The sequence below is a fragment of the Pithys albifrons genome, chromosome 5 (genome assembly GCF_047495875.1).
Source record: "Pithys albifrons albifrons isolate INPA30051 chromosome 5, PitAlb_v1, whole genome shotgun sequence".
Lineage (NCBI taxonomy): Eukaryota > Metazoa > Chordata > Aves > Passeriformes > Thamnophilidae > Pithys > Pithys albifrons.
In genome coordinates this window covers 70,440,578-70,582,775 of record NC_092462.1, presented here as the reverse complement: position 1 = coordinate 70,582,775, position 142,198 = coordinate 70,440,578, and the positions used below count along the sequence as shown (strand labels likewise).

Here is a 142,198-nt window from a genome sequence, read left to right as displayed (position 1 = left end):
GAGTACATGTGACTACCCTCTTCCTGGCCAACACCAGCAGTTGCACCACAGATTTCCAGGCCAAAAAACCAGGCATTTTAGCAAAAGCTACAGGCTCTGAATGTGATCCATGGGGTCAGAGGAGGACAAAGGAATCATCATCTATTTGGGAACCTGGCGGAAGACACTAATCAGAAAGACGTGCACAAATTTAGTCCAGAGCACGCAAGAGTTTCCCCGGGCTGAATCTAACCTCTGTCGGTGGCAAACATCCCATTCCTGCTGCATCAGGGCTGCCAGCAGGAGCCGGGATTTTAATGCCCGGGAGTTTTACTACAGTCCGTCTGGAGAGAGAGGTGCCTGATCGAGCCTGCCTGGCGGCGGCGGGGAACAAGACATTAATGGGGAAGGGCATCCCGGTCCATAGGGGTCTGGGCTGGAGGAAGGTTCCCAGCTCGGCGGCTCTTTGGGGTGTGCAACAATTTGCAGATTAGTGTTGGCACTTCCAAGGCTGGGCTGGCAGCGAGACCTTTAACCAAGACAGACAGATTCCCTGCTGTGGCACTGTTCAGCAGGCTTAAATGGAATAACGACGTCTCTCCAGCTTGGGTGATATTGGGTCAATCTTTTTCTGTTTCACTGTGTTTCCACCCCCCTCGCCGTCCCCATCCTCCCCCCTGCAGGTCACTCTGCCGCTCGTCTGCCTTTGTGCTTTGGGAGGTTGGGGAGGGGGGGATTACTTTTATAATTTGTACCAACGCAAGCAGAGCTAATGGTAAAAGCCAATCAAATCTTCTGCTCCGGGGCATAAGTTGGTTGCCTGCAGGGTCGGGGGGAATTTTGCCTTCCTTCTCTTCCTGGGCTTAGAGGCAGCTCATCATCAGCACAGTTTGAGTCTCACCCCAAAAACTCTCTTGTTCTTTCAACTCTTCCTTATTTTTGCTGTACTGCATAGCAATGAAAAATGTCAGAGGGAATGATAGGTGCTTATGGGGCCCTCAAGGAAGGGCTCCGTTAGCACCCACAGCAAGTGGGGCTGAGAGAGCTGCTCAGGACTCTGCTGGACCTTGGGGCAAAGCATCAGGCTGCCTTTCCTCTAGGGATTTTTGACTGCCTCCCTCCAATCTTCTCCCTCAATGGCGCAGTGGGAGTTTTCTGCCTTTAGGTCCTTTCTTTTCAACTCCATTTCCCTGTGGGTGCTGGATTTATTCAGACTAAGCCAGTATGTGTGCCTGACGGGTGGAAAGACTTGGGGTGGTAGATACCCCCCCCCACCACCCCATCATCCCGGCCTGAGCCCTTTCCCTGGGGAACAGCTCTCCTCAGCTTGGTCAAGGCATACCAGTAAGACACACGGCAAAAATGCAAGCAGGCACAAGCAGAGAAACAACCGTTGGGAAGGCAGGAGTTCAGAGGTAAGCCGGCTGTCCTCGGGTAACAAACTCTGGGCCACCCACATCAGAGCACCAACCTCAGCTCCCTCCCAGCAGAAATGACCAGGGGCAAATCTCAAAGGCAGAGCCAATGCGCAAGACACACACACACACACCCCTATCGGCACTGTCTCACAGGGGAAGAGTCAGCATCAAAGGCATCGTGGCCTCCTCTCCCAAATTTGGCTGTGCCACAGCCCCGGGATGCTGTGCTGGGGAGGATGAAGGTGCGGAGCAGCTTCACCCAGGCCCCCTCCCATCTCCCAGCAACCCCTTTTACCAGCCACACTCATAGAGGGGTGAACCCACTGTGGCTGCCTCCCACGAGAAAAAAAACACGCACACGCCAAAAAAAAGGGTTGGAAATTTTTGTCTTTTTTTTTTGTTTCTGTTGCATTCTGAAACCAATAATTAAATTTAAAAAATAACCCAACAACAATTAAAGCAAATTAAGTGTGAGGTCTCAGCTACCAGCAGAAATTTGATTTGAAAAGAGCAAAGCAAGCAGTTCTGGTTGGGAAACCTGATAGTTCATCTCATACAGATGGTCAGAAAGCCAGAGAGAGGGAAGGAGGGAGGGAAGGTGGACGAGAAAACATGGCTAAGTCAGGATATAAGCCACAGACTGTATGGAACATTCTGCAGTGGGCAGGTGGGTTACAGCAGCACTTTTTCCCTCTCACTTTGCATCAAAGGAGCATTTGGGTGGCTATGGCTGAGCGGCACTGGCTCCACTCTACCGTCTCCATTATGGACAAGGTTTCTCAAAACCTTGCCCAAAATAAGGCAATCTTGCCTCAAAATTAAAGAGCTCTCAGACCTAGGGGGACAGGAAGAAATGCACAGGAGGTGCTGTGTTCATGGGAGCAATTGCACTACCTATCCTAAAAGCATCTTTTTGAGGCATCCTCTTCTCCAGGGTGAAAATCCCACTAATCTTCCCATCCCTGTCTGTCTGCCCTCCTACCCTCCTGGGGAAATTTGGTGCCTTTTAGGCCCCAGCAACTAAGTCAGCCTAAAACAAGGGTCCTACCAACACACAGACGAGTCCGTTCATGCTACAACCTCCAGCTCATCCCTTTGGCATGGGTGAACTCCTGTGTCACATAGGGCACATCTGTGTCTCCCTCAAGGCATAATCAGAGGGACTTGGGCTGCCAGTCACCAAATGCATCACTGGCCTCCAGATTTTCCCAGGGGATAAAATCCTACTGTCTGCCCCCGAGGTAAAGGTTTTTAAATGAATCCCTAAATTGCTCATATTTCTTGTTTAACTGTGTCTCTCTGTCCCTCCCAAATCCTGTCCTGTCTGTGGAGATGAAGGAGTAAAAAGTGCCCTTTTCCCTCCTGGCTAACCTCCTTTGTTGTGATTCATTGGACTCTCATAGGACCACAGTGTCCAGCATCCCAGGCTCTTGAAGCTTCATCTCTGGGCGGGGTGACCCTGAAGAAGGGACCGGGTATTTTGGGCCACGCTGGGGGACAGGGGCAGCAAACCTATGGGCTCAGAGGAACCGCTGCCAGCTGCTTCCCTGCACCACCCCTCTGCCCTCCATATTCCCCTCCCAGCATCCCCACCCACGGCCCCTTGCCGGGAGAGCCGCGGCGCGGCGCAGCCAGCCCAGGGCTGGCAGGTCTGCGCCTCGAGAGACACATCAAAGTCTCCCCTGGAATGTGTGTGGCTCTGCCGCGCTGCGAGAGATACGGAGCCAGGGATCATGAAAGAGATACTGCGATGGTTATCACCCCATCAAATCAAGGGGAAGCTGAGCGTCAGGCTTGCCAACAATACCTGTTATTGTTCCTCCCCTGTGTGGCGCTTTATTAAGCGCTATAATCATTTTAATATTCATGCATCTCCGCAGCCACTCCGCCCTCCCTCCCCTTCTCCTCCTTTTTACTTTTCAACATATTCCACATTGGAAAGTGCCATTCTTGCATTTCCTGGGAACTCGCTTTCCCTCCGGGCAGCAGGTGTTTCGGTCCACAGCACCCAGGCAACGTCCCTCTCCGCACCGAGAAAAGGGGATTTTCTCTCTGTCTTTTGCTTTGCTCACACCCCTTCCCCCTTCCCCCCCCCATCCTTCCATCCACCACCGCCCCCTTTTTTCTTCAAATAAAAGCTAATTAAACACCACCCTGCTCAAATGATGGCATTGTTTCACTATCAATGCAAGAGAGAAGCTTGAAGCCCTTGGCAATGCAGTGCTCCCACTCTGGTGGGATGTGTGTCCTGGGAAATCCCTTCCATCTGCAGATGGCTCAAGAGTGGTTCTGAGGATGTCCCTGCCCCGATGCGGTAAGGCAGATGCTTTGTAGTGATTGGAGTTTTTACCAGCCAGCCTCAGGATGAGCAACCCAGGCACAACAGGATCCTTTGCTCATCCTACACAGGCTTCTCCAGACTTCATTCCTCTGCTCAAAGAATAAAGCTGACTGGGGTGAGTCTAAGTGCGGGTACCTTAGCAATCATAGAATCACAAAATGGTTTGGGTTAAAAAGGACCTTAAAGATCATCTAGTACCAACCACCTTGCCATGGGCAGGGACACTGCCCACCAGACCAGGTCACTCAAAACCCCATTGTTGAACACTTCCAGGGATGGAGCAGCACCCATTTCTCTGGGCAACCTGTGCCAGTGCCTCACCACCCTCACTGTAAACAATTTCTTCCTAACATCTCATCTAAATCTGCCCTTTGTCAATTTAAAGCCATTTCTCCTTGTCCTATCACCACATGCCCTTGTTCAAAGTCCCTCTCCAGCTTGCTTGCAGCCCCTTTAGGTACTGAAAGATGCTAGAATGTCTCCCTGGAGCCTTCTCTTCTTCAGGCTGAACAACCCCATCTCTCCCAGCCTGTCTTCAGAGCAGAGGTGCTCCAGCCCTCTGATTATCTTTGCGGTCTTCTCTGGACTTACTTCCACAGGTCCACATCCTTCTGATATCGGGGACCTCACAGCTAACTTGGTCTCACTGCTCCTCAGCACCAGAACAGCCGATCTATCATCACAAAACCAGCCAAAAAGCTATGCTTCTCACTCCCATCCTCTTGCCCCATCCCTGGACCACTGGCAGCTTGTCACGGCACCTTTCCTGTAGACAGTGACCATCATACCACACACAACAGGTTTAAGTGGCAGGATGTTTATTCGGGGATCACAGCCCTAAGAAATACCTACGACATGGAGATTTATTTTGAGGCGTCTCATCCATTCTGGGCTGGGGAGTGTTTTCCCAGGGGTGGAGATGCCTGTCATCAGATCTCTGGGAGCAGCAGCATGATCCGGCAGCTCTAAGTCCTTGAAAAAACAGCAAATTTGAGAGTTGTTTCATGGGCAAATACTGAAAAAAATCTCCTCTAAATGGCTAAGAGATTAGCTGCAGATAAGGGAGAAGTGTTGCAGCTGGCAGGCCTTTGCAGCAAAGGCTGTTGCTGAGAATATTGGGGGTGATTTGGAGAAGTGGCTCCAAGCATGATGCTGTTCTGCTTCACCCCTTGCCTGGATTCTCACAGAGGTTTTTTCCTCCCACTTGGCCCAGTTATGACCCACCACAAAAAATGGGCTCACCTATTCTTGCACTTTTCCCAGATACCCCACCCCATCAGGACTGATGACAGAGTGGGGGACACTTCAGCCAAAAGCAAAGTCCAGCAACAGCACCTCCACCTGGCTTCCAGCTCCACAAAGAGCCCATTGTTCATCCCAAAATTTACTTTCATTCTCAGGCACTTAAATTCATTTTTAAACTCCCTCCTCAGTTTAGTAACAGTGTTTTCACTTGTAAATGAGATGGGGAAAAGTTACCTCCGAAATCATTACAGTGAAATTAAAATTTAAAAAAAGGCATGGTGGGATAATTGCCCAAATTCCAAGTAGCTTGGGATCCCTTCCAAACCCAGATTTCTGGTTGCCATATTTGAGTAAAACCTTCCCTTGTTTGGTGTATTCAGAGCACCTGTGGCAAAGTGAACTGGGTGTATTCAGAATCTGATGGGATTGATGCAGCTGTGGAGGGGAACCCATGAACAGCCGGGGGACAGGTGAGGGGACAGCAGAGCCCTGTCTGGGCCAGGGCAAGGCATTGGCCATGTATCCCTTGCCAGGGACAGGCTTCCCAGCAGCAGCAGCTTAGGATAATCCATCTCCAAACAAGACAGAACTTCAAGGCACATCAGTTTTTGGTCTGGGGAATGTGTCCCACTTTGGCCTGTCCAGCAAAATCCCCCCCCTTTCCAGTGGCTAGTCTGAAGCCTGGTGCTTAGCCATTCCGGCATGGAGCAGGAGTGCAGGATGAGGCCCCTGGCTCCCTCAGCTGCAGCTGAGGTATGCACAGCTGGGCTCACTGGCAGGGTTCTGCGTCGCTGTGGAGTTCCCCCGAGTTCAAAGCTCTGATGCTGGCTTTGTACCCCGCTGGAAGACACTTCCCCTCGCTGCCTTCCAGGTGAGATTTCATAGCTGCAGGAGAGACGCCTTTTCATCATTTGGCCCCAGCCTTTCTTTTCTTTCTGTCTCTTTCCCCGCCACCAGCCCCCCCACCCCCATTTTCCTTTTTTGGTAACAATATCCTATACAGAAAGGAAACAAACAAATTAACCGCCGGGTCTCCAGGTTGAGGCAGCCTCACCCACACACAGCAGTCATCGCCCTTGATCCCAAAAGTGCTGCATCCCCTGCACCATCCCACGGGCATTGCAGCTGTATGGAGCCCTGCAAGCCCCACAGCAGAGCTCAAGGTCAGGAGGGGACAGCTTTGCTGGGGCACATGGGGTTCAACCTAGGGCTTGGCATCAAGGGCTGGGGATCTGCAAGGCTGGTGTGCTAATGCACTTCTACTTCCGTCTCCTTCTTCTGTGGGGATTCTCCTGTAAGCACAGAAGCTATTGGGTCTTTTTCCCTAGAAAGGAGCATAAGCGATGCTGGGGTACCTGAGCATACCTCTTTTGGTGATTGTCACACCTTATGTCTGGACATGAAGCAGCACTAAGTCTTAAGGGACACCCGTGTGTGTTTGGAGCCCTGTGCCCTCCTGCCCATTCCATGCATCGCTCTAATGGCAACTTCTGAGGCTCAAGAACCATTGCCACCTGCTTCATTGTGTCCCTCCAGGAAAGTCTCTCAAAACTGCTACTAAAGCCAGGCAGGGCCACCTGAGAGACACTCAGGAGCCCTCACACCCCCAGTAGAAGTCATGTGTGGGGCTGCAGGAGAGCTCCTTGGAGGTCTGCCAGCAGGGATGTTCCATAAGGCACCATAAAGGTCTTGAGTCAGGGTGTAACTGAGAGATTGGCAGGCAAAGATGAGGCCTTGGAGCAGGTAATCTGACAGAAGAGGGATGTTTAGCCCCAGATATAGAATTATAGAATCATTTAGGTTGGAAAAGGCCTTTAAGATCATTGAGTCCAACAGTTAACCCAGCACTGCCACGGCCACCACTAAATCCTGTCCCTGAGTGCCACATCTACACATCTTTTAAATCCCTCCAGGAATGGTGATTCCACCACTGGCCTGGGCAGCCTGTTCCAATGCTTGACAATGCTTTGGAAGAACTTTTTCGTAATATACAATCTAAACCTTCCCTGACACAACCTGAGGTAATGTCCTCTGATGCAAAACACGAAATTATTCCTACTGGTGCTCATGTTCCTCCATGCCCAACACCCCATGGAACAGGTGAGCTTGGTTGCAGTGGGGTTTTTCTAGCAGAGCTTAGCTGTACTGGGAGGCTGCAGATGTCCCAGACACAGCACAAGTCTCCTGAGTGACAGTGGAGGCATTAGGTAGAGAAGAAAATCCATGCAAGCACAGTAAGGGACCAGGAATATGGGAATATACACAGTTTGCTTCTCCATCAGCTGGTAAACATTTGCTGTCTATCTTAAAGCCTTTAGCACAGCATTAAAAACATCTTAACTTTTTAGAAGGTGTGTAGAGGGGAGATGTTTGGCCCTGTATGAAGTAGCATAGAACCTGGGCCATGATGCGTGGACCATTGTAAGGGGAAAAATGAAGCAGTGCCACTGGTGGGCTGAGCACCTTGCAAAGACCTTTTGAGCATCAAGTCTTCTTGGAACACAGTTGTGTGGATGCCAAGTATTTCAAGACAAAAGACCAAATTCTGTCTGGTAATTGCTGGATGACCTAAATCCCGTTCCTAATTTTGAAGTGATGTAAATCTAATATTTAACCAACAGAATACAGTAGCCTAAGTTTATTCTGGGGCACATGGTCATACTCACAGCTTATAGTAAATAGGTAAGGCAGGCAACTTAGCGGATAACAATCATGTTCAGGGGTTAGGGATTGTTGGGAGCTGTTTTGCTAAGATAAGCCTTCTGACATCCATCATTGCTTCTGTCAAACCCAAGAGGTTGTGAGTGTGGTAAGAAGCTGCCTTGGTTTTGCTTTGTTAAAAGGCTTTATAAAGTTTGCCAAAGGGATTTTTAGCAGAGATTGATTTTGTGCTGGTGATAATTCCCTGCAAGCAGATACTGTGCCCTATGGCATCTTAAACAACTGTTGCACAGCTATTTCAGGAGAGAATTCTGGGAGTTATTTTATTATTTTTGTCTCTGTATATTTATCTCTTTATCTATTTATCCATCTATTTTCATCTATTTTATACAAAATCAGCACCTGGTCCAGGCAGGTTGCTATTTCTACTGCTGTAGTTTAGCTGAGTTTGATGGGAAACACGACTTCCTGAGAGCCACTTTAGGGCTACGGTCAACAGCCTAAAGGGGATTTATCAAATTACCACTCATCAGCAGAGCTGCATCAAGTTACCATAAACAGGGTAATTCAGCCCAAACCTCCCTCTCTGAATGCTTTACCTTCCACTGGGGTTGTGCATCACTCCAGGCCTCCCCATCCTCTCCAGGATGGAGTCAAAGCAGCAAACTTTCCTCTCCAAAGAGTTTGGATCACATGGGAAAACCGCACACAGCGTGGAGGGATCTCAACATACAAATGTGTGGCGCCTCTTCAAAGGTGCAGCACAGAAGCTGTTTACACTGTAAATAAACAGACACAAGTAGCGGGTGCAATCCTTTTCCTCATGCTCCCCTCTTCTGGGAAAGAAAGGCAGCTCCAGAGGTGCTGTGTCCAAGTGCAACAGCATAAAAATCCTCCTCTTTCTGTTTATTGGGTGGCAGTGGAAAGGGTCTTCTGAGCAATAAATTGAGCAAAAATAGGCGAAGGAGGCTGGAAACACTGAAATAGCAGGACTTAATTTTAAACAGCAGGTTTTCAGAGGAGACATGCAAAGATGATGATAGATTTGCTCCTGCCCTCCTGTGCCCAGGCATGTCTGGCTTCTCTGCTGGCATGGTCAGTGCTGAGGAGCACTGGGAAACAGGGGAAATTTAGGTCCATCCCTCCCAAAGAACTGGTTTCCAGAAAGGAAAAAGCAAACTTCAGATGAGCAATGGATGAATCATTTACTCTTGTCTGATTATTAAAAGAAAATACAGTCTGGGATGACAGGTTCAGTGAGTATGAGAGTTACTGCTGTATGTACCAGGCTACAGCTTCCTCATATGGGTGCAGATTTTACCTGGGATGTCAGGGAGTCCTGCATGTAGGAGCCCAAAAATCAGACCTAAGTGAACTGCAGCAGGGAGGAAGGAAAGGTTTTCCCCAGATTGGCTGGGGAGAGAAAGAAGGAAAGGAAGAAAAAGGTCTTGTCAGTGATGGGGAATGTGGAGCAGGGCAGAGCCACATCCACACCTGGGCAGAGCCAATGTGTGCTCACCTAGTACCCTGAGCATTCTACAGGTGAAGTAGCAAGGACAGGAGCACCGACAGCTGCTGTGTGAGGTGTGTAGAGGGTCTCCTGTCGGTTACCATTTCAGCTGGGGGACAGCTCTGCGACATTTCTCAGGGTTTTCAGTCCTACCAGACCTTTTTCCCTGACAACCCAGCACCCTGGCATCAGGTATTGGAGAAGGGAAGCAGAGCATGCCTGACCACAAAAGCAGGATGAGACCTTCATATGGCCAGGGATGTACAGCAGGCACAGGAGCTGTGTGCTCAGACACAGGTGTAAAGCAGGTCTGTGGAATTCAGCAGCACCTGGTGGGTTGGGTAGCACAGGCTGGACCAGCAGCCTTGTATTTACTGCTTGGCTTTCAGCCAGCAAATGCACTTCTTCTCCCCGTCCATCCCTGTGGGACTAAACTTTCCTCTGCCAGGTGCTCTGTGGTTGGGGCAGGGCTTGGAGAGGCTGGGTGATGTTGGGTGAGAGAGCTTTAAAATAACCTGGGGTGTGGACACCTCTCTGGAAGTCATGTTACAGAAGGGCCTGGCTTGCCTGAACAAGTATGTGCCTTCTGTCCTCAGCCCTCAGTGGTAGGTCCCTCTGCAGTGATGAAGACCAGTGCAGATTCACACATGATGTCCAAGTCTTGAAGTATCCTGAAGGATCAACACTCTCCCATGCTGCATGGCAAACCCATCTTATGCATGTCTCCAAATAGCAAGGCTTTGGGTCAGGTTGCCCTAGGGTTTGCTGCCAAGCCTTGGAGAGGTGAGGTTGGACTAGACAACATCCAGAGGCCTCTTTCCACCTGAATAATCCCATGATGAGTTTCCCTGTGATTGAAGGACCAGCTAGATGTACATCACCTGCTGATCTGTAAAGAAACCGTATCCAAAACTCCTCCAGACATGGCTTGGGTCACACTGTCTCTGGATATAATGACATCACTGTCCCAACCAGTTCAACAGGATCCTGTTGTAAAATGAACATTACATGACAGAGGTATGAGAGAGTTAATGCCCAGACCCATGAATGGGCTTTCATCAGGAATGAGACAACACTGTGACTCCAGGCATAAGAGTCTGGTGCCACTACATCCTGATGTTGCCTGGCCAAGCCAGGACACCACACAGGTGTCCATGCAGCACCTGTTCTCCAAACCAGGCTCCAGCCATGGCCATCCTCACCTTTGGGTGTTTATTTCTGCCTTCTGGTGTCACCTAATTCTTGCTCTTGCCACAAACAATTTCTGTCATGGGGCTGCTTTGTAGAATCTCAGCTGGACAACCAAAACTGGCCAGAGGATAAGGTGGGTTGAAACTGTGTTCCTGTAATGGGAAGAGAGGAGACAGGGCAGGATAATGGCAGTACAACTGGGAGAGTGGAGGTGGCTGGTTCTGCTGCTTCTGGATGGATGAGGCACAGGGACAGGCAGAGGGAGCTGCGAGTGGAGGGGATGCCAATTTCCTGGCTCCCACCTGCCACCAGCACAGCACCATGGACCTCACAGCTGCGGGCTGGGGGTTTTCCATCAACTGAGCACCCAACTGCTCACACTGCTGAGGGCTCTGTGTCCCACAGTGCCAACCTCAGCACCACCTTCCCTGCTGACAAGGGAGCACTAGTGATGAGATCCTGTGTGTTTTTGTTTGTGCTAGCTTTGCTGAGGTAATTGCCAGCAAACACTGTAGCTTGATAAGCAAAACATTGGCAAGATGCAATTTCTAAAGCATCTTTAGCTAAATTTGTAGTGGTTGTCTCCAATTTGCAGTCCTGTTTGTGTCTGTGAAGACACACACTTTCTCAGCTCCTTTCTCATGTTCCCACTTGCCTTGCACTGCCATGGAGGTAGAAGGAGGATTCCCCTCACTTTATGCAGCTTGGCTTTGACTGAATAGCTTCCAGTTACCTTGAAACCTAATCTTCTTTTGAACTCTTTTTAAGTCAGTTGCATTCTTGAAAGGAGATGAGCCTGCGAACTTGTATCATCTGATGAGAGAGATAACAGCTCTGCAGAACCTACGCCCAGTGGCAGGCACAAGCCAGAAAACATCTGCACCTGCTCACATGGAACAAGAACACGGGTATTAGAGGAGGCAATTTGCCTTTCATGAGTTTTGGGATATTTATTCCATGGAGAAGCTTCTCAGAGACATCCTGGCTGCCTGTTTAGGGACAACTGCCCATAAGTCCCATGTGAGCTCTGGGACATGCTGCAAGACAAACCAGTGCTCAATGTCTCTAGATGAAGGCAATCTTCATAATTTGGTTTTTTTGGGATGGTCTGGTGCTGTGCTTCGCAGCTGGTAAAATGGGCTTAGGGAAAGAAGCCAAAAACCTTGCCACTTCTTAGATCTAGAACTCCCAAGTTCTACTCTTCCTCTGCTCTGAAATAGGGTTTAAGCAACAAGATGTGCTCAAAATTAAGCTTGGTCTTCTTTGCCAGTCTAGTTCTCAGTGGCAGCAGCTGCCCATGTCCACCAGAGACCATGGAGGGAGCCCAAGTATCACATAATTTCTTAAGATCACATTGTGGTGACAACCTTTCTGGGGGGAGGGGGTCTATAAAGCTCTTCCCATTGTTGTCCCTATATCCAGTTACTGGGTTAAGGTATGACTTTTGGGTAGTCTGTCTGGTTTTCTGCGCTGATGTTCATCCCTATAGGGTTCAAGTGGCTCTGAAGAGTGTCTGAGCTCCCAGCTGCAGGATTCAAGGATTTGATGTTCAGCTCTTCCTGGAGGTGCTCCTCTCCTGGGGGAGCTTTGCTCTGCTGTGGACTTTGCTTTAGCAAATTATTACTGCTAAGAAAGGAACATGAGGAAGCAAGGAGAGGCAGCAACTACATGAGACAACAACCAGATCTGCTTGTTCCCAGCCATTCCTCTGTCCAAACTGGCCACGAGACAAAATGGTGGCCACGGCCTTTGGTGTCTGTCATGCAGCAGAGGAGCATCAAAAGAGAGGAGGACTGGAGAGAGGGACAAAAGCCCCTGCATGTAACATCAGGAGGCAGGGCTGATGCTAAGCATGAAGCAACCAACCAAACTACCCACGGGCAAAGATCTGCGCCCTCAGGACTCCTGCAGGGAGCTGGGATGATGCCACCTTTTTCATGTGCCTTCTGCACTCCTCCATGGCTCCTTGGATCCCCAGCTTCAAACACAGCTGCTTATCTCCCTGCATTACTCAGTGTTTCCCTATGTGTGCTCTAATGCATCTTCAAAGTGTGGCGCTCACCACAGTGAACAGACCGGTTGATTAAATTAGAGCGACTTCTAATCGACAATGGTAGTGACTGCCAGTGGTGGGGAGACAGTTTGGGGTATCTGGGAATAAAATACCCCTAAAACTGTTCGCTGTCAGAGCCATCTGAGGTGACACCTGTAACAACTCAAAAGCGTCCTGTAAGGTCTCACCCTTACAGGAGCAAAGGAGTGCCTGCAAGAGCAGACGTGTACTAATGGGTTTTCCTTTTTTAGTAGTGTTATTCCCACTGGGATATTAAAGAGCTACCCCAGAGCATCTGGGCAAACAGCTAATTCCCCTGAAACCCCGGGCGGTTCATCAGCCCAACACATTGGCTCTGAGCTGTTCTCAACACTTTGAATGCCCAATGCGGGTTTCAAATTGTAACAGTGCGGGCAAGCAAGAGGAAACAGCTAGCCCTTTTCCCTCTCAGAAATCCTCTGTTAATTAAAAAAAAGGGCAAAAAGTAATAAAAATCTGAATTCTGGTTCCAGAGGGTGTGGGTAAAGTCTCAGCCAGTACAGAACTGGGCTCTCAAAAAAAGCAAGTTCTTGGACTGGAGCACCCCGTGGCCACTGGAGGAGATTTTTCCTTTTTATGCTACATTTTTTGAGTCATGGCATTGCTGTTTATTTTCACGTTTCTCTCGACCACAGTGGGATGACATCAGGGCCCCCCTTCCAGTGACTGGAGAGGAGCTTCTTTGTCAAGTAACCCAGCTGGAATCCTCCCAGTATGTGATGGTCACATGATGGTTTTGGGGCTATGGGAAAGAAGGCGAGTGGGAGTGGGACCGCCGGCTGCCAGAACAGTTCATACAGCCCACAGTGTGCTGCTGCCCACATCTGAGGAGCTGTTGGGAAGGCAAAGAGGGAAGGAGGGAGCTGTGGACCAGATTCATTGCTCTGGTAGGCCGTCTCCAGCCTGCAGGCCATCGGGAAGGCGCGCCCGCACCAACGCGCTCCCGGCGGCTGCTCTTTGATAGGTGCCGAGGAGCGAGATCATGCACCAGGGAGAGAGCGGTGGGGTGATCCAGTCCGGGAAGTCGTATCTATCTTTGTTCTCCTCCTCCTACCTGATTGTGGGATGACTCATCCCCTTCAAACCAGCGAGGCTATTTCTGACACGAGGTGCTACTTGGCGTGAGTAAAGATGGAAAAGCCTGCCCCATAACTTGGATGATAAAAAGGATAATAATTATGCTTTATATAGCAGACTTACAAATAATGGCTTGCTTCTTTGGCTGTTCAAGACCACACACGCTTTTTTTTTCTTTTTTTTTCAGGGGGAGAGGTGTGGGGGGTGAATTTGGGACTTTTTTAGCTGGAACAGGAGATCTGTGTGGTCCCGTAGGCTCCTGTATAATAATTCTTTTAGCTTAATATCTTTTGATCTCCTCAAAGTTATTCATCAGCCCTGAATAACACACTGCCTGACAGTCAGAACTTTTTATTGGTGAAACGGTGCTTCATTTCACCTTCAAACAAAAGCAAGCTCAATGCTGCACATCCCCAATTACTGCAGGAACCCATGGGCAGGTGTCAGGTACATTAGGAGAAATGGGATACTGAGTGAAGACAGGAAGACACAGGAGGAAGAAAAAAGAGAGAGGTCAACAAAGACAGTTACAACTTAGAGGAACAAAAAGAAAAAGCTGTCTAAAAAACATGAGAGGTGCTGGAAAGGTAACAACCAGTAACAATTTTGAAGTCTTTTTACCCATTTAAATAAAAATAAAAGAGGAAAGAAGGGTTGAAGAGAAGGGCAGGTAAAGCGAGGCTAGCTCATGTCATCCTGAGGCATCCAGTGACTCTCTGGTTCAACTCACTGCAGGGAGAAGATTGTAGGGAGGGGAAAAGGAAGTCTGGAGGAGAAAGTGCTCATGGCTGAGGAAGGGGATTGAAATGCTCAAGTCCAGGGAACCAGATTGTCTCATCCTGCCAAATCAGTCAAGTTGGGGAAGGGACAAGTGAAGACCACCCCAATGAAGAAGAGCCCATGCTCCCTGTATTTGAGAAAGGAGGAAAGTGGTCAGTCCAGCTAAACCCTATGTCCTGGGATCAACAGCATGGTGAGTGCCAGAACATCTTCCAGACATCAGGATGGTCAGTACCTTTTTACAGTGTAGATGTTTTGGAGACTTGAAAAATGCTGTGAGACTTCATAGTGGCAAGTTTCTCTGGAGGGGATGGGTGTTGTGTTGAGCTGGAGAGTAGTGAGGACCTAGCTGAGAGCAAGCAAGAAGTGCTATCAGGAAAGATCAGCTGAAGAGAAAGGAAATCACTGACAGGGCTCTCAAAGGATCAGTGCTGGAAATCAACTCACGTCCTCCCTAGTGACTTCAGCACACAAAAACCAGCATGTTGTGATAAATCAATTGATCTCAAAAGAAGTGGGAAAGAAGGAAAGCCATAACCAGTCTAGAAAAAATAAATAGCAGTCAAAAAACCCCCTGTCTCACTCCAAAAACAGGGACACCAGAAATGGGGTGGCATTGAAGAGCACAGAAGGCAAGCTGATACATTTAGAGTGGCATTTGCACTGGCCATCTGAAAATAGCCCAAACCCACTATGTAGCCAGTGCAGAGAGAAAAGTAGGTCCGGGGGGGAGATTTTTTTCTTCCTAAAATGTGTCTGACTTTTCTGTGGCTGAAATTCATGGCAGAGATGAAGCTCTCCGTTAGGAAGCAGCAATAATAGTTGTAGTCATATACACACAATATATAAATATCATGCAAGCCTGCATAGAAGAAAAAAACCTGGTGCTTGCTCTGATATGTGCTTTTCCCCACGAAGAGGCACAGGCAGTGCAGGACAGGGCAGATGGCAGGATGCACTCACAACATCATGGAGCTCCAAGGACATCACCACGGTCTCTCCAACATCCAATTCAGGAAGAGATGGCCACACAACGGTGCTCACCAGCACTAGGACATGGAAGTGTGGGACACCACAGCAATATAGCAAGGACCTGGTTACCCTGGGTGGTGGCAGGAGATGGCTAACCAGCTTGGGGTTGACTGCTGGCACAACCCCAGCTCATGGCAGTAGGGATTTTGAGATTCATCAAGTCTAGTTGGGACAGTGGTGATAGTTCATCCTCAGGCCTCCTACTATTGCTGCTGAGAAGCATTTATTCCTTGGCAATTCTGGAAGAGGGAATGACTTTTCCAAGGACCGTGTACCTCATGTAATACTATAGTGCCTACTTCATCCATCCCAGACGGGATTGTAACTCCATTAATAACTGAAGGATGACATTTCCCTTCCTTTCTCCCCAGGTGCCCAAAGTTATTACATGGGGTACAAAGAGACCAAAAGACAGTGAAATGAAGCCCATCTCAAGGCATTTTGTAACAAGGTCACCTTGGTTCTGACCTGGGGGACCTGCTGCTGCCAGGCTGGAATTGCCCTCTTGTAAGAGTAGAGATGCTGGGAGACACCTCTGCGGCTTGGTATTCACCACATGCATCTGTCCATGCTGAGACCTGTCTCCAAAGAGAAATCTTGGGCTCACAGCAGCAAACAGCAAGCAATTTCTGATCTCTGGGAAGCAAAGGAATAGAAGCAGAGGTCATAAATACAGTCCCAATGAACTGTGGCCGCTGTTGGCGAGCTACCCAAATCAGAGTTTTTCTCTCCAGCTTTTAACTCCATCCTTGCAGCTCAGTAGACAGGTCAAAGCGTGCTTTGAAGCGAAACCCAGGTTGTAACCTATATGCCCAGGCAGGCACACAGCCAGGTTCACACTGTGCATTAACCCTAGCTCTCAGGGCTGGTTTGTGGACAGTCTGGGTGAAGGTTTTAGTGGAAGATTCGAAGCTGCGTGGGAAGCTCCTCAGGAAAGGGGCCAGCGGTGCAAAGGCTTCCATGTAGCCAGGTGGAAAATGCTGCAGAGTCAACCAACAAGGGCACAAAAAGTCCAGCACCAGAGGGCTGGAACCAGGACTGAGATCCTGCATGGAGATTTGTTTCAGCCAAGCCCCCGTGCTGCACCCCTCAGATGTCGTGCTTTGGCAACACCAGCTCACACTGGCATCAGAACAAACCCAACAGCAGGCAAGACAGTAAGAGCATCCAGTGCCAGCAAGAGGAGGACCATGCTCTGCCTACTGCCCACACTGAGGCTTTGCAAACCAGCCCTATCCCAGGGCTACCCACCCGGGAATGAAAGCACTGGGAGGGGAAAAGCAGAAAGACAGAGCTGCAAATACACAGTCTGTGTCTGGGAAATCTGCAAGGCTATTGGTAGTAATATCTTAGTTTGGGCTGAAAAATTAAAGACAAAGAGCAAATTATGGTATTTAGGTGTGGATTAGAAAGGAATGGTAAATAGCAGGCAAGAATGTAGCCAGGAACAGAATGCTTTACTATGACAAATTACTATGGCAGCTGAAGGCAGGAGAAAGCTGTGGCTCTGGACCTGAGTGGCAGAAGGAGGGATGTGAGACAAATCCAGGCTGAGCTTGCATGCTGGCAAATGTGTTTGTGCCCTTTAAATGCAACGAGATATGTCCAGGATCCTGGTGCTGGCTTCCTACAGGGAGCTTGAGGGTGGTATTGGGGTTTGGGGGCTAGAACTTGGGGGTTTCTGCACCTATAAAGTGCACTGAGCAATGGGCTCAGGGTTGGGGGCAGTCCTGGCTCAGTATCCCTGAGACTGTGCTCTGAAAGTGATAGAAACACATACAGGAGAAGTTGAAGTTATGGCCAAAATCTGCCCCTCTTGTTATCGTCAAGGACTACAGGAAAGTAATTTTAAACTCAGCTGAGAAACAGACTCTTTAGCTAAAAATTTGTTGCCTTAAGAGAGGTGTTGAGATGCACTCAAGTATCCCACTCCTCCAGCCCCCAGCTGCTGCTCTAGAAGAGCACCAGTCTCGCATGGACACATAAGCCAGCCCTTGAGTATTTCTCAGACATTCCAGACTTCTCAAATGGCCTCAGGTACCATGTGTGTTTGCCAAAATTTAGTCCTTATAGTGGTTAGAGGTGCTGGAGAGAGCTCACATAGCCCAGACCACTCTATTGTAGAAACATCCCCAAATTTAGGGATTTATACCTCAATTCTGAGTCCAAACAGAACTCCAACTGGGGAAGCTTTTTCCTGATCGTTGCTGAGCTGCAGACTTTCTCAGCCATAACGGTGGCTGCTAGCAACTGGCTCTTGCACAAGCAAGGCACAAGGCTCTTAAGCAAAGCAAAATTCATATATGCAACACTCAAATCCTCATGAGACATCAAGGGAGTCGATGGGTCAGACAGGTCCCATTTACATACAGCTCAAATCAGCTTTGCTACATTCAAATTAAGGTAGTCACATCAATTTACACCTGCTGGAGAAGTTGACCTAAAAAACTTGATAGGAAAGCTATTTCATCTCTCATGACTTCACTTTGGAAAGCAGGGTGTAAAGCAGTTTATTGAGTGCAGTGCTCAGATGCAATATGATAAGACCCTTCCATGCCTGGAAGAAACACCTGTTTAGAGAGATTTTAATAATGACTGCCTTGCAGAAGGGTCGTACTGTTGGGCAGCAAATGTCCTCATTCAGTCTGTGAAGAAGAGCTGCATTTAATCCTGGTGCACCACTTTTCCTGTTAAACCAGACTCCTAGGAAAGACTAATGCGGAAGAAGATGCAATCAAGGCAAGCCAGTGGAAAGATAACCCATCAATTACCCAGCGGCTTGGGATATTCCTTCAAAGGCCCGTTCAATTAGACATCTGATTTACATGTCTTTCCCATTTGCTGCAGGTACTCATTAGGGGCATTTAAATACAACCCTGACTGTAGCCCCACAAAGCCTTGGGTGGATGCTTTTGAGAACCTCATTTTAGTTTATCAGAGTTGTCAGAAGTTACAATTACGGTAGAGCAAGAAACAAAGTGCTTTATCGCCCCTTTGAATCTGCTAGGATTAACACCCCTCTTGCAAAAATAAATGTATTTGCAGTCTTTAAAGATCCCAAAGATCAAGATCTCTTAAGTCTCATCAAAGGGACAATCGAGGTGACCCCCAAACACTGGACTGATGTGTGGCTCAGCTCAACAGTGCCCTTTCCCCCCTCTTTTTTACAGATTTGTGCCCAAGGACCAGGTTGTCATCATGGTCCATCTTGACTCATACCATGGTTCAGACTAAGTCAGAACCAGCTGTTCTCCTTTCAGAAAGAGACCAAGACTAGATCCTGCCTGCCCTTGGTTTCAGTATCTTAATTTTTAGGCAGTGGAGAGGGGACACCCCACAGTACACAGGCAACAGGTCTGTCCTGTCCTGTCCTTCTTCCCTGACCTTTGCTGATCTGTCTGAGTCTTGTGCTCTCCATCCCAGCATTTTAGACTGAGCTGCTATTTCAACATCTGATCTGAATTAGCACTGGAGTGACATGTGAACCCTCATCCAGCTGTGGTCTGATGCTTGTATGAGTCTGGATTCCCAGATAAGCAGCATAACCCCACCAAGTTTGGCCCCTGGTTAGGACATCTATGCTGTCCCTATCCCGTGTGGGTACTGGTCTCTAACGAGGTCAAATCTACCTGGAAACTGCTCAGATGTCTATTTTCATATAGGATGTAGGAACTGAATGTCTTCAAGACTTCCTTCTCCCTGAAAATCTGCCTGAAGTTGGCCCAAAACTTCAAATATTGCTATGGAAGGAGAGAGTTGAGAGCTGATAGATCCTTCAGGAAAACAGCTGAAACAATCACTCCTCCCTTTCTCCTTCCCCGCTTTGGCAGAGCAACACAAGCAGACGTGGTGTAGACACAGCTGTACCCACACGCAAGGGCTTTGGTCAGTGTTCTACCGTGGGAGGTAGTGCAGCAAAACACGCTCCAGCAGGAGAAATCCTTGCAGCATTGGCCCAGCCTCGGTCAGTATTCATCCTGAGTTTGCATGGAGCCAGCCTCAAGGTCAACGAGGATTTCACATCCCTGTGTGTGCCAGGCCAGGAGACCTGGGCCAGGCACAAGGGCTGTACATACACAGCGATACTCTGTCCCCGGCAGGGCAGGATGGATGCTGGAAGAAATATGTGAGAAAAAACAGAAGTGTTTCCCAAACCCCAACCAGCCTGGCCCCAACAAACCCTTTGTGCACTATTTGTGCACCAGCACCCCAAATACAAGCAAGAAAACAGACAGTGTTTTAAAAGAAGAAAACCATGTTAGCCTATCCCAGCCTTTGATTTCTGCTTGGATGTTCTCGTACAAGGTATAAAGGTAGTGTCTCTAATGAGATTACATATTATAGTCAGTCAGGAGCTGTTAAAAGGCTGTTTCTAATGGGATTAAAATGTATAGCACCCAGTTATAGCCGTAATTGCATTACACCCCTAAGGAGAGCCTGTAGTGTAAACTGGAGGCAGGTCAGGGATGCAGCGCACGCTGCTTCACTTCAGTATCTCCTGAGCTGCTTCCCTGTTTTTCCTTTTTTCCCCTGTCTTGGATGAAGAACAAAGAGGGAGAAGATTTAGCAGAGTGTCAGGAAGTGACTGGAGGCTAATCCCTCTGCTGACACTCCCCAGCACCAGGGGGAAGTAACTGAGATCAGCCAAATTGGCATATCAAAAGCCTTCTAATTATGTCACTGGTGGTTTAAGCCAATTCCTAACATTCTTATTCATGGAGTTTCCAGCACAAGAAAACCTTTCTTAACCTGAGCTGCTGTTGAGCAGAATGTAATGTCATGGATGGGTTTCTCTTTGTTGGCACTGGGGATGTCAGACTGGCTCCCCACTTGCAGGCAGCAGCCTTATATGATGGCAGGACACGGCAGGGCATCTCCCAGTAGCTTCTGTGCAGCAAAGCTTTGTCAGCATAGATGTATCACTCCAAAAATAAAATCCAATCCCTCCTTGCAATTTGGCCATGGAGAGCTGAGGTAAACTCAGATCAGCAATTTCCAAAAAAATGATGATGTGACAGGAGAGACTCTGTTTCCCTGCACTTCTGCCCAAGGTTCTGCTGCTCAATACCAACCTCTATGCCACCAAACCCACCATGCAGTGACCTTCTGGTGTTAAACCCACCAGGGTCAATGCTGAAGTAGCTTGTTTGGTTCCATCTCACAACCTGTGCCTTAAATAGATGTTCTTGAGCCTCGTTCTGCCCCACACTTGCCTTCCTTACTGCCGCTGCAGTGCTAGCAATGGTGAGGGTCCCTGCTGGACAGCACATGGGATGTGTCCACAGCCATCAAGCAGTCAGCAGTGAAGATGAATCAAGGACCCAAAGCATCCTGGCAGCGGGTGTCTGTCCTACCTGTTTGGCCACACGCTTCCCTTTAAACAGGGACAGCCAGCTGGTTTGAAGGGTGTGAGTTTAAAGCAGTAATAATACTCGGTCTGTAGGTAGCACTTTTCATCTGCAGCTTCAATTCTCTTGTCAAATATTGCTCGCAGTAGCAGAGATCTGAAAAGAACAAAGGAATTGGGTCCATGCCCATCTTGCTCCTTTGTAATATGCAAAGAGGGACAGAAATCGCTTTGTTCATACTACATTTTATTTATTTTCTTTTTTAATGTATTAGAAATGCAGATCTACATTGCTTAAGAGAAAACAGTGCATCCATATCATGGAGCAGATACCGAGCAGGTGACACTCAAGCAAACAGGGAAGTGATTTGTTCTCAAGCTACTTAAATCACCAGCTCTTGTACTTTTCTGTTGTTATTGTTGTTACAACCCAAGAGCCTGCAAATCACTTGGGAGCAAAGAGGCTTCTGGTAAGACCTCAACATGGCACTGTCACCACTTGGTGGAGATGAGATGCTCCAACCCTGTCTGAGATGCTGGAGCTGCTGTGTCCAGTAGTTCCTGAGCCACACACGGGCTGTGCAGAGTATCCAGCCAGTACCCAGTATGGGGACACCACAGCTTTGAAAAGCTTTCAGTACCCTTTATCTTTGCAAGGCTGGGGTTTGGGTCTGTATTAGAAAGTAGCACATGGAGGCTTCAAGTTTTTTGTTCTGGAAAGCACCTTTTTAAACTCTTTTTTCACAACCCAGCAAACCATCAGTCCGTGCAGGCCCAGCACCAAGCTCTTCCAGCTCTTTGAAAGGTATCTGCTCTCACTAGCAGGCATTCCTGCCTCCAAAGTCACCTTCCTTTAACCCTTCTGAGACACTTCCCTAGGAAACACCTTTCCCAGGTTCCGGCATCCCCAGCATCATGTGGGACCATTACTGCAACTGGGGAAGGGGTGATGATTCACACACAAAGTCCCTGTTGGATCCATGCCTGTGGATGCCCAGCAGGTCCAGGAGGCATCTCCAGGCTGTCCCCAGGCCCTGATCGGGAAGGCGAAGCTCTCCCAACCTACGCAAGGCAGAGCAAAAGTCTGGCACCCGTTGACTGCCCCGCAGCACTCGATCAAAAGGGCTCGGTCCAGGGAGACGTGCAGAGCTCAACATAGTCCTGAGGTGGCTCCTGAGGAGCGTGGGAGTGAACTGGGGGGTGCTGGCCACCACTGGGGGGGCCATTTGGGCTAAGAGGGTCCTTGCTGATGTTGGGCAATGGGAACAGGCATAGAAGGGGGATTGATTAAAATGGTCCTGAGAAGACAGCAGTGGGCACAGAGATTTCCTGAAGCCATCAGGGAGGTGGACCTGGCACAGAAAACGGTATGGACCATGGCACATCCCAGTCTTCTTCCAGTTAACACTGGTTGTTTTTTTAAACCCTGAGCTTGAGATGGATATGGGGTACATGAATAACATATTCCCTCTTGTACTGACTGCATAACTGGCAAGAGAAGGGCACTGCCTGTCCCAAATCCCATCAGTGCTTCACTGCAGGGATGTAACATCCAGGAGCAGGGCTGATGGCACCGGGGACATTTAAAGCCTTTCCCCCAAGCACCTCCTTGCTAATAGAGTAAGACAGAGATGGTAGAGGAAAACAGGCTTCAGAAGCAGGATGCAGACACCTGAATGTTGATCACTGAGCCACACTGTCAGACTCATCTGTCCGTCAGTCTGGCTGACTTCCTGGGGTGAGCTGGCAGGGGATACACTCCCTTCCCATCCCAGGGACCCAGCAAGGGTCTTCCCTCCTCAAATGGAGCCCAGCACTAGAGCTCAGCCTAAAGGTGCTGGGGGCAGGGGACTCCAATGGAGCCCAGCACTAGAGCTCAGCCTAAAGGTGCTGGGGGCAGGGGACTCCAATGGAGCCCAGCACTAGAGCTCAGCCTAAAGGTGCTGGGGGCAGGGGACTCCTTTCCACCCCTTTTCTCTGGGTAAAGTGGAGTAGAAAGAAGCCACCCTGGCTCTTGAGAGCCATCTCCCTTGAGATACTGATGGTCAGAGCCAGGAGCCCGTCCAGGGGCTGCACGCACCAGATGCACACTCCATCCCCTACCCTGGGCTCTGTGTCTGACTTGCCTCCCCCAGTTACAGCATCACCTGCCTGTTTATACGAGAGATTTGAAAGCTGTTACCTCCAACTCTTTTTATACCTTGGTCTAATCTAGATACTGTTAATGATATTTACTTTTAAGACGCTCACCTTAGATTGGCTTTTCAACATCTAAATTAAGCGTTCCATCCCAGTCTTTGATATCATGACGGCACTTCAGCTACCTTTGATCATATCTACTAAGTATTCTCATTAGTAATCAACATTACTTACTTAAAATAAACACATGTTTTCTTGAAGCTTTGTGGTTACGCTTAATCAGCCGCAAAAATTCCCCTTAAGATGGTTTGTATCATTCAAGGGCATTTGCGTCCATAACCCTGTAAACAGTTGTTTTTTGTGAGCTCTCCTGAGTGCTGTCTGCCTCAGATCTGACTTTCCACTGAAATGATTTGGTATCTGTAACATCCCTCCCCTGAGTAAACCACTGTTCAATACTTCCATGTAAACTGAATCACAGGGAAAATCGCTGTTGGCAAACTCCATCTTGCTTGGCTTCAGCAGACGGCAGTAAATGGCTCCCATGGTGCTGAGCCTGACCCCTGATTTCCCAGCAGTGGCAAAACCACCTGAGTCATGGCAGTGATTTAAGAGAGATAACTGGTGATGCTTCAAATGGGAGGCAGGTACCACTGGGCTTGTACAGTACCCGTGCCCTCAGACTGTGCTGTGGCTTTTAGACAACACAGGTCCTCACAATGAAGGTCCCTCGGACATGCAGAAAATGGTGAGAAGCTTGTATGTTTTGGGTAAGGTGTGTGACTCAGCTGCTCTTGCTGCACTCTGGGAACATAAACCCTACCTGGTTCAGGGTCCTACATCGACTCACTTCTTGTTGGTAATGAGCAGCTTGTGTATGAGCAGCCCTGACTCACTACTGCCTGCACTTGAGGAAGCCTCTAAGAGAGGCAAATAGCAGCCTCCCTTCTTCCTCCAGCTCTGAATGTGTCCCCATGTTCCCTCCCACCTCCTTTCTCTTGTTCCCACTCTGTTCCTCGCCTCCTCCATTAGGACCCTCATCCTGATATCCATGTCTTAGCGTGGTCTCAGATCCCCAAATCCATCAGCAGTCATTCATAGTGGGGAATGGCAGAGAAAACAGTTACAGTGATGATGGGCTCCCACTAGGATTTTTCCAGCCCACCTGTCTCCGGTGTGAGAGGACCATGCCACCTCCCTGCCCAACAGGCACAGAGAGATTAGGGACACAAAACCCCCTGCTGGGGGTGGATTTTGCAGGTTCTAAATCTTTGCTGCTGCTGCTAACACTTCCTCTGGCTTCCTCCCCTCCCCTTCACGCTTTGATGTCAGCTGGAGGCACCAGGTCTAAAACAACCACTGCTGTTGATTAGACCTAATTAGTCCTTAATGCCCCCTTAAATCTCATTTTAAAAAGGGGCCATTCAGCACATCCAGGGCTGACACAGGGTGAGAAAAAGGAGGGAGAGTGCTCACCAGGTAAGTCAAAACAGATGGATTTGTGGGCTGCTACCAGCTCTCACACGATGCTCACACAGACTGGGCAGGAGGGCAGGCAGCATCCCTCACAGCTGAGGACAACACAAAACTATGGCTTCTTCTCCATGGAGCGATCTCTGGTATTTGGGACCACTTGTGTCTCCAGTGAGGTGCTGTTTTCAGCAAGGTGAGGAAGAGGAAATGGTCTGAAGGCTCTGGCAGTCTAGAAACAGTGCATCTGGTCTGACTCTCAAGAGCAATGTTTTTCTAACCAGATGAATTTTAAGACATCAATCAATCTGTTGAATCATTGTCCCTTGGGAGCCTTCCCCTGGCTGGGGAAAGGAAAGTATCACCCCCTTCACCCAATGCAACCTCCCACTAAGGTAAGATGTATAAACACAGCCAGGCCAAGTGATTAGGGCTTCGGTTTCAAAAGACAAAATGGGGAAGAAATCCTATTTATCACATGCTCCAGTGCCACTAAAGTCCACCACTCCTTGCTGCTCCATCCCCATCCCATCTCCTTTGTGAGGCTCAAGAGCTGGAAACAGGATATTCCCCAGCCTGGGCCTTTGCCTCAGCCATGCAACCAATCTCCCGCCTTTAGGTCCAACTTTCTCTAGAAACCAGGCCCATGTCCAAATTAATTTTCTGTATGTGTTGTTGGAGTGATTAGATCTGCAAATCAACATAGCCACAAACTGAATAATGCACCAGTGCTGAGCGCTGTCGGGGCAAAGCCCCAAGTTCCTTGTCAAGTTCAGTCCTGCAGAGCCTGTAACTAATGATTTTTCTCACTTGGCCGGGAGTCAGAGCTCTGTCTCTCACATGCATACACAAACATTGTACGTGTGCCTCGTTAGCATAGCATGATCTGCAGATAAGGGGAGGGAGTGCCTCGCACCAGTGATGGGACACTCTCACGACACCTCCCTCTCAGCTAAGATGCCGAGACCAGGACAAATGGTAGGATGTTGGGAAAAGCATCCCCCTCACCCAGCTCTGGTTGTGTTGTGCCTCTTTCCCTTCTCTTTTGCTGGGTGTCTTTTTTGTTCTGTTATTGAGAGCTGACCCAAAGCCTGTAGATATTAATGAAAGCGGAGGATGACGTCAGTGGTCTGGCAGGTCACACATCTGAACACTACCTCCCTGGCCATTCAGTCATGGAAGTAGAAGGTGACTGTTGGTAGCTCCCAGGAACTACCTAGGTGTTACCTGGTTGGATCCAGAAAGAAGAAACCCAAATAAGAAATGGCTATGAGATGTCTTCTACATGCACACAGTGGTTCCCAAGGTTTCTTTGTTGGACCCTGACAGTATCCTCTTCTGACAAGTTAGGGTTTCCATCCATGTTCACACCCTTCTCCAAGCCACAGGTTTTATCTCTGCAGGTGGGCTCTCCTATGACCCACAGCCTTGCAGTGCAGAGATGTAGCCCCATTTGGGACACACTGGGTGTGCTGGTGGGGCACGAGGGTGCCCTGCAGTGGGGAAGCCAGCACACAGCTCTGTGGTCTCTGCTTGTCTCCTTGTAGCCATAGTGATGGGTCCACATGCATGAGCTCTTCAGCAGCCTGGCAGGGGGCAGCAAGCTCAGACTAAAAGAGGGGAGGATGCTCATCTCTGAACTTACCTTCTGGAAGCCACCTCTGACACATCTAAAGTCCACAGCAAGAGACAGGATGTCCCAGAGGACCATTCTGTTTCATCTTCTAAGACATGTTTAGAGCAAGTAAACTGAGTTGCCCTATGGGCATGAGTATTTTTCGCTGCTCTCCACTGAAGGAGCCCAGAGCCAAGTGCAACCAGGGTGACATTTACATCACTCCTCAGTCAGTCTCTGCAGCACTAACTTGTAGCTGAGCAGGTACCTCAGCTCCCCTTGTAGCCACCAAAGGCCCTCTGGAGGTAAAATTCTCCCAGCCTGCTTGCAGGTGCTTCAAGACAAGATGAACTGCACCTTCAATTCCCCTGGCTGTGCAGATTTGATCTCCATCAACTATAAAGGGAGCATAGCAAGACCTCTGGGCCTTTTAGCTGTCTGCATTTAGTCACATAGTTCCCATCCTTGGTGACTGAAGCTGGGAGAGATAAGGATTTGCATTAATGGAGGAAAAGTCAGTGTAGGTGAGGCCCCCATGGCTGGAACAAGGAAGAAAGATCATCAAAATGAGCTTGTGGGTGAAGAAATTGATCTGCCGCATGGGGATGTCCCTGCTTGGATGGGATCTGTGCTGGTGACTGCTGAGGGCAAAGAGGACCTCAGCAGTAGATCCCAGCTCCCAGGACAAGAGTGGGTGTTTAGTCCCACCTAAAGCCAAACTACAGAGTGGCATGTCCCTGGTGTCTCAGCACTACCATGCAATGACAGTGAGATAGACCATCTCTGGCTTTAGCTTGACCAAGCTGGCCTACTACTGCACCAACCCAATCCACTCTGCTGGTGCCAACTCAAGGAAGAAGTCATTTGAGAGGATTACCACAGCATTTCCTGGAGAAGCATCTTTGTAAGTGGCCTGCTCTCCCAGCCTGACATCCCTGTGTTGCAGACACATGATGTTCAATGCAAAGCAGAGCAGCAAACCTTCCCACAGCTTTAGCTGTGATTGCCAGTTGTATTATCTCCTTCATTACCCTGTTCATTCAATTTCCTTATGATAAAATGCTCATTTATTCATGATATCCTTTATTCTTGGTTGTCAGTCAGATGTGATAACTGTAAAGGAGATTATTCTTCATATTATACCTCCTAAACAGACTGGGATGTCCCAGTCACACCAGCAGCTCTACCTCCTTTCCACATCCCATGAGCTGGCTGCCACTGAAAAAGAGTCACTCAGTGCACTGTTTCTACTGTAGCTCTTCTAAACACAATCCTTTAAGGCCTTTTCAGTCAGCACTTGCCTCCAGAAGGAGGTTGTATGCTTAACCCAAGTCTATCCACCCCCTGCTCTATCTATATGCCCCTTGCCCCCTTCCTTGTGACCAAGCAGTGGCTAATCCAGCTGAATACTAATCTGGCAGGGCTTGGTCCCAGGTGAGTCAAAAAAGGTTCTTTCTAGAAGGCTGGGAACTTAGGGTGCAAAAAATGTGATCCATGCACCCACACAACGTGCCACCTGTGCCAGATGATGGGAGAGGAGCAGCACCACCCTGAGGTGGATCTTCTGAGACAGACCTTGCTCACACCAACAGAAAGCAAAAGGAGACCTGATGGTGTAGCTTGTACCAGCTTGCCAGGCAAAGATCAGTGCAAAAGAATGTACCTACAAGTATAACTACATGGATTTTCCTTGGGGCCTCTGTCATTGCAGATGATCACCCTGTCTGACACCCCAACCAGAGTTGCCACTCAGCAAAGGTTTGGGTTGAAGTCACCCTCAGGAGAGGAGAAGGACTTTTGCTCCAGCCTGGCTGTGAGCTGCACACATGGCCAGAGGAGGCACATCCTCTGTTCCTCTCAGCAGAGACTGTTCACCCCTTCCCAGACCATCCATCATGACCCACAGGGACCACTCTTTCCTGAGTATCCATCAGCCATCATTCTGCTGCAGGAACTTGCCAGGGACCTTTTCCTCTTTCCATGGTTTTGTCTGGGAAGCAAAACCATAGAGCTGGCCAGACAGAAGCAGGACATTCAGGAGTCAGGGTGGGGCACAGGTTGCACCCACTGCTCAGTTTGGGAGCCTTCAGGGACAACAGGTCAAAATCAGTGTCCTACCAGTGGCAAATCTTGTACAGCCTTTGTGCAGGAGACAGAGAGGAACAGGAGACCATGGTCCCTATCGCCTCTCGAGTGGCATCTCAACAATGTCAGGGATGTGCCCACAAGGCCCCAGTGTGCACCAGGAAGGCACAAGGTGGTCCCCACCTGGATCCAGCACAAGGGGCTTAGTGTGGGAGATGCTGCCCCAGGCTGGTCTCTGCCGCCCACTCACAGAGCATCTCCAGGTATCCCACCACACAGCTCCTCCTCACCATGCAGAGATCAAAAGACATCCAACCCACTGATCGCTCGGTTTGGTGTCCAAAGGCTCCCTGATTACCTCATCATTAGCTGCACCCATTAAACAAAATCCTAAAGGTTTTACACAAAGCTGAGGTTTCAGATGAGAGGGTGAAGGAATGACTCAGTGCCTTTAAACGCCAAAGTCTTCTCCTCCATCCTGTTTGTACAGCACCTAGCACGAGGGGTCCAGGTGCATGCCTAGGGCTCTGAAACACCGCCACAATTAAATAATAAGTGTAATAGCAGCTGTACTCCCACCAGCACAGTTTCGTTTTATTATTTAAATATTCACTTGCACTGGGTAGCATCTCTTGGAGATAAGTTTACTTCAGTGAGGTGGATAATGACCCCCCAGCTGGCTACTGGCAGCCACTGCTGCAGCAAGGGTACAGCCAGGAGCCCATAGGCAGGTGCTGGCACTCACAGGAGCAGCCCTGGTGCTGATGAAATCAAGGATGGGGCAGAAGGCTGCAGCCTCAGCGTCCTGTGGTTCCCTGAGAGCTGGGGCAGAGGTGGGCAAGGGGTTTTCAGCTGATATTAGAAGCTTATAGGTCTGGTAAGATGCTCCTTAGGAATTGTTCAACTGAGACCTCCGTCATCTGTCCAGCTGACAGCATCTAGGGACAGTAGTCACAGCAGTGTCACCTGAAGCGGGATGCAGGTGAAGGGGAGCAGGGAGGAGCACAGAAACGGTCTTCTCCTCCCTTTCCACTTGGAGAATCAGCAACAAACATCGAATTTTCAACCCTAAAAAAAGAGCCGATGCAAAACAAGCAGCGCAGTGGTTTGGCAGCATGGCCTGAGGTGATGATGGGCTGGTGATCGCTGACTCGCTGTTGGGCACCGAACCCAATGGGAAGGCAGCACCCAGGAGGACAGGGTTCCATGGAGGGCTTGGAAACTCTCTGCCCCCATGGAGCCCTCTGCTGTCTCCTGGCACTGATGGGGCTCCTGGCAAGCAGTTTGCCCTCAGCCTGGTACTTCTGCCGGGTCCAGTGCACAGCTCAGAGCTGTGGTGGGAGCCACCTGCTTCTATCGCAGAAGAAACAGTGCCATCTGCTGACATTCACAGCTCTGTTCCTCGAAAGCAGGGGGCGGGTACTTATCTCCCTCGTGTGATGGGCGTTTGGGGTCATGCCAGCCTGAGAAACACACAGGGCCGTTCTGGTGGGGCAACCCCAGCAGTGACCCATGCATGGAGCTGGAGCATGCAGGAAGTTCGAGACCCCCATGGACAGCCAGGATAGTCCTATGGTCAGGACAGACTTACTACTAGGGATACAGACCCTGGAAGAAGAGCTGGAAGGGAAGATGTTGGTCACTGACACTCAACAGGGTTTAATTAACCTCTTATCCTATTCACTGTAATTAATGAACACAGGGAAATCCCTTCAACAGTCTGCTCTTCAAGGGACATGCCCCATCTCATGCAATTCCTTAGTATTTTTTTCCTGCCTTATCTGTGGTCCTACCACCTCTGATCTTGTGGGATATTGGAGTTACTGAGATTCCTGAAGGAATTACAGGACAACATCCCCTGGCTTGTATGGTGAGGGCTGAGCCTTTTTTTTTTTTTAATGGTCCCTTCCAGTCTCACAAAAGCCTCAGGTCAGCTACCATACCCATCCCTGGGAGGTAACTGCATTCAAAAAAATTTCTTTTAAAAGACCCGTGAAAGTCTTTTCCAACCCAGACTATCCTATGACTCTGTGACACATCTGTATACACTATGGATATATGCCACGCAGGGACCACGGCAGGAGATGCCACAGGTCTCAGGCACTGGCAAGGCAAAAGTCACTGCTCACGCTCAAAACTGCTGGGAGAAACTCTTCCCTGGGAGCATCTTTTCACATACAGGGAGGCACTGGACTCCCAGAGGGGGGAAACCCTGTGACAGGGAGATGATTCCACCCCACCACCACTCCAGCAACATGTGAGCCACAGGAGACCAGGTTGAAATGAAACAGTATGAACTGCGTCAAGTCACCAAATCTGGTGGAGCTCAGCCTGGGAATGGTTCATGGAAAGCAAAGCTGCTGATTTGCAGATTTTCCAAGCTGACCTACCCATAGCAAAACCATCAAAGTGAGAGACACATTCCTGAGGTCTGACCCAGCGTGGCAAAGTCAAGGAAAGATTCCCACCAAACTCAATGGACACTGGACTGTGGCCACAACACTTACATACAGACAAGATTTATTCATTATTTTCCCCCATGGTTTTAATCAAGACTTCATCCCACTGGGGCTCTGTCTCACCCTGCAACAAGGAAGCCAAATTTATCCTACAGAGTAATTTTAACACAATAGATAACCAAATATATATATAGTTAGAAACAGTGCCAGGTATGTATATATATAAAATATGCATATATTTTATATATATAAAAATAACCTCTTAAATGAGAGGCCAACCAAAAAAATGAGCAAACACTGTAATAATTTTAATTATGCAATGTATTCTGCCTAACATGTTTATTTTTAATGGCAGTCATTTTAATAGCTCTAAGGCCCTGAATTAGTCCAATATGTTCTTAACTACGTTCACTTTAAATACCAATGCTAATGACTTTTCCAGAGGGTCCAGTGCCCTGAATGAGCTTGCTGCACACCAGTATACTCTCCTTAACATGTTTACCTTTTAATAACAGGTTTAATGATGCACTCGGGGCCTAATAACCACGTTTAGTCACAAAGAGAGAAACCAGCTACAAAATACTTTCTCTAAAAACTAGGCTACAGGGGATTGCCACACTGTTTCAAAGCCACACCGTTCTTTAATGTGCCTACAACGTGTTTTGGCTCTGCCTGCATCCAGGCTGGGGACCCCAGTCAGCGATGAGCAGCCTTGACTGATTTTTGGAGCCGGTTTTCAGGTGACCTGGGGATGCTGTGCAGCAGCTGAGACATTCGAGGTAAAGGACTAATGCCAAATGTTGCCTCACCTCCCTCCACCCCTGATGCTTGGCAGGGGATTTGGGGAGAAATACAGGGCAAGTTTCAAGGGAAGGTATTCCTGGGCTTTGTCAGAGCCATCCTGGGGCTCTCACTGACGTTGCCGACAGAGACGTGCCAAAGGGAACGTGTTTGAAAAAATCACACCCACCATTAAAAAAAAACCAACACAACAAAACGCCAAAAAAACCCAACAACAACAACAAAAGCCCAACTCCTACCTTTGCCTTTATGACAGCTAGAAATACAACCAAATTAAGATGCAGGCAACCGTTGCTCTCTCCTTTCATGCCCAGATCAGCCCATTGCCATGGGCTTGCAGCCCAGCCAGCCCCAATTGTGTCTCAGACCTCCTGGCTGGGGCCGGGGGTAGGCAGGACCCCCAGGCACATCCATCCCAGTAGAGAGGTGCTTTCAGCTCCCAAAAAGAGAGATTCACTCAGCAGTGCAGCCAGCAGGACCTCTCTCCCTGGCTGTGTCCAGACTTGTCCAAGCCCAGACCTGTGTCCAGACCTGTGAAATCCTACAAGCCGAGGAGATGCCTCCGTGACCTTGTGGGTGAAGGACCAGCCCAACCCATCCCTTTCCATCCACAGTTTGGAGGGTCACCCACCCCATGGGGTGTCACAGATGTCCCCAATATCTGGCAGGCCCACAACAGCATGTGCCGGCAGGGATGGAGATACCTTAGGCACAACACTTCAGGAGCATCCTGGGGTGTACATCTTGCACCAAAAATACCTTATGGCTTGTCCTAAACAAAACCGTGGCAAACTTTGCCAGGTTTCAGCCTCACTTCCATGAAAAGCACTTGCAAGGCTTGAACCAAGTCTGGTTTTTCTACCTTCTGCCTCAGGGCTGAGCAAAATAGGGAGGGTGGAATCCAATAGCATGTTGTGCATAAAAAGATTATGCCAAAGATAACCTTATTGCTAATAATAACCCTGGAATCCGATCCTGTGAATAGGCCCTATTGAATGCTTGAACAGAGGCATTCCTCGGTTAGGTTTTTCTGCCTACAACTATTTCACTTGAGTCTTTAAATACTAATCGCAGAATTCAGACGAAGGGCTTTTATCTTCAAAGTGCTGCAGAAAAAAATCAAAATTAATTCATTAATCAAATATAATTAAAGGGCGCAAAATATGCCTTTCTCTCTTGGAGCCAACCAACAGAGTGAAGCCATCGCAGGGACTCCAAGCATCTTTCCCACCGCGAACGTGATTTTCCCGGAGCGGCCCCTGGGCAGTAGATGTGCTTGTTCCCAGCAGCTCTGCTCAAGCTGTCTTCCTGACATGTGTTAGGCTGTATGTCTGCCACGCAGGAAATAGGGTTTGAAGCTCACAGCCAGGAGCAAAAGCTGAGATTGAGGCTTTAATGAAGCTGGGATTGAGTGGCTAGAGTGGTTCAGTGAAGCAGTAAATGCAAACACATTATCACCTGAGAACTTGCTCCAATTTCACACCAATTAACTAGGAATGAGAGAGGAGGGCTGGGGCTGGCTGCAGAGATGGCTGATAATCCTGTGAATGGGCAGAAATGGCTCGAACACCGACGCGCTTGTGCCAAAACGGGTTTGTTAGATAACGCCGGTCCCGGCAATTTTGTCTTGGGGAGGGAGCATGTCATTACTGGAGCTGCTTTTATTAGCAAATATTAAAAACACTTCCCGAAATACCGGGGCCCGTGAGGGAAGCACGGGTGGAAAAAGTAATAAAGCAATAGATGATTATTTATTTATTTCTCTGCCAATATGTCATATCGTAGGGGAAGGGAAGGGCCAAAGGGAAAGGGAGAGGGAGAAGAGGGATGGAACCCGAAGGATTGTTGGGGGGAAAGTCGGCAGCACATGAAAGGGAATGTCTCACCCTCGCAGAGGCCCTCAAGATACTCAGCTCGGGATTTGGGGTGGGCTTGACTTCTTCCACTGCCAGCAGATGTAGGTTTAAGCAGGTTCCCAAAACTCACCCTGGCAGCAGTGATGGGGTCCATTTCCATCCCCTCCACCTGCACCCAGAAGCCAGTTCACCCTCATTGTATTTTAATATTTGAGTTATTCTGATTTTTTTTCCTGCTGGAATTATTTCCATTTTTAGGACTTAGGGTAGGAAAAAAAGGCAGCAGCTTAGAGGAAGTGCTATGAAATGGATTTCTATGAATTACATACTAAAACAAATCACATCCTCAGTGTGCCAGGCCACACATCACCCCTTCAGTAACTGCAGATTTTGATGTCTGTGAGCAACCAGCCTGATGCTCAAAACCATACCAGGCATGAGCCATCCTGCAAACAGGCTGAAATAGAATAATTTATTGTATTTAGATGAAATCTTATTTTCATTTTAAAATGCATGAGTGATGAAGAAGTTATTGCACATGCAAAGGCAAGGACTCCTTGCCGGGCTTATGATGACCCAATGGGGTGGAGAAGAACTCAAGAGAAACATTGTGTGCATCGTTAACCCTGGGGAGGGTCCATGACACAGGAGGAGTCCTCACTGCTGCCCCAGCTCTTCTGGCAAGGAAGCATCTGGGAAGTTGTGTTATCCCTAAGAGCTGCCTGCCCTACTCCTTGGCAGGGAGCTTCAACAAAATAATTGCAAGAAAGGTGCAAACAGAGGAAAAGCAGTCACTGTGCTCCTCTCACTCAATATTGAATTACTCCAGGCTCCATATCACTGAGATATCTCCCTTTAAAATCGGGGAAGTGTTTTCCCTGGTGATGGAGGATGGATAGGCAGCAAAGGGCCAGGACAAAACATTATATACTAAAAAAACCCAAGTATGGTCCACCTCACTAAAAAGCCAAGGTGAGTGCTGGGGCTGGCTGATGACAACGCCTCACCTCTGAGCAAAGCAGGTCCTGGGTGCTCCCTGCCCCACTGTGAGCCTGATTTTCAGCATCCTACTCATTTCAGGTGTGCATTCCCTTCTGTAAGGGGTTGGGAAGGTGGAAAAAGATGATTTAAATGAGCAAGGGGCACCAACTGCCAAGCCTGAATGCTGGGGGATTCATTCCGTGGGGGCAGGTGGAGTCGGGTGCAGGGGGACACCTTGTTCCAGCCATGGGAAGTAGGGATCTGTGGTCCTTCCCTCCTTGTGACATGCAAACCGCTCTCCCAAGCAGGAAAAACACTTCCAAGTGGTAGATCTCCTGCATTGTACACAACGGTGCACCCAAGCCCTGGTGCAAATCCACAGGGCTCTTCCTGTCCGTGCTCTCCAGCCTGTAATTATCTTAAAGGCAACAATTAAAACTATTGAAACACATGTGATGGGTTTAGGGAGCATAACTCGGCTAATCCCCACAAGCATCCTGGAGGAGCGGAAGCAAGGAGTTCCCAGGGTGCTGGTGCTTTGCCTGGCAGGTAAGGACCAAGTGGAGCTGCAGGGGATCAAACTCAGGGTGAGGAGAAGCAGCAGCCTGATCCTCAGACAGTGTGGGGCCCTGGGAGTCATCCACGTGGCAGTGACCAGGTTGGTGCCAAGGGCCGGGTGGGCTGCAGGAGGGTCCCTGTGCTCCTCACCCCATCTTGACACTCCACAGAAAGTCAGTGACAGAAAAGACCCATCCCCAAAACCTGCTTTTCTGGTTAAAGCTCTGACTGTAAACTTCAGTGGCAAAAATATCATCTTCCTTTTTCCATGTCATTCCAGGATTTATCACAGTGAGTCCTGCTCCATTTCCTGTGTCAGATATCAAAATAACACCATGTTCAGACCCAGCCCCTTCTGCCTTTGACATCCTTTACTGCAGCATCCCACTCTTTTTCATAATAATGTGCAAAAGGTTCTGCAGATATCCATGTGAAGAGTTCCAAATCAAGAGGAAAGAGATGCACAGTGAAGAATTGCATGAAATATCACTGTCCTCCTGTGCTCATCCCTTCTTAATTTGTTTGCTTTCCAGGAATCATTATTTTTACTACTTTTCTGAAAGCATCACCTCTCTGGAGCCACATATGTGATTTTCTATTCTGCTTTTTTTTCTAGAAATGGTTTCTAACCTGCCCTAGAAATGCTGAACCAGCTTTGGGAACCTGAAAATGAAGGGAACTACAGAGCAAAAAGGAGAACACAAACTTTTTGTTCTCAGTATCTAGTGATCTTCAAGTGCTCAGGGTGATCTCAGGGGTGTCAGGGCAAGGATAGAGCCACACAGGGGAGACACTGGCTCCTCTCTCTTCCAGTCCTTTTGCTCCAGCAAGGCAACACTTTTTATCACTCTTCTTGTGACATGATGTTTTAAAGATTTCTATAATTTCCAAAATTTTTAATTTGGTTCTTTCCCCAAAACTCAAATCCAATGTTAACTATTTGGACTAAAAGTGAGTATTTTGCCTTCAAAATATCCTTTTTATAGCTTTTTTTAAAAAATTAAGATTCTGCTCAAATTCCCATTCAATTAAGTACTTCATTCCTGAATGCTTACTACTTTCTCCTTTCTTTTTTCCCCCTTTACATTTTTCTCCCTTTCTCATTTCTAAAATGCAAATAACTGGGGAAAATCCTCTTTTGAGACATGTGTGTTGCTGCTAACATCGTCAGTCCCAAGGAAGCTCCCAGCCCTGCGCTTCCCTCACCAGGGAAGGAGCCTACTGAGTGTCCCAGACCCCCTCCCATGTTCCTGACTGCCTGTGGGTGCCTGTCCAGCTGCATGAAAATCACAGGACAGACACAGTCAAGGGGTTAGAAGGGACAGAAAAAAACACGGCAAATCTAGCCTTGGGTTGATGTGTGAGGAGTTATCAAGGCAGAGGAGCATCACCTGGGGTGTCCAAAGTGCTGCACTGCCCCAGATCAGGGGCCTCGCTCACTGGCAGGCAATGTATCTGGCTTATATTCTCTGTGTATTTATTACACAAATTCTACAGATCTCAGGTTATAAATTACATAAATGCATAATTAAATGTTTCCTTTTACAAAAAGACGTGTGTGCAGCTGTTGAACACCCTGCCCTCTGTCTCTGCCATGGTGAAGTTCTTCACTGTCTCCATCTGTCAAGAACCAGGTCCACCTATGGGCTGACATGTGGATTTGGGGTGATGGACAGGAGCTCCCCCCATTGCCCCTGTGCCTCGTTTCCTCCCTCCCATGTCCTCCATAGCAACTGAGGGACAGAAACTTGTCTTATGACCCATCTCTGACCAAGGCATCCTCCAAGCAAGCTGCATCTTCACCCACCACTCATAAGTTGCACAACAGTTGGCCAGTGTCTCTTCATGTATCTACTGATTAACAGCAGCATTTCAGATAAGTGAAGACCAGTTGCCTTTCAGGCCAGAAATAACGCTGGGTTTAAGGGTCATTCAGTGTTGCAAGCATATGGCAATTTTTATTTGGGGGTTGCTTTCCATCACATGAGCATCTGACATTTTATTTGCATTTCTAGAGGGCTTTAGTCCTGAGTTTCTATTTTAAGCTGGGGAAAGGGAGAGGGCAGCAGGGCTCGTGGTAGCTCAGGTTTCCCTGGGAAGCACATCCTGAGCTGGGAGATTAATATTGACAACAGGAGCAGCACAGAGATGGGGATTTACAGCAGTGCCTGGTTTTTCACAGCAAGAAGCAAGTGAGAGGGATGGACTCCTATCTCCAGATTGTCCGATATTCATTAGCCAACAAGTTTCTGGGCATGATGAACACGGCAGCTTGATGTTAAACAGCCTGTGCAGCTCTGAAGATCAAACGAAGTGATCTCCTGTGCCTTTAAAATGCATGAAGCTGCAAGATCTTAAGGGCAAATAAACTTACTTTGATTGCAGGGCTGGGATCTTGGAAGTCGCATTCCTTTAATTTCCTTGAGCTGGTTGCTTTCCCCATGAAGGATTTGTACAGGGTGAGTTTTCAATGGAAACTGGTTTTGCCTCATTTTCCACTTCTCTCCTGTTACAAGGAAAGAAGTGCCGAGCTCCAGAGGCCTGCCTGCCTCTTTCTATGCAGACAGAAAGGGCTGGGTGTCTGTGTTTAATTACAGCCTGAAAGAACTGCATTTAAAAGACAACAGCAAGCTATTTAATTAATACTTATCATTAGCACACGTAAAAATGCCTAGCAGCAAATTGCAACAACAAAGCAACTTCTTTTTTATTTTTTTTTCTTTGCACTTGGGATAAATTAATTTAAAGAAAAAAGTAAACAAACTATTTGCACCAGGTTTGAAATTACTTTTTACAGAGTGAGAGTACTAGGATAGTAGGTATCACCCCAGGAGTGCAGGGATGTCTAAGAGCAGGCTTCTCAATCTCCATTTTTTCAATCTCCAGCTCACCTGGCCCAGAAGCTTATCTTCATCCCTACATCTATCTATCTTTCTATCTCAGCATTTACACTGGGCTCATCCCCATGTCTGAGCGCCTACTTGTCTTCATACCTGTTCATAAATTACATGGCACCCCTGGGGCATTATAAATAATAATTCAACTCCCAAACCTTCAGAACCCTGTTTTAAAGCATTGGCTTACAATTCACCAGGTTGTGGAACTCCTCCTCCCAGCCCATAAATGTAACACTGGAGCAGAAGGACGTGACAGCCTGGTCAGTGGAGAAATTGCCTCAAAATCAGTTCCCTGGGTAGGAGGGATGGATGGGTGTCCACGATGTGGAAGATGGGGATGGACATGGTGGCAAAGCACAGAGGAAGGCTGGACTGCTCTGCTCACAGGAAATAGCATCCTCACCTGGGATTTTATATTCCTCCAATTTTAACCCAGCAAGAGCTGCAGTCAGCCAGTCATCCCATGTTCCCCTTCAATTAATAGCACTCTTAATGGCACTATTAATGACTGGAGTGATGAACCACAGCATGGCTCTGCTGCTGAAGTCTCCACAGGGCACAACACCAGGTGACAACTGCAAGCTCAGAGGCAGGTGGTTTAAAAGTGTAGACCCCATGTGTATCCAGAAAGATCCCAACTCACACTGAGAAAGGAACCCCAATACCTTGCTGGACGTGCCAACAGATGGCTACAGGACAAGAAGTTCCTTTGGTACATATGAGATATTGAGTACAAACTCCAACTGAGCTATGACCCTGTTCCTCTGTCTCAACATATTAATTTCCAACCCAACACATTCCATCTCCATTCCAAGATATTACTTTTACCTCAAAGTACATAGGAGTTAGGAACAATGTCCCAGCCTCAGTTTGAATGGTGTCACGTCCTCTGGGGGAGCATGGGATGCCCAGGAAGCATGGCCACTCTTTTGTGGGCATCACTGTCTCCTGCATCACATGTGTCAGATCTGCTTGCAGTGAGGGACTTGAAATTGGAATTTTTGCTGGAGAAAAGTATGATCAGTTGATGCATGAGACAAACTATTTGACAAGTCTGTCCTGGATTTGTGGTCAGCTCTGGAAGGTGCAGAACTAATATGTTAACATCAAGCCGGCAGCCACGCAACACTGTCTGGTGAGGAGTTACCACTTTTCAGCATGACTTTCATCACTCCATTTTCCATCTTTCCATCAAACCAAGCTGACCTTACCTGAGGATGAGCAGAGCAGAGCCCTGAGCACCTACTCTGGGGACAAAGTGAGTGGCTACAGATGCCATGGTCTCAGAGCAGGCAGTGGGACACAGCATGCCCATGGGGGCCAGCTTCATTCCCATATCCCAGGCATTTCCCTCTATGGGAGCATGGCCCTCCTGCAAGCTGAGCTTGTCTGTGCTTCCTCTGTCTTGGCTCCAGGCATGGAACAGGCTTTTCCTGCTGTGCTTCTGCCTCAGAGATTGCATAGAGAGTTTTCATAGTGTCCTGCTCCCCAGAAAAACAGTTTGGGCTGGGAGAGAACCAGCATCCACACCCCATAGGGGTATCCTCAGGGATGGTTGAGAATTAAACACCTTTTCACCCTGCATGGGCATTGTCTGCAGCAAGGCTGGACCGTTTACCCTTCCTACTGCTTCAGGGCACTAAGATGGGAGCATGGAATGTATTTGTCACACTTTCTGCTTGCAAAACACACCAGAATTTCGTCAGACTGCAAGTCCAGCCCCACTCATCCCATCTTTTCCAGTGTTTCCCAGTGAGGGGTCCAGGTCTGGCCTCTTGACCTCCCACCCCCTTCTCCCACTCCAGTACTGACCAGACAGCTGGGTTTGCAAACTCTTGGATGTGGAACTGGGTGAAATTTCAGGCCTCTCCCCTCTCACAGGGTGTCTTCAGCTATGATTAAGAGCTAAATTACAACTGGGCAGCCATCCCTGGCCGAGAACCGCAAGATTTGGAGTGGCAGATATTAAAGGTGGTGGAATCCACTAAGCATAACAGCTGCATCAGTGATCAATGATCAGAGGGTTGAATGGGATCAAGGGGGTTCTCACTGGCACCCCCCCATGATGTGCTGCACCACCTCCCAGTGCAAAGGCATCCTTTAGGGCAGGGTTATTCATGAGGATGAGGCTAGGCTGCTGCTTAAATAAGAGATATTTTGCTAGTTTGGTTCTCAAAGAAGGGTGAATGATGGCCTCATGAAGTATCATTCCTGGATCCCATCACAGCTGCTCAATCCATGCAAGTGGAGCTGTTAACATTAAAAATATCCAAGTCTTGTGGTTTTTTTTACATAATTTTCAAGTAAGCTGTTTCCCTCACCCATGTTAATTGGGATGGGACAGCCTCAACCTCCCATCTGGAGGTCCCTCCTCTCCTGCAGGGTTTCAGTGGGATGCAAGGAGGTGGCATGGGGCCGGCTGTGCCAGAGGGAGCCAAGGAAAAGGCTGCCTGAGTGCCTGCAAGGCAGCTTGCAGCCCAAGCAGAGCTTCCCACTTTTCCCGCACATTCTGAAACATCCCAAGCTGAATCACTTCACAGGATTTTCTTTTACCCTGTTAAATGCCACTAAACCTTCAAATTAATCCTCCCATTACAGGACTTCCTTTGATGTCAAAGGGGGAATTTTTTTGATGGCAGATGGGGATTTTTTCCCCCTGGTATAATTATTCCTATTTTTCTTTCCCCTTTTTTAGGCACAAGAGATTCCTGCCAGATGTATGACTTGTGGAGGCAGCTCCCACACAAGGTATTTATATATTTATATGTATATGATGGGAACGTGGTATTGAAAGACCTGAAGTTTCAGGCAGAGAATAAGGGGAATTTCCCATTTCCTACTTGCTACAGTGGAAGTTGCCTGGGAAGAGTCTGCAGCCAGACTAGGACCAAAAGCTGTGAGATACAGCATTGGAAAGTAGCTCTTTAAGATAAGCATGTCCAGGGAAAACATCTGCTATTTAATGCTATTACTGAACAAGTTTTCAATGCCTGGGAATGATCCCTGGCACTGCTTAAATTACAGGGATGAGTAAAATGGATCCACTCCAGTCTTCCATGTGTTTTCCATTGAGGATGTTAGGTGTTACTGGGATCACTGGGCTGAACATCCCAGCACAGAGCCAGAATCACTGGGTAACTCTCAAGAGGCAGGCAAGTGTGGGTAGTGCTAAGGAAGCTTTCTGTAACAGCCAGTATGATGGAACAGGCATGTTTACTCAGAGTTTCAATCAGGTTTTATGAATTATTAGGAAAAAGGGGATATAATTGCAGAGCTCTTCACTGGAAATATGAAATATTCCATATACTTCAACAGGGAAGTGCATTCTTGCTAATGAATCATTGGATGGAGACTCCCAGCATAATGTGGGGCTTTCCTGGGAATGGAGAATGAGCCCTGGAAGGCATTGGCCAGCTGCGTCCAGTAGCTCAGGTCTGTGTGACTACCTGCCCACTGTTACCCTGTGACACCCACTGCTGTGCCACGGCTTCAATCCATCCCCGGAGCACCTGTGCCCAGTCCTGCCCCCGCTCCAGGGCAGTGGACCTGGTCTCCATCGCTGTTAGGGCAGTGATTTCAGGAGGAATCTGAGGAACCAGGCCAGCTCGGAGCACAGCATCCTGAAATTTGGCTGCGGAGGCTGGGGCTAAGCAACACCGAGGAATGCTGGAAAGGAAAAAGCAAGAAGACTTTGGATGTAAGTGAGCCTTGAGCTGGAGATACTGCAGTGACAAGGGGATGATAGTGATGCACCAGGCCCCAAGACTCACCTGTCTGGCTGTGAGTACTGGTAGTGAGCAGCCACGGCAGAGTGGGGGCACAGCAGGTACTGGTTTTCCTCCCAGCAGCGCCGCATGGCTCCAACAATGTCCTCATCAGAGGCCGAGCAGGATCGCAGGGTCTCAGAGAGCTGTGGAAAACAGGGAAGTTTGCACAGGGCATCACCTCCCCATACATTCCTAGCCAGTTCTGTGCCACAGGCACTCAGCAAAGCAGTTTGAAACAGGAAGGCTGGAGGAGGGGGTTCCACAGGGTTTGCTGCTGCAGCAGAGGGAAGAAGCACTGCTGGAAACAACCATGGGGCGGGAGTGTGAGCAAGGGGTTTCTGTCCACAGGTGCTGTGACTGTGGGGGGAGAGGAGCCAAGACTCAGCTCCTCAGCTCTCTTCTGCTGTTTTCATGCTCTGAGAACTTGTAAAACCCACCTCAGTGTAACAGCTCTTCTTGCTTATAATAATATCATTTAGTATTTATCTTGCTGCAGATCAAGCAGGAGCAGGCACTGGGCAAAGGATGTTCAGTGAGGGACAGGGCATGGGAATTTGGATGGTAAGAGGCAGGGCTTTGCATGTGGCTCTTTTGCAATTCCAGTCTTTGGTTTTCTCTTTTGCTCTCCCTGTTGTGTTTGTGCTCCCATTTGCCATAACAGTGAGGCTGAATTCCAGCCCCAAACTCATCAGACTCACTCCCAAACACTCAATTCGTGCCAGCATCTACTGCATGATGCCTTGGTGCATGACCATGGACTTTTAAAGCCAAGAGCTTTAAAAAAAATAAAATTAGAAACAGGTTTTCAACATCTCCATGCACATGCATTGATATAAAACTGTTCTGGCCTGACATATTTTTGGTTTGAAACTTTCTGCCGTGATTTTTTTAATTCTGCAAATGAGTTGAAAAGCGTAGTTCTCCTTGCACACATATATACTCGGTGCTGTGTGTGAAGAACTGACCTTTCTGTGCAAATCCTCTGGCAGCTTCACGCTTTTTGATATGCTGAATTGCTCCATCAGCATTTTTATCAAGTGGCTGTCAGACCCTGACAGCAGCCACAGGATCCTCTCCACATTGTAAGGCTCCTGGGAAAACAAGGCAATAGTTGAGCACTGAAAATCCAAGCATTGGTCTCAGGGGAAGAGCGTCAGTGTGGATTCTCTGCTGTCTCATTGGGGTTGAGGTCCTACTGCTGTGTTTTTCTGGGTGGCAGCTGGGGTGGGCATTTTGTCTTCTCTTTGCTCACCTACATCCCAAGACAAGTCTTTGGGAACACAATGTCTTTTGTACCTTTGACCTGTCAGAGCAGTCTGACAGTGACCATCATATGAAAACAGAAAATGAAGGGATGGCTGATGAATCAATGGTGTGACCACATCTGTACAATCTCCGTCAGGAACCCAGGCTAATGACACGCTGTGTAGGAGAACCAGAAATATCCAGTTGTTTACGCAGGGTAGCAGATGCTGTTGGGAGTCACCCAGTTCTTCCGTGACTTAATGAGACATCCAGTTCCCTGAAGGGCTGGCTGATAAACTTTATGAACTTATAGGGCACATATAGGGCCTGACTGGCCTGTATGGCTGCGTAGCAACCAGTATTGCAACACTGTGGCAGAGCTCTGTGCACCATACAGGAGGGTCCCAAACCAATTTCTCTTCTGTCTCATTTCTGCATGTTTACAAGCACTAAGAAACATTCATCCAGGCGGTTTGTCTGAGACACCTTGTAGGGACAGACAGGACAATGGGCACCAACTTAGAATACTCATCATATCTCCTGGGTTCAGGTGGTGGGTTTGGATGAACTCTTTATACCTTTTAGCAGTTGACAGTGCCTATGACCTTTTGTCACCCCATCCTGTTCTACCTTGGCAAATCATCAGGAGTTACTCAGCCTTTCGTGTCCTTATCTGGGTGTCATATGGCCCCAGTTCTCCTCTTCATCTTCCCATCATCATCTCCCAGAGCCTCCAGCCTCTAATCTTTAGTCTAGTCTGGGTGTTGCCTGCCCTTTGTTTTTAACTGTCTCCTGTTTCAGGCTGTCCTCTGCTTCCCAACCTTGCTGTCCTGATAAGCTATAGGTCAGGGTGCCTGGACTTCTATGACCTGCTCCTGGAGGTGCTTCCAGCATCATGTTCCTGACATCCTTTTTCCTGTCCTTCTTTCCACTGCTCCCACATCCTTCCCACACATTTCCCCTTCACGCTCCATCCATATTACCTTATGATTTCCACTACAGATCGTTACACTGACACCAGTAAGTCAAACTGGGCCGGGATACTGGTGCAAGTACTGGCCTTACCACCTAAGTAAGGCTTCTGCTTCTGTCCTGTGCCACCAGAGCTGCCCAGAAGAACATTTGAGCCCAGTCTGGAGGACAGGTCATGCTGAGGACAAAGTTTTGGCACGTTGACATGAGCTGTGTGGTGCTTCCTGACCTCGGGGCAAGAGAACAGCCCGTGCTTGGCTTCAGGTGCTGCAAAGACACAGAGTCTGATGTGATATTCCTGGGACTGCTCCTTATAATGGTCATCCACACCAGATTTCCTGCTTCACCTTCAACTCTTCAGGCAGCGTCTAACAGGAAAGTTTTCTCTGCTTTACCTTAGTCTGCAAAAGAGGCAACCTAAAGAGGCAGTACACTCTCCATCCTTGAGGGTTTCCCACACCTAAATGGAAAATCCCTGATCAATCCAGTCTGAACTCAGGGCTGACCCTGCTTTAAACAGGCCTCAGCTAGAGTCCTCATGAATTCCCCTTCAGAATGAATGATCTCTTATGCTATGGAAATACTTGCATGGATGCTTCAGATGCAAGCTGAACAAAGATGTCCCATGCAGCTGCAGAGAGGGATGTGCAAGTGGATACACCCATCCAGCTCCTCAGGAATCTCAGGATATCACCTTTCCTCACTGCCTGCCCCCATAATCCCAACGTCTGGCACATGCCTGGGTGCCACAGGAGATATGCTGAAAGGACATGGAACCAGAGGGGAACCCAGGCACCCAAAAGCTCATGGCTTGGGAGGAAAGCCAAGCTGCAGAGCAAAGCCTGGTGATAGGGGCATTAGGACTTACTGACTGCAATGCACAGCAATCCCTCCAGGCTCCCAGGTCCTCCCAGGGTGTTTGAAAAGCTTTTGGAAAATTCAGGTAGCTTAAGGTCACAGAGACACAACACCAAGGATTTCCCACTTTGATCACTTGTTTGGAAGCAGATCCAATCCCTGGGGATCACAGGGTAGGAATGAAATGGCAGGTATTTGCTTCCAGGTATTTGGTTTCTGTACGTCCATGACTTTTCTTTCTGAGGCCTTTGCCTGCCTGCTGAGACTTGTTTTGCTCTGAGCAACCTGCAGTTGGCCATAAATGAGGCATTTCTTCTGGACTTCCCTACCTTCCTCATTTCTCCTCTTGCTCTTGGTGGAGCCTTTCGGAAGCATCAACAAAAACCTTGAGACATGATGGCATTTATAGCTCTCTAGTTGTCATATGTTGTGAAAATGTCTCTCTCTTGCTATCCTTGCACAGAATGAACCCCAGAAACCCAGCATTTAACAATGAAGATCACAAAGTCAGGCTCTGAAAAGTGAGGAAGAAGGTGTTTGATCTATCTCAGCAGTCTACAGCATAAATGGTCAATATGAGTTACACTTCATAATGCATCACTAAGAGGCACTGCCAGTGGTAGAATTATGCAGAACAGATCAGAGTAAAAGCAAAAAAAACCCCACGAGTATTTGTCATTTCCCTTTTGGCCAATTCACTACATACCTGAATATCCATGGCTGATGCTAATGTAGCCTTCACACTCTCTGCCAGTGAGAAATCTCCATGCTGAACAGTCCTATGAATGATGTCATTGCTGTTCACCACGGCAGCAAGTCGAATTGGGAGACCCATTTTCTGGGCAATACAGCCAGCTAGGAAAAAACAGTGAATAAATACATGTGTGCTTGATGAATAAACATCCAAAGGAGATTTAACAAAGAAGTCATCATACAAATTGATTGAACACCTAGCTCAGAAGTAGACACAAATCGTATTCCTTGGTGGACTTAGATACCTTTCTTTAGTGGTTTGGTGAAGCACCAGATTATAAAACCCAGGGATGCAATGCTCCACCTGCCGTGGAACACTGACTCTTGGGCATCTCCACATTTGATGATGGATGGGCAGGGACTGAGAGGTCAGACAGGTGCTGTGCAAGAGACATAAAGATTTTGGGCTCTTGCAACTTATTAATGCTGCCTCAGATAGGGAGCCTGGAAGAGCAGTGGAAGAGAATATATCAAATCCTTTATTGTTGTCAGAAGACAGTTCTATACCTATTTTCGGACTGAAGCAATCGAGGACTCTCATTTAGAAGTACAGATTATGCAATTAAGAGTGGTTCTCTTGACCACACACTACCAGGCAAACCAGAGTAGGAACAGGCAGGACTCCACACCTCTGTTAATGTCTCACTTAGGAAATCAGAGCCACAGTATTTTCTCTCTTTTCTGCATCAAACACATTCTGTCCTCTCCTAATGTTCCCATCCTCAAGATAGCTACAGTCATCATCAAAGGGTGGTTTGGGTTTTTCTGCACCTTGTAAATTATCAGTGACACCTAAATTGAGTAATAACTATACGTGAGTAATAAAATATAAGTGGTTCTGAAGAAATCCTACCAGAGAGTGGGTGTTTTAATAAATAGTAATACCTAGTATCTGCAAAGTGCTTTTGGTCCATAGATCACAGTATTCTGTCCCTTATCTAACCTATATTTTTCCCTTTACCTGTGATATTTCCTCCTCCTCCTGTTGGCACAACAATTTCCACCACTGGCAGTGGGGTGGTATCCAGGGATGGGGCACACTGAAAGTAAGCATAGAAGTAGTGAGCAATCTGCACCATAATCCTAGACCAGTTGACAGAATTTAAGCTCATCAAATTGTATTTTCTGGCAAAATCGACATCAGCGAAGAGTTCCTTGATCGGCTCATCGATTTCATCGCTGTTCCCATGAGCTGTCAAAAGGAGAAAAGAAAGATTAGATCTGCCAACAGCAGTGCATCAGGCACAGGGTATTTATGCTAGAAATAGGGTTGGTCTCAAGCCCTGGGGTTTGTCGTGTCCAAGAGTGTCCTGAGCTGCCCATCTGCCCCAAGGGCTGTAGAAACCAGGGCCAGAGTGGCACCATGTGGATGCCGGGTGGTTTTTGCACATGTGGCACTCTGGGCTCCTGCTTATACCAAATAGGTATTTGGCAAATACAGATCTCCCTTGTGAGATGCCAAGGTGAGAACTGGCTGAGCAGAAGAGTCCATGGGAACTTGAGCAGCTCAACCCATGGGGATGGCAAGGTGGTAGTTATCATCCATGGAGGTGAGAGGACAGAGGAAAGGGGGGAGTCCAAATCATTTTAGTGCCAGGAAATAGTGCTGAATTCAGTGCAGCCAAATACCAACTGCCTGCATGGAGGCAACACTGATCTGTGGCCAGGAGAAAAGGAAATCTTGAACAATTTGGTCATCAAATTGGGGATGTTGTCTCCTGTTAGCCAGATGTCTGGGCACGGTGACAGCAATGAGTTGCCTGGCTGCAGCTGCTAAAGCTGCAAATCCCACTGAGCAGCTTTCTGAGACTTTTAGGGTCATGGTTTTGACACAGCAGGGCCATAAAGTCCAAGAACAGTGCCAACCAGCAAAGACATGGACATTGTCTTCAATGACGGTGGTCATCTGAAGTTCCTGTATCTGGGTGCAGAACCCCTTGGGCAGCAGAACAAAGATGTCCATGTTCTTCTGCCCTCTCACGCTCTCAATGGCCGAGCTCCCTGTGTCCCCCGAAGTCCCTGTTTCAAAGTGAGGAAGAACCAAGAAAAGCAAAAATTAACGCATTTGTCAAACCTGCATCACTGCACTTTAAGAAGAAGATGAAGAGATGCTCCATGAGATGTTTTCTACTAGAGAACCCACCTTGGCACTGCCTGGAGACCACTCACCAGCCACCCACAAGGCAATACCACTCTGGGGTATCTGTTGGGAGGGCTGTGTGATGGCGGCTTTCATGGTAAAGTCCTGCCCAGAAATGTGACACCCCACAAGGAGACATACTCACCCACCAGAATAGTGACATGCTTCTGCTTTTTCTCCAAGAAGTATTGCAAAAACTGCCCAGTGCAGGACAAGGACAGATCCTTAAACGCATAAGTAACCCCATGCCAGAGCTCCAAAACATTCAGCCCATCTTTCAGCCTGGACAGATGGATGACATCCTTGTGTCTGAACCTGCTGAAGGCCCTGTCGATCAGGTCTAGAGGGAAAATGGTTAAAGGAGCTGTTAGATTGTGTAAAGGAGTGTTTTTCTGACCCATGGCTTCCTACATCTATGCTCTTCATGCTCCTGGTACCTTTCTGCACAAACACCCTCAGTCGCTGGAGTGGTGACAGATATCCAACAAGTTATTAGTAGTTTTTAGGAATAAACCAGCCCACTTTCATGGTGTATGGTAACTCTATGCCAGGTAACCCCAGAGGACACTGAACACAATCAGAGAAAACTGTGTTAACATATGAAGTACAGGAAACCCAAGTTTTATTATAATGTGCCATTGAGACAGAGGTTGCAGCTGCCCTCTGGTGGAGGTGACAGCTTTTAAATGCTGTAAAACATTAAAAATAAGATCTCAAGGAGAGCATAGAGCAGGAGAAGGCCCTAGAGGGAGGGCAGGCCTGGAGCCCAGCAGAGCAGCAGGGTGCCTCAGCAGTGAAGAGGGTCACAGCATCAACCATCACTGTTGCAGTCACCAGAATCCCTATTTGCAGACAGGGAACACCTTTTCCTGCAAGGTGACAGAGGAGAATAGGGTACTGAAAGAAGCAGGCAACAGTAGAGCAGGCTCCATCCCCTGGGGGCAGTGAAAGGATGGGGTGAAGGCAGGCAGAAGCATCTGAACACCCCAGAATCCTCATGCACACCCTGGCAGCAGTGCCCTGTGTGGCTGTGCTCACCATTAAGAGTGCTCCTTGGGACCAGCCCAGGTGAGATGAAGAGGGAGCACAGCTCCTTGACCAGCTCACGGTAGCAGAGGCTGCTCCAGCACCGCAAAGTGTCCCTGTCCAGTGAGGGGATGTTCTGGGGCATGAAAAGGCCCCCATCGGGTGCATAGCCAGAGAAAAGGACTTCCTCGAAGTCAGCAGCCCTCGTGCCTCCCCGTGTGCTGACGTACTCCATGGCTGCTGGGGAAGGACTGCTGTCACTGCTGGGAACCCAGAGCAGCCCTCACATCCCAAACTGACTCGCTCAAAAACTTCCCCTATGGACATATCGAGGTCCTCAGGGAACAAACCTTCTTCTCCCCAAAAAAGTCATAGGAAGCTGGCACAGCCAGGGCCGGTGTAGGACACACAGCATTTTGCAGGCTGTGGAAAGGCTGACTGGGATTTGCGCCAAGGTGGCTGGAACCTCCTTGTCCTGCTTTCCCTTCGCCATTCCCACCCTCCCCCGGAGACACCTCCCGCCTGAGGAAAAGCCCTGACGGTGCAGAAGCCACTGCACAAGAACGTCACGTCCTCTGTGGGCTCTTTGCCAAAGCTTTAGTTAAAAAAAAAAAAAGAAGATAAATAAAAGGAAACAGCTATGTATTCAGAGCAGGCTGATTTTGTTCAAAAGGGTTAAACTAAGGACAAGATTCGACTCAGTGTAGGAAGGGCTGAGCTAAATCCTCTGTGTTTGCGCAAATCCCACCGAGCAGCCTCCGGCGCTGCTGGGGAGAGGCCTTTGCTCACCCCAATCCCCTGAGCCCCCGCAGCTGTTCCCACCTCAGGCACTTGGGGCAACGCTGCAGCCCCTTGGCACGGGATGACAAGGCAGGAAAGTGGACAAACAACTTACTGCGACCGCTTCCAACCCAGCTACCCTTTGCACTTGTGCTCACGGAAAAATTGTCCCTGTTGCAACCTGACGATGTTCCTTGAGCCGCAGCCAGCAGAGACAGCCTCGCTGCACCGAGCCTGGGAATGGGAATATGCAGGAAAGACGGAGCTGAGGTGCTCCTGCTGGTGTCCAGTGTTGGGACAAGGGGCAGCAGGCACAAGCTGCAGCTGGTGAGAAATCCAATTAATATTAGGAGAGAGCTTTTAACAGAAGGTGATCAAGCATGAGGCACAGAGAGCTACTTGTCTCCAGTGTAACTCCAGAGACACTCCAGCTGGGGAAACACAGCTGCATGATTTAACTGTGAACTTGGATTTAAATTTGAGGTTGAACCTGCTTAAAGGAGAGTTTGGATCAAAAACACCCAGAGGATCCTTGCAACCAAAATCAGCTGTGCAAAGCCAAGTGTTCAGCCTCCTAACATCCCTGTAGTACCGATGGGGAAAGTGAGGCATGGGAGGGAGAGGGGGCATGGAGATGTGCAAAAAATTAACCAGTTCTCCTTTGCAGGAAGGGGCTGCGCATCCCTTTTCTACTTTTTATTTTTATATAATCAGTGCTTTTTTAAGGAAAAGGTTGAGGTAGGATCAGTGGATGCAGAGACACTGGGTGCAGCTCAGCATGTGCTGCTGGAGCCTGCATGGAGACTTCAGCCCAGGCAGGCAAGGTGCAGAGGTACGAGGAATGGCTGATAACAGCCCGCTGTGACTCAGGGAGCTCATGTCTGCAGCAAGGGACATATCTGCCAAAGCATTGGAGTCTGACACATTGTATTGCCTCTCTAACTCTGGAGCCATGAGGAAAATTTCCAGGAGAGGGTGGTCCAGTCCTTGCCCTGAGCACTGACATGGAAACAGGCTTTTCTACACCAAACATCCCAAAGGGCTGCTTCTGCAAGCTCCTCAGAGGCAGGGCAGAGGCAAAATTCCAGGCTCTGGGCAGAGTTGCCCCCTGTGGTGTTGTGCAGAGCAGGAAGCAGCAGAGGCTCTTTAATAATTTATCTGAGCTCCCACAGTGGGCCAGAGCAGACCAAACCTCTGGGAAATCAGCTAGGCAGCAAGCTATTTATAAAGTGTATCACCCTACCAGCCCACTTCTCTCCACCATCAGGAGATCTCTGTACTCAGCATTCCTAGTGAAATTACAAAGATGAAGCCTGAGCCACCCAAACCTGCTGTGACCTCCCTGTACCCGCAGTGTGCCAGTCCTCATGGCACACTGGCATGCAGTGGGGTAGTGACGCTGTAATGGAGGTCCATCCCCACCCCAGATGTGCATCCATGTCCTTTCAGAAGGTGTTAGAAAAAAACAGGCAGCAGGGCTGGACCTTGTTTATAAGGGATCGCTCAAGTTTAAATTGATAGTGAAACCTCCCCAGGGCCATCCCTGGAGTCATCAAAGGCTCTGCAGAGGTGGATGGCCAATGTCTCTGAAACAGAGCTTTAGCCCTCATCATGCTCCACTGGCAGCTGTTACAAAAAACTGCAAGTAGCACCTCTGGACAAAACAGAGAAATATTAGAAATAAAGGAAATACTAAAAACTGCAGGATACATGATTTGCGTCTTCCAACCTCTACCCTATCTCACAACAGTGTGCCAAGGTGAATTTAGGATTTTCCTTCCTTGCCCATGCAGAGACAGAACACACTTTGAGCTCAGCTCAAACTTCGGGTAGAACAAGGAAAGGATGAAATCCATATAAAAAAGCTTCACAAGCTGATTGTTCTTATAACTAAGTGCAATAATTTAATATCATCAATGTGCATCTGATCATTTCTGCAAGGGCCACCCAGCACATGACAATGAGACCTCACCTCTTCCCACCTCCATAGAACATTACGCCTCTGGGCATTTACTTACCATATGTCTAGTTCTTTTAATGTGTGTTTTAGAACAGCTAAACAGATGACTTCACTGGTTCATCTAATTGGTCTTTTTCAAGTGAAGAGTTTACAATGAGATTGATGATCCTTTCACCATTAAATCCCCCTGGGATGCAGGAACCCTACAAAAAAATTATACCAGGATACCTGCTGTCTGCAGTTGCAGAGAGAAATAGCAGCAGGGCTGTTACCACAGCTCTATCTATGCCCCGGGCCCTCACTAACAGGATCAGTGGTTAATGCTGGGATGCAGGTACTGCTGATGTGGCAGCCACAGGTGAGCACAGAACACAGGGGAAGTGCCTGGGACACTCACTGGGAGGGCTTTTTCCATGCTCAGGCCTGCAATTTCCACGCATTCAAGTTTAAAGTAGCATTTCATTTTGCACAGAGCTCTGAGCAACCTTGAAGGTGTCCTTTCCCAAGGCTCAGGGGAGTTGTAACAAGATGATCTTTAGGGTCCCTTCCAACACAGGCCATTCTATGATTTTTAATATAATTTTGAACTTTAAAAGACAGAGGAGAAGAGAATGCCTGTGCACACCAACGTGTCAGAACTCATCCACTGCAGCAACAGATCAAGAGCTGGAAAATGTAATAGCCTCTAATTAACCTGGTCTTACTCAGTGCCTCCATATTCCTGCTGGGATTAGCACTTCTGCTTTGGACCTTGTCTGTTCCTGAGCAGTTCATGCTCTTTGGACTTACATGTCAGGAATCAGTTGAATTTGCAAACCCCAGCTAAGGCTGCTGTCCGACTTTTCCAACATTTTTTTTTTGCTAGTGCATCAGTTTTCATCCCTCCAGACAGAATTTTCTCAGCCTCTTCACCGTCCAAAGGCATCCAAAAGTATGATGAGGACTGAGAAAGTAGAAGGACGCATGTAACAGCAAGAAGACAATTTTTTTCCTGCACAGCGTGCCCTAAAATTTCAGGTCTCAGTGTTGCAGCACTCAGAGACAAGCATGGCAACACTCTCAGTTTCGTGTTTGCTGAGCAGCTTTTTCAACCTCTCCAGAAATGGGCCCCTCTACACGACCCAGGCACAAGCAACGCTTTGGATTGGGGTCCCCTGTCCATTCCGCCCGCCGAGCATCCGCAGGAGCGCTCAGGACCCCGGACTCTGCCGGTAAATCCCATGTCACTAGATGGCGGCAGTGCCCTGTGTCCGCGGAGGAGATGCACAACCGCTGCCTGGGAAGCCTTTCCCACCTCCCACCCAGCCTTTCCCACCCTCCCACCCAGCCTTTCCCACCCTCCCACCCAGCCTTTCCCACCCTCCCACAGTTGCCTCCACCTTTCGGGCCACGGACATTCAGCCATCCCGACAACAGGCAGGAAACACCTGTCCAAAGAGCCCCATTTTGGAGCTGAAGAAGAGGATGCACAGGCTATGTCCTGCAGCAGAAGGTCGGGCTACGAAGCTGAGAAGACTGAGACAACTGAACAGCCTTTTATCACCCTTCTCTCAGCAGGATCTTTCCTGTCCCCAGGGAAACACTCAGAAAGGGGCACACAGAAAGAACCCCAGCTCTCAACCAGGTCCAGAATGCAACAAATTTAATAAAAAACCATCACATAACCCTGAGCAGCACAAAAATCTCTCCCTATCTCCTGGTCCTGTCTCTGCCCACAAGCTGCCAAAGGTCTGAAAACCATACACAAATAAAAGCTTTCAGACCTGTAAGTGACCCATGTGACACTAGGCAGGTTCAGTAAGGAGGTGATGGGGATATTTGGAGCTTTGCAATGCTATTTACTACCCTGTACAGGGCACATCCCAGTGGAAAGTGTGTTATGTTGGCTAAGAAAAATATATAAGCTTATTATTATGGGGGCTTGTTGAAGAAATTAGGTGTTCTCTGCCCTCTCAGGCAGAGAAATGTGAACTTTCACACAGAAAACAGGGAGATTCCAGACAGAAAAAAAAAGCAAGGTTTGGGCAGAAATCAAATTATTTCAATTCTGCCTTTCTCAGGGGCAGACCCACACATTGGTCAGGTTCAGACATCCATGGCAAGAGGAGCTAAGGAAGTTTGCAAAGTGTCTGCAGCTGCACAGACAAATGTGCACCCAGAATCATTTGTTTGAGACTCATGTCAAGGAGATATAAGGCAGAAATGTACAACTGTAAACAAATTAAAGTGCACAAAGCTTCATCTTTGCTAAAGAGAATGTGAATCTTTTCCCGTCTTTCTAAATCTGACAGAAATTGTTGGTATCTCAGATGACATGAAGCAGAACTGCCGTGTGGATCACCATCTCTCATCTACAAATGTGCACATACAGATTTCTCCACCTTCACCTCTGGAGATTTTGCAGGGCAAGGAGCTGCCAGCACACCAGCCCTGCCCCAGAGATGGGTGCAACTCTTTCCTCAGAGGAAGGTGTTTCACAACCAGCTCAAGGACATCTAGATTGTGGTTTGGGTCTTGTAGACCAAAGTGCAGAACCCACTCATAAAGGCAGAGCAGAAAGGGAGCACAAGGAATTGTGCAGTGCTGGCTCTTGTGGTGGGATACTGGAGACGCTGTTACCTGGAAAAGGTTGTGCAATCTGGTCCTACTGTACCAAAGTTCATATTATACCCCTGGGCCTAATTTTATCTCAAAATCTGCAATCCCATAGCATATGGGCTTTATGACCACCCACCAGGAACTCAACAAGGAAGATGCTGTGGAGGCTGAGCAGTTACATTACATTTGTTTTATCAGTTTCTCCAAGTGACTTTGGGAAAGTCAGGCAGTCTCTGTGTGCTCTATAATATGAAAAATGGCAATACCTATGCTCAGGAAAGCACTTTGACTACAGAAAACATGACAGGACCAAGTGGGACACAGACAGTGGCAATCCTGGTCTGTGCCCGCAGCTCTGGCCTTGCTGGCACCACAGTTGTTTCCCATGGATCATGTCCATGGCCCTGAACCTGGTGAAAACTCAGGTGTTCTTAGACCCCACACAACCTCTCTGCCCTCCTGGCAGGAGGGCCCTGCCTCCTGCACTGACCCTCTGATTGGTGCATCACTCTTGTGTCATTGCTTTCCCCAGCCAAGGAGAACCATCTGCTAGGGAATGTCATGGGAGTTACTGCTTGAACTTTCCTTTATTTTACATATAAACTGTGGTTATATATGTTCCTCAGAGAGAGACAGAAACAGGCTCCTCCTCATGCCTGTATGGGCCTGAGCAGCTCTCCTTGATTAATTAGCTGCAGTCCTCTGTGAGGAGCATAAAGTGAGCCACTGAGCTTGATAAATCAGGATGAGGGAGAGCACAGACCACCTGGACAGGTGGCACTGGCCCAGACAGCTAGGTGTCCCTCCAGGACAGGAGTTCATCTGACCACTGGAGGCTGCATTCCTTTCCATCCCAACGCCCCAGCCTCCTCCAGTTGAGCAGAAAATGATTTACTTATCCCCACTCTGTCTCGGGAGCTCTTCCTGTGCCTGGATCAGATGGAGACATCTGCACTGCAGACATGTGGTGGGGTGAGATGAACGATCTGCACTGGCTAAATGTTCACTGGGTCTGCTTTGGGGGATTCTTACAGACCTTCCTCACTCAGGAACATTAACTGCTAATGGCTCCATTTGTTCCACAACATTTTCTTTCCATGTCCTGGCACGAACTAGCCCCACAGGTAAAAGCACCATTTTCAGTCTTTATACCCTGACTCCGTGAGCAGGGCAGGGCAATGTAGCACAGCCTCATCCCGCCAAAGGCCAAGCTCCAAGGAAAATCAATGCATGCCCTCTGAGAGAATAAGCAGAGGGGTCCATGTGCCCAGAGAGGCCACAGCACTACACCACAGATGTTTGAGAGTGGGAGGTGAGTGGCACAGCCAGCAACTTTATTCCTACTCTGAGGCAAAGGCAAAGGCCAGCTCTTCTGTAAGCTCTGCTCCCCAGGTGATCATTGGCGAGCAGAGCTAAGTCAGTGATAGGTCTCATGCTATCACTGAAAGAGCTGCCTTTCCCTCAGAGATGCAATACTAACCCTTGGCTCCTTTGGTACCTTTGTAATAAGATGACGAGGGCTGAGGGCTGCCCTCTGCTGAATATCAGCATCGATGGAAAGCTTTATCAAGCAGCAGCTCTCTGTACAATTACCACCTTTGGCAGCCTTATCAGGGCCCTGATAGTGGCATATCTAATCTGAACCAATATGAACTGGCGCTTCCATGTCTGCGGCTTTGAAGATACAGCTTGAAGGCAGGAGCCTCCAGAAGACTGCTAAGACTATTTTAAAAATAGAGAAATCTGGGAAAGATGCTGTGTTTCATTGCAGTGCTGTCTTGGTAATGCAGCACAAAGAGAACTTGGTGGAAATCAAAAGGGAGAGAGAGCTCACAGCAGCCGTGGCATCTTTTTCCATCCTATCCAAACCTTTGAAGCAATGCAGTCATGTGGCCTGCCAAAGAAACCTTTGTTCCTCAAGGTTTAAAATAATCAGACCAAAGATGTGAAAACTGGGCCACAGACCAAGTTCACAGGTTCAAGGGCAGCAGAAATAGGGATTATCCAAGCAATACTATAGGTTGAGACAGAGGGAAGCCCACCTGAGGATCTGTGACTGGCAAACTTGTGACCAAGCTTTCAAAAAAAATGGCTTTTGGGGTATCCAACTGGACTTGAACTAGAAAAATCCAGGACTGAATCAACAAAAGCCCTGGCTCATAGCCTTTCACATCTGGGCTAAGAAAATCCTAGTGTAGAGCCCAGTCCCAGCTTCCCAAAGCACTGAGATGAAACCAAAGGCTTCCCAAAGCCTGAGGAGTCACTGGTGGGATAGATAAGAAGAGCAAGAGAGGTGATAAGAGATGAGGTGCATTAAGACATTCCCAAACCTCCACAAGGCTTCCAGGTACCCTGTCCTGGGCTACAGCAAAGTGCCTCGCACCACACAGTGCTTTGGCTGTAAAGCTGTTCTCATAGTTTAGAACTTAAATAAGAGTTTTAGTTCAAACTGGGGGAAGCAGAGAGATATTTTTCTGTAGGAGTCCTAAAACTCAATATCCTGTTTCCCAACATAGTGTCCAAATAATCAAGAAGAGGTGCACATAGGAGGGCTGTTTCCCAGTGCCTTGGCAAACACTGAGTGAAAGTGGGAGCTGAGATCAAGAATCTCAGGGAAGGGTGGAGGAAAGGTAATAAAAGGATGCTACTGCTCCACAGGCTGCTACAGAGGTGACCAAGCCAAACTCTTCATGATTATGGCAGATGATATAACATGAGGTACTGGCCACAAATTGTACTTTGTGAGGTTTGGGTTGGGTACCTCTACTTCAAGAGACGAGTGGTGGAGGCCCAGGATGAGCACCCAGACAGGCTGAGAAGGTGGGTTTTGAGATTTGGCCAAAATCATGGCTGATCAACTGGTGATATTCTTGCTTTGAGCAGGAGGTCGAAGTAGAGACCTTCAAGGGTCCCTTCCAACAGGCAATTCTCTGGTTCATCACCCTGGGACACAGAGAGCTCAAATGTCTAGAACAGAGTTGAGAAGGTCCATATCTTTGATTCAGGTGCAAAAAGCAGAAATGAGACACTTCTCTCCATTCTTCTGGCAAGCTTCTAAGAACCGATGCTTTATTTTCAAAGCAACTTAAATATAGAAGTACCTGCTGGCTTCCCACAAGGCGCAGCTTCCTTGATAATTTTTGAAAACGATCCGTGCCTTTTTTCTTTCTGCAAACCAGGTCCAGGTTTTAGGGTATGGGTTTAGTTTAATCAAATTATCAATTGACTCAGTCTTGTGTTTATGCCAATCAGGTCCATTTTCTTGGCCCTGGAAAGTTAAAGTGATGTTATATTTTAAAAGATTCCATATTCTGGTGGGGAGATGTACAAGTATTCTGAACTTTGCTATTGAGATTAAGTTTATCTCACCTGCAGTTTGCTCAGCAGGCCTGGCTAGATAATAATTACCTTGACTAAATTTCATTCAATAAGCATTTCTTCTATTTTACAAAGAATTTCTGCATTTCTTTGCTAAAAGAAATAAAAGACCCCAGTCCAATAGAACACGAAGAGGTTTTTTTTTGATCATTGATTAAAAATCAGGTTGCATTTCCAAACTTTTCAGCAGTGATCCATAGTCCATATTTATCTATCACACCAAGTTTGGGAGCATAGATATGTTATAGCTATTCACAGTAAGCAGAGGAGGAGAGGATATCTGCAGAAACAATATGGGTCCTAATGGGGTGAATTTTCTCATGAGTTGTCCATTTCTCTGAATTACTCAAACAATTTCTGCACAATTATCAAGAGAGCCCTGGACAATTATATTCCCCTTTTAACATTTGATAGGTGACATCCAGACGTCAGGAGCTTGGCCACCAGAGACAGTGTGGGCCTGGGAACTCTACAATTATTTCAAGTCTGAATCTCTCTCACCATCATGCAAAAAGACAGGACCTGAATTGCCTGGACGAGCAGCCAGAGGTCCAAGGCACAAATATGTGGGAGGCACACATGTGCTTCCAGGTGGCCCACAGCCAGACAACATTGCCTGGCAGAAGCAGGGAACTGCCAGGTCCAGCTGGTACCAAGATCTGGCTGCAGAGCTGTCACCACTGTCACTATGAAGGAAACATTGAAAAGGGACGTATGTCAGTGCAGTCCTTTATAATACCAGGGTATTCACTCCAGGCAGAGAAAAAATGAAATGCAATTCCTAAAGTGATGTCATTCCTGTGGGGTAAAAGGGAAAAAAGGCAAAAAAAGCTGTTTGGAGAAATTGCTGAATCAACTTACCCACCATGAGTGCTCTCTGAACCTGCCTGGCCCCTTCCGTGGTGCACAGGGATGACATCCCCTTGCAGATTCCTCCCCCTACACAAGTTCATCCACCGCCCACCCCACCAGCTGAGGTTTTCCCTCTCCTGCCCTGTCCAGCTGACACTGCCTGTACTAATTAACCAGCAACTGAGGCTGAACTGGCCCAGGCAGCGTCACGGAGCACCACTGCACTGCAGGGACCAGCTGGGCTGAGCCGGCGAGAGCAGGACAGGCGGCTGCAGAAGGCTCGGACAGTGTCTCCAAAGGTGCAAGGAGACAGGTCCTTTACATTCTTAACTATGACTTCACTTAAAAAGGGACAAAGATGCTATGAGAAGGCAAAATAGAAGAACTGCAAGGAAGAGAAGGCATGTGAGTAAAAAGGGAGAAAATCCCTGGGCTGACTTTGGGAGGAAGGATGAACTCATTAGGGCAGAGGATAAGACAGGAGTAAGAAGCCAAGCCTGGTAGTCCAGACCCAGAGGATGGATGCTTATGGTGCCATCCAGCAATCTGGGATGCTCAGCCAAAGGCACTGAGCTGGAAGAGGAGCCCAGCTCTGACTCCTGCTTTGAAGGGAGGAATCTGGCTCAGCTTGGAGGCTGCCACTGGTCCTGCTTCTGTTGTGGCATTTAGGAAAAATGCAGTTCTGAGGGCTGGAATGTTTCTTCTGTACATAAGTGACTGTGGCTCCTCTGGGGAAAGAAAAGGAAAGGGGAGATCACTAATCATCATTAAGGGGAAATCACTAATGGCATCAGCCCATCTATTCACATAAAACCCCGTTCTCAGAGGCAGGGCTCTAGTGATGAAGCCTGAATTAAACTGCAGTCTTCAGGTGGGCCAGTGCAAGCCCAGGAATTGATTTTGAATCTTTCTTACGTGACAATGATGGTTTTGTGAGTACTGCTATAAGTGAGGTCTGTGACCAAGTCAGACCCTGTCAGTGTGCAGCCACTCTTCACACCAGTGCTGAAGACCCCACATATACATACCAGTGAGCAGAAACCATCCTGGAGTCAGCTCCAGAGGATGCGCAATCTTTCACCACTTTCTCCTCCAGGTGCATGGTTCCAGGCTGCAAGCTCATTAGATGATATGGCTCATTCTTCTGGTAGTTAATCTCTTTGCACAATTATTATTATTTTTTTATCGTTTGTTTATGGATGCCACATTTTGACCTCCATAAAATGGATTTTACGTGATTTTCCCTGCCCCCATGTTGTAAATTGAGGTCTGTAAAATGTAGAGCAATTTATCGCTGACCATTGCCCAGTTTTACGTTAATGTTTGAACATGGCCATAAAACAATTACATCATCTCACCTCTGACCACCTTTTAAGGCAAAAGGACTGTATAAAACCAAGCACTGCTCACCAGCAAGGCACCTTCTCTTGTGTTGGGAGCACAGAGAGCCTTTTCATCATGAGCTTCACTGGAAAGTACGAGCTCCAGTCCCAGGAAAACTTTGAGCCCTTTATGAAAGCCCTTGGTAAGTGCCTGTATGTGCTATGTGCTGCTTTGCCTCTGCAGATCTTGCTAATTTTTGGAAGTCAACTGTGCTGATGTGCTGATGATGTAGGTTGAGACATCTCACAGATTTCCTATTCCTGTCTGTCATCTTGCAGTTTTGGAGGTTTTTAAATCTATGTGTGTGGAGATGTGATCTCAGAAGAGAAAGAATGTCCTTGGCTGGGGACTGAATGTCAAGAGATGATGGGTGAAATTTTATGGCTTGCAGGGAAACAGTCCCAACAGACTCTGCAGCCACAGGCCATCATGGCCGAGTGCTGCACACATGTGATAAACCAGTGAGACCTTGGTGGCTTAGGGGGACTGCAGATCTGCACCATCAGGCTGTGAAATTTGAGGGTGAGCAGGGCATTGCTCAAGTACTGTGCTGCTACTTGGCGATGCTGCAAAGCCCTACATTCTGCCATTCATCAGAAAAGTAGCCAGAGTTGTTTGAATGCTGAATGCTGAATGAGGCTAGATAGATTTCTGCCAGTGTCTGTGACAGGGAATGTGCTGTCAGGGATTCAGGAGGCTTTGCACTCTTTCTGCACAGTTAAGTGTCAGTGGGGTGCTCTGTACCTGTCAGATCAACTTCAGGCTTTGGGAGTGGACTTTAGTAAGCTGATTCTGAGGAACTCTGAATCTCATAGAGTTCCTTCATTCTGCCTCAATTTATTCCATTTTTCCTTACCTCTCAGTGAAAGAAACAGTGCAGGATTTTTTACTTAGTCAGGGAGGTAGCTGCTGTGCTTCCAGTCAGGCCAGTGAGACAAGGGACATGTCTAGTTCCCACACAAAATCCAGGATGACAGTATTATTCTTCCTGCCCAGCAGACTCAGGGATATGTTCCACACTGGAATAGAAATTTTCCCAGCAGTAGGTTCCCAAATCCTGCCACATTCATCCAGCAGCAGCAATCTGCCCACAATTGGCTCCATGGTTCACCAAGTATCTATCACTTGTTTCTGGCCAGGGCTTCCTGATGACCAGATCCAGAAGGGCAAGGACATCAAGAGCACCACAGAAATTGTGCAGGATGGGAAGAAGTTCACAGTTACCGTGACCACTGGATCCAAAGTGCTGAAAAACGAGTTCACCATTGGGGAGGAGTGCGAGATTGAGATGCTGACAGGAGAGAAAGCAAAGGTGAGTGATCAGCCCCTCCCCTGCTAGGGCTGTGGAGGCACAGAGACATTAAATATTCTTTCCAGCCATTCTCTCTGCATTGGAGCAAAGGGACTGACCAGACCACAGATGTTAAAACACATCTGCAGATGAAGTCTTGCATTTGTAAAGTTATTTTAGTAGCTGGTTTGGAAAACACTGGAAACCAGTGTTTTAATATCTCATTTGGAAAAGGGAGATTAGAGATGCTTTGGTAAATTTTTCTGACAGCAAAAGTCCTGAAAGATTTGAGGTGGAAGGGATTGACTTTGTGTCATGTTGCAACACAAAACATACCTCCACCTTCATTTTACTAACTCAAACGTAGTGCAGGAAGGTCAGACAATGAATCATAAACCAATAAATCCTTTAAGTCCCAGTAGCTGTTAACTTCTCTGCTACCCTTTTCCACTGCTGCTGTTTACACTGTGTGAGATGGTTTGGCAATATGAGAAGTTATCAGCCTTGAAATTGGGCTGGCTCTCATTCCTGGACATTAGTTTCCAATGGTTCATAAAATGTCAAGGCAGCCCCACTAGCAAATATTGCCTCTCACTTCTACCTCAAGAGAAGATGACATTGCAGGGACTTTTGAAGTAAGAGGGATGATGACCACAGAAATGCTCTGGTGAATCAGCCTCTGAGAGCTGTACTGGGCTATATCACAATTTCCAGCATCACTGAAGTCCCTTTGGCATAAACCAGGGGGAAACAACTTTTAGAAGAGTGTTGTCCTCTGCAAACCAGCAGCTCAAGGGCAGATGAACACATCTTATAGCTGGACAAGATAGATAAACTGAAATGAACTTTACGGGGTTATTTATTTGAGCAATTTCAATGATCAGTGATAGCTGCCCTGGGGGTACTGGTGTAGTCTGGAACCTTTTTAGACATGCAGCTCACGGGGGAGAGCAGAGACTCAGCAGATGTGCCTGTCCCTTGGAGAGCATTCTAGCCATGCCTGAGTTTCTGAAAGCTCCTTAGATAGTTTGCCACCTTGATCGAGACTTCCCTCAGCCCCATGCTGTCATCCAGCTCCCAGTCAGCTCACCCCAAAGGAGGCTGCTGCAGCAGTGTGCAATGGGTGGGTGGTGGAAAGATGATGTGGCATGTCCTGGCTCTGCAGTGCTCTCCTACTACAGAAGGGGAGGGACAAAAGGCAAGGGTTGAGGTGGTCTGAGCAATAAGAGGAATGCCTCTGTCTTCTCCTACCAGGCTCTTGTGCAGATGGAGGGTAACAACAAACTGATTGCAAACGTGAAAGGGCTGAAATCCATCACCGAGCTCAACGGAGACACTATCACCCATGTAAGTGTAGAAGGGCAATGGCTGGGGTAGTGGTGCTCAGAGCTGCCTTCAGGCCTTGTCTCCAGAAAGCATGCAGGGATGCTGAGGACCTTGGAGAGGTGCTGGAGAAGAGTATGTGCTTTGCATGCAGGCTCTGCCACCAGGCACTGAAGGCAGTTTTTCATTAGAGTTTGACCCAAAAAGTATTTTTAAGACTCCAATTTAGGCATTGTTGATCAAGGTTTCAGGTAATGAGGGCATGTTCTCAACCACCCAGAGGTAAAGGTATAGTCTGGGCTTGACACCCCTAAAGAGTGGAGGTGCAGCAAACTGATCCCAGCTGAGGGATGCCTTCTTTGGGATATTCATGAAGGCATACAAAGCTTTAAAAAGTTAGTTTATAGGAGATAATTTGGGGATCAGTCCTATTTTGGTTTGCAAGACCAAATCCTTTCTAAGTATGAGTTTGGAGCTAAGCATCATAATGATCCTTATGGATCCCTTGCAACTTGACATATTCTATGATTCTACAAATGCATAAAAAGCTAACACTCTCCATTTGTTTTTCAGACAATGATGTTGGGTGACCTCACCTGCAAGAGAATCAGCAAGAGAGTCTAGGAACCTTGCACATACCAATCCTTTTACTGTGTAAAATGTGTTCATTAAAATAAAATTTTTATGAAAATCTACTTCATTCTCGTCAGCCTCTTCACTGTTACTATAAAGAAACTCCAGCCTCCAAAATTCATGGAAGTGCCAGTAAAAATTGGGCAACAGGCTGAGCTAAGGCTGTGTTGATGTTGGTGAATGGAGCCCAGCCCAGGTGCAGGCTCAGAGCCATTGAGTGACCCTCTGAGAAGTGCCCCATGCTGATGAGTGCCTTTCCAGCTCCTTCCTGGGGACAGGTGCCAGCATTGTGCTGGAAATGTCCTAGTGGGTCCTGCACCCATGACTGCCCTGGAGGGGTGGATGGAGGAGCAAGAAAGAGCTCTGTTCTCTTTCCTTACAAACGGTCAAAGTGATCACAAGGTGACCAGCAGGGCCAAAGGATGGAGTGGTTTAGATGAACTCAAGGAAATGCCAGTGATCCTGCTTGGAAAGGTGCCTTGAAGAATTGGGGCAGTTCATGTGTACCAACTGCCATCTTCATCCTCACGCCTCTGCAATAGGATCCAGCCCTACAGGCTCTGGCCACCCCATCCCCATTTCCTCCCCAACCCTTCCCATCTGTAGGAGGGCCCCAAACAGCCCTCAGGTGTCCAGGGTGTGTTACACCCCAAACTACACCTGATAAATTGGGTTGAACTGGAAATGAACACTTCTTCCAAGGTGAAATACAGGCTTTATCTCCTGGCAGGAGATGGGCTGGTTATTCCCACTGTAAACACAGAGGGAGCACCAAACTCATCTCCCACACTCTTGCTTGGTGTTGCAGGCAGATGAAGATGTGGTTTTCTGATGCACACAGGAGAGGAAATGCTTCTGTTTTGTCTGCCTTTTCCAAGTCCTGTGCTTGGATGATAATTGGGAGTCATCACTGGGAAATGGGTATATGGCTGTTGTGATATTGCTAAGTGGGATGATGTTCTTAGAGCTGCTCAAAGCTGATCAGGATGTTGGAAAAACACCACTAGTGTTTTCCCATCTCCTTCTGTAACCTCAACAGGTGTTGCTAAAGGACAAATTTGTTCTCATGTGCATCTCTCCTAGGGCTCCTCCCTTCCCAGGAAAGGTTTTCATAATGCAGATCAACACTGATCCTCATGCTAAGAACTGAATGAATATGGATTGTCATGCTGGGCACCAGACAGGCACATCACTGACAAATAAAAGGGCTTAGCTCAATAGTGCCTAAAAAGCAGATGTTGATCTCCAGTGAACTCAGATCTGGAGAAATATCAGCAAAATCACTGAGAAATGTCAAACAGGAAAGCCTGGATTTTGTTTCCTTGCTATTCCGCTGAGGAGCAGGTATGGGATTCTTGAACAAGCCTTTTCATCTCCTGACTGCCACTGAAGGTCTGGAGCAAACCAGTTGGATTTTGAGATAGATGGACAGACAGCAAAGATCTTTTTTTATCCAGAAGTCCAACCATAGTCTTTAGACATTTCTTTAGCTCTGTTGGATGACCCCTGGCATGTGATCCATGGGCTATCTCTTTTCTGCTCAGTGCAAAATTTATTAAGCAGCTGTCTAAGCCGAAAAGCAGGTGCCCGAAGGCATCAGGTGAGCAAAGGTGGATACCCCTCCTAGGATACTGTTTGTTCAGTTAGAACAATCCACACAGCCAGTGCACCTCACCAGAGCAACTGGCTTCTGGAATGGACCCATCTCATGTCCATGTGCTGCCATCACTGCAGACATTTTCTGATTTTTAACTAAGGAGATTAATTTGCCCTAATTAACTTATGTTGATGTAGGAATTCCACTTGGTCTCACTTGCAAAGCGCCCACAGTTTGATGTTGCATCTGTGCCAACTGTAGAATCATTTTTTCAGAAGTTTTTCATCAAAAAATATACCACTGAACACAAACAGCACCTGTGGGTCTCACTGACTTTGTACTCAATGCCCATAAACATACATGACACTTTTTGGAACCAGCTTTCCACTTCTACCATCCCACAGACATCACTGGAGAGAAATTATGTCATCCCAGAGAAGTAACAGAGCCACTTAGGAAAAATCTTTTAAAATTTAACAACGGACTTAATAATCAGGACTTGTGTAGAGAGAAACAGGCTTCCAATAAAAATGAAAATAATTTTATAACAGGTTGTTCTGCTTTGATTTTTAATGCTAGTAGTAGAAAAAAGATGATGTTTCTGCCAAGACCTCTTCTGTTTTAAGCCCTCAGAAGATTTTTCAGGATTTCCCCCCAGCACGTCCATGCTGTCAGACTGGTGCCACTGGAAACAATCCTTAGGGATAAATCATATTCCTATAACACATTCCCAATGTTTGGAAGTGCCACAGGTGATATTATCCTACAGGCATGAATTTGTGTCATTATTCCTTTTTGTGGAAGAGGCTTGGTGCATTCTCATTGCTGGGTTCAGGCATGACTTGGATCTTCTGGTTTTTGAGGGCAGCTTCCCTCATCTTGTAGTACATGAACTCGTTCTGCTGGAACATGCGCAGCTCCATCTCCGTCTGGACACGCATGACCTGAGGGACACAACAGGTTACAAAACCTGTGAGGCAGGGAATCTTGAAATCAGGGGATAAAGCACTGCTAAAAAGTAGGCATTGTCCTCCAGGGATGCCCTAGTCCATGTAATGACTGGTGCACCTCACTCACAGTGTCCCACCTGCAGCACCAAAGCTGAAAGGACACAGATGTGCTGTTTCTTTCTCAAGCCCCTACAAAGCCCATGAATTGTGCATTGGGGAAGAAGGCATCAGCTCTTCCTGCATCAGCCTCATGCTCCCAAAACTGATGCAGGACCTAGAGGTGATGCTGTGCAGAGCCAAAGTGCGCTTCCCATCCACACCTTGAGCCTGGCCCAGCACCAGGGTGGGAGTCACCTCATATGGGAGGAGAGGGAGGCTCAGTCCCTCCTCAACCACATCACAGTTGCACCCCCTGCATCTCAGGATTCATCCTCAACAGAGTCATTCCACATGCTGTGTTTTAGAAGAGGCTTAGAAGGGATTTTAGGATATCTTTTTACACCTGCTCATGAGTTTATTCAACCCTTGGCTTGGCAGCACAGGCATAAGCATGAGCCATATATCCAATATTTTCCTGCTAAACTAGGTGGGAAGGGAAACACGGAGATGCTGGGATCTTGCCCTTTGCTATATACAGAGGAAACATTTAACAAACAGGTTGGCTTTAGGTAGTAGATATTAATTTTTCTGATGATATAAAATGGCACTAATAAAGATTATAGCTCAACTATCATGGGGACTAAGACATCAATAAAGGATTTAATTTGGTATCCTGTAAATATTTGGGGGTAATAGAGGAGAATGCTGTAAAGCCAACAGCTCACATTAAGTAAGTTAAAGGCTAAATAAATGATAGATTCCGCAGCTGCAACTGCAAATAGTTCCTTATATCTGAGCAAATGTAATTCCCTAGGATCTGCAGCTCTTGACTTTAAGCTAGGAAATACACCTATCAGTCATCTGAGGGAAAATTGCACTGTTGCTTAGAAGGAGTGGGGAGTGGTAAATAAAGAAGAATGTGCACCAATAAAGAAAATCAGTTGGTAAACTGGGAACATCCACCATACATGATTTGATATAGTTAAATTGCAATGCCATCCAAGAGCATTGAAATCAGACTGCTTGAAGAATAGAAGGCTCTGTCCTTGGGCACAGCAGTTTGAAAGAATGCTCAGCTGTCATTTTTAATGTACTTTGTGCTCCAGGATAAAAGCTATTTTTCAGGGATTAAAATTTCCCATAGGAAGGGAGATGCATTTCCCAGCAGACTGTAACAATCTCAATAAAACCACAGTATTAGTAAGGAGCAGTCAGTACTTGATACATATCTCAGCTCTTACAGATGGGTTGTTTCTACAGCTTGAATGTAACTTTGCCCAAACAGAAAGCAAAGACAACAAGGGAGATGACACCTACCTCCAGATCTTTGGTAATTGGGTGGGAAGGTCCATGGGTGATCAGGAGAATGGCATAGGCTTTACAGATCAAGCCATGTCCAACTTCAATGAGACCAGCATGCCAGTGGGTCACTCCTGCCCGCATCACGGCCATCCCCAGCTGCGCGTTGTTGGGATGATATATCTTCCTGGAAATACATTGAGTAATTAGGTCAGGAAAAATCTGGGATCACAAAAGTTTGTCAGTGACATGGTATGTTTGCCAAAGAGCAAGTTGTTTACTTAGGTGAAGAACCTGCTGCATTCAGTGCCACTGAAATTTGCAGCCCTGCTCAGGAAAGGGCAGGAACACATTACACAAGGATAGAGCTATACAGGGACATGAGTTGTGAAAGATGAACAACCTGTGAACAGGGGAAATTGGACATCTGGGCTGTAGAATCCCAAACTCTGTCATTCCACATTATTTTGGCACAAACAAAACCCAGATCTGACCCTACTACTCAGATGGGACCAACTTGGTGCTTAATGAAATGAGAATGCAACAACTACCAGTTTCTCAATCAAAGTGGGAAGAGAAACAAGTGGTTCCAGAAACTTCAGAAATATTCAAGTCACCCCATGCAGATGCATTCCTGTTTCTTGGGACTCTCAGTACCTGAGGTGGGAAAAAACCTTTTCTCTGTGTCCAACTTCAGAAGCTGAAGCAGAGTTAGAAGCTGCTTAGACTTACCTGAAAACCTGCCTTCAAGGGCTTATTTGGCATATTGAATTGGCAGATCTTAAATCAAGGAAGGAAACTACCACAGTCCTCACTGTGGTCTGAAAAACTGAGGAACATGCAGAGGAAGAAATTTCCTCTGTGTCATTCAATTAGCTGTCCAGGGCTGGGAAAATGAAGTTGCTTTTCAGACCTGCAAGCCAGAGAGGTGACTCTGTCACCCTTCTGCCAAAGAACAAAATATCACAGGCCTTTTGGGGTAGAACTAACCAAAAAGACAAGAAATGAGTATGAGATGCTCTCAGCAGGATGATGAATGAAATGAACTGTGCTTTTCTCTCTTCTCTGTGGTTTCCATTATCCATTTTTTTTCTTTTCTTGCTTTCTCTCCTCCCTCCCCCCCCTCCTTAAATACTCATCAGTCCTGTCAAAAAACCTCAGTAATAATAGAGCACATAATTTTTACTGTGCTATTTACCATGGATATATGTGAACTAAGCCCAAATTATTTTTTCTCACTGAGCTTTTACCACAGGACTGTACCAATTAGCCAAGATAAAATCCATGAACTATTCAAGAGTGAAGGAATATCTTGAGTGACAGCCATCTGACATGTTTTCTCTTTTCTCTGCAATTTCTTCTTCCTGCAGGGTGCAGGAGAACAGACAGTCTTCTGCAGTGACAGCCTCTCTGTTCTGCACTCAAGCTCTGTGTCGTGCTGTCAGGGCAGCCCTGAGATGCTTCTGAGACAAAACAAAAAGACTAATGAAAGATGTATCCAAAGCAAGCCCAGGTACAGTTTAGTAAATTAAGGTGTTTGAGAGCCTTTGTGCATTTCAAAAAATCCTTCTCTGTCTGGTGATATAAACAGGTCCCCATCTGAATTCCAGCACAACTGCTGGTGGGAGCAGACTAAGAAAATTATTCCTAAGACACACTTCTTAACATTACATAAACTCAAGGAGCTGCCAAAACCAGGGCAGAGACATACAGGTAGCCATCCACCATCCTCTTGGCATAGTCAGCTGCTTCCTCAAACATCTGGAGGTAGGAGAGCACCTCAGAGGCAATGCTGAGGATCCTCAGGAGGTAGATGTTTGTGTCCCCCAGCACAGGCTCCTGTTTCTTCAGGCAGTCACGGCACAGCTTCACAACCTGCAAGTGGAGGAAACAGGGAGAGAAAGGGTAAGTCCAGGAACTTTTGGCCTTGAAGCTGCCACACCAAAGCACTGTGGGCTGCATGGTCCATACTAGTCCCAGATGTTGAATCAGCCTCTGTGAAGATTGGAGGAGGTAAGATATGCTTTGATTTGCTGACAAACATCAGCCTAGTAAAATTATGGGTGCTCAAAGCTTTCTCTCCCAGGGTTGCATTCATAAAACTGGTGATGGGGAAGTGATGTCTGCTGCTCAGGAGAAGAAAGACTCCAGGAGGTTGGGTTTTGTCAGATACCAAATGCCTACAGGACTCTTGTACCCAATGCTTTTATACCCAACCTCCTGCAAGCACTTGATTCAAGAATTACTCTTAAAGACCCCACGAGGTGGAGACATGGAGCTACACTGTTCCATGCCTGCACCTAACCCTGAACCAGTGTCCAGGTTTCTGCTCTAGGGAACTTCAGCTTTTTCCAAAAGGAAGTTAAAACCCAGAGGTGGTTACTCAACCTGAAGTGCTCTCTGAAGAGAAGCAGAGGGCAGAAACCAGTGCCAGCATTTGCAACTTGGGCTGCCAAGAAGGCAGGAAGCACATGAGGATATTCAGGTTACAGCAATGGTGAGATTGTTTCATCTTTAAGTGATGGATGTAGAGAGGGACAAGGCCTGTTTTCCTGGGCAGTGTGTATACAGCAAGAGAGCAAAAGTACTAGGACTCACTTCGTGGTAAAGTCCCTCCATGCGGGCCTTGTTGATCTTCTCCAGCGTGTCCTTGGAGAACTGGATGACCTCCTTCACTGTGTCTGCAGAGGGCTGGGAACAATGTTAGGAAAAACCAGTGAGGAAAACGCACTGCCTGATGCCATGGTTGAAGGAATGCTTGGCCCACAGTCTGGCAACCCAAATCAGCACAGTGAGATGCTTCCCACATCACCCCTTACCTTCCTACCACTTATGTATGTACCAGGGTGCCCCTCAGACCTGCCCAAGACTGAAATGGGCTGAAATGGACCTGCTACCAAGTTGAGAGGTGAAGCTTCTGCTGACTTCAGCAAGAGAGTTGCTCGTCAGGATAGTGGCCATGTACTTCTGCCATGCATAACTCGGTTACTCCACTTCCCACCACCACTTCTCCCCTCTGGAAAAGTGACAGAATTGACCCTGCAACTGAGAGGTCTCGTGAAATGCCAAAGAGGCTATGAAAGCCACCAACTGGTGCATATCAGGTGCTCCTAGTGCAGCTGCTTGAGAGAAATGAGGCTCTTGAATGGGAGATGGGTGCAATAGGAAAGATCACTAATGTTACCCACCCTGAGAAATGCTGTCACTAAGTCCAAACAGCCTAGGATGGTTGAGCTCAGATCTCAGCTGCACCTAAAGAAGAAAATGTCTTTTCCCGTACACCTCAAAAAAGTCTGTGTTTCACTGTGCATTTGAAGAGCTGGTGCACACCAAGCAAAGCACTAAAGAGCTCATAATTAGGTACCTCCTCTTTCTTTGTTTAATGCTAAAATACAACATTACATTATGCAGCACCACCATTTATCTTCTGCTTTTCTTAGCCTTCCAAATTTGCATTTTCCAACTATTCTAGCTATCATGACCTTCCCTTTCATAAATGGGAAATCTGAAATCAGCCCACAATCACATGACTCCAGGAATTTGTGGGAAGAATCTTCTCTGGAGACACAAACAGAGCCTGCAGCCAGGAATGACCTCTGGGTGTGGATGAAAAGCAAAGACACAATATTGCAATGAAGGATGCAAAGATCTGGAGTCAGGACCATAGGACTGTTCAGTTGTCTTTTTTCTACACCTGGGCAATCAGATTTTTGAGGAATCTGAAGTTCAACTTGTTGGGAAAAACTCTTGTAAGTTTAGTTTGGAAGGAAAACCAGTAGTTTTCAGAGCCATAGCCCTCTCATCTATTTATGGATATTATGGATGGTGTTATGATTTATTATCCTATATTATTAGACTGAAACTATCATAGCTCATCAGATCTGGGCAGCTGTCTAAGCACACAGGATGTCCTGAGGCATGGAACACATTCAAAGGCAATGTTAACATCAGTGCAAATCACTGACTGTGCTGTCTGAGCAAAGACACCCAAAACAGGTACTTTAAAAAGCATTTCCATAGTGGCTTTGTCTAATAAAATTCCTCACTTGCCTTTACTACACTTCTAAGTCTGTTGCCATTATAAACAATGGGAACTTTGCTACACTTTGAAAGGGATGAAGGACTGGAGGTCAGAACAGCTGTTGAGGATGTAAGCTGTCAGTCTTGCACATATTCCTAGCACTTTTTCCAGGCAGCTGTTGAGTGCTGCTGCTCTCAGGCAAGTGTGTCTGAATTCAGAAAATATGATGCAGCCGTGCTCTGTGGGTGAGGTCAGTCTGGATACCTATTGTCTGTGGATAGAGTGTATTTTTAACAACTGAAAGCACGCATCTTGCATACTTACAGGCTTTTTCTACACAAGCACTTCAGATTGTGGAGGACATTCACCCAAAAGTGCGTGTTTTCCTGCTGTGTGCTGCACAGCACCTCTAATGCTCACAAAAAAGGGGTGGTGCAACTCTAGTGGAAGGTGTTCCTGACCATGGCACAGGGGTTGGAATGAGATGATGTATAAGGTCCCTTTTAACCCAAGCCATTCTGTGGTTGATGGTCTCACTGTTCAGTCAAGGCTTGATAGCAAGTGTCGAATGACAATTGAGGGATTTTTATGGTGTCTACTGGAGGAGGTGTTAAAAAGCATTTCTACATAAAGCCAGATAAAAATCCTTCTATGCCAGAGGACTGAGAGGTGGAACAGCTTTATATTATAAGTGGGAAGTACAGTAGTCAGGATTAGCTTTAAGATGAAGCTTAATAATTTTAAATGTGATTATATAGCAGGGTGTTTTGCACCAGAGATGAACTTGACTCAACAAGCAAAGTGACTCCTCTAGTACTATGTCTTACCTCTCATGGGAGATTCCTCATATCAGTTGTCCATTTCTCTAAACCTCTGTCTAGGACAGATTTATACTGCAATATCCAACCTTTCCTGACTGTCACCTACATGAAAGAAGAGTTACAGGACTGAACTTGGCTTCCTGGTAACTGCTGAGCTGGAGACTGAGGGTTCTGTCCTCCTTCTCAGGAAAGTGCATCTCACTGGGCCTCTTCTGGTGGCACAGTTGCTCTAAGGTCACAGTTCCCTGTCCCACCTTTGCTGTTGGTCCTGCCCCACATCATGCCCTGAGCTGTACTGTCTGATTCATTATGTGACTGTTGAATAGTGCAGATCAATGACTTGGTGATAAGTTAAATTGTCCTGCTTTGCTTTGCCTTCTCTTACACACTTTATAAATCTTGCAGTAGAAACTCCCTAAACTAACACTGCTATGGAGGACAAAACCTATAAACAATTATATCCTTGGGCAGAGGAAGTAAAAAGAAACTCTTAGAGCTGCCTGCACACTCACAAACTGGAGTTGCTGACCCAACAACACATGCCACTGCCAGTAGCAAGACACAGCCTCACACCCTCCCACTCAGTGACTTGTGAGGCCTGCAAAGAAAACACAGATTACTTAAAAATGAGCAGTCAAACATGTTAATTCTTCACAGTCAGTCTACCCACAGCAACCACACACAAATGTCAAGCAATGGTGCAAACACCATGTGACAGGCCTTTGCGAAGAGGGACTGGAAGTTCAGGCTTCCCACATTCCTGGAGCTGGTGTGATGGTACAAACCATACAGCTTCAGCAACACTGGTTAGTCCTGTCATCACTAATCACCTGCAGTATATTTCCCTTTCTGTTGCTCAGAATTAAGATTCTCTTTCAGTTTCTCAGGAAAAAACAAAATCTAAATGCCAGTATTTTTCTCAGCTGTATACCTAATTTTCCAATATTTTTACATTCTGTGTGTTGATGGACTTTTTGATTACAGGCAACTTCCATAGGTTTTTGAAGTTAAAAAATGCCATAACATTGCATAATAGAGATTAATCTGGCCTTGCTTGGTGGACTTGAATTGCTGTTGTGCCCAATCAGGGTTCAGTTCTGTTCTTATTTTTTACATTGGCATAGTCACACTTTTGCCAATTCTGACTCTGTTCCTCCTGAGAGTGTCCCTGTGCTGAGAGACTATAGTGCTAGAGACACACAGATGCCTTGGTGGAGGAGACACAGCCACCACTGCATTTGGACACAGCAGGACAAACCATACCTTGCTTTCCCCCTCCTTCACCGCCAGCATCAGGTCGTCCTTGACCTGTTTCTTGCAGTGCTCGCAGGCGCAGTCGAAGTAGTATTGCTTCTTCAGCTGCTTCCGCCGCTCCTCACTCACATTGAGGAAATCCACGTAGGAAACAGTCAGCTCGTCCCCTGGGGAAATCTTGCTTAGAGCCCGCAGCTCGATCCTGAGTGCAAAGGAGATGAGATGTGCACTTGGAGGAGCAGCAGAAGCAAAGGTGGAGCCTCAGAGCCATCAGGGACAAATTCTGCAACCTGCCCCTGCCTTGCAGAGGTGAGCCCTTGCCCTTAGGCACTGCTTTAGGTCTTCAGGGAGGTAATGCAGAGATGAACAGCAGTCTGGTTAACTGAATACAGAGCAAGAACACAGTCACACCAGTTTTTCCTGCACCTCTGCAAGTCCCTCACAGGGATATGTTAAGTGCTGAGCTATAAACAGGCTATGGCTCTACTACTTTATCCAGGTGGAGGTTGAAACTAGACATCAACTTTTATTATGTTGCAAGAGATATCACCAGATTAAAAAAACAAACAAGCAAAGAAAAAAGATCAGAAATACCCAACAAAATGCTGAGTTTGGACTTTTGGGTGTTTTTTGAAGTACTGATTTTCATGCTACCCACGCATTCCTGGCTAGACTCCCAAGCTGTGCTGCCTTCAGTATCATTTTCATTTTGAAAAGTTAAGACAAATTCCCTGGGTGCTGGGTTAGGGATGCCCTCACCCTGTTCATGCATCTTTACATGAAGGCTTAGAAAGAGTTGTTTGGAAAGAGTCCATTTTTTGACACCTCCCTTGACCTGATGCCTAATGTTATTATAACCACAATTCAATTGCCAGTCTCTATTACAGAATTCCAGGGAAAGCCCTTGATGAAAGTCTTTTGGAAAGCCAGACCACCTTTGCACCTGCCTTTCTCTCATGTCATTCCCTGTAAAAGCTCTTAAATAATGTGGTCAACTATTCCCTTGCTGTTTCACTCTACACACTGAATCTCCCAGTTACTCTGGGACATCTCTCAGTTGCAGGATCTGGACAGGCACAAGTAACTGAAAAATTTGGCCAGAATGGGGAAAAACTCTATCAAATACCAACTGCAAGGTAGTGCTTCCAATGTCCATCCCTTCCCCCAACTATTAGTGAGCTCAACAGCGTGTATGATGTACACACCTACTATGAGATGAACCTGAGTGTGACATACTGACCCCACCTGAACATGAGGTGCTTTAAGTGGAACCCAATAAAGGCCTCAGCAAAGGCAGAGGACTCAGAGGTCTCACCAGGTGCATTAAAAGCAAGTCTTTTGGGGAGGACATGATTTCTTTTGTGTGATCATATTTTTGCAGAGGGATTGTAATTCTTCACCAATTCCCTTTTAATTCCCTTGTAATTCCCATTACAAGATCTCAGCACCAAGGGTGTAGCTCTGAGCCTTTTAGCTGTGCTAAAACTGCTGTGAAAATTACTCTCTGAGGCTGGTCTTGACCTTCTCTGGGTGTTCTATCATGTCAACAGTACATTTCATACAAAATTTATCACTAAACATCCCATTGTAGTGAAGGGCAGAAAATTAATTATGTCACAACCACAGGAAAATGCCAGCCAGAGAAAGGTGCAACCTGCTACTCCAGGAAAAAGTGCAAGAAAAAGAGCAATTCCCATCAGAAAGGTTTACACATATAAACATTTCTGTTCACACTTAACAGGATTCTTGTTAAAGTGAGTCATGCAACTGGAGAAGCAAAATCAGGCCTCTGACTTTCATGATGCCCCTGATAGCTCAAGCACTATAGGTATATTTTAAGCAGCCATTCCTTATGTGGAGAGGACTGATAAGCTTTGGAATAAGCCAGGAAACACATGGCATATTTTAAGTGCTACAGTTAAAGAGACACTGTCAGCCAGGAGCACATCACTGAGCTTGTTCAATGCTCTTTTCCCAGTGCCTGCCACAAGCAGCTGGGACCTTGATACTTGCATGTACAGGCACAGTGAGTGCCTGATAGCTCAAAACTCAAACTGACCCAAAATAGCAACTCTAATCAGAAGCAAAACACAGGTACCCCTTTTTATGGCCCCATTTAAAATGTACTGAGTAAGCATCAATGGTGAAGAAGAGCACTTATTTCTCATCTTCTTTGAGGAAATTGCATGTCTGATTGAAATTAAAGTTTAAAGGCAACAGTGTCCCCTTAAAAGAATTGAATATAATATACCAAGTGTCATGAGCTAAGCAGAGACCTTTTTTTCTACATATTTATTTAGTTTAGATCAGGTAACAGTTGTATCATTAAAAAGTGAAACTTTAATCAGGTATTACAATTAAAAAGGTTTGAAACCTACATCTCACAGTACTGCTGCTGCAGACAGAGCATTTATCGGGCACTGTGGGTTGCAGGAGAAATGTGAACCATTTAGTACATCAGTAACACAATCATTTCTCATCTCCTAATGTGCAAAGTTTTATTTTGGGCTGTACAAGATTAGCAAGACCTTGTTCTGACTTTCATGCTCTTGCCATGGTCAGGGGAGGAGAAATGAAAAGTGTAGAGGAGAAATACTTGACAGGGAGACAGCCAAGGGTGGGAAGGCAGAGAGGGAATTCCCCCTGGGGAAGACAGTCACAGCATTACCACTATCATTTTAATTTACTACAAAATGCAGAGTTAAATGAGGTTTGGGTTTAGTGGGACTTTACATGGGGAAGGAGAAGAAGTTTAGAAAACAGGGAAAGTGAAATTTGCTGCAAGCAGAGGGAGCTCCTCTGAGTGTTTGCAGCTGTTCCATTAAACAGTGGGCATGAGGGGTACAGGGCAACTGAGGGGAATGATGTTTTCAAGACTGACCCACCTCATCTGTGTGTGGAACATTGATCTTACAGCCTCATGACTGAAAGACAAAACAAACATCTGCAGTTTACACACAAGAGTACAACAAAAAAAAAGGTACACAGCTTAGCGCAGTGGGACATTGTACTGACAGGAGATAAAGGGTTTCCCAGCGCCTGGCTCATGATGCTCTGCATGAGAGCTGCCCTTTTGCTAGGCAGCTGCCAGAACCAAATTGCCCACCACTGAGCCATAGAGGATTTGGTGGAGAACTGCCCTGATACTGTGATTTTAGGAGTGGTCTCAGTCAGGGGATGTGAAAACCTGCTTCTCACATTTGGCAGGCACAGGGGTATTAGTTCTCCTGTACAGAAATGTCTCCACTGACATCAGCAGTCATGCACAGCTTGAAATGGAAATCAGACTGGCTGTCAGCCACAAGGACTGTGTTCTGTGTGATGGGTTTAGTGGGTCCTCAAGTCCAGTATTGTGCCTTGGGTGGTGATAGAGAGCTCACAACAGGGACTTATCATCAGGTTTTCACAAAAAGACAAGAAACCTTTTTAATTTACCTGGGAAATAATCAGATGGTCAAGTTTAAAGTCAGTAACAAGATACATGTGGGAGCTTTGACAAGCTGCCAGACAAATAAAAATCCATTCCTTTACTTACCACCCAGGAAGTCAGACTTCAGGGCTGCTATCACTGCTGCTTACTTCCTCCACTGCTGGAGGCTGGTTGGTGAGGCTCTCCATCACCCCACTATGGATCTAATTCAGGGCAAGTGGATATCATAGCACAGTCTCCAACCTGACTTTGGATCAGACTGTTTCCCACCAAGGCAATCATCCTAATGCAGTTTTGTTTTCTCTCTTCTTGTTTACCAGCTGCTTGATAAAGGCTGGTATAGTTTGATCAGGAAAAACCAGCAGCAATAACTGCAGTGCAGAAGCAACGTGTTAGTGAAAGGGGAGGCTGGGGAGGGGGTTAACTTATAGCACTGAAGTTTGGTGAAGACTGGAAGCTGTAAAATTGTAGCAGAAAGTTGGGAGGAAATACTGTGGCTGTGCAGCTTTTGGCAAGCAATTTCCCACAGTTAATGTGTTGAACACACTGCAACTTGCTGGATCAGCAGCAGTTTATACCCGTCATGGCTCAGAAACTGGGAAGGGCAGAGCATCCCCTCCCGTGGTCTGCCCCAAGCCCTGAGAGCAGCAGCCTCTACACCCAACTCTGCTGAAACATCCCTGCATTTCCCACTAAATGTCTTTCTGTCTCACTTGTCCCACGGAAGTTTTCCTACAGGACGTGGATGGGAATGGGGAATGCTCAGTGGCTTTAGAGCATCGTGCACTCGGACATGACTCTGCTTGCCCATAACAGTCACAATTGTCATTAAGGTCCCATTGTTAAAGAGTTAATCAGTGATTAACGGAGATGGTACACTCTCACCAGATGAGGGTTGTGTTAGGAATTGCTATAACACATCAGCAGATAGTGATACACAGCTGATTGCAAGCTTCAGTTATGAGAAACTTGGACTGTGGACTCTGTATAATCCTTAATATTTTACTAACTGGAATTACTCCGTAACTGTTAAGCCTCGATATCAGGGGTGAGCTAAAAAGCAACTTACTAATTTATCTACCTATTTCGAGTCTAGTTACAGAACTGGAAAAAAAAAAAAAAGGCAAAAATTATTTTCTGGTTGCTGGATTTGGGGTCAGATCTTTTGTATTGATGCATCAGATGAGGACTTTTAAAATAACAATGAGAAAGAAAACAGTTTCTTTTTAGAAAGAAAATACTGAGTGGGTTTTTTTCTGAGACAGAGCAGGAAATGAGAATGAATAGATTTTCTGAGGCAGGGATCTGACACTGGGGTTGGCAGAGTCTGCTAAGTTGCCCCTTAGGATGCATCCCCACTGTGCCCAAGGAAAGAAATCCACTCACTTGCCGTTGTTGAAGACAACAGTACAGTTGGGCCAGCAGTCATGGTTGGCCTGACAGAGGTTGGGGAAGATTCCCACACCAACAGCCTGCAGTCCTCTTTGGTCACTGAGGGTAAAGCCATTGCAGCTGATCTAGTCCCAAAACATAGGCAGGAAGAAACATTAAAGAAGAAAAAGCTGAAAACACTCCAGTTGGGATAAAATGTCAAGGGAAACAGTGCAGGACTCATGCACAGGGACCAACCCAAAGCAGAGCTGAGTAAATGTTGCAGAACATTTGCTGTTAATATTTGTTTGGGATGCATAAAATAATCTTGGTTTGACCATGCATTGGTTTCCTTTATTCTCTTCCTGCAAATAATTCAGAAAAAGGTCACAGGAAAATGAATTTGAGGCAATTCAAGCAGAAAGCAAAGTTCACGCTTATTAGAACAGGTATCAGTTAGAAATTAACCTTGAGAGGTGCATTCAACCAGGTCATGTTTGCTGGGTTGCCCTCAAAGCTTATAAAAATGAGCTACTACTATTTGTTATGAATTTTCAGAATGACTTTTGCATAGCATATCTACCAAGAATGAATTATTTTATTTGTCTATATGGTACATTACTATGAAATATGAATGGAAAAGCCTGTAGTCACAAACATTAAAAAAGGAAATATTTACTAAGAGAAAATTCGATAGGATAGACCTAATTAATTAATTAATTAATTAATAGTTTCATTTCCTTTCTGAACTGATTCTGTATATTTTCTGTACTTCTTTCCTTCTCCATGGACAAGCTATGCCAGTCACTAGCATATATCCAGTGGACTGGATTTTGTTTGTAGTATGGCACCAAAGGATGCTGTGTCCTCTCCCTGTGTCAGCGCTGGCAGAACCAACTTCTCTGTCACAGTAGTCACTGGCAGAAGTGCAAGCAGAGCATGTGTCTCCTCCCAGATCACCCTGGCCCCTTTGGCAGTGTTGGAAGCCAAGGGATTACTGCACCACTAACCAACTGATACCAGAGCTGGGGACAGAGCAGCTCAGCCTGAACTGGCTTCTAAGAATTTCCCTCTCTGCTACACTGAGAACAAAAATTTGTAGTAAAATAATTAGTAATGGATATTATCAAATATAATTAGCATCTTCTGATTTTATTATATATGTAACATATTTATTTATTACATAAATGTAAATACTCTAACACTCACAATATCAATAGGCAGTAATGTATCTACTAAACCAGATCTGCTATATTCAAATATATTCTAGATTTATTTACTAAAAATATATTTCTATTTTCTCAGCTCTCCCAGGTGCAGAGAGATGCCCAGTGGGACTTGCGAGGACAATTCAGCACCCACGACTGAGCAAACCACTTGTCTGCATGTTTAGACAGACAAAATGTTTCAGAGCTTGCCCTTGCCATGCCTCAGTTTCCCAGAAGAAGTGGGGATCGGGAATGGGCAGTCCACAAATGACCTGCTGCAAAAGCCAGTCTCCATTATCCCACTCTCTATGGCCTCTTAAAGGCAAGAGAGGGCTGAAGTCAGCCATCCCCACCCAGGCCAGCTGGGGACTCCCTCTGGAAAGCTGGAATTAGAAACAGTGCTCTCCCACCCGTCTGACATACCACTCCGAATATGTGGGAGATGAACTGCATGCCGAACTGCTGGCAGTGGGGCGGCCAAAACTCAAGGAAGCTCTCCACGTCAGTGCGCAGGTCCTTCTTCTCCTCCTCCCCAAAGCTGTCCACATGGTTCTGCAGCTCATCGATGGAGACCAGGCAGCCCTCGGACAGCCCACTGCCTTCCCTCTCGATCTTCCACAGGATCCGGGCAGCCAGCCTAGCCAGGACACAGCCACAGGTGTTAGCACCACCACCCCCTACCATAAGGAGAGGAAATGAATGTCCACCAAAATTCATTTCATGGGTGGGAGACTGCGTGCAGTCAGACAGACCGAGACAGGCTCAGCTTTGGGTGGCTGATGGCTGGTCACCATCCATGGGCTTTTGAAAGAAAGGGAGATGCAGGGTTTTGCTCCGACTTGTATGTTCTCATCTAGAGAAGTGCTACAGACCCTCAGGTTCCCAGGCCTCCACAAGGGCTCTCCTCTCTCATTTTGTGGGGATGTGAAACCAAACTAATGTATTCTATAAACAAATTGGAGAAGGGTCTATCTCCTATTCCACTTTTCAGCCTTCTTCCCAATTTCCCACCCATCCAGGGTAAGTTTGCGTCACCACATTCAGCTGCAGTAGAATTTTTTGGGGCCCAGGACCAAAAAATAAAAGCAGGAGCACATCCCTTACACCTCGCATGCTCCTCCAGGTCCCCATCCCCTCAGTGCAAGGATTCTTCTGGCACCTCCTAAACCTTCTCCCGTCTCCACCCTGTCCAAATCAGGCCACCCAGCTCTTCCTTGTTGCCATGCACTGTCCTCTCCCAGGCTGACAGCTCAGGCCCCAGGGACCAACTCTCACCTGATGTTTTCAGAGGGTGCCTTGCCATGCCTCTTGATGGCAGAGCACTCGTTTTTGTGGTTTAGCCAAGCCGCCCTCTGGCAGGTCCGGTCGCAGTAATAGGCAAACTTGCACTGGCCACAGCGGTGCAGCTTCTCCTGCCGCTTGAAGCAGGTGTGGCAGATGACATGTGTCAGGCTGCAAGGACAGAAGGACATGTTGGCTCCTACCTTAGTGAGGGCCAGGTCTGCCCAGCGAGGGGCCAGCCAGCTTTGCATCCCTGGGCTCCCCACCGCCATTAAGGATAGACCCCTCGAGAATTTTTAGGGAAGATGGAGAAACATCCCACTCAGCTTAATCCTTGTGTGCCTGCCTGGTGCTGTTCCTTTTCTGTTTGGCTACTTCAAAGAGACAAATAGTATGTTTAAAGGAGGACAGCAATAAAGCATTCCCCAGCTCTCAGCCTTCTTGTCTGCAGATCATCTGTTCCTCCTCAGTACCACAACTGTCAAGAGGATTCTCAGTCTGGTTTTATTTTGTCTGACCTATGCTGAAGAACCAGTCACCCATTGCTGAGCAGAAAGCAGATGCCTGATAAGTCTGTGGCTCAGGTGAGCACAAAGAGAATGTGAAGGCAAAGAACCAGCCTGAGAGCTTCACCTGCCTGCAAAGCCTCTGAATTTGGCTGAAGTGAGCACTCCTCTGAACATCAAGGCTTTCCTCAGCCCCGCATGGACTAGGTCACAAAATGGTGCAGTTGCCACCATTGTGCTTAATAAATTTAGGAAAACGTTGGATGAGAGGGACCAAACAGGAGCACAGTTCTGAGCTGTCCTAACTACTCTCCTAAGCTTTCCTTAGGCACATGCACACTGTGGGGATAAAAATATCCATCAGCAATGCTCTGCTAGTGAATAGACCAGAGGAGTACCACAATGAAGAAGACTGATAGAGCAAAGTTGTGACCCTGGTTTTGTGCTGCTTGAAACCAAGATATGTTTCCATGAATTAAAAGGCAGCTTTGCCTGTCATTTCACCAGACCACAGGTGTAGCTGTACTGGAGGCACTGCACTTGGCAATTGTGGCATTGTGTTGGAAATGGCATGAGGAAACCAACAAAACAGCCTTCTTCAAGGTAGATCTTTTCACAAGAGTGTTTTATGTCTTCTCCTTTCTTTGGTGGTGTCACGTGTGCCCTGGCTGTCCACCATCAGCAGACAGCAGCATAGAGCCCCAGGCTGGGTGGGTTTGAGGCTCTCCTGATCTCAGTGACTCCAGACAAATACTCAGTATGGATTAGTAAAGTTCTGAGGGACTAGGACAGGCTTCAAGCAGATCCCCAGGCATGACTGCCAAAGGACAAGAGAATTTCCAGCTGCTCAGGGATGGACAAAAAACACCAAGCAGCTGAAGACAGAGGATGGGTGAGCTCACAGAAGCACTGGTTAGAGTAGGACATGGGGTTGTCTGGCTGTAATGCCCGGTTTAGGGACCAGTGTGACTGGTTGCATTTATGAACACTCTAAGATTTTATTAATAACTCCAGGGGGATTTCATCCTCATGAGGTTGGTATGTTGCTGAGCTGAGATCATCAATGATTGAGTGCTGGTCAGTGGCACAAAATGTGCCACTGATGGGGGCGGTATTAAACATTAAAGATACTGAGCACAGTGCCCCATGTGAGGATGTGCTCTCCTCTCAGGGCATGAAGTCCTCCCTGTTTAATCCGGCATCACCTTTATCACTGGGCTGTTTGGGCCACTTAAAGGCTTCCTGCAGATGGGCTAGTGACGCAAATTTCTCCTGCAAATCCAAAAAGCCTGACATGTCTTTGTCTGATGCCAGCAGCTGCTCACCGGCTATTCCTGCTCCTGGCTCTGTGGTTTACCTGCGAGGTTACTGTGAGTTGCGTGGCCATGAGATAACTGGAAAATGCCCATCAAAAGGGGCAAAACCGGATTTCCAAGAAGTATCCTACAATTGTATGCCCATAATTATAACAAAGGCTGTGGGAGGAATTCATCGGAGAATACTGATGAAGAAGTCTAAGCTCGCGTCCTTCCTCACAGAGAGTCCAGAGTCCCAGGCCAAGGGGAAACCTCCACCATGTGCCCCTTCCAAGTGTCCAGTTGCTTGCTCCTAGGACTTAATTCACTGAGGAGGGGGAGATGCTTTGGTCTCCTGCCCAAACAATGTCGTGACTTTCCCCTGGCTGCTAGAGAAGGCTTTTTACTGCCTGATTTGGTGTCTCCAGCTGTCTGCTACTTCAGGCAACCACCCACTTTATCTGGGCCTCCAGCCAGGCTCGACAGTACAGGAGAATGTAAATTTCCATCACTCAGACACTGCTGGTGTCAAAAGGGAGGTTCTCCTCACTGCATAAAGCTCACAGACCACAGAGGCTTTGTGATCAAGGGAAGGTTATCATTGTTCACAGCCCAGAGTGGGGAAACTGAGGCATGAGGAAGTAAAAAAAATCCTGATGATCCCATAAGGAGGATGTGCCACAGGCAGGAATCAGACACACAGCCCCAGAGAGTTCAGCTCAAAGACTGTCCTGCTTCTCCACTATGCATATATATACACATGCATATACATATTTATATCTATCACAGTACATTTTAAAATGCTTTTTCTTTCCTCTGGCAGTATTATGTGAGAAGCTGCCACAACCTACTCTGTGCCTTGGCTCTTGCAGGTTGAAAAGGGGCATGTATTTAAAAGCAGGATGACCCACAGCAAAAAAAAGAAAAAAAAACACGTGAAAAATGAGGTTTGAAAAATGAGGTTAGGAAAATGAGCAGTGCCAGATGGAGCCCAGTGCAAGGCAAGCACCTGGGATGGGGAGGGGGAAGCATGGCCTGGGAGGGGGATATAGCCATCTCTGCTGAGTCAAATGGAAGAGCTGGGAGCTGATGAGAAATGTGAGGCTGTGCTGTGTCAGCTGTCAAGTCAGTGGGGCAGAGAAGTGTAAGAGAGATTACACTCCTTGTAAGGCAAAGGACAGCCAGAGAGATGATAAAACCTGTGTGGCTACATCGTGCCAGGAAGCATGGGGAGATATCTTGCATGGGAAACGGGGCTCCCTCCTGCTGCCTGGGTGTTTTGAGGGCAGTCAGAAAGCATAAAAAAGAAGTTTCCTTGTAGAAAAGAATGACAGGTTGGAAGGGAACACAGCAGATCAAACCCCAAGTTCTCAAACAGGTCCTTCTCTCCCCCCAGCTTGCTCTTTGGGAACACAAAAGTACTAAAATGCTGGCTTTGCATTTTGCTGATTGTTGCATAGAGTGACCAGAGTTTCCAAAGCAAATCCAGCTGGCAGAATTTACCGCCAGCTCTAGAAATACCCCATTTCTGAGGAGATGCAACAATGCACAAGAGAAGTTATACAATATTTTCCAAGAAAGCAAAGGAACAGTCCATGATTACTCACAGGTAATCTGACGGGTAAGTTTAAGAAATATTGTATCTCTCACAAAACTCTTGCAGGATTCTCCATGCCCAGAAATGTTTTAAAAGAAGTCTGGGTGTATTGCTAATGTGTTCTGCCATGACTCCAGAGGCCTGGGCTCAACTCTTGGCACAGTAAGAAATCAGGAGACACAAGTATTTGAGATCTATTACCTAAGCCTTCAGCTAACATTGGCCAAGTACTGTCTGTAAGCACCTAAATCCCCCAAGTGCCTCTTGGCAGTCGTGCAAATTCCTGCTGCCTCAGAGGAGCTCCAAAAGAGGTTGGCAACATGGGGCTCTTCCTTGGCCACAGGGCTGGACTTTACACCAGGCTCTGATACCATCTGGCCTGGAGACACCAAAGACTTGTAGTGGTCCGCAGGCTCCTCTCTCACCCCCTTGGCAATGGTTAAGATTCCTCAAGGACAGAGGGAGCAACCCAATAATAAACTTAAGCCCTGCAGCCTGTGAAAATCCTTGGTCTATAAAACCTCTGTCTGGTCAAGGAAGTGTTTAACACAACCTGAAATGGCTCCAGGTAGACGAAACCTCCCCTCCCAGTACAGAGCAGCCCATGCCCATGTGGTCAGGATGCTGCAGGGCGGGCAGCACCAAAAGTTTCTGAAGAGACACTGGGTAGGTGACTTCTGGTGTGGTACCTACCCCCGGAGCCCCAGAGATTTCAGCCCTCAGGGTCTTGGTGCTCAGCTTCCCTTGCTTTAACACAGGGACAAATCTGCTTTCTGCTGTTCCTGTGTACATCATGGCCTCTGAGGTGACCTCTGGTCATCCATTCACTGCTATATTCCACACATAGTAAGGCTTCTTTTCACCCTGCCTAAAAGTAGGATCTTCATTAGTACAGTGATATCTCCAACCCATCAAACCTTGCCAGGTCAGTGATTTTGGACCGGCTTGGAGGGCAGATGCCACTGACTGACTCACTAAATGACTTTCTCAGGTTTCCTTGACCTCTTATCCAAGTGTCAGCCAAGCTGAACTCTGAAGGGCTCATGTGCTCTGATGTTACGTAGATCAGATGCAAAATAACTACTAATCCTGGATGTAGCTACAGTGACAAAAGCAATGATTCAATGTGACAGAGAACAAATGCAAGAGGTGACAGAGCACCAGCAACTAAACTGTGGCTCCTGCAAGCATGGCTTTCAGAGAAAGCAGAAGAAACAAATAACCCTTGAGACTGAATTGGATTCAGATGAATAAAGAGCTGTTGGACCTGCCAGGACAGACGGCTGAGCGCTGTCATGGGAAATGTATTAACCTCATCTCTAAGACATTCACAACCCAAACATCTGCCATCCAGCACCCACAACATCTCATTCACTGGCCTGGAAAAGCCAGATGAAATGGCTTTAGTGCAAAGAACAGCAAGAGGATTTAATTGAGTATCTGATAGACATAATGAGGAGCTGACAAACTGTTTAACGTGGATTTGTTCTACTCTGTACATTATAGGTGATACACACAGATGAACTAACTTACACCTAAGTCCTACTTATTTTTGGCTGGCTGGACATCTCTGTCCTCAACCTGCTACAAGAGGGCAGCATAAGAACAGTTTAACATGTAGGCAAAGTCTCCTTGGCTTTCAAAGCAGAGGCTGAAACACTTTAATAAAGACAACAGCCTAAGGAAATGCACCTACTGTTTCAGCAGTGAAAGGACAAGGGGGATGCTCAACAGTGGGTTTTTGCTGAAATTACCTAGTGATGAGTTATTAGCACAAAATGCTTTTGCTGCTTTAAAAATGGTCTGGAGCTTCATACTTTCATCTTTAAAATGTCATGGATGACATACCTAGTCTGTCTGATTTGAGTGGAGGATTTATTTTAGACTAATGTTTTACTATTTTATTTGTAGTCATTCGTTACAAGATTTCTCAGCCTCTTTTCAGAGGTATGGGTGTGGTTTTCTTTTAAAAAGCTAGGTCTTCCCCAAGGTTTTATTTAACTTTTGAACAAATGAGGTATTAATAAAAAGTCAAACCCCAGGAAATTTTCAAGAATGTAAATATGATCACATTAGCTTTCAGTTTTTATTGGTATCAACTCAAAGAATTTTTTTCCATAATCTTTCCAGATTCACGCTGTTATAGAAAATTTTGCATTTTTTATATCCCTAGGTCATCCCAGCAAAAATAACAGAGCTCTCCACAGTTCCTTGGAAAATGTTTTGGGCCTATTTCATACACCGAAAAGAAGTGCAAAAATTGCATTATCTCATTTGTTTAACAATAGCAGATCACTCATCAAGCAGATCTTCAGGTGATCTTGGCTTTCTACAGCATGACACTATTTCCCTTGACTACTGTCTCTCAAATCCCACTGGTTAAAGAGCAAACCTCTTGATGGAGGCTGACAGAGACATATGAGGCATCCCCAAAGTCGCAGGAAATGTAAACTCTTATAGGCTTGAGAGCCAACTGACATGCCAGAGGAGAAGGTCACATACAGTACATTGAGCCCAGGCCCTGGGAATGCCATAGTCCTGAATGTGGCAGTGAGAGAAGGACACCTGGGAAGACGGAGGAAGGATTAAACCCCAGCATGTAAGCAAAGCACCAGAAAAAGCTTCAGTGAGAAGTAACGTCAGTGGGAAATGCACAGGAGTTTTGCAAATTGAAAAATTACCCCAACAAAAGCAATTAATTCCTTAGAAGATACATTTCCAGCCTTCTGCATCTACTTTAGGGCAAAGCAGGCCTGCCACTGGTACTTTCTGAGAGATATTTCAGCTGATAAGAGCAAGGCTGAATCAAACATAGATCAGACTGTGTCTGCACTTTTTCCAAAGAGCAAAATACTGGAGATCATACCGAGTTCTGCACCCCCTTTCAATCAGTATTCACCATCTCTCTAAGCAGCCTGCTCTCATTCAGGCTGAAGTAACAGATTTGATATAAGAGTCAACACCAGATAAACACTGTGTTAAGCAAAAAAAATTATAGAATCATAGAATCAGAATGGTTTGAATTGGAATGGACCTTTAAAGGTCATCCAGTCCAACCCCCTTGACACGAGCAGGGTTAGTCTGGTGAGTCATACCCTGGCCTTATAATCTAAGAAACTAAGAGCCAGCAAATGTTTATAGGAACCTTCTTTAGCTTTGTGTTTTATGTATTTCTGGACTAAAAGCCTCTGGCACTGTGTATGATGGCTGAGGATAGAGTTTTGTCAAAGAAAACATTTCTCCTTTTCCTAGCAAAATAAAGTTCTCCACGCCTCCTCAAACTCAACATCCTGCTGAAAGACAGACACCTATACAGGGCAGTTGGGTGACACCCTCAGGTCCATCCATCCATCCATCCATCCATCCATCCATCCATCCATCCATCCATCCATCCATCCATCCATCCATCATCTATCTATCTATCTATCTATCTATCTATCTATCTATCTATCTATCTATCTATCATCTACCATCTGTCTATTTACATATATATATTTTACACATTCTGCTATGAGCACCTAACACACCAAACACCAGGTGCCAAAACTATTTGTTCAGGCTCTCCACATCCCTGTATAGTCAAGGTAAAGAGGCTTGTTCCTCTGATAGTTTCTCAGAGTATGAAAAACGGGGTTCTGATATGCAACAGCCCTATGGATGGGTTTCTCACTTACACACCTGAAGTTAAACACCTCTAGCAGATAATGTAAATTTTTCATTTCATAATTATATTCTTCACCAGCTCAAATGATGATCAGCTCACCCATTCTGAACAGTCACACCTCCTGTCTCTTGACAACTTCATGCCTGGCAACAAACCCAAGCTGATTTGCATCCTGTACCATGGCCAAACCAGGTTGTATCTCTGCTGATCTGCTCCTACTAATCTCAGAAAGACCTTTGCTTCACCTGCACATCATATGCAGTCACATGGAAGATCACAGTGTGGCCACTGTAGTATGGCTGCCGTCCATATACACTTCAACAGCAAAATCCAGGGAAAGATTTCAGAGTCTCAGCAGCCACACTAAGATCACACTTTCTAAAGGACTGAGCTCTTCAAAGGGCTGCAAAGCAGAGACCTGCTAGGACCGATACATGTGTTTGTGGGCAAGCAAAACCACATGCCTCTTCACTGGACTTATCATCCATGAAGAGGAAACTGCATTTCTTTCAGGGGAAAACCAGCCACCATGGCCTAGTGTGGATTTAGTCTACAGGTCCAACAAGGATCTAGGCTGTCCTCCTTTCATAGCAATCAGTTCAGTGGGGTTTGATGCAATTGAATACTCTGGGACAGCAGTAGAAGGAACCTTCAAAACCAAAGCCCTGGGTGTGCAAGAAAAGCATTGGGGTAATTTCCACAAGAAAAAATATGTGTTTCCATCATATCTCAGCTCCAGGTTATCCTCTGCCAAGCACTAACAAGCATTCGATTGGCACTGCCTGTTTCAGAGATTTGGGGACTGCATTTCACCACTGACCAACATGAAGTGTTTTGGGATGAAATGTGTCACGGAAGGGTAGGAGTCCATTAATTACTTCACAACAACAAGGTGAAGATCAGAATGCCTTGAAGCCTTCCTCATCCTCTCCAGTCACAGAAAAGGGATATGATTATCTCATCTCCTTGCTGCCCAACCTCTGGACCTGCCCTCTGGGAACTCAACAAACCCAGTGTGGGGAGGGACTGGGGCACATCTTTCCCCATCTGAGGTTTTCTGTTGGAAACCTAAGCCTGAGACATGGTGTGCAGTCTAAGAGCTGATGTAGTGATGGTTTCTCTCCTTATCTTACCTTACACAAGTGACATTTGAAAATGCAGCAAAGTTGTAGCTCTTCAGTGTGGTCAGCCTTGCTCTAAGCATGATGTTTGCAGCATTACACATAGAAGAAAAAAAAATTCTCAACCAGCCATCAAAATGCAAAATGTTTTCAGTGGCTTAAAAAAACCAAGAGTATTTTTAGTAAAGCATATGTGAAAAATAATTTTCCATAGGTACTTTCAAAGCAAAAATAACATCACCAAAATATTCCAGATAGTGACATGAGTGAAAGTGAAGTACAAGAGTTAAAAGGACACATCAAGGAGAGACGATTTTTTCACCAACAACTGTAATTGAGCTCGGGGTTAAGATTTCAAGAACTCAACATTTTAAAATGAAAAATGACATTTTTAATGTGAGCTCTTGCAATGACAGATTAAAACAAAAACTAAAGGTGTCGCTGCTATTGCAAAGATTCATAATCCTATTCACCCACTGACAGTTAAAGGGCAAGTAACAGTAAATGAAAGACACACAAAAAAAATTATTTCTTGCTTTGTCCATTTAATGCCCTATTCTCTGCTACTGTCAGATCACACAGAAGCACTGATCAGCTTCAGAGACAAGATTCCTGGGATGAAAACAGCAGCATGATCTCTGCTTGTGCCCCAGACTACATCAGGAGAGCCAGTTCTATCAGGGGAAGCTCTGCTGGACAGAACTACTCAGAGCCCTGTTTAGTGTGCAGAGCATTTACTAAAGTCATTGGTTTGGGGTAAAAAAATACTAGTCTTGGGACTCACCATGATGCCCTTGAAGACTACTCACAACTTTCCCAAGCCCAGAATGAAAACTTCAGTTGATATCTAACTCTTAATTTTAAAAAGTAGAGCCACATTCTGTTCTCAGCACATTGTAAGACTGAACAAATTCCATTCATGTCTGAGGCTTTATTCTAGATTTAGCCTATTGGAGACTAACATAGAAATTAGTTCTTTGTGTCTTTTAGCTTCCAGGTTATTTAAGTGAATCTTTCTCTGATTCAAAGGGCAGAAGTGGGCACCTTCCAGCCACACTAGCAGTGAAGGTTGAGCAAATGTTCATGCTTAAAATAAGCATCAGAAAAGAAAAATGTCCTTGCAGCAGAACTCAGTTTCTGGCTACATCAGTATGGACATAAATTTAAGTCTAGTCTCCTGCAAGAGCCAAAAGAGACGATTGTCTCCAGTTGGCTCAGCTATTCTGTAAATATGAAATCACTTTAACACAAACAATGTCAGTGGCTGATCCCCACCAGCTCCCAGTCTGAAAGCAGTGGGCAATGAAGCTGGGAGTACAGCTGGAGGTGTACTCCAGAGCACAGAGGAGCTCACTTTTACAATGCATTACACACCAGAGACTTCAGTTAAGTCTGTCCAAGATTGCTGTACCTGAATTACACCAAATCCTGGCAGTTCACTGGAGCATAACATGGGGCTGGTTTTGTGAGGCACACAATACACACAACTTGCACTGCATTTGTAGCAGCTAATGACACCAAGCACCTTGCAAGGTCACAACTGGAAACAGATTGAGCCATCCCTAGATTCACCATCCCTAGAGATCTTTAAATGCAGATTGGATGTGGTGCTGGGTGCCATGATCTAGTAAATGAACTAGAGTTGGACCAAGGGTTGGACTCGATGACCTTGGAGGTCTTTTCCAACCCAATCGATTCTATGATTCTATGATTCTATGATATTAAAAGTATAAAAGCTGATCTGAGCCCTGGAAGCACATTCACTGTAAGCTGAGAATGTGTCTTTACAGAAGTGCTTCTGACTTCCCTTTGCTCCCTTGTCTGATATTGTCCAGGCACTTTCAAACTTTTGTGCAACCAGCCAGATGAAATTTTGCATCAAGATTACTTTTGGTCTGTGTTTTACAAGTGCTTTTCTCTTACCTGTCAAAAACCACGGCTGCATAGGCTGGCTCCGCAAAGATGACATCCCCAGGCAAGAATTCCTTCTGGGCTTTCAAGCCCCTGCCTTTGCCTTGAGTTGTGAACACTTCGACTGACTCCATTCCTCCTTTGGTCATCCCAGGGACCCCTAGGCTTCGGAGGTGGGTATCTCAGAGCAAGCCAAATCTCCTGTCACTCCTATCAACTTGGACTTGCTGCAAGGCCACTCTTATAAAAGGGCCAGCCTCCCCCCACCCCTGGTTGCATCGCTTCCCATAGGAGGGAGAGGGGGTGGGAGCGGGAGAGGCAGGAGCTGGAGATCCTCTCTGCACAATATCGTCGACCTACGCAGCGAAGGGACAGAGCTGGGATTTCTGCTTCATTAGGAAAACCCTCTGCAAAAATGACGTTTGGAATAGTTTCTCCCACCCACAAGCAGTTGTGTATATTACAACTCAGCTTAATTTATACTCTCCCATTGGAGAGAGAATGTATTCTCTTTGCAGGGTATTTTTAGCCACCACATGCTTCTGTCTCTCAGGAAGCAACAGCTGAGACTGGAATGGGCAGGGCTGGGATACCTATTTCTGACCCCTGCACAGTCGTCTGGCTTTTTCTAGAAATCAAACAAATCTGTTTTATTTTTACCCTCAAGGAGACAGACAGCATGTTTAGAGGCAAGGAGAATAGCAAAACATATGCCTTGAAATTCTCAGCATCCTGTCATCCCCAGAGCCTGGAAAAGAGGATCCATTTCCCAAATGCCAGTAGCATTGTGTATGCAGAGCAGTGTGGAAGGAGCTGGAAGGGCAGCAGCAGTTCAGCATGGACTGAGGGAACAAGCAAGGACATCTCAGACACTTGCACAATTTTGAATGCACTAAAACTCTTTGTAACACAGCATTGCATTGAGAGCTCTCCCCACCTCCAATGCTCTCCAATGTGAAAGAGAATATGAGCCACCTGAGTGGAAAAGGGAAGTCCACAAGAGAAATAAAACTCATGAGCAGTGAGGCCCTGGCTCTACTCTCTGACCCAGTGCAAGTTCAGGGAAACACAGTGAAAGACCTCCATATATAAGAGTGAACCTCACTATGGAAACTCAACCCAGCCTAAATTGCTGTTCAGCACTTTTTATCATTTAATTGCACTTCACAGGGCTGGTTCCTGATAAACTCACCCTCCCACCGCTAGGAAACCTGATGCTGTTTGCTCTCTAAGCACTGTGCAGATAAAAATGACTGCAAACCTCTTCCCACATCTCTGTGCTGCACAGAAAAATCTGTCTGATTAACAGGGAAAGTGAATTGCAGAGAAATAAAGAGGATGATTCCTGTGCATCCCATGACAGTAAAACAAATGTTTTACATTTCCAAGGCAGTGGGAAGTATCATTGGGCTTTTCAAGACACAGAGCTGCTCAGCATCCTCAGCTAAAAGCTTCTGGCAATGTTCCTTGCCTGTGAATGAAGTCTGGTATCATACCTCAGCACAAATACCCCGTGTTATAGTCTGCCTGTGCCTGCCAAGCACAAACAGTATCAATCCACAGCTCCATAAATTCAGGGTGATCCATCAGCTCATGTGATTATGAGCAGTATCTTCCCCAAACAACCAGACACCTCCACTCCTCCTGAGGAGGACCAGTTCCTTCCCAGAGCCACAAGCACAAGCTGTTATAGAAACACTGTGCAGCAGAAAAGCAACTACAGGCAATTAACGTCTAATTTTAACTATAATGGTCTACATGTGTGATAGGTGATGTCAGGATGCTCTGGTCTCATGTGTAATTCACGGGTAATTCCCTTGCTTGTACACATATTTCAGAAACTGCCAGAAGTACCTGACACTTCACAGTTAGGTGCTGATGGTTATTTTTCCCAAAACGACACAGTTTGGAGTGTGGCTATATTGAACCCAGTCTCTAATCACACTAAATAGTGTTTATGATTCCCAGATAACAAATAATACAGAGTAAAATAGAACAGAATAACAGAAAAAATAATATAATTACAATAAAGAATCTACCATTCCAAAGTAGGTGTTGGATAGCAGGGATTCTTTCTTTTCAAGTACTTATTTGGAGCAGTAAGCCTAATTTGATCCCCTTGGAAATACATTGAATTTCAAAGCCAGATGGAGGGGAACACCAATTTTGGAGCACAGAGCAAGGCTGACCCTTCAACAGGAGATTATTCTGTGCTTTGGGTCTGTCTGGATTCCAGGCTGGAAGGGAGAGTGGCTCCGTTCTCCCAACAGCAGAACGAACAGCACCCTCTGCTGCCCCCTAAAATTATCCAAAGCACAATTCTATCAATTTTAATCACAGCAGCTTTAGACTGTGGTGAGCAGAACTCGGACAAGCTGTGAAAAAATGTAAAAAACAGAGGGAAAAATGCCTGTGCTAAGCAGGTGTTCCCTGAACTCACCCTGTCACTGTAATTAAGCTTTAACCATTGAATGTAAACACCTGTAGGATGAGGAGGTGCCCTGATTTGGATGAACCCCCTTTCTGGGGTGACGCAGGGTGGAAATGACTCTGCTGATTCTCCTGGGGAGGGGCACAACAGGGGCTGAGGGGAATTTAGCCCTGAAGAGGGATGGATCATTGGAGTGATGGAGAGCAGGGCTGGCTGCTGGTTCAGCAGCAGTTTGGGAGGTGTGGAGGTGTTTTGGGTGCTGAAGGACAGAGACATGAGAGGGGAGAACTGCAATTGTTAGTAGTTGTTAGGCGGGTATTAGACAGTACGTACTATTCACTAGGCAGTTACAAGGCAGTAACTAGTACTTGTTTTGTAGCTATTAGACAACTACAAGGCCATTACTAGCAGTTGTTAGGCAGACACTACGACATTACTAGTGGTTTCCACACAGTTAATGCAATGTTAGTAGGCTCATTAGGAGTTGTTGAGAGACTGTTATTGTAGTTATTGAGTGGTTGCTAGGGAATTACCAGGCTCTAGTTACTAGTTACTGGGCAGGTTATTAGACAGGTACTAGTAGTTCTGAGACAGCCACTAGTAGTTCTGAGGCAATTACAAGGCAGTTACTAGTAGTTCTGATGCAGATGCGAGACAGTTACTAGTAGTTGTGAGACAGACACCAGGCTGATATTGACAGTTACTAGTAGCTCTTAGGTGGTTATGAAGCAGTTGCCAGCAGTTACTAGCAGTCCCTATACAGTTGCTAGTAGTTACTATGCAGCTACTAGCAGTCACTATGCAGTTACTAGGAATCCATATACAGTTACTAGCACTCGCTATACAGTTATTAAGAGTTCCTATACAGTTACTAGCAGTCACTAGACAGTCACTAGGCAGCCACTATACCATTACTAGTAGTCCCTATGCAGTCACAAGCAGCCACTATGCAGTCACTAGTAGTCACTATGCTGTCACTAGCAGTCACTATATCATTACTAGGAGTCACTATGCAGTCACTAGTACCCACTATACAGTCACTAGTACTCACTATACAGTCACTAGTACTCACTATACAGTCACTAGCAGTCACTATGCAGTCACTAGCAGTCACGATATCATTACTAGGAGTCACTATGCAGTCATTAGTACCCACCATACAGTCACTAGTACCCACTATACAGTCACTAGCAGTCACTATGCAGTCACTAGCAGTCACTATATCATTACTAGGAGTCACTATGCAGTCACTACAGTCACTATGCAGTCACTAGCAGTCACTATATCATTACTAGGAGTCACTATGCAGTCACTACTGTCACTATGCAGTCACTAGCAGGCTCTATACCATTACTAGAAGTCACTATACAGTCACTAGCAGTAGGTATGCAGTCACTAGCAGGCACTATATCAATACTAGGAGTCACTATGCAGTCACTAGTACACACCACACAGTCACTAGCAGTCACTATGCAGTCACAAGCAGTCACAAGCAGTCACTAGCAGTCACTAGGAGTCCCTGTTCAGTCACCTGTCAGTCACTATACAGTCATTAGTACTCATTATACAGTCACTGGCAGTCACTATATCGTTACTAGGAGTCACTATGCAGTCACTAACAGTCACTATGCCGTCACTAGAAGGCACTATACTGTTACTAGGAGTCATTATGCAGTCACTAGCACTCACTATGCAGTCACTACTACTCACTATACAGTCACCAGCAGTCACTATGCAGTCACTAGGAGTTCCTATACAATCACTAGTAGTCACTATACCATTACTAGCAGTCACTATGCAGTTACTAGCAGTCAGTAGCAGTCCCTGACAGCTGAAAGGCTACAGGCCCTGATGGGGATGTCCAGCCATATCAAGTGGCTGGTGAGGACAGGACCAGCGAGGACTGCCGGGGGTCACTGCAGCCCTGGGTGTTTAAGGTACCCAAGGGGGCAATGAGGGGATATCTGGCCCTCAGAAGGAGCTGGTTACAGGGAGGCAGCAGTGGCTAAGCCACGTTAAGGGGTCCTGCCTCTGAGTGGGAACTGGATCCCATTGCCCATTAGGTGAGTGTGGCTGAGCTCTAAGTGTTCTCCCACCCTCTTCATTCATTCCATTCCCTGCTCACAGCACCAGCACTAACAGGGGCAGATGTTTGGTGGCAAAGACAGGACTCAGTGAGGAGCAAAGCAACACAAGAGTCCTGACTGCATTTGCATGGGGAAGGAGCAGGCAGAGTTATTGGCAATAAAAGCAGTGTTGTGTTTAATTCTTTGGTGCAAAGAGGTCTTGTTCTAGTGTCATAAAATCATCTTGTGCTTATGGGACAGTAAAATGGCAAACAGGTTGCTTTTCTATGCATGTGATGTAGAGCTTTGTAGCTGCATCTTAAGGTTGTGGCCAAGAAGTGATGGGAACTTTCTATATCCTCTCCTTTGCAGGTAGCCTCTCCTGAAAGACATAATTATGCTGAAAATCTGAAAAGGCCGGGTTGGATGGGGCTCTGAGCAACCTGGTCTAGCGGAAGGTCCCCCTGCCCATGGCAATGAGTTGGAACTGGATGATCTTTAACGTGTCTTCCAACCCAAATCATTCTGTGATTCCATGGTTTCAGGAACACCGAATCACTTAAGATACTGCAAGTAATACTGTAATTTTGTAATACTTGCACATGTAAAGGCTTTGATCAGTGGTTTATAAACATTTACCAATTGATTATATAACAAAAATCAAGTTAAAAATTAAAAAACCCCACACACTTGGAAATGCATATACATAGGCTTTCTCTGTGTGAAACATCCATTAACAGTTTTCCCTATTGTCAGTTAAATTTAGCAGTACTCTTGGAACAGAAATAACTCCACTGGAATTAATCATTCTCTTTAGAAAGCTGACAGCTATTTTAAGCAGTCAGCTTTCTGGAGGAAAGTATGTGCACTCTTCAAAGGAATATACTTGGGGACAGTTGGAACATACTCTTGCAATGTTTAGGCTTAAATTCCATTTTTCACACATATTCCCTAAACTGAATTGTCGTGTTCCTGGATTCCAAAACATGCTTTGGTGCATTAGCAACTTCAGAAGCACTTCCACCGAGGACTTTCAAGAGTCCGAAGATTGTGTTTCTTAAATCCTCAGTGTTTAGAAGTAGCTCACACCCTTATTTTTAGTGCAGAGCTGGTACAGGTTTTGTCATGAGCCAGATGCATCAAGGGTTGCTGGTTGTGCTTGTCAGTTCATCCCTGTGCCAAACAGAGCTGTGGAACTGCATGTTATGGGTATGTTCTGGTTTGATAGTCTGTGATAAAGGAAGATATCCTTTTTTAAAATGCAAAATCAGCTGTAACTTCTGGCCTTGGAAAGACTCTATGACACAATTCTTTATAATTTCATCACACACACACATGCTCCCTGTGGGGATTTTGGTTTGCTTTAGTACAAAGGGGTTTCTTTTGACTCACTGCTAACAAGCTAAAAGCCTTTGGTACCTGTAGGAGTGTAGTCAATCTGTAGTTACTGCCATGAATCCTTTTCAAGACTCAATAAATAGCTGTAAAATGTTATAAGTTATTAATTTCCCCTCTCCCTCCTTGAATACATCTTCTTCACTTACTGGAGAGCAAAAAGAGTTGGGTACCAATGCACAGGTCATATTTCTTACCCGGTATTCCACAAGCCCATCTTACATAGCACTGAGAAGAGGCTGAGAAATAACATTGCACCAACTGCTCTCTTACAATCATATGGGAGCATTTGTATGTGGGAAGAGAGCTGGGCAGAAGGGCAAGTAAATTGTCTTAACCTTCCTCAGAGTTTACGAAGTGAAGACTGGGAGGTGTATTTCTTGCTGTGTTCTTGAGATACAAGGAGGGTTAAAACATGACAGACTGGAAAAGGGAAAAAGGGCCCATTATCCTGAGGAAATAACTTGGTGCCTGGCAAGGAAATCAATAACTTAACCTGCAGTTTTTAAGAAGTCTAGTGCATCAGATTCTTCTTTGGAAGGAACCAGCCACTCAGCATGGCCTTAATCAGCTTTCTGTCGCACCGTAGTCATACTTTGATGGTATGTTTCAAGAAGTAAAGTACAGCTGGACCAAACTATGCTCACAGAAATTGAAACAAAAAGTCAAACACTTTTTATTCAGAAATCCCGAACTATTTATTGCAGTAAAAATTATTTTACACTGAAAAAAAAGGCAGCTTTTTTTCCTCTGATAAAACCAGAATAGCTGGTTTCAGTCTGCTTCAGCTGTGACAGACTGGCCCAGCTCTGGTGGGTGTGATAGGATGGAGGGAGCAGAGGCCAGTGGGATGTTTGACAGAGAAGTGGAAACAAGAGGGTTTGGGCCAACAGGGAGAAAAGTGAAGAGAATCAAGGAACTGTGTTGCAAGAATTGGAAATCTTAATTTTTTTTGGTAGCAACTGACATATTGTACTTCAGTCAATGTTTTAAAAATTTCTTGTGTCCTGGCAGAGTTCAAAGAACTAAGAGAGCAGGCAAAGTGTCCTGTTGCTGCTCACCCTGGACAAAAGGGGATATTGTGTTCCACACCAATTGCAAGATTTTGTTGTGTGCCAGGGCAGATCACAGATATTTCTGGCCATGGAGGCTTATAGTATTTGTGCCTTTGAAAAGGTTTGGACAATGCTCTGTTTAACCCTTATTTTTGTAGCATAGTTGCTTGTACAGGCTTGGCCATGTGTCTTAGTCAAATATATGATAATGTAGTGTTAAAAGATCATATAAAACCTTGTAAGTTAGGCTGCTATGGTATTCTGTGGGGAAAAGAAACTCAGAGTGATGAAACTAGTTAATGGAAACATGCTGTGCCAGCGTTAACAACATTCATTTCCAAACAGAAACTGTTTTGCTGTTTCTTTTTTTTTTTTTTCAATCCCATGAGCTTTGAAAACAAGCCAAAACAAAAATCATTCCAAAAATCTATCCAGTGAGTAACCTCATTGAGAAAATGAAAATTTACTGCTACTACAGTATTATCTCCTTGGAGAAAAGTCTTTCACCAAACTGCAAAATCTCTCTGATTGAGCCTCCCTTTCTCATATGCAGTGCTGTAATATCACAGTCCAGCATATTTGATAAGGGTTTTAAAGTCTGTTACCTTTGCCTGCCCTTTCTCAGTGGATATCTGAGTGTATTTCTAAGTTTGCTTTTTACCTGCTCCTGTGCAGCGATTGTGCTTCCAGCTGGGCTGCAGCCAAAAGGGATTGGATTTTGGCGCTGCTGTTTCAGACAGCTGATACTCTCAGCATTCAAGCTTTTGTTCATCCTTCATCCTGTTATGGAGTAGAAATATTATGACCTGATTACAAGCAATAGGGTTTGAACATCGTGTGAAGCTACAACCAGTCAGCTGAGCTAACTGAGCGTGCAGGCTCCAGCCTTTCTTGCTTGCAGAGTAAACCAAATTAATGTGGTGCACGTGATGTAAATGAACCTGCTGTGCCCTGCAGCTGGGGCAGGCTGGAGCCTGCAGGCTGGGCTATGGTGAGGCTGACAGGTGGCACCTGAGGAGGTGCTCTGACCCCATGGCTTGTGTGGGGGTGCCTCAGAGACAGGCGTGTGAAGGGGCTCATTAAATGAGAAATGCACGAGTCAGTATTTGCTCTGGAGGAATTGCAGTTGTTGGACCTCGTTCATGTGCATCCATCTATTTCTCATTAAGATGCTGTGTCTGCCGTTGGCATTTGAGGGCACAATTTGCCTGTGTCATTTTGTGGGCTTAGTACCTTGAACTTGAAACTTTATGCCTTGCCTTAAGGGGTTTGTCTAGCCTAGACTTTTCCTTTACTGCATTATTCTGCTTTCTGTCTTCTCTACCCTGAAGAACTGGAAAAGAAACATTAATAGGCTAAAGCTGGGAGCATTTCCCTTTTAATCAAGTGGTAGAAAGTCCTGGGTCAAACAGATTTTTTTTAATTACCTGGTTTCTGATATTTTAATTAATGTTAGTATTTTTCCTACCACATTTATATGGCCTGAGGGAATACTTTTTTTCCTGACTTTTCTATGTGGCATGCCACAAAAATTCCTCTACAGTTAACCCAGCAGAAGTAAGAAAACAGATAGCAAAAGTTTAAAGTTGGAAAGATGTTCTCAAGCTTCTCTCAATTGGTAAAAGATGAAAGTATAATAATGTTAAAATGTGTTTAAGGATTCTCACATCAGAGTTTTAATGACTTCACTGAATTGCTGTGCCAATGAGGAATATTAAAAAAAGAAATTAAAAGCAAAATATTGTATTTCAATTCAGACACTAAGAATCTGATTTATTATTATTAGGCAATTTATTTGGTTCCAAATTTCAAAAATCCTCATCTGTTGTTTTTTTGGGGTTTTTTTTTTTTTTTTGTTTTGTTTTGTTTTTGGGGTTTTTTTTTAGTTTATTTAAAGTGCTTCAGCTTTATGGTAAGACAGCCCGAAGTTCTCATTGCCTTCTCAATGCCCATATTTCAGTGTTTGCACATACCAATGAAGCTGTTCTCTGTCTTCACCAACGTTATTCACTATTATCTCAGCTGCTTTTAATTTTACTTCATCTGAAGTATTAAGTGTTGTGTCTTTTGAACAGTCTCAGAAGATACAGGTCAGAAAATTATGCCAATAAATTGTATGCTGGGCTTCAAGCATGTATTTATTGTTATGATCTATTCTGCTTTAATAACATATTTATTTATTCAGACATTTTAATAAGTCACGTTAAAGATAACCGTGACTTTTGGTGCGTGTGTTCTGCTTTTTAGCATTTTATAGGCACTTTTGATTGATAAAATCTTTTTGGTACCTATTCTATGCCCTAGACTGTAGGTTCTTGAATTGTAATAAAAGCTGAAGTAAGCATAAGAAATACTATATGACTGCTGAGAATTAGTAGTCAAATTTTTATTCCTTTCTTTGCAAATAAAATGGAAAACTTCACCTGCTTTTCTGTCTTTCCCTTTGAGACTGTGTTAATTCTAACATGGATTGCCACTAAGGGTTGCAGTTGTCTCCAGGATCTGCTTTCTTCTCCTTGACAAATCAACAACAATAACATTTTCTTTCTCTTTTTGTGAATCTCTGCTTTTCAAAGGACAGCCTATGTTCTTTCACATTTTCTTTCCAGGCATACAAAGTGAAATGACAGAGAAGGAAGATGTTACTTATTTTGTTGCTGGATTTTCCCTTTATGCCTGGATGGTACCTGAACACTTATTTCCCTTTCAGTCTAATCAGCTTTGACAGGTACTTTCCTCAGCCCAACGCCCTCAGAAAGAAGTGTTTCTTAAGAAGAAGGGTAACCAGGCAGAGAAAATGGTGCAGGTGAGGCAGATGGTGTGTTGTGAAACTAAAAATGGGGCCATTCCAGCAGAGAGGGACCAATCTGTTCAGTGGGATTTCTCATCCCAGAAGCCAGAGGAAATTGTTAACAGTACTCACAATTCCCAGGAACCTAAAATTAAATCTTTGAGGAATCTGTGCACTTGTTTTAATGAGACCCTATGAGAATCTGAGGCCAAATGCCTTGCACTAAAATCATTTGAAAAATTCTTTTTAATATTTTGGTAGGATCAGATTCATACTTTGACTTTCAGAAACTCCTTATGTGTGGTGCTTCACTTGTGCATTCTTTTAGATAAATAAACTGCTATTAATGTTTGCCGTTGCTGTATTATCAGTGGACTTCACAAAACGTGACCTTTCACAGCATGTCTGTGGCACTACAAGTTACCATAAGTTTCTAAATAAAGTTGAGAAATCTGTGGCAGGGACAGACCATAAGATCTACTAAGAATCACGTGAGAAAATACTGCCTTTGCATCATAGTAAATAGAAGGTGTGGGCTGGGTTTATGTCTCCGGTCCAGAGATTTGTATTTTCCTCCAAAGTTTGGCTGTTGATAAACATAAATGTTTTCTGGGGGGAGAACAGCCTAAAAAATAAAGGAAAAGCTACACTGAAAATGACTGGTCATCATGTGGCAAGAATGTGTGGATCTTTTATTAAAACAAAAATCTAATGTCATATATTTCTAAAACATTTTTCTTCATATCCTTTTTTTAAGGAACAGTCCCTCTGTGAAGAACAATAGTTGGTCTGTTCTGCCATGACAGAAGGTTGATTCAAAAAATCACTCCAAATTCACAATATTTTAAATATTTTGGAGGCATATCAGTGGCAAGGCCAGTCTGGCAGTTCTTCAAAGCTACTGCTTTTGATTGATTCTCTGGAAATTTTCTGATGGCGTGGATGAAAACTCTCATGTAACCTGTTCTTTTAAAGAAGTTTTTCTTAGTTGCCAGGAAAGATGTATTGTGAATCTGCAAGTTGAAGGTCTCAAGTTCAGCTTAATATTTATAGAACTGCTTGCACACAGGCAGTGGTAGCATAGAACTCCCTGTGCTCTATCATTTTTGTGTGTGGCGAATGGTGTCGAGGCATAGTTAGAAGGAGAAATGTCATAGTTGTTCGTGACTCTTCTCTGGGAGTGAGCAAAGAGATGTCATCTCTCAAGGAAGCTGTAGATGTGACTGGTTGTCACTGGGAAGGAGCCTGCAGTGTCCCAGACCAGACTGAAGACCATTTACAACTCTCTACCTGACTGGGATTTTAAGTGAGAGACACATCATTTTATTCCTGAACTTGTCTTAATACAGTTTGTCAGGACTCCATGTATAAATACCTTGCCCAAGATATATACATATATATTTGCCTAAAAATCCACTAACTATACAAAACAAAAAAAGGTGTGCATTTTTTCATGTGGTTTGAGGCTGAAATTATATCAGCTCAGGGTTTTTAAAAGTGGTTACCCAGCACTTCCGAAGGTGCTGTGCTTCCAACCACCTTCAGTAGCAGCTGCCGTACCCATTGGTGGGTCAGGATGTTCTGACCCTGCTTGGGCTGAGGAAAGCAGGGGAGGTTGTGCTGTGCTTGGCTGTGTTATCCTGGCAGAGCTGGAGCTGAACTGCCATGCTATTTGCTAAAGTAACAGCAGGAAAATGCCAAGAGCTGCATTAAAGACATTGCCTTGCTCGTGGTGCTGCTCTGCCTTCCCCAGCCAAGTTACTGTTTGGGAACCCTGCCTGTTTCGTGTCATGTGTTAATCATCAACCTCTGAACATGCAGAAAATCTGAGTTAGAGCAATTCTTTAAGGTTCCAAAATCGAGCCAAATTAGGGGAATTCTATGTTTTCATTTTTGAAGATATTTCTTCTCTTGGGGGAACCCAATTATTTGGTTTAACAGCACTACATGTCTTTGACTGAAATAGGAGACTTCTCTGAGATTATTCCAGCTCTGCATTCATCACTGCTGACTCATCTGTAGTAGCATAACCTTGTATTGACAAAAATTGAGCCCAAACAGAGGGACTACAAGTGCAAAATTGACTTAATGAGAAAGAGAAATGATGATAATATGAAAAGAGAACTATGATGAATTTGCAAAGAAGAAAGAATCTTAAGTCCTCTCAGTCTTTTTGCAATATTGAATAATGAAAACAGCTCTTGTAATAACAAGGAAAAATACTATTTAAAGCCTTCCCTAGAATATATTTCAGTGCAATTCATTAGCTACTACAAAATGCCATTGAGAATAAAGACACAGCAGGGTTCAGAATGGCTCCAGGAGGCACAATAGATGTTACTTGAACAGCCTGACTTCTGCTCCCTATAATCCAATCTTTTCATGCCAGTGGTCAGCCAAGAAAAAAGTGAACAAACCCTAATTTTTAATTTCACATTATAATGGTTTTTGTTTTCCACATTCTAATGTTTTCAGGGGTTTTCTTGTGATGTGCCACTTGGTTGGGCTTTGTTTGCCAAGAAGGCTGTGCAGCTCAGTGCTAAGTCAAGGAAAATACACACAGAACACTGTCCTTAACTCATATGAAAAAGTCTGAAACAAATACATGTTTTACAGTGAGAAGTTGTGCAAATTGAAATACCCCATGATAGTAGCATTTCATAGACTTCTGCCTAGATGCCATGCAGTTGGGCTGCTTTTTGGTTGGGGGTTGGTTTGTTTGGAATTTGGGGGGATTAATTTTGTTTTGGAGGCTTTTATGGGTTTGGGGTATTTTTTCAGTAGAGAATATTGTCCCATCTGTCCTTCTCTAGGAAGCTGTTTTTACAGTTCAATACACTTGAGCAAACTGGTGCAGTTTTCCTCTGTAAATTTCTTTTCCTGCTACAAACATTGGGAATTCATGCACTTTGGGTGCAGGAAGGGCTTTCACCTAATGCCCAAAACTAAGTAGTTGGATTTTCTATTGTGAATCAAGTCAAGTTATTGTGTCCATCTTTCACTCCTGTGTGTGAAGGGGTTAAGCTGCGTGACTCAGTAACGGTAGAATATTGAGTATTTCTGGATGGCCTGTGCTAGAGAACATAGAAGATCTAAAGAATGAGCCACTCAGCCATTGTATGTCATGAACTTTGTATTCTTATAAATTCATAAATTCCAGGATAACATTGCAGCAGAGACTCTATCTGTCTACAGACACTGTTTGTGCCATTGAGTCCAGACTCCTTCATGGGATGGGCTCATGGTGTGCTTTGAGTTTTGCCCCTCTTCTGTAGTTTTTCTATCCCTATAGATTCCTTTTTTCATCAACTGGGGCTGGTTATTACTTGTTACTACATGTAATGTCACACTCACTTTGATATATATGTGCCAGTCTCACATGAAAGGAAATAAGCACTGGGGATTAAGTAAATTAGTAAGTCTTTTGTGGCTATTGTTCTTTAGTTTGTGCTTGCAGACTGTTTCATTAACCCCACTGTCTGCTGTTAATTGACTTTCTTTTTGCATCCAGTCTGTGTCTCTCACTTCTCTTTATGCCCAATCACAGACTATTCTGAGTTGGAAGGGACCCACAAGGATCATCGAGTCCAACACTTAAGTCAATGGCCCACACAGGTGATTGAACCCATGACCTTGGCATTATTATAATCACATTTTAACCAACTGAGCTAATCTCAGGCTATAGCCAGTTCATGGGGGTTTTGGGTTTTGGTTTGGGGTTGGAGGTTTTTTGTTGTTTGGTTTACTGGTTTGAAGAGGCACTGCCCACTTAAAACATCCTATTGTGACTGAGAGTCAGTCCTAGAGTTTCCATAGTTGTATCTTCAATCACAACCCCCGGAAAGGTCCTTAAACCCTTTCAGTTTTCTCATTTGTTTTGTGCTCTGGGAGTAGCAGCACTTATTGTGGCACAGTATCTTCAGTGCTCAGCCTGGAAGGAGATGGTCTGAACCTAAAGATTCCTACTGACAAGGCAAAGATGACCTTAATCCCAAAAAGTACCGAGTCTGCATCAATTTTGTTGCTTTCATGATTCATCAATTTGCATCTTACTTTTGACATAAGATATTTATGAATAGATGACAGCTCCTGCACTTTCCCTTTCACCCAGGAGAGGGCTGCGGACTGTTGATAGCAGAATGGATTTTGTGGTGATTTCAGATACACTTCTTAGAGAGTGCTGTGCAAGAAGGCCAAATATCAGAATTGCTTACATTTTGGTAAGGCATTTTATGGAACTGTTCAGGTTGGAAAAGACCTCTAAATCAAGTCCAACCATTAAAACATTTTAAGTGGAGGCACAATAAGAATATAACCACAAAAGACTGATGCAGAACTGATATGATTTTAAACGTTTGTTTGGTGAACAGAGCTAGAATCCCCAGGAGTGTAGGAAACTGCTATAGACCTACCTACAGTTCAACAAAATGAATGTAAAAAGGTGGTGAATTAAGGTAGAACAAGATACATTTACGGAATGGGTCTTTGAGCTGCCCTTTCCATAAGGGATATCTTTATCCTATAAGCACTTTATCTTTCAGCCTGAGGAAAGGGAGGGTAGAATAGAAACTAACAGGGAGTTTTGCTTGGGAGCACATTTATCTTTTTGGGGTTTTTTAGCAGTCTGGGTTGGTTGCTTCTCTTCTGGTTTGTTTCTGCTGTGGAGTCACACAATTTGCCTGAAGTTACTGTACTGCAGCTGTTCCATAGAACAAATCTCAAAGAAATTAGTCATTTTATTACTTGATAGTCAGTAGATAGTGAAACTGCTTCTTATCTGCAGCTAATTGGAGACTAGTTAGTCACAGGGCTTTCACAAAGAGTGGACTCTGTGCCCTGTAACTGTTGCTTTACAGATTTAATCATGTGTGACAGGATTGATGTAGTTACAAGGAACAACACATGAAATGTGTTGTTTTCTAATTCCGAAAATTGGTCAGTATTAATAACTAACTTTCCCATTTACACAGAGACAAACAGCATTTGTCAATCTCATGGAGAAATCAAAGAAAAGACATTGCTCCTTTCAAGATGAACACATAGTGTTGAAGTTCAGGAAGAGAAAGATGTAGAGCCAAGAAGGGATTTAGGAAAAGCAGAAGAGGAAGAGTTTCATGATCAAAACTTGGAAGGAGGAAGTGACCTTGGTGAGGTTGTATCTTCAAACCTGAGGTGTGAACAAGGCCAGCATTCCAGCCTTTTCTCAGAAACACAGTGTCCTAAAAATAGCAGGTTGCCAAGCAGGCCATCAGCTTGTGAGCATGCACTAGAAAAGACACCTAATTGTCTCTGAGCAGGATTTTCAGATTAATTCAGATTTATTTTCAGATAAAACATTTAAAGAAGAAGACATCAGTGAAGAGCTGGAGTATAAAAAGGAAGCCACAAAGCAGAAAAGAAAGAAAAACAGTGAAGGTGCAGATTGTGGAAAAGAAAATGAGAATAAAAAAGGAATTAACTTTAAGCTAGATTTGGTAAATGAGAAGAAGTCAAGAACTTACAAAAACAAAAGACTTAAAGAGAACCCTCGCAGAGAAAGAAAGGAAAAAAGGATAAGAACAAAATAACAAAACAGAAGAGAAGCTACCATGGGATGAGTCTGTCCTTGAATATTAATAAAGGTTTTGCTTCGCTTTAAGAAGTTAATTCTGTTTATAAACTCACACCACCAGTTTGTGCTATACTGTGACTTCTGTTTTAAACAGAGTTTTGTTCCAATTTGGAAGCAAGAAAAGGCCCATCTGCAGAAATTTTTGGGCAGTAGGTAGGCAATGCTTTACAATCATCTTACACATGCAGCAGCCATTGCAGTGATATGAGTATGAAAGTCTGTAATACAGACTGGAATATTCTCTTCTGGAATATACCAAAAATATTGCTCAGTAGCTTACAGACTACTGGTAAAATTTAATCAAAATGTATAGCTTCTTTCTAATATCAATTATGCCCTGTATCAAGATTTCTATTATTCTTATGGGAAAATATTCTTATGGAAAGTGTTCCCAGACATGTCTGTAACTATTTCTGCAAGAGATTTAAACAGAGAATGTAAAAGACTTTTGATTCCAAAAGTTATTTGCTGTTGGGGTTTGTTTTGTTTTGTTTTTTTGGTTACCTGGTTCTAAGTGGAAAATGAGTCCATTAAATGTGGAAATGGCTGTAAGATACACATTCTCTAGTAGATTTTCTCATTGAAATCCTGATTTTTAACTTCATTTTGGAATCACAGAGAAGGTGCAATATACAATATTAATTGTTAACATGAGGCTACATTCTGCTTCATTCACTCAAAGTAATGTACAGGAGGAATGTTGGAATGAAGCTAAATTTGTGATTCAAACTACACCCTGAAAGATCAGTAACATCTCTCTGTTTCCATTTTAAATGTCGTGTCACACTCACAATACGGATTTAGGTTACTCTGACATGAGCACTGATGTTCTACATATGTGTGATTGATTGAGAAACTCAGATGATCAAGGCCAAGTGCAAGGTGCTGCACCTGGGTTAGGACAAGCTCCAGTATCTGTCCAGGCTGTGGGATGACAGGAATGAGAGCAGCCCTGCCAAAAGAAGGACTTGGGGGTGCTGGTGGATTAGAGGCTGGAAATGACCCAGCAATGTGCACTGGGAGCCCAGAAACCAACTGTGCTCTGGACTGCATCCAAAACTATGTGGGCAGCAGGTGAGGTGGGCACTCTGCCCCTCTGCTCTGCACTGCTGAGACTCCACCTGCAGTGCTGCCTCCAACCCTGGCACCCCCAGCGTAAGAAGGATGTGGATCTGTTGGAGAAAGTCCTGGGGAGGCCATGAGGATGCTGTGAGGCTGGAGCACCTCTGGTCTGGACACAGGCTGAGTGAGCTGAGGGTGTTCAGCCTGGAGAAGAGAAGGCTCCATGGAGACCTTACAGCATCTTCCAGTGTCTAAAATGGCTATGAGAGAGTTTTACAAGGGCATGGAGTGACAGGACAAGTGGGAATGGCTTTAAATAAGAGGGCAGGTTTAGATTAGATATTAGGAAGAAATTCTTTGCTGTGAGGGTGGTGGGACACTGGCACAGGTTGCCCAGAGAAGCTGTGGATGCCCCATTTCTGAAAGTGTTCAAGGCCAGGTTGAATGGAGCTTGGAGCAATGTGGTCTAGTGCAGGGTGTTGAACTAGATGACATTTACAATTCCCTTCCAACCCAAACCATTCTGTAATTCCAGAATGGGGTCAAGCTCTTGTACTGTTCCCGGGACTCTCAGGTGAGACTTTCAATAAGCCACAGATGCTGGAAACACATCAGTCTCTACAGGATCCAGGATAGGGAGGGAAAGGCAAGAGAAAGAGGGGAATTGCTTCATCAGCCTGCACTGTGCAGAGCTGGGGTTGTGAGAGGATCTGAAGCCTGTGTGATGTTGTACTGAGAGCTGTTGGACTGAGTAAATACATTAAAGTTCTGAAAAGTGATCATTTAAGAGCAATTTTGTAACACACTGTTTAGTGTCTCTTACTTCCTTCAGGTTGCAAGAAAGCTCCTCTGAACCTTGATGTGGGACCTGAAAGCCATCACGTTGTTGCTTTGCACCACTCTGAGCGTGCTCTCCCCAGGGTTAGTCTGTTTGTAGAGGCACCTGTGCTGAGTTGCTGTACTCAGTAAATCTGCCCAACTGAAGGTTTCTGTTGTGGGCTGTTGTGGTGTGGAATGGAGTAAAGACCAGCCTTAAATTCTGTCTGATTTGTCTTAGTTTTAGTTTTGTGATCATAACAAGTAGGTTGAAAAGCCCTGAAAAATATTGCAGTCTGTTTCTTTTTTTTTAAGAATTTATATTGTGTGCTTGGTTGCAACTTTGCATTTAGATTTTTCCTGCTGCTGCCAAATTATAAATCTGAGTAATCAGCATCTGAGCTGTCAAGTAAGTTAGTTTATCCTTTTAACAATTAAACAAAGCTGAACAGAGACATGGAGGTGCCATTAACAGTCCATTGGTTGGGAGCCCTGAGAACCTGAACCCTGAGGTCCAAAGGGAGTCAGTTTTAAGTTCAAAGTGTGCAGGGGGTTCTTGTTCTGGTATCCTTTCCTAATCTCTCCTGGTCTTTGTTTGAGGCTGAAATTGCCTATGCTTTCTTCAGTGGCTCTTGTTCCTTGTTCAGGTCTGATCTTTCTGAGAACATTTCCATGGCTTTCCTCAGCTCTTGCTTGTCAGTTCAGAGTCTAAAGTCACATGTTAGTAACTGCTCTCCCCATTATTTACTTGTGCAGACAGTGCATTCAGTCATGATTTACTTGCACTGACTGTTGTGAGCTGTTGTAAGCTGCCAACTGCTGCCTGTATTGCCCTGTGGTGTGACTGAGGAGGTTTTTGGGTGCTCTTTGCTGTGAGGATAAGATGGGCCACACTCCAGCTTGTCTCACATGTAAGACAAATACTGACTTTCTCCTCTCTCAGGACACAGAGTTGAGGAAACTATGCATTGTAAGGTCTCTGATATTTTTGCCACTCTGTCACATAGGGCTGTGCAAATTTGGCCAGTGCTTTTCACAATTATTGGTAGGGCACCCTTGCTCCATATGGTCCTATAGGCCTCCTATTCTTGGGAAATCAGTCTAACAAAACTTAGACCAAGAAAACTTTCCAGTAGACAAAAGGGCCATTAGAGGGAGGTGAGACCACCCTTTTGAGGGAGGAGGAATAACAGCAAATGAAAGCTTTGGAATTGTGTGTTCGCTGAAAGCTGCAGAGCTCAGATACTCACCTCTGACTGAACACAGCTGTGATGTTCACTGTCCTGTGAAGAGTGGCATGAATGTGCTAATCTGCAAAACAGTGTCACTTTTTATAGTTTGTTTTACTTTTTATGACTTTTGATACTTCAGTTTCATGGCTGGCTGCAGTATGTGAAAAATTTGTTGTGAGATCCCAGTGCAGGGTATATCTGAAAAGGGCCACAACTGAAACAGGACATCTCTGAGTTGTGTGAAGTGAGCAAAAAGTTGTTTCCACAGTGGAAGGTTCTCATCTGAAATCTTGTGGAAAAAAAGGGAGAACTTGAAGTCACCTCATGTGCCCTGAACTCAGGCTGTGGTTTCAGAGAGGCACATGGGGAGCACCAACACCTGCCAAGTTAACCCCACTGTTGGCTTACGAGCTATGTCCTTGTTACATCCACGCTCCTAACTTGACCAAGCTTGTTTCTACACAGACTGAGAGACAGTTAACCAAAATCAGTGTAAATCACCCAAATACAACACCTTGAGCTGCATCTCAAATGTACTGTGTATCTGTGGAGTCAATCACAGCATAAAACCATTGTTTGAGCAAGTTAGAGAACCATGACAGTTTAATTAAATTAAGGGTTTCTTTCTGCATGGAGCTCTTGGCCAGCACTGCCATCCCACAACAGGGAAGCTGACAGTGTGCTTATTGGCTGTGTTTATCTGCCAGAACACCAAGATGAAAACAGCAGGGTAAGGACTGGGAGATCTGGATTCTCTTTCTAGCCTTCCACAAGCTTCTTGTGTGATTTACAACGTGCCACAAATGTGGTGCCAGGTGAGCTCTTCCAGTTGCAGCTTTTTTAACCTTAACATGTCATAGCTGCTGGTTCTTCTGCTCATCCACTGGGGGAAATGGCCTGAGGGAGGAGGCTGGAGCCCTACCAGATCTGCTGGTGTCTTTCCATGCTTACCTGTTTCCCATCCCACTTCTGTTTTCAGAGTGAGGAGGTGAGCAGGTAAGCATTGTATCCTTTTAACCCTGACCAGCTGTAGCAGTCCTTGATTATATCCTTAAACTGGTGATGAAGCAGGTGTCACAACAAGAGGTCATAAAATATAATTAATAGCAAACTATAAATAAATATAATACCATAAATCTTTCTGTGGGACAGCTTTGGAAAAAGAGCAACAGTGTTTGTTCCTCATCTCCATTTCAGAGCTCAATTTACCACTGAAAGCAATGAAGTGCAATTTCAATCCGTTTGTTTGGGGTCATTTTTGCTGGCTATTTTCATTTGAGAGAGCAACAACAAACTGCCTGCCCAGCTTTGCTCCTTGGTGTGTGCTACCAGTCACTCCTGCTCCAGCATGGAAGGGTGAGTTTGGCCATAAATCTGTGTGGGCATAAATCAAAATTTCCACAAGTGACTGACAGATCCACAAGTTCTGAACAGCTGTGGGAGCCCACCTTGCACAATGTGCCAGGTACCACTTGTCTCACAGTTGGGCTTCATTGCAGAATGGATACTTAACAACACCTGGCAAAACCACAGACCTTTTCTTCTTGCATTGACAGGCTCAGGTCCTCGCTGTTTCTCTACTTGAGATATGAAAGTTTGCAATAAAACCAGATTCTCAGTTGGGGAATTGTGAAAGAAGTGGTACTTGGTAATTTTTTTTCTCTCTGAGAGCTGTAGGGAAAACTGAGAAGCATTTTGGGTGGGAAACAGGGGAGGTTTAAAAGAAACCTTCAAAGTGAAGTAGGATTTCTTAGAATTAACAATGAAACTGCTCCCAGTAATGCTCTGAGCACTAACCCAACAGCTGAAATGAAGCTGTTTTCCCCAAGGCTAAGTACTAGATGTTTCCAAACCATCTGGATTATAGATTCAAGCTCCACAAGGTGAACCACAGTTGTTGATAATATATATATATGAGAAATATATTGACTTTTATACCTTTTGCTCATAGATAAGGTTTTTCCATCAAAATGTTTCCTTCAGAACTGTGTTATATCAGTCTCTCTTGGTGCTATTTCTGAGCCACAATGGCAAAACCTTCCCTTTGGTAAGGGGTAATATGTCAGTTGTGAGTACACAGGTCCTCCTCCGAGAGTTAATCAAAACTCTTAAGTCTGTATCCTTACATTCGTTTGACTTCATGTGCAAATGAAGTCTGTGCCTCAAGGGCATGATGGGAGAAACTTGGAGGGCTTTCAGGATCAGCTGAGTTCTTTCCTACCCTGCCTTCAGCCTTTTTGAAATCATGAGTGGGGGCTGGAAGGGACTTTAAAGACCATGCAGTTCCAACTCCCCTGCCATGGACAGGGACACCTTCCACTAGACCAGGCTTCTCCAAGCCCCATCCAACTGGGCCTTGAACACTTCCAGGGACGAGGCATCCACAAATTCTCTGAGCAACCTGTTCTAGTTCCTCACCACCCTCACAGCAAAGAATTTCTTCCTAAGGTTTAATCTAAATGTACCCTCTTTCAGTGTGAAGCCAGTGCCCATTGTCCTACAACTTCATGCCCTTGTAAAAAGTCCCTCTCCAGCTCTCTTGTAGCCCCTTTAGGCACTGGCCTTCTCTTCTCCAGGCTAAACAACACCTGCTTCTCTCAGCCTGTCTCCATAGCAGAGATGCTCCAGCCCTCTGAGCATCTTTGTGGCCTCCTCAGGACTTGCTCCAACAGGTCCACATCCTTCTTATGTTGGGGCAATAGTCATCGCTCATGCTGAAAAGAAAGCATAAAGCAAATCACTCTGCCTTGCTCAGCTGCACCCTCTCTTGCTTTGCACTCCCTGTGTTGCCGCAACACCAGAAAACTTGTTGCATCTTTGTTTGGACAAATGAGTCACTCTGGCTGACCACTGAAATGTCAAACTTCACTGCAGCTTGCAAGGTTTGGCTCTTTTTCCCACTTAAAGGTCAATAGGAGTTTTGCTGCTGCAATTTCCCACAAGTCCAGATCAGGAGACCATTCTGGATGTACTCTGCTCCCATGGGTTCCTCCCAGGCATCACCTGGGCTTGCCTTCAGTGACATCTGTGCATGCACAGAGGTTCCTTTGCCCAGTAGTTCCTGTCAGTGGTGCCCATGATGCAGAAACCTCAGGGCCCCTTGGGAAGTCACTTTTTGTACTTGTATTACATGTAGTGTTCAAATTTGAGTGTGCATCAGCAATTTCTTCACACATGAGCTCCTTACCTGCTCCACACTGTCATACTCATGGTGGAAGAGGACACCAGGGAAGCTGATATGAAATCAATGTCATAATAGCACAGTTGTATCCTGCAAAACAACATTAGATCCCATCAGGTTTATATATAAAGTCTGGATTTGGGGGCCTGCTGTGAATGGTCAGCAGCTGGCATTGTGTCTGTTCAAACACTTACAAATCCATGATATTTTCTGAAACTGTCAGGATGAGTCTCTTCCTTGTGAAGTTATTCCATGCCACTCTCTGAGGGCACCTGTACTCACAGCCTAAGGAAGCAGACAGACTCATTTCCTTAGAACTGCCCTTAAAATGAGAGGATTTTATGGAAGGGCTTTGCTTTAGGAAAAATCCCTTTCAAATCAGATGGAGAAGGTGATGCCAGCCGCTTTGCTGCCTGCTTTCTGGTTGTTTACAGCTCTTTTTATTCTTCTCTTTTTTTCCATCTCAAAAAATCAGACCACACACGTGCAGGGTGCTGGTTGCCAGCGCTGTGCCTGCGGTGAAGGTGTGGTGTCACCCAGCCTGAGCAGAGCCAGCCCTCTGCCTGCTGTGCAGTGCAGACTAACCAGGGGGCTAACCAGGCACGGGGGATGTACACCAGTGCACTGCTTGCCTTTCATCTTCCCACTCTGTGCTCAAAACAGCGGGCAGCACCAGCTGGGGAAGGAAAAGAGGCTGAGACAACATGCTGGTGTCCATCTCTACCTCCCCTGTGTGGCCTTACCCACTCTCCAACACTCTTCTCACAGCTACATCATCTTTCATTGTGATTTTACTGCTCTGTGTTGGGCTCTGGCAACTAACTGGGTTAAGATCATCAGTGAGGTGTCTAATCAAGCTTGAGGGAAGTGGGAGCAGACATACAACTGGTGTTGTGGCAGTGCTCTCTTGCACCTTGGTGGGTGTGCTGTTAACAAAAATAAGCATTTGGTTTTTTCTCTCTTTTTAGCAATGTTTTACAGACATTCTGATGCCATTTGCTCAGGCAAGCATAGGCACGCAGGCATCTTTTTAGCATTACTGCTGATGGAGAAGAAGGATAATGCAAGGGGCTTTAGAGCAGATATTTTTTCCCCCATATCTTCTAGCCTGCACTATTCCAAGTAATTTTGTTTTTCTGTTCTCTTTCTATGTACCTGGGACTCTCATTCACTAGTGAAACTGCTGAGAGCAGCTGGAGGAACAAAGGCAATTTGAGTGCCCTGTGCTGTAAAAGACCTAATTCTTAATGACACTCTTGTGTTAGCTTTGCCAAATTCAACAGTCATGCTAATGATAGATATCTCTCAAAATTGGAAATTGTTTCTATTGTGTTTTATTTTCAAGAAAATATGTGAATTCATAATAATTCCCTCTGCAGGATACAACTTCAGCCACTTCTCCACTCCTAAAAGTAAACTAACTCACTGCTGAGTTATTCATTACCCTTCTCAGCCAGGCTGATATATATCTGATTGCTTCCTGAGGCTGCTGTGAGGAATAAATCAAGGCACTCCCTTTATGCTAAGTGCTGGCACATCACAGAATCTCTCTGGGACTCTATGAAACAGAAAAAAATCAACACAAGCCAGAATCTGTTCCACATCCCAGATAAGCTACCCAGAGTTTTGGCTCTCAAATCAGCTCTCCTCATTTTGCCTCTGAATCCTGATGCTTTTTTTTAATTATTACTCTTCCTAAACCTCATTTCTTCTGTCATGCCCTTAACATAATAAATCATAGCCAGGATACAGCCAAAGCACTTACCTCACCATATCACTCTATCCTTGGGGCTTTCTCACTCCTGAGGGGTGATCTCAGGTGACAGTCATGCTCAAGAAGCAAGAAAACAGGTGTTAAGGAAGATGGAAAGCACCTGGTGGAGGAAGGGGATAAAAGCTAGAGGTAGGAAAGAGGGAAAAGAAAGGAGGAAAGAGCAGAAAATTAGAGTCATGGCCAAGCCTTGAGTCTGAAGTCAAAGTTTTATACTGGAGAGTGACTTTGGTGAAAATGCTGATAATGGGTTTGAGCAGGCAGCTCTGACAGAGGACTCTACCCACCTGGCCCTCCCCAAGAAGGTATGTGATAGTCTTCAGGGCTTCAGAGGTAGAACCCTCCAAAAGGTTCCAAGCTCTATTGAATGCTTTTGTGAAAATACAATGCTGTTGATCTGTTTGGGGATGGGAAATTAAAGTCTGAGCTTTTTGTGAGCAACATGCTCAATGAAAAGCCTAGCCTGTGGAAAACCCAGCTGCAAATTCCTTCTGCATTTGATTCAAATCCATGTGGGCAGAGTAACTGTGAGATCTTTACCTCAGGACTGGCTTTGGAGGTGGCCGTATGGAGACATGGTCAGATATCTCCACATAGCCACTCACCTTCATTTTGGAGGAGATGGAGACTCTGCATGTCTCGAAGGGAGTAAAGACGTGCTGTAGCAACTTTGTGTGATTGCTGGGCACTTTTCAAAGCCAGTGTGATCCTCTGCAACAGCAGGAAAAGTCCATCACACTAGGTACACAGGGGAAAGAGCATCCTGTGAGACATATCCAGAGATAAGTAGATGCTCTGTGTGGAGAACAGGTTTTTTGGGTTAAATTATGTTTGGTACCTTTCTGTCCCTTATGGGTTTTTTTTTTCAGACTCTTCAGAGAACCCCAGCAGGTCTGGGGTTCCATCAAAGGTTGTTTTTACACCACTTGTTCAGTTTGAGTCAAAACTTCTTCTCAGCAGCACCTTAAACCCTAATTTTTCAGAAGCTAATCAGAATTACTGCCACAGGGCCAGATTAGTGGGGCAAGTGACCTGCTTGCAGCCTAATGCAGAGGCAGCCAGGCTGGTCTAGATCTGAATGTGCCTCTTTGATTTGCATAGTTGGAGTTGAGGAAAGCCAGAGCATTGAGGGTGAGTTGGGGGCTTCCACAGGCCACAGCTTGCAGGTACTGCACAGAGTCCCCTCTGCCCCAGAGCAGAGGACAGGGACAAAAACACCAGTGAATAAATCCAGTTGTGTTACCCATCTGGCTCAGAAAAGCAGGCAAGTTTGGGTAGGATCTTTTCTGGGATCTGCTGAAACTGCTGGAGAAGCAGACAAAGCCTTTGGCTTGAGGTCCTCCCCCAGTCTGCACCCCAAGTGTGTCACAGCCACAGCGATAATGCTGCCACAATGCAAACAGCCCTCTTTGGTTTGTGGTGACAAACAAATGACAGTAAAGGGGGAGATCCTTCATAATTTTGTAAACTTTCCAAACCCCCATGCACACACATGTGCCGGCTCTGCAGAGAGCAGGAGCTCGGGTGCAGCTGCAGAGGATGCGGCTGCCACATCCAGCAGCCATGCAGGGGTCTGTGCTTAGCTGAAAACCGTGTATATGTAGGAACTCCCTTCCTTATGTCTATACAACCATCCCAGGGCTAACCCCTGCCATGCCACACCCTCACAATTCAAGTTTGGGATTGAAGAGTGGATAATGTGAATTTTCTCTGGTTCCTTTTTTCCCTAAAGGCTCCCAAAACAGGTTCAGGGGATAAAGGCTTTATATGAAAGGATAATTATTCACCAGGAAATTAATTCTTATTAAACATGTAAGTTGTTAGCAAGTAAGAAATGTGCTTTAACCAAAATAACCACGTGTTTTTATGAGGCTTTGTGATGGGGAAAATGATGGGAGCAGCAAAGTATAGAGGGGACCAGGCACTGGCCCTTTCCCAGCCAGGTGGGAGGACTGGAGGGAGAGTTCAACCTCCCATCCCAAGGGTGAAGCGGGTGTGTTTGTGGTTCCTGGAGAGAAAAAATAGATTTCTCTGAGTTTAGACATTGATTTATTTGTTCACATTTACATGACTTCAGTTGTAATGTGTGCTTTTAAGGAGAAGTGTCTTTACTGAAGTTTTGCATCTTTTAAAAACCTGTGCTGCAGCAGAATGTCATTTCTTTGCACTTCTCTGTCTGGTGATCATGAATAGGGGGGTTTTAAACTCAGTTATCAGTTTTTATCTCAGTTCCTGCTGGGTTAAAGGCCTTTATCTATTTATTTCATCCTAGATTGCAAAAGGGCTTTTTGTCTGTCTAAGCCCCTGCCCCATTCTCAGAGAAAGCAGCACCTCCTAGTGAGATCAAAAACATGAGTTGGAAATTGGGCCATTAATCTAATTTTTGAAATTGCTAATGTTATAAAATAGTTTGAGACCCCCTATGTATATTTTAAGGCTCCTTCTGTATTGAAAGGTGGGAGGGTGATACAGGTTGGGAAGGGGAGAATGAAGAGAGGGGACTGGTTTTGTTAAGAAAACTTTACAATTCAGTGAATATTCTGCAAACAAAAAGCAAGTGAGGGATTTGGGCCTATAAAAGAGAAATAAACCCCATCTTTTCTTTTTACCAGATTTTCTTTGCCAGAGCAGCCAAAGCTACAAGCTTGAGTGGTGAGCAGCTGAGTGGTGGTGATTGAACACGCAGACAGTCAATTCTCTAACAGACAGATTTATTAAGTACAATGCCAACTAAGCAAAGCAAAGCGGTGATGTCCAGGCTTCGAAAAGAAGATCTCACCAATCCGTTGGTCAAACATCCTGGGAGTCTTGGGAACCTGGAGATATTGCTGCAAAGTCTATGTGGATTTAGCTCCTGTAAGTCCAAGGTGATTACAGGCTCTTTGGTTCTGCTCATCTTTTACTGTCTTTCCAAGTCTTTGAGGCTGGTCACACCTCTGCTGTCTTCAATGGGTGCTTTCCCAAGCTCAGGTGTTACTTTTCCTTCTCTTTCCTTTCAAAGACATTGTCCTTGGTTTCCTTTACCCCGGTCAGTTCTGCTTAAGGAGTCTTAAATCACACAAGAGCAACTTCTTCACATTAGCATTTGGGGATGAAAGGTTCAAAAACAAGTTACTTATCCTAACTCTTGCATACTCTAAATTCTTACTGTGAGGGTGATCAAACAACGAAACAGGTTTGCTCAGAGAGGTTGTGGAGTCTCCATCTGTGGAGACAGTCAAAGCCCAGCTGGACACAGTCCTGGGCAATCTGCTCTAGGTGACCCTGCTTGAGTAGATGGTTTTGGACTAAATGAAACGTCTCAAGAGGTACCTTCCAACCTCAACCATTCGGTGATTGATGCCAACTGCAGGCTGCTTGGCCTGTCCTCTCCTAGATGGCCCTCTGATAACAGAGGAGGCCATCCCTCACATCAAGGTCTGGTATGGCATGTGTCCCCACCGCTCAACGCCTACTGGGTTGCAGCCAACAGCGGAGCTAAAAGTTCTTCTTGGTGGCGAACACAGAGGCCAACCCAGTCTTGCCCTTGACTATGGTAGGAGGCGCTTGGCTATCTCTTGTTCTTTCATCTCTCTCTCAATGCGGAGCCTCACCTGCCTCATCCAGTAACAAGTGACTACCATGGCAAAGCACACACAGATTTGCATTAGCAATATAACTACAATGGGGTGCAGCAGCGCATTGAAAATGCCAGTGGCCGTGGGGGACCAGCCAAAAAATACTTCCCACCAGTGGTGTTCTCCCACCCTCTTAATTCGTTCCATTACCTGTTTTATAACACTGCCATCATGGTGAACAGTTATTAGGATTCTTTTAGCTTTGGCCTTGGCATTTTCTAACAGCTGCTGTAAATTTTCATGCTCTAACATTTCTTTTACAAGGGACAAACCCATACCAATGGGGGTCGGGGTTACGCTACGGTACAAGGTATAGTTTCTGATTAGCAACTGGTTAGTAAGCACAGGTGGTTTATACACAAAATCACAGCCTCTAATAGTAGTTACATTGCAAGCACACATGTTTGAGTGGTTAAATACGGTCTGATTATAAGCTTCATTAATTTGCACGTATTTACACATCGTTCTGAAGCACACACACCCTTTCCCTACATACACTAATGTGGTTTTGCTGCTGCTCTGGGGATTGATCTCAAAATGACACACCCCCTCTTTGGTGTCAAAGCAGACATCACTTGCCTTAAGGGCATCATCTTCGCATATGAATCCCAGCCCCCTTTCCAAAATGCAGGCTTCCAGATCTACCGTTTGCCATTTCCCATCAGACACCCTCGCCCACATGCGGTGGTCCAGGGGGTAGACCACAGACCCGTTCGTGTTAACCCCCAGGGCCACGATGGGGTAGACCTTTTCGACGCGAGCCTCCGCCACGGTGAGGACGTGGGCAATGACCACATTGAGGGCCTGGTCATGGGTGAAGTTGACGAGCCTCCACCAAGCTTGGAGCTGCCGCTCCTTCTCTGTGGCCGCATCCCACACGATCTTTCGGATCTCAGTGGGGAGGACACCGTTGTCGCCGTCTCTTAGGATACCTGCAACAACACTCTGCACCCACATCTGGGCCTGGATGCAGCTAAGAGCAAGGGAGACATTATTTTGTTCAGTGTCTAGTGCTCGCAAGAGCAGTTGATGATCTCTCTCATTTATTTGTTCCCATGTGGGCAGCACCTCTGACACAAGCCACTGCCCCATTCCAAGGTTGGTCAGGGATGAATTCAGAGGCTTGAGGAGGCTCTGCACACCTGAGGTGACAACCTCCAGCTTGTTTGCCAAGACCTCAGCATTCATGCTGTTGAGGACTCCCAGCCCAGCACCTCCTCCTCCCAGCGCTGTGGCCAGCAGGTCTCTCCTGGCCCGGGCACTCTGGAGGGAGCGGCTGTGCAGCCATGCCAGCCAACCCGTGTGGAGGGTGGATAGGAAGGGGGCACAGTGTGGTCTGAAGGAAGAAATATTAACAGTGGACAGAGACAACACCACCTTCTTCAGTGATCGGACAGGTCCAGTCAACAGCTCTTGGACATGATTTTGCTTCACTACATAAGGACCTATTTTGGAAACAAAAGGGCGCAAGACAGCAATGATGGAAAACTCTTTTTCAAACTCTTCAGGACCTCTTATCCACCACTTTCCTCCAAGCTCATGGGACATTTCTACACTCAGGCTTCCTTGACACCATACCTGGAGGGTTATGACCAGGTGTGGACAGCGTCCATAATCCTGATTATACCACGAAGCTTCCACACCCAATTCAGAGCTATTAAGTGTTTTGTTCTCATGGAGGCAGCTCACTGGAATGACCCACTTGCGGCCATTAGGGGCAGCTACAGTCATGGTGGTGCCACTGATTTGCATCGGATCAGTTACACTTTCTTGGGAGTATTTAATTTCCAATTTTACCTGGTTGCCAATTTCAACATATGGGGCTGCATGCCAGGCCAAAAAATGGCACTTTGAGATCTTAACGGCAGCAAAGGATGATGTTGTGGTGCTGATCTTGAATTTAAAGGACAACCCCATGCTGTGGTCTGCCCAGAGGCAGACCACAAGGACTGGCTGGGCCAAAGTAAAGTTGTACCAGCAGTCCAATTTTTCCACAGCACAGATTTTTTTCTGATTCTTATTAGTTTTTACTTCAGTTACAGAGATGTGACTTACTGGCTGGTGAGTGGATCCATTAATTAGCCTGCATCCTACCTTTATTTGCTGTCCCACCACCCCCAGAAGCTGTGGAAGTCTGTTTGTGCTGTCCCAGCTCCACTCATTTTCCAAGTACACCTCTGTCCCATGCATAACCACTGTTGACAAATTAAAGTCTTTGTTAGAATTTAATCTCATGCTTCCTGTATATTTGATGTGAGCTTGAGACCAGGGCCAATCAGTCCCAACTTTTGTGTACCTCCTAACCCTGTGCTGGGCTGTGGCCTGTGTGTCAGAGTGCCTTTCTAAGTGGGAATGAATGAGTGTTTGTCCAGGGTGCTGATGGGATGTTTGGGCACACTGGGTGCTCAGCACTATGCACATACCAGAAAGCAAAGTAAATCCTGCAATCACAAATTTGAAAGCATTTTCCCTGCAGTGCAAACAAGGCTGGTGATGCTGTGAAGTTCGCCCTTCCCGCTGGTCACAGTCGCCTTCCATTTTCTTTTATCTGTAAAACATAAGCAAGGAGGGCTCTCCAGCCCGGTTAGTTTCCCTTCCATGCTTTTAATTGTGAAGAATGGAGCCATTTTTCCTGCCTTTTTGCCCCCTTTCTGATTTCTACCTGGTACACAAAGGGGCTGGCTTTGTTCACAACCCTAACAGGCCCCATCCACTGGGGTTCCAGCACCTGGTTCTTCTCTCTAACCCCTCGATACATTACCAGGTCCCCCATGTTCCACTCCGTGGGGCGCAGTAGCACTCCCACCTGCTTATCCATCTTGGGGATTTTGGTCTCCTGCACTGAGGTAAGCTGATGGTATGTGGCTAACACTGTCCTCAGCATGTCCTGGACCCACCTGTCCATTAGCACACGGGGCTGCAGTTCGTCTGGAGGCTCCCCTACTTGCCACCAGTGTTCCAGAACCTTCAGGTCTCTTGTAGGAGGAAGTTTTTGGGGAGGAAGTGTTTGAGATGCCATGGCTCCCCGTAATGCCAGCAGGGTCAGTGGGAGCTTCTGATCCCAGTCTTTTCTTTGCTGTTTCACCATCTTCCTCAGTGCTGTCTTCAGTGGTTGATTGGACCCCTCTGCTGAGGCAGGCTTCTGGAAGTGCCCTGTGATGTGAAGCTTTTGCTTGATTCCCAGGGCCTGGCACACCCCTTTTGTGACTTCTCCAATGAAGCGTTGGCCTTGTTCTGAGTCGATTTCCTTTGGGATGCCCCATCGTGAGAAAACATGCTCTACTAGGATCTTTGCAGTTGCACTGGCCGTGTTGTTTCGAGCTGGAAAAGCTTCCACCCATTTGGTAAAGCTATCACTGATCACTAGGCAATACTTGTTGCCTAGGGCAGTTTGGGGCAGAGGGCCAATAAACTCCATCTGCAACTTGCTCCATGGCCCAGAAACCCTCTGGTGGCCCAAGAGGGCTTTGGCTGTTTTGGCATCGGGATTGTTGGCTGCACACATCAGGCAGTTGCTGACATACCTCTCCACATCCTCTCTCATTTCAGGCCACCACCCAACACCCTGCAGCCTCACCATGGTCTTGTCTGGCCCCAGATGCCCCTGCTCATGAGCCAGGGCCACCAGCTCTGTCCGGACAAATTCAGGCACCACCCAGACTGGGTAGTCTGCCCCCTCCCTCCGTGCCAGGACCAGCCCCGAGACATCCTTCCATACCTTGCACCCTTTGTACTCCCTGCCCTGTGCTAACTCCCGGAGTCTGGGGTCCTGTGCCTGCAAGCCCACCAGATCCACACTCTCCCAGTGCCTACTGGGAGCCACTGACACAAGGCCATTCTCTGAAATCTTGCTGGCTTTCCACATCAGCCCTTCCTTTGCGCCTTCCTTAGCTTTGGCATCTGCCTCCTTGTTCCACTTGGCTTCCTCTGTTCCTTTCTTGTGGGCCTTGACCTTAATGATCTGGGCTGGGCACGCCCTCTGCTCTGCCAGCCTTGCAAGGTACAGCAGCTTTTTGGCATAGGTGACAGGCTTGCCATCAGCAGACTGCATGTCCCTCTCCCTCCAGAGCAGCAACCACTCCAGCGCCACACGCACCACCCACCCCGAGTCTGAGAATATGGCCAGTGGCTGGTCTGCCGGTGTGTTCTCCAGGGCGGCCATCACGGCCACCAGCTCGGCAGCCTGGATGGAGTGCGGCAGGCACTTCCCCTTCACCACCTCCCCTGTGCGCCAGTTCACAGCAGCATAGCCTGTGTAGGGCACCCCTCCCTCGTGGTAGTTGGACCCATCTACGAACCACACAACGTAGCCTCTCTGCTTGGCCTCCTCCAGGCTGAGGCTGCTCTCAAACAGGGGTGCCCGCCGGGACTTAGGCTCAGTAAGAGGACCCACCAGCTCCTGCCCATTCCTCTCTCCACTGATTACCATCCTGTAGGCACCGGGCGAGGGGTCCCTAGGGATCTCCTTGCTGGTCAATGACAATGCCCAGTTGGCTGTGGCCATCCTGGGGTAGCGCAGGGGACCCTCATCCCCCTTCCCCAGTAAGAGGTACCTCACCGGGGTGTGGGAGGTCCTCAGTAGCACTGGGGCTGACCCCACCAGGTACTCCCAGTGCTGCAGGGCCCAGGTCAAAGCTAAAACCTCCCTCTCATAGTCAGTGAACTGTTGCTCTGCTGGCATCAGGAGACGTGAGGCGTGAGCAACAGGGAGCACTTTGGCATTGTGTTGCTGGCCCAGGGAGGCCTGAAGCCCCCTCCCCGTGCAAGCCAGCTGCAGAATATAGGGTCTGCCCCCTCGAGGATGTGCCAGCATAGGGGCTTGTGTCACACTCTCTTTTAAGGTCTTCACTGCCTCATCCTGCTCTGGTCCCCATTCCCAGGGGGTGTTCTTTTTCAGGAGGTGGCAGAGAGGGGCTGCTTTCTCTGCATAGCCCTCAATGAACTCACGGTATAACCTCAGGAGAGTCAGGAAAGACCTCAGAGTGGTGGCATCAGATGGGGCTGACATCTTCTGTATTAGCTCAACCCTCTGCTTTTCCAGTGAGCGCCCTTCCTCCCCCAGAGTCACCCCCATAAAGGAGACCTCCTTCCAGCACAGCTGGGCCTTGGTGGGGTTGATCCTGAAGCCTGTCTTCTGGACAGCCTGCAGCACCTCTGCCAGCACCTCCAGGTTTTTCTCCTTTGTCTGGGTGTGGATGAGGACATCACCAACACAGGACAGCACGCTGTTCCGGTGGCTGAGCTGCTCCCACATCTTCATCACATGTGCATGGCAGATGGCACGGGCGCTGTGGAAACCTGGAGGAACTCTGGTGAAAGCAAATTGCCGTCCTCCAATGGTGAAGGCAAACTTGTACCGGGACTCGGGGTGCAAGGGGATGGCAAGCAACGGGCTGGTGAGGCTGAGCACTGAGAACCACTCAGATCCCCTGCAGATGGCTGCCATGATGCCAGGATACCTGACCACTGTGGAGGTCTGCAGCGGGGTGACATGGTCCAAGGTGCTGAAGTCAACTGTCAGTTTCCATGTTTTCCCATCGGCTTTCCGCAGGGGCCACACCACAGCATTGCAGGTGCTCTCCTGCTCCACCAGCACACCCTGGCCCAGCAAGGTATTGACTGTGTCCCAAAGGCTGTCTTCAGCCTCAGCTGGGTACCAGGGCTGCAGCTGAGGAGGAGGATCCAGCCCTTTGACCACCACGGCAGCATCAATCTGCCCACAGTCCAGCTTGCCCCTAGCCCAGACCTGGGGGAACTTCTCTGTGACCCTTTTCACTCGGGGCTCCCACTCAGGGTGGACCAGGAGCTCGGGGGCTTTCACTGACATCACCCTGTGACTTGCCGGGATGACAGGCATGTCAATTTGTGGGCAGTGTAACAGGGCTTGGTTTGCCAGGTCCACCACCACCCCCATCTTTGTCAGTGTAGAGATGGCTAAAATTCCTGGCTTTCCCTTCATTTCCATTTTCCCAAATTTTTCAGACCCTTTGGCAGTCCCAATTTCAAAGGGTATGGGCCCTGTGAATGGCACTGGGGATTTTTGGCCATTCGGCCCTGTGAGTTCAATAATTTCAGAGGTTTGGAAGATCCCGGCTCTGCCGGGGGCCATATTCAGAATTGAATAAGAGGCACCAGTATCAATTAACATCACTTGTCCAAGCACCCCTCCTCCAATAGTTGTGTCAACTATCAGACGCCCCCACGAATCGGTCTTAATCGGTGCCACAAAAAGGGGCGATGCAGGTGCCTGGCAGCCCTATTGCTGAGCCTTAGACCCCGGGTCAATCGGGTGGGAGCTGCTGTGCTTTTTGGACTCATGCAGGGCCAGTTTTTGAAAGAGCTCTGCATCTGGCAACCCATCAATATCCTCCTGTTTCTCATATTTTATCAAACGCTTCCTCAGCTCAGCCCGCCAAGGGTTGGACTTCTGAAACCTCATCCCCTGCTGGTTCTCCTTCCCCAAGCCCCCTTTGCAATCAGGATCTTTTCTGTTGTCTCCTTGCATTTTTCTCATCCCTGCATTTTGGAAAGGCATGGATGAGGTTTTCCCTTTCTTCCCCCCCAGCATATACCCCGGGAATGCCTGCTTTTGCAGCTCAAAATTCTGGGTCAGGATCTGCTCCAGCTCTGAAAGAGGCTTTTTGGCTGCATCCCCACCAGCAATCACCCTCAGTGGGGGTGTCAGCCCCACCACCAGTGGCTCCTTGAATTCAGGCCTGTCAAAATCAAGGGGGGAGTCCTTTGAGCCAGGCAGCCCAGCCATCTGGTAGAGCATCTTCTTACGGTTAACGTAGGCATCCGGCCGCTCCTCGGGGCTTTGCTTCTCCTGGTGGAAGAGCACTAAGGGGTTGATCTCTGGAAAGAACACCTTCAGCACAGCCAGCTGGACATCCCTGATATCCTGGACATTGCCCATCTGCACATCCCCTGGCAGTGCCGCAAAATCATCTGGTTTCATGCACTTCCTCACAATGTCTATCAGGTCACTCACAAAGTTGCCGCTCTGGCACTTGGGCAGACGCTGGGCCCTGGACAGCCAGTTGATTGCTGTCTCCTTTGACAGTGGCCCCAGCATCTTCCCCACTGTCTTGAGCTGCTCAGGGGTAAACCAGAGCACAGCCCTATTGGTGTCTATGGGCTGGAGTGGGGCATGGCTGACCGGCTCCTCATGGGCAGCCTTTTTCTCTTTGGAAGACTCTGCCTCCCCTGCTTGCAGCTGGCACACCTCCTCCCGCAGAGGAGCATAAGGGGATGGCCTGGTGGGGCTGTTGGCACCCCACACATCATCCTCATAATCATAGTGGGGTGGGTGCACATCCAAGGAGTCCTCCCCCTCGCCACTCCCAATCTGGCTCCTCTTGCCTTTGATGGCAGCCACAATGCCCCTCGACACCCCCAGCTCTGCTTCCAGTTCCTGGATCTTGGCATGGCACACCTTGTGATCTGGGCCAGTTCCCCGGTCCCGCTGGACATCCTGCAGGACTGCCCGCACCGCACTCTGCGCATCATGGGTCTCCCCAATCCACTTGCCAACCTCCTTTTTCAGCTCCTCTGTTTTCAGCTTCTCATACCCCAACTTGCTTTCCAGCCGGGTGATCTCCACTGCGCTACGCAGAGAGTCCCCACACAAACCCTGCACCTCTGCCCTCAGGTTGTCCACCTGCATTTTGAGTTCAACCTTGTCCTGCTCCAAGGTCTGCACATTCTCAAGAGCCTCTTTCAGCAACTTGGACAACTCCCTGCCCACCATCAACAAACCCTGCAAAGCCGCTCGCTTTTTGCACTTATTTGTGGGTTTGGGCTTTTTATTCTCCTCTGACCAGCTCTCCCACTGCTGGCACAGCTGCTGGTATGCCTCTGGACCCTGGAAGGACCCTGGGGACCAAATTGCAGGGAGACACTTCTGGAGCACAAACTGCTCCAGCTTCCAGCTGCTAACGATGTCAGCCATCATAGTAACAGGGACGAGATCTGAGACGGCTCTGTCTCAGGGCAAAGCTACCATAACACCAGCACCACTGACCCACCCACGGAGCAAGGCTGCGACCCCGCGACCCGCCCCTCCGAAAAGCCCCCCAGAGGGATGCTGAACCTGGGCACAAGGGAAGGGGAAGGTGGCAAAGTGGGAAAGGGTGGCCACAGCCTGGCCGGCAGCTGCCGCGACCCACCGGCTCCCGGGAAGGGGACAGGGAAGGGACGAGGGAACGGGTAAAGCAAAGCAGAGACGGAGTAGGACCCCAACAATAAGATCTCACCAATCCTTGGCTGAATATCCTGGTAGTCCCAGGAACTTGAAGATGGTTGCTGCAGAGCTCCAGCAGATTTGGCACCTTTAAGGTAAAGGTGGTACCGAGGACTCAGCCTGGTGATTTTTATAGCCATGGCAGGTCCTTGTTTTGGGCTGATAACACCTGTGTTTAGTTCCTTGGTGGCTTTTCCTCCTCCGTGTGCTGCCTTCCCAAGGACACTTCCTTTGTCTTTCGTTATCCTCTTCAACACTGATTAGGGAGGCTGAAATCAAACAGCAGCACCTGCTCTACCCCTTATCTATTTGGGGGGGGCCCAGGGTTAGTCATCGCTCATTCATGCACCAAGTGTCCTGAAGAGGGAGAGCTGGAGCCTGTCCTCTCACCGTCCATCCTTCCAAATACCCCCATGGCCCCCTCATTTGCTGCACACCCCATTAGCACCTGGAGTCTGGGGGGAGATCTCACTTGGGGCTCACACCTGACACCTGTAACACACACGACCCCCCCAACCCTCCCCCCTCCCCCCCCAAGCACAGATCTGTTTGTCAGGAGGGGAGTGAAATAGCAGGAATATTTACACAGTTCATAATTTAGATCCATTTTAGCATCTGGTCTTTAAAAGCAGCATTTTTCTGCGCCACAACCCAGTTCGACACTGACATGTAACTTGGGGGTAACCCCACGACTTGTCAGGACCCTCAATTGTGATATCGCATCAACTGAATTACAGCTGTAAATCTGCACCTGCAAAGGCAGATGCCCCCCCCCTCCAACTTCATCCTACAAACCACATCTTAGCATGAAGCAGTTTAGAAAACTTGACCCACTTGTTTTGTTTCTTGGGTTTTTTTCTGCTATTACACTAAGAAAAAGTTTGAGGAGGGTTCCTTCCACACAGGGCCAGGAGCAGGACTTGATGATCCTTGTAGGTCCCTTCCAACTTGGCATATTTTGTGATTCTGTGATCGCAGTGAAATTGCTATCATTTTCATCACTGTTTTTACCCTGAATGTAGTACTCCAGAAGCTACTCCCTTCCCTGGAATAAAATGATTTTTAAAAATTTAAAAAGTAAAAAAATATTCACATGTGGCTGCTTGAGTCCTGGGGAGTTCCCATCAAGCACCCTATTGTCCCTAACAGGTCCTTATTTCCAGGTACTGTTCTGTTGGACTGTGCTGGACCAGACTTGAGCCTGAGCAACTATCCCCAGCCCAAAAGTCAGTCCTTGTAGCCTCAAAGAAAATGCATTTTCCCCCCATTTTTCTTGCAGCTGTTTTCTCCATCCTGGAAAATACAGCCCAGTTGCAGTTACTTCTGCTGCAACACGGGAGTTTGACAGAGGTGAAATCCCAGCCAGATCCTGCTTCTTGGCTGTAAACCCTGTTCTTCTACCCCACTGCTTTTCTCCAGCTGCCCAAAGCAAACACTTTGCTGTAGGAAATGCAACACATGGGGGAAAGAAAGAGCGAGAAATGTAACAAAGCAGGTGAAAGCACCAGGAATAAGTGCCATTGTGGTGAGGTGGGCAGGATGCAGGCTGAGGAAAAGGCAAGGGGCTGCTTCCCATTGGGATGGGTCCACAGGGAGTTAGCTGGGCTGGGGAAAGGGGTGGTTGTCTTTAATTTCATAAAAAGAATAAAATTCCCCTAGAAATTGTGCAAATGGACCAAAATTCAGGAATCCCCCCCATCTTGGCCCAGCTGTGAGCCAAACACTCGTGATTAAGGAGCTGCTGTACCGCACCAAGGTCACAAACAAGTCTTGCTTGTGTGAACTGATCAGATCAACTTACACCCTTCTTTCCTCCTCTACTTTCTTCCCAGGACAGCAGCCCCAAACAATGTGGGGATGTTATAAACAGCAGATGTCTCCTGCACATTCCCACAGCGCTTTGATTTTTGTTAGCAATGAGCTGCCAGACAATAGCATCTCTCCTCCAAATATTTTCTTGTAGGAGCAACAGCCAGTCCTGAGAAGAGCTTGTCCACCAGTAAACAGCTCCAGTGAGTATAAACAACATTTTCAATAAAATTTTAATTTAATCCCTCTTCCAGCACACAAACTGTGCTTTTACATTGCACATATTCCTTTTTCTTTCCATAGGTAAAATGGTGCAGGGAAGCATCTCTAAAGCTGCTGAAATGTCCTGGGGAATCATCCCAGTGTAACATCCCCATGTCCAAGGTGGCAAAAGCCACTTCTGTGAAAACTTTTGTCCTGACAAGGAAGCCAGAAGGTGCTCCAGGTGACAGCAGCAGTGAGAAAAGAGTGACACAGCCATTGCAACAGCCAGGGATTTTGGGCTCAGTTCACTGACTTCACCACGGGGATAAAGGGAAAATTCACTTGCAGTGGCATTTCATATATTAAGCACTCCCTGTCCTCCCTCCCTGCCAAAAAAAGAGGTGTCTCACCCCATTCTAGAGAGGCCCCAGTCTGGAAGTGATGTGAAAGAAAAGGGGACAGATGAGCAGGAGGTGAGGAGAGGAGAGAAAAGCATTGCTTCACCCCATGTTGGGGGCTCAGCTCCAAAAACAAGAGTTTAAAAGCACTGAAATGGGTTTGAAAACACTGAAATTACTTTTTCATGCAAGGAAAGAGTTAAGGAGTGATTCAGCCCACCCTAAACTTTAGCAGCGGATCACTTTGTGGCAAGGCTTTCACAGTTAGCAACCAGCTTCAAGCAGGAAATTAATTTATAAAGAAAAGAGGAGAGGATGTGTTACATTAAAAGGAAAAATTTGGTACAAAATGGGCCAAAAACTTACAGTGTACAAGATGCAATATTATTTTTCCTATTCATCTGCCAGCTCAACTCTGGGGAATGTTTCTCAGTGCCCCCATGTGAGATTCCCCTTTCTGAGGAGAAGCTGGGGTGTTGTAAGGACCACAAGGACCTGCACAAGGGGGACGTAAAAGAAAAATGAACCTTACTTGGCAGCCAAGAGGGCAGTAAATAAATAAAAATAATAAATAATTCACATTTTTTTCCTGAACATGGAACAACTGAAGGCTGCTGACATCAGTTCACCCCTGTAATTTCACATCATGTACTTCCTTCTTTGAATTCTAAACCCCAAGTGCTTCAAACTTCTCCCTCACACAGGCGTTTCAAAGCCACTCTGATATTTTATAATTTTAAATATTTCTGCGTATTTCAGAGCATTGTCATAAGCTAACAAAGCAGCCTACACTGTGAGATGGGGAGCCCCAGCAGAATTTCCTTATTTTTGTGGGTTTTCAACCACAAATTTGTTTGAGGTTTCTTGCTCTTGACTTCAAAGTTTTCTGTGATGCCTCACGTCTCTGCTTTATGGTGGGCTGGTCTCATATTCAACATTTTCCAGAGAAAAACGCCTCCTGCTAAAAATTCTGCTGAAGAAAACAACCCCACAGATCAAACTGGATCTTTTCCTTATTTTGAATGCTTTTTTATTTCAGCAGAGAAGAAACCAGCCAAAATTCTTCCTTCCCTGCTTTTATCTTTAATGCCACGCTCCTACACTAGATATTTTTTAATTGCATAGAAGTAGACAAAAAGAAGGAAGAATAACTACATGGTGAAATACAAAGAAATCATAATTAAAAATCAATTTCTTTTCTTTTTTTTTTTAATCTTCCTAAAGGGGATTTAAGGGTACCCTAGGTACAGCTGGATTTGGGGCTCAGCGTGAAAGAAACTGCCGTGCTGAGGCTCCAGGAGCTGCTGTGGTAGATGCTCTTTGGCAGCTCTTGGTGAGACATCGGCACTGAGACAGGGAAGAACATCCTGAGGTGAAGCCAACCCTTCCACCAGGAGCTGATTGCTGGCACAAACCCCTCCATCACTTGACTCCACCACTATGGCCTGGCCATGGCTCCATCTCTGCATCTGCCTCCAGATCCCAGGTAAGAGGGACACAACTCTTAAGGGTTGAGGGCACCTAAAATCATCCTGGAGCCTCTCCCCCACCTGCTCCAACACGTGGGGTGCATTTCACAGCATCTGGATGATGGAATTTTAAATATACAGGCGTAGTATAGATCTACAGGATACTACTATCTGTCACCGTGTAATTTTGGATTGTGCCATGGATAACATTTTAGCTTTTGATCAGCCCTGAGTTGGTCAGGCAGTGGGATTAGATGGCTGCTGTAGGTCCCTTCCAACTGAGAGAGTCTGTTCTGTTCTATTCTATATTCTATTCAGGACTCAATACATAATGGTATAGACACCACAGAGTTCGTTTTTACTGCACCATCCATGTAGACAGACTGTAGGCAGATGCTGATAGAGAAGATAAAGAAGAACCTGTCTATGCTGCCTGCATAACATGAAAACAATAAACATCATATACCATCAAATTTTCTTCTAAATCATCCAAAGACTGAGGATTTCCCAAGGGTCACAGCTGGAATTGGTGTGTTATAAAATCATGCTGCCTTCCAGGCACTAATATCCTATAGATCTATATGGTGGGGAGCCCTCTGAGAAAATCTCAATAAATAAGAGCTTGCTGTGCTCATGTAAAGGGAAAAGAGACCATTTTTAAGGTGCTGCAGGCTGGTCTGGCCAACCACGTGCAATAATGGTGATTCCTTGTGGTCCTCCTGAATACACACCAGGAAAGGGAACAGGGAGGTTTTGTGGGGTGAGGGTATTACTGAGGATGAGATTTTTGTCTCTGGCTCCATCCCAGCTCATCCCACTGGAGCTTAACCACTGACACTGAGCTGAGATTTTCCAGTATCCCTTCTCATGCTTTCTAATAATCTCTCCAACAGTTCACTTAAAGCTTTTCATGGAGAGTTAAGTTTCCTATTCCAGCCAGACCTCAGGGCAGCCAAGGAGATCCTGAAGCCCCCACGACCACACACATTTCAACCCCTAAAAAACACACAGGTGTTTGCCAGAACAAAGTTTGAGAGACTTGCAGTCTAAATTCTGAAATTACATATTTTAATAATAAGGAGACATTGATATTGTCACAGAGCCAGAGGATGTGGTGGAGTGCTGCAGTTGCCGTGCAACACCTGAATTTTCACATTGCAATATCAGGTCTCTTCAGTGATGGTATCATCAGTGCAGGAACAGAGGAAGGCTCTGGATCTGTGTCAGTCACCAGAACCCTCTCCTCTGCCTGTCCCATCAGGAACATGAGGGACATTAGGGCCTTGTGCCACACTGATGGATTCAGGTGTTCTTGGGTCATACGAACCCACTCCCACCCCACTGGGTTTGCAGGGCTGCATGAGGCTGCAACAGCTACTGTCAGCAGCTTTGGGATTTTGAAGGAAAAGTGCATTTTAATGTAAAAAGAAAAGACAAAAACTATGTATTGTGGAGCTTTTTGCACAGCTTTAAAACATGTATGGGAAAGAGACGGGAAATATAAGACCATCCTTATCTTCCAAGGGCTGTTTTTCACTCCGTCTCGGAGTATCTGCAGCTTTGCCGGACTGTTTGCTGAACAGAAAGGATCACAAGTTACCTGTTATCCTTTGCACAAGGACACGTCCTAGCTCACATGCAGACACCGCTCACATCTGCCTGGGCCAAACACAACTTAGATAATTTCTGAGATGCTGCAAAGCCCAAACAGGGCGATGTGATGCCAAACCAAAGCTTTGAACTCCACCGCTACCCCTCACTCCCTCTACTTCCACAACGTCTCAAAATTCCTATGAAAAAAATAATATTGTCTGAGACCAAATGTAAAATTGGCTCATTTTCAGAGGTTTTGCACATTTTTTGTTCTTTTTTCTGCACCTGAGATGTTATTGGTGTTGCATCTTTTAGAAGAAAAACCTGGAGGATAAGTTAAAGAGGCTCAAAAAAAAAAAATCGAGTGAAAATTCTTTGAAAAAGGGGCGAGGAAAGAAGGACAGGAGAGGGGCACCCACAGGAGTAGGTGGGAATACTCTTCCCTGCATATACAGCCCTGAGGACACCCTCAAAAGCACCCCTTAATCCATATCCCTGCCACTGAGCCTCCTCCCTACGTGATTGTTTACAGGGCAAACTCTACCTGCACAACTAGCCTTGACCAAAAAATAGCAGGGGAATCCCAAAAGGCCTCTGAGGGAATATGGGAGTATCCTGATTAAGCTGCTGCTGTTTCTCGCTTGTGTGATCCCCTAGTCTGTGACTATTTGTTTTTATTAAGCCCATAAAGAAAATCTGTACTTAGAATGGCAGAAAAATAATTAACCTCTGAGATTAGCTAAGTTGGTTAGAGCATGGTGTTAATAACGCCAGGATTTGATCCCCATATGGGCCATTGGCTTAAGAGTTAGACTAGACGGTCCTTGTCAGTTCCTTCCAGCTCAGAATATTCTGTGAAAACAATAATTGTGTGTTCCTGTCCCTTTTTCCTAGGTTTCTGTGCAAATCTACTCTTGACCCAAACTCCAGAGCATATTTTAGCCCAAACTAACACTAAAACAGAAATTCTCTGTGAGCTGAAGAAGGAGCACACTGGGGTGTACTGGTACCGCTGGAGCCCGGAGAGGCAGATTTTTGAGTTCTTGATATTTTCCAACACATTGGGCAAAGCTATTTATGGTGCCAACATCAGCCAGAACAAGTTTGGTGTCCATGGGGTGAGTCCCCTCACCACCTACAGCCTGCGCATCAGCCAGCTCCAATCCTCGGACAACGGCATCTATTACTGCTCCGTCTCCCAGTCCTTCCAGCTCTTCCTGGGCAGCGGGACATGGCTCAGTGTGGGTAAGCATCCCCTGCCAGGGTTCCAAAATGTGCCACCAGCAGCCTGGGATGAGGTCCCCTGGGTGAGGGGAGATGTGTTTTGGTATCTTTGAGGTGCTCTTTGGGGCTCTGGGGATTTTTCTGAAGAGGTCTGTGAGACCAGATAAACCAGAACATAAAGAAAATAGCCAAATTTTAGGTCAGCTGCCTGTGATAGTCCTTTTGCCATCAGCAGTAGCTCTGCTGTGGTCATGCCTTGAACAAACCACATTGGCCCTAATGGTTTAGGATTTCCATGGGAAGACCCTCAGCTCCTGACATTGCCATGCCCTGCTGTATTTTGGATGAGAGGCAGGATGTGTGCCCTGCTCAGCTCCCAGGTCCTTCCATGCCACAGCTCGTCCTTACCCTCCCTCCCAGTGACAAGAGCAGCATCGAGGCCAGAGGACATCACCCCTCAAGTCTGTGGGGTGGGTCCTACAGCAGCTTTCAAGTCCATTTTTCACATAAAGGACTGAAATGGGATTTATTCCACAAAGCTCCTGACCTGCTATGTCTGATGAACTCCAGCCAGAAATCAGAGCTGTCTGCAGCTGACATTGGGGGAGAAATGCTTTATAGACATCTGGGTCATACAGAATGTCTTTTCAGCCCATTTTCCACTTGACCACAGAGCACGAGTTGATGTAGAAAAACTAATGTGTTTGAAGTAGGATACAGCCCTTTTTTTGCAGAATTTTAGGGAGACAACTTATTTAACTAAAATGCAGCTACACTTCTGACTCCAAAGAAACCCCAGTGATCCAATGTTTCTGGGTTTTTAAGCAAATAAATCCTGCACCTAGAAATGCCTGAGAAATCCCTTTTGGATTCTTGATGTCTTAGAGAAAAGTTAGTTTAAGATAAAGGAGAACCGTTTTTTATTAACTGGGCACATATCTCTGTGCAAAGTATGAAAAACAGGCTTGAAACTCAGTTTGATCAAGGACACTCCAATTAAAAACTGAAAAACAGCAGGTGCTCTGGGAGGACTCAGGCTTGGCTGGATGTTTTCTTTTTTTTTCCTGTTTATTACTCATGATAAAAAATTGTGTTTAAGTTCCTTTTCTTAAAGTCTGTTATAATGTAAAGGAGAAGTTGTGCAGATAAATCCCAGGCCCCCGATGTCTCATCTGTTCATGTAAAAGAATGGTAGTTTCCATAGGAACTTCCAACCTGGATAGATGCAGAAAAAATAGTTTTGAATCACCTAAAATTTTGAGAAAATGTGGTTTGAGCAGTCAGACATACAGCTATTTTATTGACATTATTGGGATATTTTTCTGACCAGCTTTACAGAGAGATGAACATGCTCCAGTGTAATACAGATATACCATAATAAATCCTGCCCTCATTTTATCAGAAAAAAAAATTCCCATTTTAAGCAAAGACTAGAGCAGTCTGATTAAGGGAAAGTTCCAGGGATCCTTTAAAACTTCCCAGTGCTACTGAAATCTCTTGCTGCCCATGATTTTGTGCAATGCTGGTGTGATGGTGCATGGCGATAATTGTAGCTCAAAAAAGTTTGGGGTTTTTCTCTGCCTTAACCTTCTGCTCTTATTTTCCTAGTTTTTTGTTTTATTAACACTTTTACAGCTCTTGGTACCTTCTGTGGCCACCAAGAGGTTCGGGTCAACCTCCCTTCCCCTCTGGGTGACACAGCCCTTTCTGGGGGTTGCTGGATCAGACTAGTTTTAAGGGCCAGAATTTCCGGCCCTTCTTTGGGATCTCTGCTGCACTCAGTGCCAGACTGACCATCCTCTTCTCATTGTTATCCTGCAGTTGATGTTCTGCCTCTGCCTTTGAAGACCACTCAGGCACCAGTCTCCAAAAAGCCCGTGCAGTACACAACCAAAAGCAAAACTGCCAGCAAGAGAGGTATGGCACGGGCTCTGTTCAGGCTGCCTTGCAAGGGGGTTTGCTGAGCTCCTGAGGGTCCCCAGGGTTCAACTGGAGTTTGTCCTGGGGTGAGGGCAACCACAATGTCATCCCACAGGTGTGGGTGTCAGGGTGCCCCCAGACCCATTGCTCTGCATGGAGCTGACCTCTGCCTTTAGGAGGGATTCTCTGGGATATACACAACTGTAGGGGCCAGGATGTATTTCAGTTTATGTTGTCATGACCTCAGAGCTTTTTTCCCTGCAATGCCTTCTTTCCTGTGAGGACGACTGAGCACTGGAAGAGATTGCCCAGAGTGGTTGTGCAGTTTCCCTCAGTGGAAATATTCAAAAGCCATTTGGACACAACCCTGGGCCATGTGCTCTAGGATGACCCTGCTTGAGCACGGAGGCTGGACCAGATGACCTGTAATGGTCTCTTCCTACCTTACCCATCCTGTGATTCTGTGATGCATCATTCAAAGGATGTCTGATATGGTCACATCCTCTACCTCCCCTCTGAGGACCTGCCTTGCTTTTCTCCCTTTCCCACCCTACACTCCATCCTCCAAAGCTGCCAGGGCAGGTTGGTACAAGGTGCTGAGTTCTCTCTTGCTCTCCAGGTCCCTGTAATCCCCTGATCTGGATCCCACTGGCCACTGGTGTCATGCTCCTCCTGCTGAGCCTGATCCTCGTTGCCTACCACCTCCACCGTAAGCATCCTGCCAGCCCCAGGGGACAACAAGGGGTGTCAGGCCCTGGGACAGCCCAGGAATGGGATGGGGGCCTGAGAGAGGTGCTGGGACTGATGGACACTGTCTCTCCCCAGGTCTGCGGCGGAGGCTGTGGCTTCGCATCCACAGGCAGTAAATCCCCCTGGCTCCCCCTGCCTCTGAGAGGCAGGGAGAAGCTACAGACTGAGCACTGCCTGGACGCACCCAGCAAGGACATTACAGGGGATTTTAAGATTTTTCTTGACACAACAGCTGGTGAAAGGACCAGGTGGGATTCTGCAGCATCCTGAGCACTTCTCAAAGGGGACTGAACAGGGCAAATGCCACGACGCTCTGCACAGTGGGAAGGGGGCTGGGGTACCAAAGGGATTCAGATAGGCTGGAAAGGTGCTGTGAGCTTTTGGGTTGCTCTGCTAATGCTGATTTTGGTAACGAACGCTTTGAGAGCAACTGACAGGAATGGGACAGAGGCAGGTCCATGTACAGCTTGTAAAGACTCTGTGCAGGCATGTTCAATAACAAAAGTGAGTATATCACTTGGTCATTTTGCTCTGCAGACTGGTGTCTCATGGCCCTTCTTGGTGAGGGACATGGTTGTGTGGCAAGCAAGCTCCAGGGGGTAGCAGATCTGGGAGGGTGTTTTCTCCCATGGGAGACTGGAAACAGCCAAGAGTGGGAGAGAAAAGCCAGACAAAGCAATGCACACAAGGCCGAACACCTGGCGCTGCCTGAAGGTCAACACCATCTCTGAGAGAAAACAGAGGCAGCCAGAGGTTGGCCCTGAGTCCAGCAGCCATCAGGAACTGTCCTGAGTGATGTCTGTGTGTGCTCAGCCCCAATCCTGCTGAGCCCTGAGTGATAGCCATGTGTGCTGAGCCCCAGACCTGTTGAGCCCTGAGTGATGTCCATGTGTGCTGAGCCACAGTTCTGCTGAGCCCTGAGTGATGTCCATGCGTGCTGAGTCCTGAGCAACACGCTTGTGTGCTGAGCCCAAATGATGCCCATATGTGCTGAGCCCCGAGTGATGCCAGAAGCAGGGGAGGTCTCCCCAGGGCTGTTGACAAGGCTCAGCTGCTGCCCAGGGCTCCAAGGCAGGTGTGGAGCTGGAAACTGGGCACCTTTCTGAGCACAGGCAGTGGGCATTTGCTCCAAGATGCATCTCCAGTCCCACAACTGCTCAAACACAGGCACCAGCGTGAGGCTGGTGTGTCAGCTACAGTGAGGGCAAGCAGAAGGTGGTCCAGATTTCTCCTGTCCCCAGTGTGGGTGGGAAGGCCAGTAGCTAATTTTAATGCTGAGGAAGCAGCAGGATTCTCCTGTCCTGCACATTGCATGTGCCCTCTCAGCTGCCCGCAAGCCAAGGGCTGGTGCAATTCCAGAGTCCCCAGAGCTGTGGTTAACACAGTAATGGGATGAGTTTGTGCATTTAAAGCTTCACAGTGGCAGAGCAGCTTCACCTTGGTCTTCCTCTCCCTCCCCTCCCAGCCACAGGGAGCTGCCACTTTCCACTTTAATAATGATTTTTCTGGAGAGCTCGGTCTCAAGCCCAGACATGGGTGCTTGCCCTAAATGATACAGTAATAAAGCCAGCAGTGGATCATACTGAGCCAGCTTTCCCAGGCTGTGACACTCACCCAGGCTCTCAGGATATCCAGCTGATGGATGCAGGGGACACTGGCTCCACACCCCATCCCACCTCAGATGCTGCAGGAAGGGGGCTCTGAGCATCTCTGATTCCAGTACCTCACAGTTTATCCCCTGAGAGAGCTCACATGAACTAAATCCATCATTTCCTACCCTGTAAGTAGTGCACAGAGCTTTGCCCCAGCAGCAGATGGTTTTTCTGATGTGTATTTTTAACAAAACAGCTATCAGAAAAGCCCTTTGAAACTTCCCAGGGGCAAAGGTTTATTCTTTCAAAAACAAGGTTTTTCCTTCTGCCTGCAGCTGCTTTTGAAATCCCAGCTCTATTTCCCACACCTGAGGTGTCCTGACCCTTGTTCAGCTCTCCCGCCTTTCAGCCAGCACAGGAGGTGGCCTCCCATGGCCAAGCAGTCAGGGCTGGGTCTGGGCAACAAAAAACAGGCTGCACAGCTCAATCTTCCTCTTCCATGGGAAGATGAGCAGCCGCTGGGATAACCATGCCCAGTCCACTCCTCCCTCCAGCACCCCTACACTCAGGACACCCCGACAGTGTCTGACCCTCACTGAAACCCTCCAAGACAGCACCATCTTGCCTTGATAGACTTCAGCCACTTATCCCGACTTCAACAACACCTGCTCAAAGAGTAGGGAATTACTCCTCAGCTCTCTGCCCACCCAAAGAAAAGAATTTACTCAATGTCTGAATTCCCCAATTAGGCTTCATTATTCCTTTGTAATTTAGAAAAAAACCCCAACCAACCAAACAAACAAAAACCAAAACCGCCCGAACTCCAGATCACATGTGTGCTGTAAAAACAAGAGAGGACAGCAACAGCCAAGGATACTGCCTGGCCTGTTGAAACACAGGTTTGGGCAGTTTACCAGTGGAAATTATGGAAAAAATTGTACGAATTTCTATAATCATCAATAGGGTGTTTTAGTCATTAAATCTGGAAGAGATTTTAGCGGCAGGTTTCACAACTGCAAGAGCCAGAAGGAAAAAACACCTCCCACTTCACAGGTTTTTCCCTGGAGCACATATAAGCAAGAAACAGAAACACGATGTGCCAGCAAATGAGGGTCCCTAATTTGTTCCTTGTTTCATTCCAAGGATGGATCAGCCTTCTCCTGTCTCTCACTGTCACCTCCTTCCTGCAGCAAGGAACATGCATACCTAGAAGGGAAAATTGTGGGATTTTATATATAATGCCAAAGCATGACTTCAGCAGTAAATACACAATATCAGCTTAAATGACAAAAGGAGACACCACAAAGTTTGGATTTAAAAAAAGGCTTTTGCATAGGACAAGGAGGGTTTTGGAGATCTATGGGTTCAAGAACAAAATGTTACCTATGTTGTGTTCACCCTCATGAATCATTGGGATTTTATAAGATCAAAAATCACATGTTGCAAGAGTCTGTTGTTGTTGTTGCTGTTATTATCACTATTGTTATGCTTTCTTTTATATTTTCTAAAATATATATCATATATGTCATACCTATTCTGTATAGAACATATTCTAGTATATTCCTTATAGAATATAGAATATAGAATAATATAGAGAGAATATAGATAATACATATTCTATATAATAAAAAATACTCTAGTTATTCTCTCAATAAAGTGCATATCTTGAGACCATTAAAATATTCTAAGGACAGAGATACAGAGCAGAAATACAGGTATTTCAGATGTTGCAGTAAATAGTTTTCATGTTTTCATCAAACTTGCGTAAATGCATTTTTAAAACATTGTTAGTAGTTACAGAATATCTAAGTTGTTGATCTATGGGGTCAATTTTTCTTTATTCTTTTAAGCTGTCCAGTCATTTTTATGTGGACAGACTGTGTTTTTATGATAACAAAAAAAATAAATCAAATCAAATGGAATTGAAAACAACATACGAGAGTAAAGTTATCTCTGATTTTAAAGCTTCTAATAAAAAAAAGTAACTTTGCAGAATCATAAACACAACTGAGTGAGGCACACTGATGGAGAGGATGACTTACACCTCTATTAAATGATTAAACTTGAAATCTGTGCAAAAGGAAAGGAGATGTTATCCATGGGTGTTGTTTAAATTCCTTCAGATTTGTCCTTGCCCAGAGCAGCTCCATGCAGAGTAGCTGCTTATTTAATATGTTCTCCTGGTGGGAGAAATGGATTCACAGCAGGACTTCTAAGCATACAGGTCTCATCTGATAAATGGGAATTTCTAAATGTCTTTTTCTGTCACTGTATAAAAGCACGTATTTCCCAGAGGCTGAAAGAAGTAAAAAAAACCCCCACACTACAGAAAAAAAAATACATTCAGGGAGCATAAGTAATTCTTGCCCCTATTTCTCTGGACTTCATTGCATTTCATTCAATAAACCAAAAATAGCCATGTGTTAAATTTCTGGTTTATATAAACCAGAATTGTTTTCCTTAATGTGATTCTCATTTGTATTCAATATTATTTCTCGCTATCACACTATCTATTATTTGCTGAATTAACAAATACTTGTGTATACAATATATCTATAGTGCGAGCACTCAGGGTGAGATCTGCAGCCTCTGTGGGATCATAGCACATATTTGTCATTCCAGCATTTAACTGGAACACAGACCAAGTCAAAAAGAAATTAATATAAGGTATGTATTTTACCTCTCTACTGCCTTGCTATGGGAAAGGTTAATTTGAGTTCATACACCAGTGGTTCTTTCACAAGAAAAAAACTCACCTGTGCTTTAAATGTTTGCAAGATGACAGGAGCCTTAATATTCCTCCCTTAGGCGTTCATTTTTTCCATCTGAAGTTCAACTTTTCATTTACCCTTTAAGATATACATGTACCTGACGGGGGTCTGCATCACAGTTTTAGGAGAGAGAATATCATTATTACTATTTCACTTTCTGAGCTAGTTAATAAATTAAAACCAGATATGAAACACTGAAAAAAAAAAAAAGAAATCCCAGTGATGACATCAGCTCAGAACTTTTTCTTTGCCAGGTACAACATATCTCTGTGCTGTTGGAACAGGGATCTCACACAACAAACTTACTTAGTTCATTTAGCATAAAACCTCCAAAACCCTAAGATAAATTGCTCATCTGGCAGTCAGTATGAAAGGAAAACCTGGTCAGAAGGAAAAGCCCTCTCCATCCTCTCTCAAAAGCTCCTTGGAGGGGTGGGAGCTCTCAGACAGCCAGGCTGACACAGGCACTGATGAGTCTGTCTCCTTGTGGTTTTTTTGGCTCAGGCAATGAGTAAGGGCTAAATTTTTTCTTGCCCTGGACTAAGTCTCTGCATCAGGCAGAAAAAAAAATGATGCTGCAGAAATCTTGAGTGTCTGCAGGAAAAGTTTTGCAGCACTGAGTCTTTCAAGGGCTTGAGCTTTGCCAGGAAACACCAAAAAATTGTGGATTTCCCTGTGTAGAGTATGGGGAGCAAAGGACACCTCCAAACAGAAGGCAAGATGAGAGGAAGCAGCTGAAGTTGTGCCAGGGGAAGTTTAGACTGGATATTAGGAAAAATTTCTTCATTGAAAGTGTTGTCAAGCCTTGGAACAGGATGTCCAGAATGGTGCTGGAGTCACCGTACCTGAAGGAATTTAAAAGGTGTGCAATTTAGGGACATGGCTTAGTGGTGGCCTTGGCAGTGATGGGTGGACAGTTGGACTCGATGATTTTAGAGGTCCTTTCCAACCTACATAATTCTGTGATTCTATGATGAGCCCACAAGCAGGTGCCAACCAGGGGCACCCTGCCTGCTGCAGTCAGCCCCACATCCCATTCCACCCCTTCCTCCATGCTGTGAGCACAGTGGAGCGAGCCTTACCCTGCCCCAGGTGCAAGCCACATCGGTGTTTCTGCTCTTCTTCTGTGCTGGTGGTTAAAACACCCAGCCAGGAGGTTGGGCACCAAAATGTGGTGTACAAGCACCCTCCCTCCCCGCAAGGCTGAGCAGGGAGGGGGACTGTGGCTTCAGAGACGTCTCTGTCCGCGGAGCTGCGCGTGTGATCTCACCCACCGCATATCCTGTTGCTCCCACCCAGCACAGAGAGCTGGGGCTGCAGGCTGAGCAGGCAGCTTGAAATGCAGCACAAAACCACGGTATTGGGCAGCTGCCTCCAGGGACAGGCACTGCATCCTTGGAGGAGTGGGTTGTACGTTGCTCTTCCATGTGGCAGCATAACCCACGACAGAAACCACAGCTGAGCCCCACCGTATCAGAGAATCAGAGAATCATAGCATCATACAATCACACAGTCATGGAATCATTTAGGTTAGAAAAAACCTTTAAGGCAATAAAGTCCAACTTTCAACCAAATATCTCAATGCCATATCACAAAGTTCCACAACTACTCATTTTTTGAACACTACCAGTGATGGTGACTCCACCACTGCCCTGGGCAGCCTGTTCCAATTCTTAACCACTCCTTCAGTGGAGAAATTTTTCCTAGTACTCAACCTGAACCTCCCTTGGCGCAACTTTAGGCCATTTCCCCTTTTCCTGTTAACATCTAACCTCTCTTCAGGTACACCAGGGAGGAGATGCTGAGCTGCTGAGAGCCCTGCAGTCGACCTGCAGGCAGGGCCACAGGCTGGCCTGATGCTCTTCCTCAGCAAAGCTCAAAGTGCAATCCTTGTCCAGCACAAGCATGAGGTAAACTCGCTGGCTGATGTCTCAGGAAGAGGTGCTGACCTGCACTGACACCCAGCCAGAAGGCTTCAACATATTATGCCTTAACATCAACACAATGCAAAGTTCATGTTGGGATATTTCCTATCAATCTCTGCAGAAACAGTCGAGACAAAATATTCTTTTTGCCTGGGATTGTGTATTCCTGCCCTGAGCAGTGAGCTGCAAATGACACTACTGTTATTAAAATACATGTCTCAAGTAATTTGGCTGCAGGAGAAAATTACTAAAAGCAGTGGTGAAACAGCCATTCCTAAAATATATGCCTTTCCTCGGGTATTTTCATTTTAATCTGACTCAACCATCATTATCATAGCCAGGATAATTTTGATATCATTAAAAATATGGGTCACATCCCACTGTGCAGAGCCCAAGCTGACATCCCCAAGGAATTGCCAGGGAAAGGTGTTTGCCTCTATGCAAATCTCCCTGGTCCCCAAACCTGGGTCTCTCCTCACTTTCCCAAAGCTTGAACACAAATTGAGGTAGTTGTCCAGGGTCAAACATCATTCCTGACCATTACCCCTTTTCCAAGAGGGATAAATCCAGGATGTCCTGGAGTGTAAAATAGAGACAGAAAGAACTCACCTGCCTTCTCTGTCCAGTCTTAACACCAAAGGTGTCTTGCTTGAGGTCTCAGGTAATCACAGAATGGCCATAAGCAACCTCAGTGGTGCCATTTATGAGAGGACACATCATGGAGAGCTGGTGATACAGCCCCTTCTCCCCTTCCTGTGCCCCTGTTGGCTGCTGAGTGAGAAAGGGAATCCCAAAGGTCTGTGGAAACAGCCCTCTCCCACCACAAGCACAGAGGGACATGGACACAGGGCCTGCAGGGCCAGGTGCTGAAAGGCTGGAGCCACAGGAAGCTCAAACCATCTCCAATCCACCCTCTTCTAGCTCACACAAACTAGAGACACAGTCTGGAAAGACAGGGCAGTTCCTGTGTGTGCATCTCCTGTATCCTGAATGTGAACACACCCAGCACAGAGTGTCTTTCTCTGTGCAGTGGTAACCACATGGCAGAGTTGAATCCTGTCCTTTTCTCTCACCATCTTCAGTGCAGAGGACAGAGATGTTGGGAGAGCTGTGGAGAAGTGCAGGATTGCTTATCAGGATAAAAGTCCTTGTGCAGGGTCAACAGCTAAGGCAGATGTAAGTGTTCTGCATTAAAAAATGAGACAATTGGAAAATTAGTAGTGTTTTATAGGAAATGGATGTGGAGATTTGTAACAGATTACTTCCTTGAAATGACACATTGTAATGAGATCTCAGAGTTAAAAATATAAAAATGACTGGTTTGGTTCAGAGCAAAGGTTCATCCAGACAACTAT

At 46.3% G+C, this 142,198-nt stretch overlaps 5 protein-coding genes and 1 long non-coding RNA gene across 13 annotated transcripts; 2 read left to right on the top strand and 4 right to left on the bottom strand.

Moving 5' to 3' along the window:
* Positions 1 to 40,472: 40,472 nt before the first annotated feature.
* Positions 40,473 to 56,831, bottom strand: THNSL2 (threonine synthase like 2). 8 transcript variants are annotated; one of them, XM_071557023.1, is made up of 9 exons: positions 49,085 to 49,323; positions 48,308 to 48,535; positions 47,415 to 47,609; positions 46,996 to 47,148; positions 46,091 to 46,321; positions 45,083 to 45,231; positions 42,267 to 42,392; positions 41,305 to 41,444; positions 40,473 to 41,200 (listed from the first exon to the last, which is right to left on the bottom strand). In XM_071557023.1, the coding sequence occupies exons 2-9, from the start codon at positions 48,528 to 48,530 to the stop codon at positions 40,963 to 40,965; spliced, it is 1,455 nt and encodes a 484-aa protein (XP_071413124.1). In that variant the 5' UTR covers positions 48,531 to 48,535; positions 49,085 to 49,323; the 3' UTR covers positions 40,473 to 40,962. The 8 variants fall into 8 exon arrangements, with proteins under 8 accessions (XP_071413124.1, XP_071413122.1, XP_071413123.1 ...); XM_071557021.1 differs by having other exon boundaries at positions 48,308 to 48,532; XM_071557022.1 differs by having other exon boundaries at positions 48,308 to 48,532; positions 49,118 to 49,323.
* A 1,216-nt stretch (positions 56,832 to 58,047) lies between these two features.
* Positions 58,048 to 62,555, top strand: FABP1 (fatty acid binding protein 1). The gene is made up of 5 exons (XM_071557027.1): positions 58,048 to 58,268; positions 59,240 to 59,388; positions 60,386 to 60,558; positions 61,792 to 61,884; positions 62,434 to 62,555. Coding segments are annotated over exons 1-5 (468 nt in total). The 5' UTR covers positions 58,048 to 58,266; the 3' UTR covers positions 62,485 to 62,555.
* A 2,047-nt stretch (positions 62,556 to 64,602) lies between these two features.
* On the bottom strand, positions 64,603 to 90,067 carry SMYD1 (SET and MYND domain containing 1). Its single transcript, XM_071555266.1, has 9 exons — positions 89,931 to 90,067; positions 79,819 to 79,995; positions 78,967 to 79,180; positions 77,351 to 77,481; positions 72,544 to 72,736; positions 69,037 to 69,129; positions 68,150 to 68,313; positions 66,457 to 66,625; positions 64,603 to 65,034 (listed from the first exon to the last, which is right to left on the bottom strand). Exons 1-9 carry the CDS (start codon positions 90,065 to 90,067, stop codon positions 64,876 to 64,878), a joined length of 1,437 nt encoding a protein of 478 aa, XP_071411367.1. The 3' UTR covers positions 64,603 to 64,875.
* Positions 90,068 to 116,023: 25,956 nt separating this feature from the next.
* On the bottom strand, positions 116,024 to 125,477 carry LOC139672617 (uncharacterized). The gene is made up of 2 exons (XM_071557018.1): positions 125,202 to 125,477; positions 116,024 to 119,494 (listed from the first exon to the last, which is right to left on the bottom strand). The coding sequence occupies exon 2, from the start codon at positions 119,482 to 119,484 to the stop codon at positions 116,860 to 116,862; it is 2,625 nt and encodes an 874-aa protein (XP_071413119.1). The 5' UTR covers positions 119,485 to 119,494; positions 125,202 to 125,477; the 3' UTR covers positions 116,024 to 116,859.
* Positions 125,478 to 128,500: 3,023 nt separating this feature from the next.
* CD8B (CD8 subunit beta) lies at positions 128,501 to 138,069 on the top strand. The gene is made up of 5 exons (XM_071557016.1): positions 128,501 to 129,085; positions 131,556 to 131,906; positions 133,707 to 133,802; positions 134,425 to 134,514; positions 134,631 to 138,069. The coding sequence occupies exons 1-5, from the start codon at positions 129,040 to 129,042 to the stop codon at positions 134,669 to 134,671; spliced, it is 624 nt and encodes a 207-aa protein (XP_071413117.1). The 5' UTR covers positions 128,501 to 129,039; the 3' UTR covers positions 134,672 to 138,069.
* Positions 136,713 to 140,111, bottom strand: LOC139672616 (uncharacterized). The gene is made up of 3 exons (XR_011697955.1): positions 140,001 to 140,111; positions 138,904 to 139,026; positions 136,713 to 137,353 (listed from the first exon to the last, which is right to left on the bottom strand). It is a non-coding gene; the product is annotated as an uncharacterized lncRNA (long non-coding RNA).
* Between the last annotated feature and the right edge of the window lie 2,087 nt (positions 140,112 to 142,198).

Bases quoted from the DNA above. Each gene is read 5' to 3' on its own strand.
- LOC139672617 (XM_071557018.1), bottom strand. From the start codon at position 119,484: ATGGAAGGCGACTGTGACCAGCGGGAAGGGCGAACTTCACAGCATCAC.
- FABP1 (XM_071557027.1), top strand. The intron at 59,389-60,385 runs GTAAGTGCCTGT...GTTTCTGGCCAG, and splicing joins GCCCTTTATGAAAGCCCTTG to GGCTTCCTGATGACCAGATC. The intron at 61,885-62,433 runs GTAAGTGTAGAA...TTTGTTTTTCAG, and splicing joins ACGGAGACACTATCACCCAT to ACAATGATGTTGGGTGACCT.
- SMYD1 (XM_071555266.1), bottom strand. From the start codon at position 90,067: ATGACCAAAGGAGGAATGGAGTCAGTCGAAGTGTTCACAACTCAAGGC. The intron at 69,130-72,543 runs GTATGGTTTGTC...CATTGTTCCCAG, and splicing joins TGAAGGAGGGGGAAAGCAAG to CCCTCTGCAGACACAGTGAA. The intron at 68,314-69,036 runs GTGAGTCCTAGT...CTCCACTTGCAG, and splicing joins TGGAGGGACTTTACCACGAA to GTTGTGAAGCTGTGCCGTGA.
- CD8B (XM_071557016.1), top strand. From the start codon at position 129,040: ATGGCCTGGCCATGGCTCCATCTCTGCATCTGCCTCCAGATCCCAG. The intron at 129,086-131,555 runs GTAAGAGGGACA...CCTTTTTCCTAG, and splicing joins CATCTGCCTCCAGATCCCAG to GTTTCTGTGCAAATCTACTC. The intron at 133,803-134,424 runs GTATGGCACGGG...CTTGCTCTCCAG, and splicing joins CAAAACTGCCAGCAAGAGAG to GTCCCTGTAATCCCCTGATC.
- THNSL2 (XM_071557023.1), bottom strand. From the start codon at position 48,530: ATGGAGTACGTCAGCACACGGGGAGGCACGAGGGCTGCTGACTTCGAG. The intron at 47,610-48,307 runs GTGAGCACAGCC...TTTTCCCTCTAG, and splicing joins CCCAAGGAGCACTCTTAATG to ACCTGATCGACAGGGCCTTC. The intron at 41,201-41,304 runs GTGAGTCTTGGG...TTTCCTTTCCAG, and splicing joins CAGTACTCACAGCCAGACAG to CATTCCTCGGTGTTGCTTAG.